The following is a 133,319-nucleotide window of genomic DNA, read 5'->3' as shown; positions in this document are numbered from 1 at the left end:
GACCGGAGGACGGCCATGGCGCCGACATGAAAATAAGCCCAAAGATGCATGGTGGGGGGGAGGGGGAGGTTGAAAATTGGGAAGCAATGATATTGAAACCGAAATAAATTACACTCCATAAATAATAGGTGCCAGAACCTAGAGGCTGAGGCCATTTGAGCACACCCCCCCCCCCCCCGCAATAAATTTTGTAAGGGGACTGAGCCTCCCAGTAATTACTGAAAAAAACCATTGTGCAATGCATTCTCCCTCTCCTTTGTACACGCTTGAGTCCCGTATATGCGGGAGGACCAATAACTTTTTGGCCCCCCCCCCCAATGTTTTTTTGAAAAATATTGGGGAAAAAAGCACATTCTAAATGCCCATTCATAACAGATCTTGAGGACCGATGCCGAAACATTTTTCAGGGGGGGGGGCTCAACCGCCTTACAAAATTTTTTGGGCTCAAATATCCTCCACTCCTAGGTTCCGGTGCCTTTGAGGGGAATCAAATAAATAATAGTAAAATAAAATTAACACACAAAAAAAAAAAAGAAAATAAGAAATGAATGGAAAATTTCAAAGCCCCCTGAGCCGGGTACCATTGCATTCTAATACTAGGAATATGAAATTTCCTCCTTATAAATCAGGGATTCTCAAACTATCTACGTTAGCAGCACTCTTATATAGAAATTTTAAATACGGTATTTCAATAAATGTTAAAGAGAGGTTAAAAGGTGAAATTTGCGTTCCCCCCCCCCCTCTGGTCCGGCACCCTAGACATTTGACCCCTCCTCCCAGCCCTGTTTCCAGTACTCCAACACTTAGGTAGCCAGGGCCGGAACTAGGGAAGAAGGCAGTTTTCACAGGCGGAATTCTTGTGGGGAGTGCTAATTCTGGGGGGGGGGGGTGGAAGAACGAAAAATATCGTTTCGATCGTTTTTTTAGTGGGGAGAGGGTGAAAAAATTACATACTCTTCTCTCCCTCCACGACTAAAATGATCCTGTCTCCGTTGGACCGGGCTTTTGGACAGATCTTTCGCGAGGACCCCGATTTTTTACAGGGAAGTGCTTGGACCTGTCGTAAGCGTAACTTGTATTAAGTCGTATGTTAAGTGCATTAAGTCGTAACTTGTATTACCTGTCGTAACTTGTTTTAAGCCAATGGGATCGAGACTCCCCCCCCCCCCTCTTATTAATTTCGGAGAGCTGGCTCAATCTTCCCCTCTTCCCCCCCCCCCCAAAAAAAAATCGCATGGACACGTTTTCCACACCTAGACTCGGAATAATCACGTCACGTCAGTACAGTGAGTTTCGGCCTTTATACGAAGCTGTGACATGTTAAAAAAAAAGTGGCGATTTTTCCACAAACACTTTTTCCGGCCATTTTACAGGATGCGACCTCTATTTATCGGAAAATACTGTAATTTTTTCTATGTTCCATTGCAAATTAAATTGGGGAATTTTTCTAAAAAGGATGTAGTATTTCTTACTTATGTTATTCAAAAAATTGTGTTTATTTCAAAATGAAGAATTATTCTCAATGTTTTAATAGGGTTCCTCCTTTCCCGATCAATTATTTTTTACGGACGAATTTCTATTTGTCCAGCCGGTGACCGCAAAGAGGGGGTTTTACATACCCTGTTTACGTTCGCAGCACTGTTAGAAATTTTAAATATTTTGCGGCATCACAGTCGATCTCAAGGAGGCATTTCGATGCTTCCCCCCCCCCTTTCCCGACAATAAAATGATCTTCACTCCTAGTTACAGCCCGTCCGTGGCATCTAGTGGCGTGTTTCCCGGGGGGGGGGGGCACTCAGCGAGCTATAAGCACGGCCATGGACTCCCACATACTGGAGAAGGGCTTCTAGCCTGGGATCTTTGGCGGACTTTTAATTCCATGTTTTTTTTTTTTTTTTCATGATAAAGGGGCCGCACCTTCTGCAGCTGACAAAGAGCATTTCAATAGGGTTCAGTTTCGGCTGCTTCAATGCAGGTTTACTGAATACAATCACCATTTCCTAATTAGAAGGACGGGGAGTGTATAGCGTGTCGCTTTTATGTGGGGAATATGTCACCTGGAGGCATCCGTCCATATGGGGACCTCCCTTCTGATCCTGAAAACTACATTCTTCTTGACGCCGCCGGTCAAGGCTTTAAAAGCTTTTGTGCTTAATGGATGGCCATCCGTGAAGGACGCCGACATAGATGATCCTAATTGGAATATAAAGAAATTACGGTGGTGAAGAAAAATCTAGACGAGGTTTGTGATTCTGCAAAATAAGAATAGCTGTGTTTGGAGCCACTTGAAGTAAACTCCTTGTTTTTCCACTGAAACCCCCCTCCCCCACCCCCCACAAATGTTGAGATAGACAGTTCTACAGTATTTTATGGTTTGTGTGGACCACATTCGGTTGTGCACGTACAGTATAAACCTTCTGTTAGTAAAACATGTTGTATTACAAGAAAACGGAAAAGTTCCTCGTGATTCCGCACAGTTTCCTGACAGAAAAAGTAAGCAATATTAAATATAGTTACACATTTTTGATAAATTCCTGCATTTTAAGCATTTTCTTTAATGATAATTTATTCAGAATCTTCAAAAACAATCTAGATTTTGCAGCCCTCTAATACTTATAATCAATAAAGCGTAGTATAAAATAATTTTTTTTCTGTTAGACATATCAATAAATTAATAAAACTTACTATATGTCTTATTTTTTTCAATCATATTTAAAATTTATTTAAGAAAAATTTAAACTCCATTTGGCTTGCACACTTGTAAAAGTGACAATATTTGAATCGAGTTTTTAATAAGAAATTTATGCAACTAAAAAAATTATTATTTTTCTAATTTAAAACCTGATATATGACTCAATATATGAGAGTAAAATAAATCTTAAATAAGTGACATGTAATTTGATTTTGGGGGAAATATACACTGTATCATAAAATATAAATAAATAAATACAGGGCTTGACAAAAATCATTAAAAAATTTAGGCACCAGCCAAATTTTGTAAGAGCCAAGCATGGTTTTTTCACGAGAAAAGTATCTTAAATAATCTTTTTTCAACCTTTCTGGGAATTGATGACCCCTTCCCAGGGCCGCAACTAGATACTTTGTCATCTGGGGCAATTCGGAATTTTGGCGCCCCTTGCATGTAGAAGAAGCAGTTAAAGGGTGAATTCGACTCACATTCTGGTCCAGCGTCCGGAGCACCAGACCTACCTGCTTTCTCTAGTTGTGGCTCTGCTCCTTTCCATGTTGGAAGACAATTATGAAATCGGAAAATTTTGAGCCATCACTAGATTCTGATTTAGCAATCACATATACAAAATTTTAGGCGCGAATACAGATTTTCCAGTCACCATGGTGACCTGGCACTTGGGGTTTGTCCAACCCTGGAATAAATAAAGATGCATATACTGTTCTTAATATATTTTTTGTATATAGTCATTTTCATGACCCCGCCCAGGGGATTTCGGGATTCATGAGATCTGGGGGATCCTGGGAGGATATACTCAGATTTACGGCATGACTAGATCTGAATAAATTGCCTATGGCGATAGACCGGAGTTGTGCTCGTTTCAATGAGAGAGAGAGAATGAAAGTATATTTTTACTTGGACCGTGATCAAACTAGAATGGGGCTCAAGGGCAAAGGCTACGCCCCCAACAATCAAATAAATTTTTGTTAATTAAATGCTTTTGGAAAATTGGCACCAACTCAAAAATTCTCTGGAAGAAATTCCGTGTCCCCCCCCCCCCCAATAGATTGGTTTTCTTGGGTAGCTCATGCTCAGGGGTAGTCCCATTCCAAGGGCGTAGCGAAGAGGAAGACTTGGGGGTCTGGTCCCCTCGTCCGAAATGTGAGAAAATGACCGAAAAAAGGGAAAAAGATGACCAAATCTATTGTTCTATTACTTTGGTCCCCCCTGCCGAACGAAATTTCTGGCTACGCCCTTGTCCCATTCACTTTGGTAACAATACATGAAATGATTGTTATACAGTCGAATATCCTGTTATAACGAAGTCCAAGAAACCGGAGAAAACACTCCGTTATAAAAAAATTTCAGATTGTTTTCATTGTTCCTATGTATACTTATTAGAGGGATTAGAAAACCATTCGTTAAAACGATATTTTCGCTGTAACGGTATTCGTTAAAACGGGATTCGCCTGTAATTAGAGCCCGAATTTTCCACTTAAAAAAAATGGCTAAATATGAACTAAAACTGAGAAAATATGTACTAAAGAACAAATAACCAAGCAATGCATCTTTTCTATTTATCTCGATGCATATTCATTTGCAAAAACATTCTCATGCAAATGATTTCTACATGTATTTTATTTAGGAATTTCTAGTTATTAGTACCGTAGCTGCTCACTAATAGAAAGAAAAAGTTGCTCGAAAACGAAGCAAACTACACGTGCACACAAGTAACAAAACATGAATAATGACAAAAATGGGCGGATTTTTCTCCTGAGGTTTTACTTCTTTTTACTTGAAAAAAAAAGAAATGACAAGCAAATAAAGCACCCGGGCTTCGGGTATGGTCCATTGTAGCTAGAAGGTCCTTGGAGTTGAGCAACCAAACTATTTGAAAATGTCGAATTTCCGATTCGATAGACGATGTTGCCTGATCCATAAATCCATGGAAGTGAGCGTGAATGTAATAAGTTCTGACTTTTAATTGCTCAGTTGGTCATCTAAACCGCTTTGATGATACGAAATTCTATGGAAAACGTCTTATACTCTTAGAGAATCAACTGATTTGAGATCAAAAATCAATTTCACATGACTAGAGTTCCGTTCAATCGTTAATATTAGAACGAAATGATCTCAAAGACGTCCCAATGCAGATAAAGCAGCAATTTTCAATAATTTTATGTCCTTACAGAGCGAAACGTGAAAATTCGTTAATAATGAGAACTACGTTACAGCGAAAACATTTCTTGTGGTTGTGAGCTGTTGCTATAACGAACTTTTATTGTATTATGAGCAATATTAATTTGAAAAATTACAAAAATTTAATTAATCTTCCGCACAACTTGAAAATTTGCACTTATTCTGAAAATTCTTCAATTACATACATTTATACACACATTAATGCTAAAAAGAGGTTAATTTATATAAATGCAACAAACAGGACTAATCATAACAAATTTATAAATAGTGCAAAAAAAAAAGAAAAGAATAAATCAAAAATAAAAAGGTCAATTTCCCGTGACCTTTCATTAAATTAAGTTGTATAATAACCAAGAATGGCCACTGAAGCTGTGCTTTCCAAAGTGTGAAATATCGACCCCTGGGGGAAGGGGTCGATGCAATTGTCCAAAGGGTCGATAGAAGCTATGGGTTTAGTATAGGATCCTATGGGTGGGCTTGAGTTGGGAGAAATGAGAAAGAAATTTTTTTTAAAGAAGAGCTATGGAACACAAAAAGTTTGGGAAACTTTTCACTGAAGCAGCGGTTCTCAACCGGTGCTCCGTGTACACTTCCCGGGGGCTCCGCACCCACTCGAAGAAAATAAATCAGTAAATTCGATAAATGAATATAAGAGGAGAGCGTACGGGGCTCCACCATAGAAATTTTACGCCGAATAGAGGCGACCACTGATGCATATTTGTGTTTGAGTACAGGTGATCATTTGTGGAGATTTTACTGTATTTAGGAAAATGCAATGGAACCCTTTGTATATATCTCCCTATTACGTTTCTGACCTTACTTATTTGTACGAGGTTTTGCTTCAGTTGCTATACATTTCTATACATTATCCCTGTATACAGGGCCTAATTTCTTCATGGGCAAATGAAGCCTTTATAACTTTGAGCCCCCGAAATTCAAACAACATACATTCACTGACCAATTAACATCTTTGACTCTTGTCGCAAGAGCCTCCTAATTCCTGCTTTACCCAGGGCCCTGCCTGTATACACTTCAATTAATCGACGTTTTCACTTCGATTCGAACTCCCAAGTCTTTGGAAAACACCTTTTCTATCAATCGAATCACATAATTTTTCAATTGGTGAAAACGTGTCACTGAAATACAGTGTTTTACGGTTTTCAAAAACCCATCATGAAGAAACGTTGTAAGTGGAAAAACTAAGCGGGACCGACTGTAGTTTCTCATGCATATTTTTTACTGAAAAAGTAATAAAATTTAAGATGATTGACTGGTTCAATCAGGGCTGCAACTAGATGCTTGGTTACCCGGGGCAAGCGCGCATTTTGACGCCCCCCCCCCTTGTAATGTTGAAGGAGAGGTTTTAGAATGAAATTTGCACCCCATCCGGTCTAGCGCCCGGGGCACGAGACCCGCCTGCTCCTCCCTAGTTGTGGCCCTGTGTGCAATGGCTTTTGACAGGTACTGAAATAATTATTGAACGGGCTACGGTATGCTGATTGCCAGGGCTGTAACTGGGATTTTTGTCGCCCCCACATTCGATAATTTTGTAACGGTGTTCTCTGTCAAGTAAAGGACGTTTTACATAACGTTTAAATAACACTTTTTTTTCTGTTGAATCTTGAAATGAATACCGTAAAATTGCTTGAAACTTTAGCAACAGTAATGTTATGATAGTATTATAAGTATATTTCTTCTCAAGCATAAGATTTTGAATCAAAACGACAGATTTTCACAAATTTTTTTTCGGAAACGTCTGTAAAAAAAAGGTGGGGGGGGGGGGGTAATTTTCGGAAAAAGTTCGTTTTGCAGTACTGCTTTCGCATTTATACGACGCGTCGTATAAACGAGGTTCTATTAGAGCCGGAGCCCCCCCAACATTTTCAATAAGTTTACGCCTATGGGTTTTCCAAATAACATTATGAAACTTGGAGGTTTTAGACAGTTTCACCCATGTGTCCTGTCAAAAACTCCCAACCCTGGTTATCACCCATCAAACAGCATTTAAATTAACAGAAATCGCTTAAAATAGTGTATAAAAGGTATTTTCTTTCTATATACAGGGTGGGCAAAAAGTCAGTAGAAACTAAGAATGAATAAAAACCGGAAAAATAATCGAAATAAAAAATGATTTGCAGGGTTAGCATCGCTAGGTCATGGGAATTTTTTTAAGAAGGGGGGGGGGGGGAGAAGCTAAAAAAACAGCCGATATGTGGCACTGATACGAGCAACTTTGCTGGAAATATACAAATAAGATTGTTATAAGAATTTGCTTGCGCTCCTAATACACACCCAGTTCAACGTTGTAAACTGTGTATGTGGACCTGCTGCACTCTGCCATTGCTGGATTTGTGACTCGCCTGCAGTGTGTTATTTCCTGTCCTGTGGAACACATACTGCTGTGACAAACGATTTGGAGGCATTCTGTTTATTTGCATATATTTTCTGACTTGTGTACATCAGCATCACCTATCAGCTGTTTTTCAAGGGTGTTAAAAAAATTCCTATGACCTAGCGATGCTAACCCTGCAAATCGTTTTTCATTTCGGTTATTTTTTCAGTTTTTATGAATTTTTAAAGTTTCTACAGACTTTTTACCCCGCTTCCCTTTATTTTAATTTTCCAACAAAAATATTTCTTTTCTTGAAATTTTTGATTCGCTTGGGTTGTCTCGATCTAGGTTCGAACACTGTTGACAGCACAGTGGTTGTCCGCTGAAATTGGTTTTCTGTGGTTGCTTCAAGGCACGAATGCGAGCCAATCTTCCATTTAAAAAGCCTCTCCGCAGAGAGCAGGCAGACCTACAACACGATACTAACATAACATTAAAATTCAAGCATTTTCATCTTTACTTTTGAAATGGAAGATAGATGGCAGCATGAACACAAAACAAATGCAACTCTACAACATAGATATGTTAAGACCACACATTCACTCAGAACACACATTCTGGCATGTGCCAATTCGTTAGAGATTCTGAAGAGGAATATGTACGAGGTGCATGTACCGTTAAGTAGTAATAGTATACCTCTGGTAAGGGGTAAAGGGAAAAGTATCCCATCGAGAAATCAGCTTTGCAAAATATCTGGGACAATTGTTGTCAAAAGAGGGTCGTTTACTTCAAAAAGTTTGGGAACCACTGCTCTACGGTATGGATGCGGATAAAAGCTCTAGTTCTGGAGAATGTGAAGACAAGAGTAAGAAAATGTCTGTACAATATGCAAATTCTAAACGATGATTCTATGGCATTTGATAATTTGCATATTCCCCCTCACCATGTTGATAAGTATCTTCCTGTTACTGAAAAATTTGTGACGAAAACTGGAAAAAAAAGATGTACTCAGAGATGTGGAACATTCAGTTTCTAGCTCCAAGAAAAATGTGGTAAACTTGGAATATTTTTGCATTCTGTAGAATGTCTACTGTCATATCAAAACATTGGTCAAAATCAAAAATGGATGATGACCCTTTGCCTCAATAAATTCTGTTTTAATTGATGAGAACCATAAAACTTCTGAAATTTTTTTTTTGCAATGACTACAACTCAAAGTGAATGTTAGCATTCTTGGAGTTCAATTCAGATATTTATTTGAATAACCAGTGAAATATAAATGAAAAATAATTTATTGTCAAAATACGTAAGATATAATTATGAAACTGATGGATTTGTATCACGTTTTTGAATTTTTCGCCACTGCTTCTTGGTCATTCTCTTGAGTTTAGCGGTATTCTTTATCTGAAGAGGAAAAAAAGTATTGCATCAGCATGGAATAATAGTCTACAGATACTAAAAGAGCAGTAACTTGAACTATAAAAAAATAAAACAAAAATGACTATGGCATATAATATTTAAAATATTATGCCATAGTTTTTTTTAAATTGTGCATTTTACTCGGCATGAAAGATATAAACTTTACCAGCTTTTAATAGTATGCCAAAAAATGGAATTGTTAAAATCATGACAACAAATGTGGAGAAAAATTTCTAATTCAGTGATACCTCTCCCTCTCTCAGGGCCGTCATTTCAACTTTCTCCAGGAGGGGGGGGGGGCAATGGTCCCCCCTGCCCCCCCCTAAATGACGGGCCTGCCCTCTCTATTTAGTATGAACTAATTTTGGTATTGAACTAATGTCAGATCACAAGACAATATTTATCATGTACTCATAGGTCTGCATTCAGTTTTATTTCTTACTTTCATACTTTAAGTATCAAGCAAAAATACCTTTATATTGCAATAATGAAAAATTTAGGATTAAAATCAAAAATTTTAAATTAAAAATTATCTTGAAAATTTTCTTTGTGCCCTAGCTAAAGACTAATCCTGTATTCTCCTGCACACGTCCCTGATATTCTTTCACCTCATTTCAGTACCAACCAGGATAGAAGTCAAATCATTCAATTTCTTGTCAGAAGAAATTATGAAATTTCAATGAAATTATCAAATGCATCAATCAACATTGACAGATTAGACAAAAGAAGAAGCAAATAATAATGTCTTACCACTTGAACAACTTCTGCTTTCATTTCATTTTTCTTCTTAATCTGGATTTTCTCAGCTTTCAATCTTTTCCTTTCCTACATAGAAATTATAATTTCTGAATTAAAGTAAAATTAAACTAAACTTAAATAGAATTTAATATTTTTAAGCTGCAAGAAACATCTTATCTGATGACAGACATTAAAATGACTTGTTGAAATAGGAAACATAACATGAATGCCCAAATATCAACAAACAAATCACCTAAGACACAACATTTTATTTCATAAATAGTAACATTTTTACTCAACTTCTGAAAGGCCCCAAAAAACCCCCAAAACTTCAGTTGTTTTTTCTAATTTAAGGGGCCCAATATTTTCTTTTGTGCTTGGCGCCTTAACCGACCTTAATCCATTTCTGTGTAATTAATCTAATACAATCAGGGCTGGACAAATCACAAAAAATCTAATTGCCAGAAAAAAATTTTAGGCACCAAAAAATTTTTACCCAAAGGAAAAGGTCCAAAACAGTGTTTTTTTTTTACTTTTTCAGAGCGTAGCAACACTCTTTCATGTTGGCAGATAAGCTGTTATAAATTACGATCATTTTGTGCTGCTTTCAGCCTGCAATTTAGCAAATGCAAAAGAAAATTTTAGGTGCCAATACCAAATTTTTAGTTGCCATGGCAACCTGGAATCTAGGATTTCTCCAGCCCTTATAGACAACTGGTAAAGAAAGAAAAACATTATCTCTCAACTGTTGAAAGAAAGGAAGGAAGAAAAAATTATTCTCTCTGGTGTATTAATAAGTGCGTTTGCCAGGATTGCAAGAGGACCAGGGTTTGATTCATGGAGGAGACATACTCTGATTTCACCTACGTCAGTGATTCCCAATGGGGGGGGGGGATGGTAGAAGCTACAGGTATAATATAGGATCCTATGGGTTTGATTGTGTTGGGGGACGATGGGAGAAAAAAATTTCTAAAGGGACAAAAAGGTTGGGAAACTATGACCTACGTAAACAGGCATTCATTTTTCACGTTGGAGGTTTCTAAAATCGAATGGTGACTGTGTACTTCTTCTTTTTTGTTTAGTACAATCCTACTAATTATTTTTAATGAAAACAGATGAATGATCTAGTTACAATTGATGAATGAGAATAAATAATGATTATGGCATCAATAGTTGGATGATTTCAGCAAATAAGAACTTATAGCTTTTACAGTTCAATCTATTCAGTTGATGCTGGTCGATACACCAATTATCAGAAGTGATTATTAGCAGGTGGTTGAAAAACCAAAATAGGATTTAATAAAATTCTGATATTGTGACTTCATTCTTGTACGATAACAATTTAAAAAATAATGATACCTTTTCTCGTTCTTCCTTTGCTTCTTTCAATTCTGCCACTTCCCTTTTTAGTATATTTTTCTCTTGTCTCATTTTCATTTTCTCCTCCCAAGTTGTTTTTAATGGTTTGACTCGGACCATACTAGAAAATCTAGAATAAACAAAACTGATTTATTCATTGCGAAAAAGATAGGAATAAATTTTAACATATCTGTGGGAAAACTGTACTTATTTCCATAGAGGAAAGAATAACAGGAGGTGACATCAGGCACGAAAATCGAAGCCGTTGTGGCAACCCTATAGGCTGACAAGTAAGCCCAAACAAACCGCTCTTTTCCCTATACTTAACATGTGTTTTGCCAGATCGAATTCTCTTAAAATATTAATAACTAAATAAATTTAAGCACCATGACTGTTTAATGCGTCTTCAGGTAATCTAAATGATCCAATAAAGGGGAAAGATAAAATCTTATCCTTATATAGGGGTTGTTATATTTTTAATTTATTTTTGAAAGGGGAAGATCATTTTTCACTCTCAACTTGTCATACGTTTTTAGTTCAGTGCCTTCAATTTATTTTAAAAATTCGATGTATCACATTAATGTCTATGGAAATATGATTAATTAAAATAACATGGAGCTCCAATAAAATGCAATTTTCATAATTTTTCTTTTAACTGTTTATTTTGCCTTTTTGTTTCGTTCATCATTATCATAGATCCGGGACATTTTGAAAGTGTTTGAAGCCAGTGGGCGCTCGTATTAAGCTTTACATGAGGAATTTTGATTTCTGAATCAATCCTGAGGTGCTCGAGCACCTTTTGACAGGGCCGTAGCTAGGATTTTTGCTACCCGGGCAAACAGCATTTTGCCGCCCCCATGCCTCAAAGTACTGGAAGTGCTCAAGCGTCCTCCGCCACTGTGTATTTATGGTTTTGCTGCCTGTAGGCTGTACAAATTTTGCCACCCTCTTCTTCCGTTCCACTCTCATATTCTTGAATACGTATGATTGAAATATATGCCGCCCATCCGAACCTTCCGCTATGTAGATGTAGTATTGAGAAAAAAAATATTAAAAATAAAAAACTTTTGTTACGAGCCGCGATAAGTCATCTTTCTGGCCTATAGTATTAAGGAAAATAATCACTTGCGCTGTTTTTTTCTCCTCTTCATTTTGCACCTATTACTTTGCTTTTAAAGTGATATGTGTATGAAAATTTGACAAAAAACAGTTTTGAATTGAATATGAAATCTAAAATTGTCTGTGCTTGAGTTTTTGTTGTTCTACCTGGACTGGAAGTATTTCTACAATATTTTAATATAAACAGCTGAAAGGCATTATAATGTTTTTTGCAAAAAAAAGTCAGATTTTTTCAAACTCCGCTTGTCCAAGTGTCTTTAAACATCGTGTCTCTCTCAGCACTGAGGTATTACATGCTTTGGCATAATTTTTTTAAAATTAAAATGCCGAGAAGGAATTTTGGGGCACAAGATATGGGTAAATTTTGGTTATTTTTGCAAAAGGTTCCATGTTGTTGAAGTTAATATTCGAAAACAAATAACAACTAAAATTGTAAAAGCTCTTGTCCAATTGTATAAATATATCCACAAAATTTGAGGGAAAAAAATCGAGTTCCTAAAGTGAATAGTAAATTTTTAAATGATTTTTAAAAACGGGGATGTTTCTCATAGGAAAGCATGGGAAGCCACGGTTTGTTTGGGCTTACTTGGTCCCTTTAATAGAGCGATCACTGGCTTCATCTGGCAATCCAGATTCCCCATGCTTTCTCAACGGATGCGCTGGTCGCGTCACCTCCTGTTATTCTTTCTTCCATGACTTACTTCAGACAGTCTTTTAATAAATAATTGAGTTGGAATCAAATCCCTTTCTGACAAATGGCAATCTTTAATATAATTTTCTGGTATAATCGTTATTCTTGAAACACAAGGAAAACTTCCCCAAAGCAGAATGTTTAGCACTGTCCTGCGACGAACCCTCAGCTGACTGGAAATATTTTGCAGTGAAAATCCCCATACATGTAATAGTGTTTTTTTGCACACTTAAAATTCTTCCAAATTGTTCTGCAGTAGCGCTAATTGTTCTGCAACGTACGTCACAGATTTTGGCACATTCTGCTTTGGGGGGAAATTTACCAGAAAAATACAGTTTCCGGAATAAAAAATATGATAAATATGAAGTATGAGGGTGAGTCATAAATTCATGTGATATATTTTAGAGTATAGTAACGAATACTTTCAAAATATGTTAATAGACGACAGTATTATTTATGATATCATAGGCAGAGATCGACTTGAAGAGAGTATAGAATATACATAAATATATATAAATATACTGGGAGAAGGGCACGATGATGATGATGATGCCAATTCATATATACACGTATACATTAGATCAGACTCCACCACCTCTAATGCTGGGTATCTCCGCCCATGTACGCTATTCATTTTATTTTAACTTGTAGCATTTTCACGCATGCATAATTCAAAATGAATGGTCTCAAAATGACAATGGTGCTCGATGATTGCACGTTAGAGAAGTAGCATGTTGCTGTCCAATTTTTGTGGACAAAAGGACTTGATGCAAAAAATATGAATAATATAATATGAATAATGCAAAAAATATAAACACCTCTCCATAAACAAGAAATATTTCTTTGTGAATTCACAAAGAAATATTTCTTGTTTATGGAGAGGTGTTTATCGTGTAAAGCAGTGCACAATTGGGTTGAGAAATTTTCTCAGGCCACTCAAAAATTTGTGACAATGATCAAAGACGGCATTATTGCCAGCATCTCATTTTGATTGAGACAGAACTGACAGTGCAGGTGTAGGAATTTATTTGGGCTGATCGGCATACAGCTCATATAAAACACAGGAGGGAATTCAAAAATTTGGTTGGAAACTTCTTCATATCCACCTGACAGCTGCTCTGTACTATTGAACTTTGTATCATTTCGCTTTCATCGCTGCTACTGCATATTCTGCTAGCAGTCATATTTCAGCACCAATTCCCCCCCCATTGTTTTTTCAGTGTAGAACTGCTTTTATTGGGCCGAGGCTTCGCAACAACTTCATATTTGGCTGAATTTTTTTCCCGATAAATTTCATCTCACATTTTTGAGATTTTTTTAAAAATTCCATAGTACCATTTATATATGCTTTATATCCATTCAATTCCATGGATGTAAAGCATGTGTGGATGCCCTTTGGATATTATTACGAAATATTACATGGATTATTACTTTATTACTGTGCTATAGAGAAAAGAGGATGCAAAAAACAGACAAACGGAAAAAGTTTTTTATTTTCCTACATTGTGCGTCAGGTTGTAACCCTGGGTCTTGGTGCCCAATAAAGGTAACTAAACTGTTTCACCATTTATTTATATATCAGAAGGGTTGAAACCTGTCATAACGATCTCTAAGAGATCTGAGAAATCACTTCGTAATAAAATTTCATTATGAAGGAATTTCAGGGTTTTAAATTGTTTTTCAGTAAACTTCTGGGGATGTTATTGTCGAGTTTACGTTGAAATGAGATTTTTACTACAACTATATTTAGCAACAACTACAACTCTTTACTACAACTCTTCTATACAACTATATTGTTAAATTGGGAATCGACTGTATTATTTCAGAGACACAAATATCCTTTTTTGATACAGCTGAAATTCCTTCAGCAAGGGTTCCAAATCGTTCGCCAAATCCTGAGATTATTTTTATCGCAAAATGATTACCTTGTGCTTTGTGTCTTTCAAGATTTTTCATTGGGGGACAATGATTTTTTTAAGACCCTGTAAGCGGGATAACACCAAATTTGGCAATTTCTAAGTTTGCTAATGTTTTTGTTCCTTGGTGACCTAGGATTTTTCTGCTCATCAAACATCTTCAACATCATGAAAATTATGTTTTTCATGGCGAGGAGGAATTCTGTAACCAATGAAGAAAGTATTGGCCACAGGATTCATTCATTGATACTTGGATTTTGTGTTCCTATTCTAGCAAACCAACCAAATTTCGGGTGACATGCAGTTTAAACCCCTTTAGAAAGCATCAACTGTGGCACCTCGGAAATGTTTATTTTTGCTGTGCTTGCCTGCTTCAACTGGATTATACTGCCTTCCTTGTCTGCTAGGGCTTTAATCCTGTTTAGTGAAATAATATTACCATGTTTCCAATTGTGATGAAAACAGAGTCGATATTTTCAGGTCCGGGGGCAGGGCCGTATTTATTTCCCCAAGGAGAGAAGCGATGTGTGAGACCTGAGGGGGGAAAACTGTTTGTGGGTACAGGCCCGCGCGGAACAAAGTTCGGCCTACAGGTGCAGTTACTAATAAAGTAATCTGGAACATTTTTTTTTCCATATATATGCGAAAATATATATTTGCAATATACATTGTATTGCAGTATTCCTTTTTTATTAATATTCGGAGGTGAGGCATCATGACAAAAGCAAAATAACATCTATAGTTACAGCTGTAACTATTTTACTATGTTCCCTCATGTCTTATTTGCATATTCACATCACCTATGTTATCGATTGGGTGAAACGTTTTCAACGCCAATGCATTGTTAAACTACATATCACTTCACTTCCATCGTGCGTTGTTGCAGGATATTCTGCTCACAGTCGCATTTCACCACCGACTTTTTAAAATCCTTGAAGGTGTTAAATAGTTTCTGTTGGGCAGAGACCTAGTAACTTGAAACCCTGCGGGATGGGAACAGATGCAGTATGGTCCGCCACGACTTTGGCGACTTTTTTCTCGCGATAAGTCGCCAAGATCGTCATAATGGTTCTCTGGGTTGCCATATTTTTTTAACACTTTTCCGGTTTCGCTGGGTGATACTAGATGGCGCTGGCTCCACCAAACAGGATTTTTTTCCTTTTGTTCACCGCATTTTGTCAAAAATTCTAAGCAGCCGTTGTTCCATTTCCAGCGCGTCTTTCTCTCTCTTTGATTATTATTCCTCCCTTCTGTAGCTTACATCATTCGGATTATTATCTGCTGCTCAGCTTGTATCATACCGTTTTATTATTTCATTGTATTTATTAGTTGTTCATCCATTGCCATGCCTTCTGTTTTATCGGTTTATTATTTAAAATGAACCTACAGAATTTTTCATGCCCGGATCCGTTTATTTAAAAAAAGGGTCCGGGTTTTAGTTTTAATGCATAGAATATTTATTTATTCAACATGCCCGGATCCGTTTATTTAAAAAAAAGTTTAAATACATAGAATATTTATGCCCGGAATTCCTTATTGATCATTTTTGTCGCACCACGGTCATTTTCTGCACACGAGGGCTAATTAGACCGGGACCTACAATTTATTGCCGATTCCGAACGGCAGGCTTGTTTTTTATACTCGTTGAGAGGTTGGTGCGCTAACCCTTCGATGGGGGACTCCCTGCGGTAGCAATTTTTTGCTGCGGTCAAGTCGCCGTTTTTTTTGTTGTACCCCTGTGTCAGGAAAGTTTTCTGACAAGGACGAACCGGGTATCGAACTCGCGACGCCTCTAAACATCCTTTGGTACTTTAGGCAAGTATCTTATCGACCGGGCTACCGCGCCCCGGAATTCCTTATGCCCCGATCTTTTTATTATTAAAAAAATGGACCAGGTGTAATTTTTTTTAACTGATATTTTTTTCTATTTTTATGCTTGGTGGTTTCTATTATATTTTGCACGTTTTTTTTTTTTTTTTCGGCGTCCGTAGTGTGTAACGGCCTTGGCGACTCTTCGTCGGGCCATCAGACATGTGTGGCGCCAAAAAATCGCCAAGTGGCGGACCATACGACAGCTGTTCCCCTGAAACCCTGCGGAATTTATTTTTCTGATTTTAATTTCATATTTTTGTGACTTTTTTTAAAATTTGATAGTATCAGTTCACCATACATTCAAATTCTGTGTGGATTATTTCGATTTATAACGTGCATTTTGGATTATTTCATGTGTTATGTGCCCCTTATACCAAAGCTGTTCCCCTTTCTCCTTCTTCGCGGGGTTACAGTAGACTCGGCACTTCTTGGAACCGAGCAGTACCAAGAAGGGTGCTTGCTTCCAAGAATTGTTTTTTCACCCAAAGGGCCAAGGTAATCAGTTGGAGACAAAAATAATCGCCAAATTCAAACTACTTCACTTAAGAGATTTTAGCCTTTAATATACAAACTTACCTTCTTTTCTCTTCTTTCCAAACTCTTCCTGACTTTGGCTTTCCTCTGACCACAATTTCCTTCGACATTTGTGCACTATAATAGCATATACATTAAATAATTAACACTGGAAACATATGTACAGAAATATTATCTTTGAAGTTTAACTGTTTGACATCAAACACTAGGTAAAAATAAATTATAAAGAAGAAAAAAAAAACGGGGTATATGTTTTTCACATCAACTGTAAGAGATGGCGATAATGTCAATAACAATCAATAAGCTGTACATTGTAATACACTGATAAACATTTATTTAAAAACAATAAACATCATTAAAGGTTTAGAGAAGTAACATTTATGAGATTTACAAAAGCTGCCTAACATTACACCGAAGAATTAAACTCTAAAATTTACGTCGAAGCACTTACCCGAAAAACTCACGTGGTGTTTGTTTACATTCATGTGGTGTGGTGTTGCCAGATCCTTAAAACAATTTCCCTCTAGAATAATCCTCAAAAAGTAACCCAAAATACTTGAAAACCATATGGTCAGCTATGTACGTATGGAATTCGAACTTCGTGAGGGGTTTTGCTGCCATCTACTCAGTGATTCAAGAACTTCATAATTGTATGATAAACAAGATAAAATGGGACTTGAGCTGTCATCTATTATTCAAAAAGTAAACGGAAAACTATCAACTAGCACTATTTTTATACAATAGATGGCAGTAAATTCTGTATATAATTTTTCTCAATATTAGTCAAAGCTGTCCGGATTTTTATATCAACAAATAAGTAAGCCCAACAAATGAGTTATATTCACCGAGCTTATATTACTAAGCTCAATGAATATAACTCGTAATATAAGCTCGATGATAAACATACATTACTGATGTAAATCTGGTCGATCTTGACTCAAAGGAAGTGTCACCTAAAGCTGTACGGCTCGAACTTAAGCCGGGTTTTCCTAGGAGCAGGTTGCCAGCACCGTGTGCAGCGTGAAAACGCTGAGCGCACCGTAGAAAACCTTTTCCTAGGAGCAGGTTATCTACACCGTTTACAGCGTGAAAACCTGCTCCTAGGAAAAAAAAAAACCCAGCTTTACACTTATTTCATAGTGTCAAAAATATTTCTTTGATAAAGAGTTTACTTCCATCTGATTTTCAAGGATAATACTAGATGCAAGTTTTATTTTTGTCTTTCAATAAATATCAGATGACAGCAGCAGTTGCATAATCGGTTTCTTATTTCTGATGAAGTTTTCCAGTCTGCCAATAGATGGCACCAAAGGTCCCGATGTGTAGACGATAATTTGATATTCAAGAACTGAGAAAGAGGAACAGAGTTGCCAGATTGGCGGTTTTCCCGCCAAATTGGGCTGGTTTGAAAACGGTTCGGCGGGAAATTTTTGGCTTTGGCGGGTGGCGGTTTTTTGGGCGGTTTTTCCAAAATTGTGTTCTCATGGCGAATTTCTCCCTATTTTTTCTTTGCTTGCGAGCAAAGAAGTTTTTCTTTTTCACTTCAGTCCCCACCTCATGTTGTGTTTTCTTCCTGACAAGGCAGAAGGGATGGGGGGGGGGGGGGGCATCTCACCCAACTATGGAAAGCCAGAACTTTCAACCATAATGCCTTTGCCACCCAGTAATTGAAGGGACCGTAAAACAAAAACTTGGGAAACTGTCCTAGGCTCTAGATCAGTGGTTTGAACCGTTATGATACCGCGGCCGATCGGTTATAATATATCCAATGTAGTATAAGGGAAGTAGTGACTATAAGGGAAATTGGAGACATCAGTGACGTCACGAGCTTCGCGCGGAGGCCTTCTGCTATAGAAGGTGTTGCTCCGGCCTGACGGTTACTACTACTACTAAACCAGACATGCACCTCGTCCATATTCCTCTGCGGAACCTCTAACGAATTAGTACATGGTGGAATGTGTGCGTACGTATAGTGAGCCTACCGTGAAGGTTGTTTCCGTGTAATGCTTGTTATGTGTAGTGCTGCCATCCGGCCCGACAGTTGGGAAACACAGTATCTAGACCACAGAAGCCTGTGAAAAAAACCGTAGCCTCCACAAGCATGGAGCTGGCAGTGCTCAAGCTCAGAAACCAGTTCTGTCTTAACGCATGGCCCACCGGGGGCCTCAAGAGAAGAGGATCTTCAGAAAAACGAGAGGTAGTTGTATTTTTCGAAGATTTTCCATGTAGGGAATCAGAAAAATCATTTGGCTCTCGGGGCCCATGATGCTCCTAAAACGGCCATGCCAGGAACCCAGAAGAGTTCTTAAATTTTTTGTTTACTAGACCGTGAAAAATTTGATCCCATGCCTAATTTTCAAAATTATTGTACCAAATTTCGTAGGCACCTATACACAATTTGAGGCAGTGCCGTCTTGACGCATGAGCCAACCCGGGCACGTCACGGAGGCAATGAATGAAGAGCGGTGGGGGGGGATAATGAGATATGGTTAAGATTTGCGAGATTAAGCATGTGAATTGGTAAGTAGGCATTTGCAGTCTGGACAGAGGGCTGAGCAAAATCAATTTGCCCGGGGGCCCATGATGCTTTTAAGACGACCTCGACTCCAGGCCATCTCGGGGCCGTTTTTCCAGGAGATAGAATGTGTAGCCCTGACTTTCGCAACTTTTCAAAGAAATCAATTTATTCGGTAAAAAACATTTTTTACGAAAAAGTGAAAGGGGGGGGGGTGGAGTTATAACATATGTGACTATAACAAGAAAAAAGCTATAAGCCACACCTTTGCAGTCTAGAATATCGTGAAACTGTAGCTCGCTTGTTGCTTCATAGATGGCAGCACAAGTTCAAATATTTTGGGCTACTTTTTGGCTACTTTTGAAGAGGATTTTGGCGGGAAATTTTTTGAGGACCTGGCAACTCTGAAGAGGAATCACATAAGGAAGGGATCAAAGCTGTATTAACGGTATTAACGATCTTGAGCCCCTTTGAAAGGGATCTTCAATGCTTGACCTATGGGCCACATTTGTCAATTCAAACTGTTGTGGCCGGTGGTCCACTGCCCATTTTTAAAAACTTGTTGAAGACAAGAACTGAGAAAGTTCTTTGTTAGAATTAATGAAATAAATTTTGTAATTAATGAAACAAATAATTTCATAATTAATGAAACAAATAATTTCATAATTAATGAAACAAATAATTTCATAATTAATGAAACAAATAATTTCATAATTAATGAAACAAATAATTTCATAATTAATGAAACAAATAATTTTGTAAATAATGAATGAAATAAGTACAGCATTGATAAGCGAGAAGTAATTCTAGAATTACTGGAATAATTTCAAAAGATGAGGAAAGTAATTTTGTAGTTGATGAAGGAAATAATTCTAGAACTAATGAAATAATTTCGGAATTCAAGAACAAAGTGATGAATATTCAGAATTTTTTAAAGAAGTAATTTCAGAATTAGTGGAAAAAAAAATTGTAATCAACAAAAGAAATAATTCCATAATTCAGGTAATTTGTAAAGAGTGTATCATATAGAGATAATATTTCATATAATTATAAAATGGATAATTTCATAATAATTGAAAATAATGATTTCAGATGTATATTGAGAAAATAATTTCAGAATTATTGAAATAAGTAATTGAAAAATCATTCAAGTGATTTAAGATTAAAATTAATAAGTAGTCAATCTTTTTCAGACTCAGGGAGAAAAGTGATTTCGGAACTAATCAAAATTGATAATTAATAACATATATATAAATAAGAATAAAATAATTTCAGAATAAACGGGAGGGAGTCCAATTATTTTCAACCCAATACAACTTCATGAGTAGGCCCTTGTAAAAAAAAAAATCTGTGTGGATTACTTCTTTTACAATCAAAAAATTCAGTAAGAGTTGGTGGCTTGATTCGTAAGAACACATAATATAGGGTCTCTCTCTCTTAAACATCTATTATATATGTTGATAGGCAATAATAAAATTTCATGTTTTATCGTCTGAAAGTGCCAAGCTTGACCTTAGTAAAATAGGTAATTATGAAGGCCCCATTGGTGTATGCAAAGGGGGGGGGGGTTCTAACTCCCCTGAGCCAAGATTATAGTGTTATTTTGCAGGAAAAAAAGTAAACCCCCCCTCAGAAGGCAAAAAAATCTGAAACCCCTCGAGAAAATACTGCATGCACCTATGTGAAGACCAATCAAAAAATGAATCAAATAAGACTTTCATTGAAGCATACATCTTTTTGTTATTGGGCTAATTCATTATTTGCAGAATCTGTAAGAGCACATGATGAAAAGTTGGATTACCAGATTCGCGGAAACTCAATAATGAAGATGCACACTTGTGACACCTCAGTAATGACTCCTTCACCACTGCTTGTTACAGATGGTGCCAATATATATTTGGAAAAAAAAAAACCAACCCATAATTCTTTTTCAGTTAAAACCAAACTGCTGTTGAATTTTTTTTCAGCATTTGACCAAGGGCCACTGGATTCCAAAACATGAAAATGAAAACACACGCCTGCATAATTTTGATATAATGTCACGAGCTGATGTGTGAACAGAGATTTTTGTTTTACAGCATGTTTTTCTTTTCTGGAAAGAAAATTTCACACCCTTGAAAATGAGGACTAAATGGAGAAATTTCAAAAATGTATGAGAGTAAATTTAAAATCACATTAAAAAAAATGTCTGGCAAATCTAAACTAGATGTCTAAATTGGAAAAAAAAAAATTATTGGAAAAATAATTCTTTACTGAAGTTAATATGAATGCACACATTCAAATAGTGTTGAATATTAAATACTATTTGAATGTTGTGTACTTAAAAACAGATTTTTTTTGGTTGGGCTTAGGAGATTCAGGGCAACAACTCACTCTAATTGGGTTATTTTAAGGACACGGTGACCAAATAGTCAATTAAAAAAAATTAACTATACAAGTCCTTGCAATATGAATGACATATCTGAGATCTGCACGATGTTTGGATACTTTTTCTAATTGGAAGTATGCTTTTAGGATCAAGGATTGAAGAGTTATTCCCAGATAAAGGGACACTTTCCGTATATTCTAAAAAGAATTATGTAAAACGTCAAACTAATCAACATTGAAACTAAGAAATTTCACAAAATACTATACTGAAAAATCAATTCTTTATTACAAAATGATGCTTTACATTAATGAAAGTTTCTATATACACTGTTATATCTCTTCTTTTCAAAGTTCACAGCCGATTAATTTCACACAATTAAAAAAAACTTCAAGGAGAGACTTCAGATACAAAATATAATCGGCATATATTTTTCCAATAAAATCACAAATTACCAATGAATGAATGCAGATGTCAAAAACAAAACTACAATGATTCAGGCGCTCCTTCATTTTTCAATGCAATAACAGCCTTCACCAAACAGGATATGTTTTTTCCTCTGTGAAAATTAATTTGAATACGATTAGAGAAAAACGGATTTTTAAATAAACAAAAATCATTGAAGAAAGATAACCTATAAATTGCATAATTTAACTGAAAATATTGTTTTCACAAATTCAGGAAATTGAAAAGATAGTAATAAGCCTATAAAAATGAGAATTTACAGTAATTTTCTGTATATAACCTGCGGGATGCCTGTAAAAAAAACTAATTTTAAAAGCTTCATGGTCAATAAAAAAATATTTGTTTAGAATTTCAAAATAAAAAAAAAAAATTTGATTCAAAACTTTTATGTAATTTTCACTCATCCATTACAGCCTTCTGAGGTAAGATAATGAAGGGTGAATTTTGGAGGGAATTGTTGCAATCCTACATCTTAGAATAAGTAACCTAGGCTGAAATCCCCCTAGACGGCTCAAAGGTCCAGATTTTTTAAGGGCCTCTTTACAATAAACTCAGGCCCTCTTCACACACAGATATTACTACTAAACCGAACCTGCACCTCGTATACATTCCTTTGAAGAATTCACATGACGATACTGATGTTGCCTAGATACCAGAAGAGTTCAAGGAAAGAAAAAGTTCATAACTGCAAATGTTAGTTATGCAACATGTGAAGACTATTGTTCCGGATAATTTTTCACAAGACTTCGAGATTGCAAAACAAGAAGCGGTTCGACGGACAAACACAGATTTATTTACAGAACAGCAATTTACACGTATTTACAAGCTAACCAGAGAGCTAACAACTTTCTCGCAAAGTTTAAACACGACTGATTGAATCTCCTTGTGCCTGTCTAGCCTGCCATCTTGTGAGCGCCGCACTATTTATAACCCCGGGGAAACTTTGAGAAAAAGAACATTCCACAAAATTCTATTTTACAGTTTCCTAGTCGACGGCGCCACCATACGGACTGCCTGGAAGGGCGTTGAATCACTGTTTGGAGGGGCGGGACTTTCTCGATTTTTCTCTACACGCCCTGCCAGTTCTCCACCAATCACAGTCATTTTCGCCAAACCGAAACCGGTATCAACCGATTTTGATATTTCTGAGACCATTGAACGAATCGCGCCATCTATCGTCAATAGTTCGTAACACTATACAGAACTTTTCAATTTTAGTATGCTTTCTCTTTTGCAGGCTATACACAGCCGCTGTGGTGGTCGAGTGGTCATAGTGATGGACTCGCATCGCGGGGACCCGGGTTCAAGCCCCACAGTCACCACAGTGGTGGTCGGCTGAAATTGGTTTTCTGTGGTTCCCAACTTCAAGGCGCAAATGCGAGCCAATCTCCCCATTAAAAAGTCTCTCCGCAGAGAGCAACAGTCCTACAAACAGTACAAATATTCAGTCATTATACTTCACTCACTTCACTTCTGAGATATAGATGGCACCACTAAAAAATCATACACAACACTAGATAAGCACTCAGACAGTTAGGTACACATACTTACACTTCTGGCACAGCTCACTAGGTAGTAAATTGCCTATGGCAATAGACCTGAGTTGTGCCCGGCTTGGGAAAAAAAAAAGGCTATACACAGAAAATTATGGTATGTGAAACTGAATATGTCGGTAAACTTCATGATGGCACAAATACAATATGCAAAGTAGTGGTATTGCAATTGGTTTGCAGTATGTGCAGTATTAGCAATAAAGGCTATAGTTATTGCTGTAGGTACAAGATAAGAAATCTGGGATAGTCACTTTTCTTAGAATGACTGATATGTATCACTTAAACAACAAACAGTAACAGGGCAATTGACAGATTTGAATTATATCAAAATCCGGCAGAGGCAACCAAAACGGTCAATGCAAATTCAAGTGGTCCTAAAGTTCCTCACTGCTATCTATGAACTGCATGATAATTACGTCTCGCTTAAATCTAGAGGAAAAATAAATTCAATTTGATATTTTATGTAAAAATATCAGTGCATACACATAAAATATAATGTTAATATTATAGACTTGTATACCAAAACATCAGCTCACACATTAAATTTTTGGAAATTAAGACAGAATCCGAGAGACTTACTCTTGAAACAGAATTTCTTTTACATGTTTTTGTTGCTTTTCCCCGAGGTTCATGCTCTGGAGTTTATTGCGGATGGTTTCGACAGCACCAGTGTTCTCTTTCTCCTGCTGTTTTTTGTCATGTTGCTTGATTTTCTTTTGGATCTGTTCAAGAGAAGTCTGAAAAGTTTTCGTTTTACTTTCTATGCTACTCAACTTTTTCTTCATGTCTATTTCGGCATTTGACAGTACTGGATATTGATGTTGTAAAGCATTGAGCACTCTCTCTATCCTACAAAGATTAAAATATAAATTTGTTTTTTTAAAAAAAGAGAAGTCAATCACAAATCTACTTCAGACAAGGGATTTGTCAAAGAGGATTCAGTGATCAATTTATATTACATAATAGTTGATAACAATAAAGTTGTGCAATGTACACAAAGGTATGGTTCTCTAAAGACAAGAATGCCTGTTTTAATGCCCAGTGGAAAAGCCTTTATGGTTTATGGGGAAATGTAACACAAATTCTCTGGTATTACTAGTATGCTGATCTTGGCACAAATCTATATTTATCACCACGTTATTCCCTTAATTTTATGATGCCTTGGTGCTGCAAAACAATGTCACAGGAAACCAATAGATAGTGCTGAAGATGCCAAATGAGAAAGATTTGTGTGTGAGTCACAGTTGCTAAACTGGGGCAGCTCTATTTACAAAGAAAGAATTGAATCAATGTAAGGTAGCGTATCCAATCCATTCTCATTTTTGGAGGACTATATACCTACTAAGGAGTGATGCAATCAACAACTACTTAATTGTACATGCACCTGGTTAACATTCCTCTGGGTAATTTCTAACAAATAGATACATGATGGAATGCATGTTCTGAGTGTACTTATGACCCCAGCATATTTAACCTTTGACCCTAATGTATTCATGTTGTCAGACTTAAGCGTGTTCTAGTATATGGTGCTGTTATCTGTCTTTCATATTTTGAAGAGAAAATGGCAGATGCAATCGCCTATCAAACAGTAACTGTATCAGAATTGATTACGTGTAGAAACTTATAGACCATTTTATGATAGCTATTCCTTGAAAAGAGCTAATTCGCCAACCAAAAAACCCCCACCAAAATGCTAATACAGTAAAACCTCTCTTTTGCAGTGTAGTGTAACCGTTGGACAAAAAAATTCATCTGTAAAAGAGGGGTGACAACTAATCAGGGGTTTCAAATGCATATGTTTATTATACAGGGGGAAAAAAAATCGTAAAAGAGGTGACCACATCTGAGGGGTGTCCATTAAGGGGTTTTTTTCACTGTCACATCTTATTTTAAATAAACTGGAACATTCAATGTATGTTTTTCTCATAAAATAATGGCAAACAAAAACAAAGATATCTAAACATTAAATTATCTAATGCAACAAAATTATGTAAATTACAGCTGGGTAGCTGAATGAAATTGTTTTTTGCAATTACAGGGTGTGGGGTGGGAGGAAAGTAACTTACCTCCCCATCAATACTTGTTGATTGACATTGATATCATCATACTTCTCGGCTAAACTCTCAGCTTTGTCCCTCAACTGCTCTTTTTCTTCCAAGCATCTATTCAATTCTGTTAATTGCTGTACCTTACGCTCTGACAACACTTTCACTCTACACAAACACAAAGAAGAGGGAAAAGAAAGAATAAAAACATTCATTATAAATGATTGAAACTTAAATAGTTATAATACTATACCATAAAAAAATTCAGAATGTAGGGATATGACATGTTGCCGAGAATAAAACTTTTCCTTAGAAACCGTCATTTATTAACAAGCAAATTCTGATTATTGGTTAAAATTTGACAGAAAGAGCAATGCAATTTTGATTTGCTTTCAGAACATGGGAGGAGATAAGGAGGGGGGAGCAATGCCTCTTAAGCATCAATGACAAAGCTGACTGACCTAATGAATATGTACATTATCATCATGCTCCCAGCTTTCATTATTGCGTCCTCTCCCTTCAGCCGTTCATGACTATCTCTATCTGTGTTTCTAAATGATATAGGTAACAATTTCCAGACTTTTGAAAAATCTGCAGTTAGTCACATGGCAAAATCGATGGCCAACCCCTCCCCCCCAACCCATCATACAAATAAAAAGGAAAAAAATTAGCATTTTTTTGAGGGACCGCATAGGGTGACTATATCATCATGTCAATAATAAAAATATATAAAATTTAGATAACCCAATTTCAGATGTTTTGAGAAAAACACGTTTAAACAGTGAATGAAGTATATATTTAACATCCTATTAAATACAAACAAACAAGAATAACTTCATGAGGACTTGTGTTACAGATTTCCTAGTAGTAGCATATCGAAGTGCATGCTAAGATGTGTCATTTTTTGTACTTAACATGAAAATTTATGATTTTTAGATGATGATATAGTCACCCTATGCGGTCCCTCCAAAAAATCCTAATTTTTTTCCTTTTCATTTGTATGATGGGTTGTGGGGGGGGGGGGGTTGGCTATCAATTGGCTATATAACATGAAAATTTATGATTTTTAGGTATCAAGTTTTATTATTGAGGCAACAACATAACCTGTTTCCCCAGAATATCCTAGTTTCTTCCCTAATTATGGCCATTCCAATTTTTTTTTTTAAAAGATATGTCCTGTTATTCCTGTATTTTACTCACTTGAATTTTTTTATTCTTTTTCACTAAAATGAAGGATGAAAATTATTTTGCAACTTATAAATTATATTATGATAATTGCAATTATAAGTATTAATATTCATCACACATATATTTTGCCATGCTAAACTTTTTTTTTGTAGAATTCATTTTAATACACTGAGATTTGTGTAGAGCTTCATTTCAGGTCATTGTTGATTTTAGCAATAATTGGCAACTTTGCTCACTTTTTGCATCATGTTTGGCAACAATTGACGAATTTAAATTTTTTTTGAAGTCCCAATTTCTCATATTTTTGTAGGGGAAACACGGTCAGCCTAAAATTGCAAAGACTGAGGGATTTTTAATTTTTACAAAGCAACAACTCTAGGATTTTCAGGGACTTTCTTGTAAAGATACAAAAAATGAGAGAAATTTTTGGTTTTCAACCAGAAAAATTTAATAACACTGAAAAATTGAAAGCCTTGGCACCTATGGAATGGTTAGTTGGATCTACCAGTTTAACTCAAACCACAAAATGCACAAGAAAAATAAATCAATCAGAACAACATTGAAACAGTATTTTGTTCATAGTAAAAAAAAAAAAATACCTGCTTTGGATATATGAATGCACAGTGTACAAGCGCTGGATATACTCATCCTGAAATCTACTTGTGGTAGAAACAACAAGGTCCAAAAACTGCTTGGCCGAATTTTCTCCATTATCTATCATCTGATTCATTTTCAGTATCGGGGTGCAAACTGAACGCTGTAGCAGGCTATGGATATGCTCTTCAAAACCCTCCCTATTTTGAATGCTAGTATCAAAGTCTGATACAATGGTAGATTCAGACGAGAGAAGTGATGGTGCTTTTGTTGAATACGATGATCTAGAAATAAGAATCAAAAAACAAAAATTATCTTATTTTAATTTGAATTTATAGTTAATAGAACAATCACAAGGATAAATTGAATTTTGAAGGTGTTGATTCAGTTCAGTATTAGGATTTCAACAACATATATTATATAAAATGTATTTTTAAGTCAAAATTAGATGGGGGAGGAAGAAACGATAAAAGGACTCACAATAAAGGTAAGCATTGAATATCCCAATTGGCCAGCAAACAAATCAGGTTCAACCCACTGCGACCAATGCAACTTGCTAAACCAATCACAGGAACTGCTTCAAGTGCTGGTAATGGTTTTGTACATAATAGATGTTCGACAATACTGTCATTACATGTGAGAAGGGAGGAAACATTCTCAACATCACCTGAAAAACATTGTGCAAATATCATATTACTCTCAAATTATAATTAAATGAAAATTGCTGAATATTTTTATGGGCATCTTTTTCTCAGCCACCTCGTTGGGCATTTGCCTGTTGTGGCGTTGTATTTGTATGTCCGTTGCACAATTTACTGGAATTTATGAGTTAAATCAACTTTTTTTAGGACAGTGTAATAGAGTAATTTATGCACTAAAAATACATTATTCATACATAATACATTGCAGATGAATTATATTGTCATTAATCACTCAACGAAAGAGTTGTATTTTTCTTAGCACAGCATCCGACCTGTCTCGTCAGCTATCTACAGCCACGGGTACCACAGTTTCAAGGCAAACCGTGTACAGACGTTTGGGAGATATTGGTCTATATGCTTGCAGGCCTGTTAGATGTGTTCCGCTTACGGCAACTCACTGTCTGCAGCGATTAACCTGGATTAGAGAACATGCAATGTGGACATTGTCACAGCGGGCTTGTGTGATGTTTTCCGACGAGTCCAGGTTTAGCTTGCAGTCTGATTCACGTTGGACTTTCATATGGAGAATGCCAGGTACCCGTTACCACCAAGACAACATCATTGAACGACACCGTTGCAGTGGTGCAGCATTGCTCGTTTGGGGTGGAATTATACTGGGTTCCAGAACAGATCTGCATGTTCAAACCGGAACCATGAAAGCCCAAATTTATCGGGACATCATTCTGGAACAACGCGTATGTTTGTTTAGGGGTGCCATGGGCGCAGAATTTGTGTTTATGGATGACAACGCCCGTCCTCACCGAGCAAACATCGTAAACGAATGCCTTGAATCTGAGGATATAACCCGTATGGAATGGTCAGCATTCTCACCTGACTTGAATCCAATAGAGCATGTGTGGGACATGCTTGGCTGACGAGTTGCAGCCCGTCAACCACCTCCGACATGTGTACCAGAACTTCAGAGAGCATTGCTTGCTGAGTGGAGTGATCTTCCCCAAGATCAGATCGATAATTTGATACTCAGCATGCCTTGGCGTTGTACGGACTGTATTTCATCGCATGGGAGACATACAATGTATTAACCATCATACCAACCACGTAATAGTACGTTTTTGTAAAGGAGATATTTTTCACAATTGCTCCAGGGAGCAAAAATCATAGTTTTTATGAATGGTATCATACATACACCATCGTTTTTGTTCTTTATCTTTTGTTTGATAAATGGGCTTTATGAATAAGTAACGTTTGTTTTGTTTCTGAACCTTTATTTGCCGGAGCTGGCATTATCCTTAATTTATGGACATGAGTGTATAATATGATTAAATGCGGTCATAATCAGAGCGGCAAAACATCGTGGCCCGGGAAGTAGGAAGGTAAACAACAACATATGGACGGCATTGACTACGGTTTTTAGTTCGTAATAGTTGTTTTCGCAACAGAAAGATTTCACAGTTTTTAAAGAGATAGTAGGGGATAGGCTTATTGTGCTATAAATTTAATATCTGAAAACATAAAACAAAATTTGCTGACTCTCAGATTTTTAAATTTTGAAATCTGTGATAAATATAATCAAAGATTCTTTAGAAAAAGACTTTTTCTGAACAGAAAATACATACATGCCAACTTTTGGAATCTAGAAATCCGGGGGTACCCCCCCCCCCCCCTGTGGCACTCATAGACTCGATCAAAAAATTCACGCAAAAAAAATGTTTTTTTGAGAATTTTTTTTTCAATCAATTAAGAAAATGTTCCATTCCTCCCCCCTCCCAAGGCAGGTTCTGCATTGCCCTTGAGCAGAATACAATTCCATGTCAGTCTTTCCATGCAGAATAGAGAAATCACATCTACATGCAAAATAGAGAAATCACATCTACATGCAGAATAGAGAAATCACATCTACATACTGTTTATAAAACATAAGTGTTTCCTTTTGTGGATGCTATCAGTGATTGATAATCTTGGGTATATGAACTTTTAAAAGATTTATATTTAGCTTTATATAGCTTAAAGTTTTATATATTTTCTTTCTGAAGGCATATTTAATCGGAGGAAACTTTAAAAAAACTTCAAAATACAAAGCTGCTGACGAAAAAACTTGTGTTTACCACATGGCTGTTAATGGACTACAATAACAATTATGCAGGAATTTCGACAACCAAGATCATGCCCCTGATAAATGATTGCAGATAAATGCTAAGTAAACAAAGTCACATCTGCCAGTTGCTTAAATGTGGTCACCAAGACTTTTTTACGGCTACTCAATGGAAATGACCACGGCTGTCCTCTATGGGTGTTTCCCTAATGACGACGGTAGTCATTGACGTCACGACAATGCGAAAGTTCACGTAAAATCTAATTTTCTGCCAAAATCCGGAGAGCAGGAGGAAGGATGAAAAAACCGGAGTCTCCCGCCTAAATCTGGAGAGTTGACAGGTCTGAAAATACTTATTTTTCCATTTCAAAGGAATAACAAAGATAAATCTCACTATAGAACGATAGCATTTTTTTCGTTCTTTAGTTAGTGTTGTCCACACGTGCAATTTAATTGATATTTGATACAAGTTAAAATATCCAGTGTTTGTAATATTTATCATAAAAAATACACCTATGATAATTCATAGATTGTGAAAATTCTGAGGATACCATCAAAAAATACTATAGCAGTTGTTAATCTGGAAATTTAAGCGGTCAAAAACTGACTTGTCTGGGAAATCCTAGCTTATTGGGAAGAAGGGGAATTTTTTTTTTTTCTCAAAAGAAGTTTTTCACAAATATATTTATTCTATTTTTGAATAGCAAGCCAGTAAAAATTGCTTTTATCATTTATTGTTTTTCCTTCTCACAGACGACAAAGAAATATATTCAACATCTCAATTAGTAAAATATGTGGTGTGAAAGAGTAGGTAAACTTTGTCCAATAATACTTAGAAGAAAAAAAAAATCACCAACGAAAAAGGCAAATAAAAGGAAATTATGAAACTCCTTATGCATTTACACATGCTATGGGTGTCTTTTTTTCTACTGAACAACCAAGATTTAAGATTTGGTAATCAATCCAAGTGGGATCCTCAGTCAGCATGGTAGTTTATCCTAGGATTCTGGGGTCACATGAAAACTTTGACTTGCATGGATATTTTAACCACCAGAATTTGGCTTATCACAAATTGTCTGTTTCAATATAACAAAATAAATAGAAATAAATTTACCTCTTGCCAAACAGTCCTCTAATTTCTGTACAAATGGTATCACAATGGTATATACACCAGAAACTACAGAGCAATGATACTTATTTTGGCATGCAATATCTGTACAAAAGAAAACAGGAAACATGACTAACATCTCAATGAATGAATCAATTTCATTATTAATAAGTAAATAGGCTAGTTTCATGCCATGAACACTGAAGTACATATAGTCCACTAAGCACGAGATGAGATGACATTCTTTTTTGTTCCATCACATTGGACAGTTCCATTATTTCTACATGGAGAAGTCAAAGCCCAGTTGCAGATGAGCAATTTTTAATGCACAATTGTTCTACTTAAGAGAAAAAAAAAAGAATACAATCATTTGACATGATGCAGCCTAGTGTCATTTTGTACTTGGAGGACTATACATAGTAACTGGAAAATTTAACAAATGAATATGAATTCAAATAAATAAAGTAGTATTTTGAAAGCTGGAGAACACATAAATCCAGGGCCTTAAAATTTAAACATATATTCATTATAAACCTAAAGAAATATCTTTGACCTTAGTCACAGAGGCTCCATATTTTCTACTTTGCCCAAGGCACCCTCAAAGTTGAGCCGTATACATCAGAAACAACTATACCCAACCAAATTTACTTCAGCTTCTTTTAAGAAATAAACGAGGAACTTATCAAGGTAAAAATGTATTCCTTTGGAATGAACTGCTTTACAAAAGTGGCAAATAGCCCAAACAGGTAGCACATGGAAGTGATAGAATATTTAAATACCATGATTCTTGATCAATATTCAAGGAAATTTGCATTTAAATTTTGGAAATATTGTTTTGAAAGAAAATTAGTGGAAATGTGTTTTCTTTTGATTAAAACTGGAGCTGATTAAATTTGAAAAATTGGAAATTTCTATGCCACCCGTTGATTTTAGAAGATTTCACCCAGCCAATGTAATGTGCCGATGGTCCCCCGGCGTAAAAGTCTGTAGTCGCAGCCACATAAAAACATGTATGCTCACTATTGTTGCTATTCATCGGCAGTGGTGATCGTATGGCAACAATCAAGGCTGATCGTGATGATGTCCGCCTACGATCGCATGCAAATTAGGTGACCTTGAAGCCGATTGGCTTGTTTAGACACGTGCGGTCGGAAGTTTTTTCCTTAAATACCGGCCGTACGTTGTAACAGCTCTCACTCAGCGCTCTTCCTTTGATTTGTTCATTCAACTGAAGCCCTCTAGTTGGACGGTTCTCCGTCTTGCTACCATATCATTTGGCCTTAGGCTGGGAAAATGATCCAATAGTTATTCAAAATGAAATAGTTTATAGTTTCTGAATTTGTTTCCCGGCAGGTCCATAATCGAAAGCATTATTTTACCTTCATAGTCGAAAATACTTCATTGCTGATGATAAACGGAAAATAACGTAGCAGCAGGCTACGTGCAGTAAGTAACATCTTGGAGATCCGGCTCTCAACCGAGAGGCCCCCTGGAGCTGATCGAGGTGGTCCGGCCCTCAACCAAGAGGCACCTGCTAGAATAGATCCGGCTCTCAACCGAGAGGCCCCCTGGAGCTGATCGAGGCGATCTGGCTCTCAACCGAGAGACCTCCACTGATACTAACGGGGCTATGCTACGCCAAAGTGACTATCAACATTGGACGTCCGACCGGCATAGAAGATTGACTATTGATGACCATAAACCGGTGAGACCGTATCTATCTGTCAATGTTGAATAGAGGGTTCTATGTTGAATTAATCTAGTGTTAAAATTGTCTAACTTATACATTCGAATCTAATAAATAATATTTTCATGCGAAAGTTTATTTGTAATAATTTTCCACTTGTCGTTTGCTACTACAATTACTGGATATTTCGAACCGGCAAGCAACTCCCATAAGGGACGTTGCACCAAGGAAAGCACCCTTACAACTCACTCGCGAGTAACATCAGAAACACGATCATTCTAGAGATGAATCTCCCATAACGGATACTCCCAGAGATGAATCTCCCATAACGGATACTCCCGATTTAGTGGATACCTCTACTAATGAACACTTTTTGAATTACAGCAAAACCTCAAGATAACAATACTTGATATAACAATAAATTCCTCTACACTGATATTTTTCAAATCTTGTTTGGAATTGCCTGTAGTCTAATGTTAAACATCTCTTGATATAACAATATCCTCTACTACGATAAATTCCTCTATAACAATATTTTTTGAGAAATTTCGAAACTGCTACACGACAATATTTTTTAATGTTTTGCTCAAAATCATCTTGAATTTAATTTTAACTTTGTCACTTGTTTTGATTCCTCCAAGAGCATCTAATAACATAGGTGTTTTGCACCACATGATCACAGAAACTGTTGATAAAACTGTTGGTGTTGCCAGTTTTTTTGTAAGACATGAAAGTGCACTACAGTAAACTTCTTTACAGGGCAATTCATCTGAATGAATTTCATTAATCAGTTAATTACAATTTTTTGCACGAATAAATACTTTAAAGCATGTTTACTGATAGTACTAACAACACTGATTTAGAAAAGATGCCAACAACAATATAAATTTGGTGGGACGTGATGACAATGCTGCCTTTCAATACAACGATAATCCCTTCACAACAATATTTTTTCTTGAATAGCAGAATATCACAATATCGAGGTTTCAATGTATTTTAATATCTATTAACAGACACTCTTCATTAACAGATTTTTTTTTTGTCCCATGGGTGTCTGTTAGAGAGGTTCTACTGTAAAATTCTACTCTGAAAGCACTTCTGAAAAATGTGCGGTTTTGAAAAAATCCCTTAAAACCAATAGGATAACCACTCTTTGTTATGTTTCCTTTTAAATGAAAAATATTGAAGTGAATGAAAGAGGTGGATATGGTTACATTTTATAGAAACAACCAACTTTACATTGTAATTTCTACTAAAAACATTCCCGATTGAATGACCCTGTAGCATAATCAAACAGCTCATCCCAAAGATTCAGAAACTGTTAAAAAGTGCATTTCCAAAAAAAGGAAATGCTCCCTTTTCAAAATATGCTCTTCAAATAAATATGAGACTACCTTTATACAATCGTAATGACGTTCCACATTCAGCACCAGTGTTTGGGGCATTGAAAGGCAGTTCAACACTTCCATGGACATATAAAGCAATTTCATTTGATGGATCTGGACAATCCGATGGTAGCCATGGTTCAATGTTCTGGGAAGAAAATTACATGCACATTATCATTAATACTGTTATTTTATTTTACTTCTGTATTTCTGGACACTGCATAAAAAAGATGAATATGTAAGACAAAAAAAAAAAATTATCTCTAGGAAATAAACAAGCGCATATCACATCAACATAAGATAACAACAAAAAAAAGTTTTCAATTAATATAAGATTTCTCTCAAACTGGATATAACAAAAAGTTTCAAAAGTAAAAAAAAAAATCTGAATGAATATTTTCAAATATAATATTTTACTTACATGATTTGTTTCACTCATGTTATCCAGCAAGATACAATGGTACAAAACTCCTGATGCCATAGATATGACCAGAACAGGTGGAGTACAGTGCAAGCATAACAAGGAACAAGCGTCAATGCCATAATTGTCTTCAGATGGAGGGTACATACAAAGAGGTCCTTCAACAACAGATGGACGTCTGCTTAAAGGGGGGGGGGGGGAGATCAAAATATGTGAAGATCACCTTCAATTCAAAACTTATTAAATATAGAAACATTTACTGGAAATTTCAAGAACTTGAAAGTAAATTATTTAAAAAATGAGCATACAGGAAATGTAAAAGGGAAAACTCATTCAATACAAGAAAGAGTGGACACTGAAAAATTACAGTATTGCAATAGCGTATTGTGACTATTTGACTTTGAAGCAAATTTTTTTTTCAATTCTCCACTGTATTTTATTATTGCAGGGCTCAGCACGGATCATGGCCTCAAAACTAGTGAAAATAGTGACCAAAATATTTAAAAAAGTGACCAAATAGTGACCAAAATGTTTAAAAAGTGACCCAATAGTGACCAAAATAATTTTAGAAAGAGACCAAATGGACAATGAATTTTGATTATTACCAAATTGAATGAATTGAAATTGAATTTAGTTTTCACTAAACTTTGTATTTCAATGGAGCTCATCGAAATTGCTTTTTTTACATATAGTAGGGTGAAATAAATCAAACTCGAATGCATTCTGCTAACCAGAAAAGTTTTGAATAACTTATCAAATTTATCAACAACTATGTGTGAGAGAGTAACATTACATCCTTTCTAAGTAACAGTAGTAATGCCTTTCCCCCCCCCAAAGGGGCCGTTCAAGTATTACGTCATCATAGAGGGGGGGGGGTTCCGATTTGCTGACTTTTGATGACAGGGTGGGGGGGGAGGTTGAATAACGCTTACGTCATCAACCACCCTTTATGAAAATATGAGTTAGGATTCGGGGGGGGGGGGGGCAGAGCTGATGACGAAATTTTGCTGACAAGTGGGGGGGGGGTCAGCGTTTTGCTGATGGGTGGGGGGGGGGGGGTGTTCAAAAATGGCTAAAAATTTCCTTATGTAATACTTGAATGGCCCCATATTGCTATCCACAACCCAGCTTAAAATCAATTTAAGCAGGACAAACTTCAAAATGGGAAAAAATTTTCACATTCAAAGAAGGAAAAAAAATGAAATAACACAAAATTTGATGAGAGAATTTGTCCCATCTACATTCTAGTGGATTTTTCATTATGTTATGGTATGAATGACAGTATATAAAATGTACTCACACTTTTTTTTAACTAGTACAAATTGATTTACATAATTAGGTTTGTATAATATCTTCCAACAAATTTTAAGAAATTTACTATAATGATTGATTTAAAAAAAAACTAAAATTACATTTTTAACAATATTATTTTAAATTATTAAATTAAAATATTACTTAAACTACTGAATTAAATAAATTATTTAAATCATTAAATTAACTAAATTATTTTAATTGTTCGGGGCCGTTCAAGCATTACGTCATCATCGATGGAGGGGGGGGGGTTTCTGACTTGCTGACAAGGGGGGGGGTTTAGATAATGCTTACGTCATCAACCACCCTTTATGAAAATATGAGTTAGGATTCAGAGGGGCAGAGCTGATGACGAAATTTTGCTGACAAGGGGGGGAGGGAGGGAGGGGGTCAAAAATGGCTAAAAATTTGCTTACGTAATACTTGAACGGCCCCTTATACGTTGAGGGAGGGCAATCCATCCTTCCCCCCAACGTCAATGGCAGAGCCTACTGATGTATATCAATTGTCATCTGCCACACCTCTAAGACCTTCAAGTCTATCTGCACCTATGGCTGGACTGGGAAGGGTGGGTGGGTCTATTCTTTTACAGGCGGAGGGGGCTCCAAAATAATACTGCTCTTGGGTGAGGGAGAAAACAAATCAGTTTTGAAATTGTTTGGTTTTTGAGAGAAAAATTTGTAAATATATATTTTCCTTTTTTTTTACACACAACATACACCCCTGCAAAAAAAAACATTTACTACTTTACCCAGAAACAATATAATTTTGCCCCCCCCCCCGTAATTTTTAACAGAAAAAGACTCCGCGGTCTTCCCCGGTAAATTTCCCATGAACCTGGTAAGCACCAACGTGGCGACTTTTTTCCGCGCCAACCAATCGCCGTTTTGCGGCGGTCAATTCAAGATGGCTGACAAAGATAAAATTACAAAAAAATATATAATTTATAACATGAATCAACCAAATATGCGGCAATATGCGAAAATCGATAGAAATATATCGGGAAATACGGAAAATTAGGATAAAATGAACACAAAAATCGAATCAACGACATACGGGGTTTATAAATGCGGTTGATATAGAGTTTATGGATGCTGCTGTCAGGGCTACCTATTTTAGCGCGAAAAAAAGTCGCCAAGTTAGCTCGGACTCCTCCCGTAATTTTCAAAGAACAAAAACAGTGAATTCGCCCCCACCCGGGGCACCCGATTTACCAAGGCCGTAATACGATATTTTTTCTGGAGGGGAAACGTAATCTTACTGCCCCTTGATTGTGAAATTCGATAATTTTACAAAGGAATTTATTTCCTTTTCTTAAATATACCATTCCATCAAAAATTCCATTCGAGGCATTGCCCCCCCCCCCAGTTTCGGATTTGATCACGGTATGTAGCAACCCGGGCCGCAAGTACGAACGAAAATTTACTATCGCCCGGGGCCGGTATCCATTTTTAACAACGGAAAAAAGAGTAAACTCGGCACCCTGGCACCCTTCCTCGTTCAACACCCGTGGAACCAGACCCCGCCCTCTCCTATTGCGGTCATAACAGCGACTCGAGACAAAAACGTTGTAATAACTTCCGAGGTCTGAAAAGGGGATTTTTTACACAACACCGCGCGGAGAATGGAGCGCAATATGTCGATATTAAGTCAACAATCAGCATCGTGAAGATGCCCTAAATCAAGTTACGGCCAGAAGCGGATAAAGGTCAGTTGTTGACGGCCCCGGGCATAAAAAAAATTAATATTACGCCCCTTAAATTAGGAAAAAAGTATAAAGTAGGGGCCAAAGGCACGGTCGCTGTGCCCAAGGGCGTAGCCAGGGGGGGGGGGACTTGGGGGTCTGGTCCCCCCCCCCGAAATGTGAGAAAATGACCGAAAAAGGGGAAAAAGATGGCCAAATCATTGTTCTGTCACTTTGGTCCCCCCCCGAACGAAATTTCTGGCTACGCCCCTGGCTGTGCCCACCGTTAAATCTGCCTCTATGAACGGCTCCGCATGCAGGTTAACTGAGTTTTCATCAGCCTGATGACCAATTTTCATCTGATTTGGTTAAACTAAACGTTGAATTCGAAGGTTTTTAACAACTGGCTGTTGCGAGATATATTTTGGAAAGAGAAAATTCAACCGGAAAGTGAAAGGACGTGGGTTCGATTCCCAGCAGGGGCAGTTGAATTTTCTCTCTTTCCAAAATATATCTTCGCAACAGCCAGTTGTTAAAAACCTTCGTATGGTAGCAGAGAGTGACGTCATCCTTCCATAAACGTTGAATTGCAGGATTCTGTGATCTTTTCATAAACAGTTCTCCTTTCGATCCAATTTGGGGCTACGGTTTCTTGCTGAGATTTAAATCCAGTTAGAAAAATAGCACGAATTTTATTTCTAGATAGATCGCGATTTTCAGTCGGATGATTTTTTTTTTATTGTAAGTAAATTCAAAATACTTGCGAGCTTCTTTAACGTTGGCCAGCTACAAGAGTATTCTCCAAAGCGTACTAATAATACGCTTAATACGTATTAATAGTACGCATCTTTAATATGCGCGCTTTGGTATTCTCCCGCTGCGCGTAAGTTAGTTTCTGCACGGGCTCTCTTTATAAACTCGCTCAATGTAAATGAGCCTTTAAATCGTCATTTCAAATATTAAAAAAAATTAACAAAAGTAACGATAGAACAAACAACAAATGTAACTTGCTCGATGCTCCAAGAAAGGAATTCGGCCCTTAGGACAAACTTTTTAAAACAAATAAAATAAAGGATCAATTTTAAAATAAGATAAAAATGAAAGAACGAGTGGGGAAATAAGAAAGAATGGTAGTAGAGGAGGGGAAAAAATTATTTGTTGTAAATACGCCTTTTACGCTATTTTTTTCCGACCGGCTTTTCCATAAAATGACGACTCTTAACTATAAGGAGCTTTCTTTCCAAGCGCCTTGAAATCAAGTTATGCTGACGTCACACGGTATGCTCCCGGGAAGATAAAGACGCCTTCATATATATATAGGGGTTCCTTGTACGATCGTAGTTCAATGAAGGGAGGGAGAAAATTAGCGACCTTGAACCGGTAAAGTTCCTCCTTGAAGAAAAGAAAAACACTGACAGCCGAAAAGCGCGCGAGACCGAGGTTTTTTTGCTAAAAAAAGTGGAAAAAGTGACCTGGGCCCGAAAATAGGTAATAAAAGTGACCAGCTTCTAAAAAAGTGACTTTTAGGGGAAAAAGTGACCCGTGCCGAGCCCTGTTATTGCATCATGCTACAGTTGACTTTAATTTTTATGAACCCAAATGGACTTGAACAATTAGTTTGTAAAATTGCAAGTTTGTAAATGTGAAAGGCGTTCAAAGATATTTGAATTATTTATATTCCTCCTGATGTATGTACATTGATCGAGGCTGGAAAACTAGTAAATAAATTGTCACACAACACTATATATATATATGCACTCAGACTGTTAGGTACACAAGCACTTTGGCACAACTCAATCGGTAGTGAATTGCCCATGGTGATAGACCAGCATTGTGTTCGTTTCAAAGAAAGTTAGTAAATTGGAGGTTTGTAAAATTGAGTGACAATTGTAACTGATTTATTTTTATTTATTTATTTTTTTTTTTATGAAATTAAAATAAGATAATTTTATTTAGTCAGTTTGAAACACAAACACAAAACATTTAGGGGCTAAGCAAGCTTGTAAGCCCACAAAAACAATAATTGATATATATGTGTCAGTACAAATAATAATGAAAGAAAAACAAAGAAAAAAATTCACGTATGTATAGTACTAAGAAATAAGTGGCAACAGGATCAGAGTTGATAGAAAAAAATCTGCATTTAGCGGCGTATGCAAGATAAAAGATTAAATTATAATGTCAAATTGTTAACTCAAGAAAATTTAAATTATTTTAAAAAAGATGTACACGAACATTGTTCACTTATTAACTGAGGGAGTAAATTAAATATTTTGGGAGCTAAATAAAAAACAATTTTTTGAAAAGTTTTATTTGGCTTTGGTACCTGTATAGTATGACATCCAAATTGTACTCCAGATTTGTAATTTCAGAATGAGATTTTTGAACATTTTTAAACTTTTATAAACAAATCTTGTATAGAGGGAGTATCTTTAATTGATTGAAAAGTGGAAAAGTATGAATGAGCCTATTTTTACTCCGAATGATACAGATGAAGAACTTCTGTTACAGAAAGTATAGAAAGATTGCTGAAGTATGTTCCCCACAACATGTAATGTCATAATTCAATCCAGATTCTACTACCACAAAATAAAGACATTTTAAAATGGATTGAGAACATTTATTCCTGATAAAATGAAATTTTCTAATGTTGATTCAATTCTACACTCAAATAATTAATGTGTTTTCCAGGATAGTTTGAATCTAAAAAATCCCTAAATACTTAAAGGTGTCTACTCTATTGATAAATGTGCACATACAATCTGAGATACAACCATTTGTCATACTATGGTATTTTAAGACACAAAAATAATTGTAAGTACCAGAGCCAAATAACAAATTTTATCTACATTATTTAAACTTATTTTTAAACCAGATATTTATTGAGTTAAGATCATTCTAAATGTTATGCCTTAAGCTATAATTGAACAGCTTCCAGAGTAACAAACAGCTGAATCATCAGCAAAGGCAGTTATCTTTTCAAATTAAAGTTACTCAGGTCATTTATGTATATTAGGAATAAAATAATAATTAGGAATAAAAATAAGTCCAAGTACTGATCCTTGAGCCACACCAGATGTAATTTGTCTTTTAGAACTCAAAACAGATCTTACTTTAAACCTTGTTAGTAAGATATGTTTTGAAAAATTTAAGTGGCAAACTCTAAATTCCTGCATATTCAAGTTTGGTTAAAAGAACACTATGATTCACAGTATCAAAATATCTGAACACATTTGAAGGAAAATTAACTAGAGTATCCTCAGTACTTTTTGCTTCTCTAAATCCAAATTGATTCTCACTAAAAACGATTTTTTTTTAAATGAGCACTGACATTATGGGGATATGGAATGGATTATTTTTGTGGAATTGCTTTGGGATACATGATTTCCATAATACAAGTAACTCTTAAAAAGAAATTTAACAATTTAGTCAAAGTACCACAGCAGGCTCTGTGTTTTCTAAAAGGAGATGGAAACTGCTTGTGACACCTAGTGTGCCACATGGAGTCAAGATTTGCTCTCATTACTTTCAAAGGGGCAAAACTACATCAGGTAGAACTTATAGGCAATATGGACAGGCTGTGAAGTCACGGTTTACTTTCATTATGTTCAAGGAGGTTATAGGAATACTACATTGGGAAAAGCTACAACAGATAGAAAGATATAAAACCAAGATTCTATTGTACTTTTATTCATTGAATATTCAATGCACTTTTTATTCACTCTTAATTCCAAGCTTCACTTCAGAAACAGAATTAGTTTAAAGAAGTATGTTGGGGGGGGGGGGGGGGCACAGAAAGAAGAGAATCTCTCCCCAATGTTCTGCCATTTCAACAAATGCATACACAAAGAAATTATGGCGAGGATTTAGGAACACAGCACTATAATAAGTGCTAAAAACTTATACATAAAAAAATAATAAAAATGCATAGCTATCATAAAACTGGATATAAAAAGATAAAAGATGAATGTATAAAATTGAAATGCCGAAAAAACAAATTAAACTATTTCTTTACCTATTGCGTTTAAGCTCAGTTTTTGTAATGTATATATCTCCATTCCCATAAAGAATATATATTGGATGTATGATTTCACCATTCTTCGATACATTACTGACAACATTTGGCGAATCTGAAATTTTTGTATTTTCAGGAGGACCAAAATCAAAGCTGACTGGTGTTTCTCCATAGCATTCAGGAAAAGAAAATCTGAATTCAGATGAGATGTAACCCCTTCCTTGGTTGAGGGAGACTGCCTGAATAGGAGTCTGAGCATCCATGGCATCATATATCCTACAAAGGGTAGATTCAAGAGGGGAAAAAATTAGGTCAGCCAATGCAATGCATTGCACTCACAACATTTCAACATAAAAGATCATTCCGTCAGGAGCAATGTACAAAATACAATGTAAAACTAGTTTGTAATGTGCCTGTGTCAGATGCATTAAACTCATGAGTTAAAGGGTATTAAAAAATGAACAGTTGAGTCACATGAATATTGAGACACTCATAATTATATCCTAAAAATGGTTCTGTTCAATCCAGGCCACAGCAAGATGGCTGAAAGTGAAACAATAAAACCTTAGAAAGTTGATATATTCAGCTACAACTTAATTATACTGCATCAGACTACTGCTTAACCATAAATCAAAGGAATATCTAATAAATTTGTAGATGCTGGAATGCAAGTTCAGGAGGTATGCATGGTCTTAACGTCCTGTTCCAGCAGTGCTGCCATGTTTTCCACATTTTCAAGTGAAAATGACAGATGCTTGAATTTTTGCGTTTTGTTAACTTAGCATCGCATGAAGGTCAGTATAGAGAGACATTTTTTAAATGAAAGGCTCGCATTCATATTCATCAGACTGCAGTCCATTCAGTAGCTGTTGGAGTTGTTTGCTTATAAATTCAGAAGGCCGATACGACAAGCGATACAATCCACGACATGAACAAAATTGGCAGAGATTGCATTACTTGTCATATCGGTCCAGCTTGCACTCGGCCTTAAGCACACAACGGGTAATCCTCAGAAACAAATTTTAAATTAAGTACATGTCTCAAAGCAGCCTGTTTTGCATCATCCTGCAACAAGCCCTCAGCTGACTGAAAATTCTGCAGTAAGAATTTCCATCACAGTGTTTCCTGCAATGAGAAGAGCTTTTTCTTTACACAAAATTATTCCAGATGCAGGTCATAGTTTTTTACTTTGTATTCTACTTTGGGAAGTACAACACATTCTGACATACACCAATTCTTTGGAAATTCCTAAGAGGAATGAATGTGTATGAGGTGCATGTGCAGATTAGTAGTAGAAGCTGCTGAAAAGTGTGCAAAGATCTGTGAAAAAACCTGATGATCACATCAATCAAAATAGGCTTGATTGGGTTGCAGTCGAAAGAATTTTGGATCTTTTTTGTGGTCATGACATGAGAATATCAGTTGTAAACTGAACACAAATAAGACAAAATTTGCAATCACAAAATGTAGCACATATATTACATTAGATGAATGTTACATACTTTTGATTCAGTAGGTATCTTCTAACACATGTTTATCAGAGGAATTTAATAAAATGAATATTATAGCTTTTACATATATATTATTCCTCAAATCTATTTTTTACCTCAAATAATGGTCTGTGCTCAACACAACAAGGTGTGTACAAGCCGAACTGCCAGGATGCCATGACACTTGCAAAAGTGAGATATCACTAACACAGATAAAGAATCTTTCAGCTATATGCCAAGACCTACAAGTTTGGACAAAAAAAATCATTGAACCTACAAAAATAAACAATAGGCACATTTTGACCTTATTGGTCCTTGCGCCAATAAACCCAAAATCTAATCTAATAAACAATACTTATTTTACAAACATTTAAACTAATTTAACATTTCAATCACAGAACAGTTAATTTTTTTAGATTTATTTTAGTTCTCATAAATGTTAAGCAGAAAATGATCAACCATGAGCTGTGTGAAAAGTTACCATGTTTTGTCCTAATTCTACACAGCGTAAATGCAGATACAGCAAAACCTTGATGAGTAATGAACTTTTTACAAAAACACCACAATATATTGAAACCATTTTCACTCCATAGCCACCTCTGTGGTCACTCTTCGGGGGGCAGCATCATCAATTAACCAGTTATCTGGCCAATTAATTTCCCTGAGTGATACCCATGGTGCCCCTTTTTATGAAGATAAGCAAGATTTTTCCCTTTTTTTGAAAGTCTGAAGCCATTAAAAATATATATTTTTAAAATACAAATGGGATGTACAAAGGTAAACTGAGAGGACAACTTGTTGAACTGAAAAGTCACAAACAAGAAATTTTTTTTTATATGGTAGAAAGTGCTAAATAGCTCATGATGCACTGCTGGGGAGAGGGTCCCTTGGAAAAAATATAAACATCTGGGAATGTGCTAAGATATAATATGATATCCCCAAAAGTGGTTAGGGTTCATAATATGTCCTGGGATGGTAAGAAATGCTGAAGATCTATGCGTATCTGTAACAGCTGAACCTTTGTTAAGAGACATACAAGTAGAGTAAGTAAAACCGATGCATCTTCCCAAGGGAATCCAAAATATAAAAAAAAAGTGCCCAGTCTTGCAGCCTTGAAAACATGGTGAAGATAATATCAACAATAATCCCAGACCTTGAAATATAATTATTCAACTCCATATAGTGGCAAGATAATAATAAAGTAGAAAGATGTCTATGCAGGTGGAAGCAGCTGTATTATGAATTACTCTGCCATATCCATGTGAGAAAGACAGAAAATCGCTACGATGCCATACACTGTAAAAGGCACTACTGTTATATATGGCCGCGACATCACAGCTAGGTGACTGGTTAAAGATCCCACCTGTGTACACATGCAGTTCCCTCATGGAAAAAGAAATAATCTACAGTGGTGATTCCCAACATGGGGCCCACGCCCCAATAGGAGACAATTTGACTTTTGGTGGGGGCAATTTGATTTTTCTATGAAGGCTTAGAACCTTCCAAACTTCCCTTCATTTTTTATATTAGTTCAAATTTTGGATTTTTAAACAATTTCTTGATGATTTATTTTATTTTTTGCTTTTAAGTGGTCAAGAGGTTTGACCAAAAAAGGGTTCTTAATGCTTCAAGTCCATGAACACCCCCCTCCAACTTTGCTAACAAAATGAAATCCACAAGCTCTTTTAGGAATAATATTCTTTGTACAGCAATGCAAAAACACTGAGTTGTTTTCTCATCCATGCTCACTGACCCCCTGAAGTCTCTTAGAGGACCTCCGATGAGGACCCACTGCTTTTGACTTAAGCCGGGGTCACACTTTGAAAGTTTTTTCTATAAAGCTTGAAAAGTACAACCAATAAGCGTATCGGATGTATTTGAGTGAGTGCAACCAATAGGCTTGGTTGTTTTTTCAAGTTGTGTATAAAAGATCTTTTATCAAATTTTTATAGTGAAATCCTGACCTAAGTAAAAAGTAAACAGAAATAATGGGGGGGGGGGGGGAGAGAGAGAGCAAGAACCCCAGATATTACAATTTAATGAAACAAAAGCAAAAAAATAATGTTTCTTTTATTTGAAAAACTCCTTGTTATGGAACCTATGAAGTTTCACAGAGATTGGGGGTACCCTTTGACAAAAGTCTGGGAGGACATCAGGATTTCAGAGATGCTTCGGTGGGGCACGGCCTAAAAAGGTTGGGAACCATTGAACTACAGTTCACACCACTGATTGGATGGTTGAAATCAGGGCTTCACAAATCAAAAAACAATTTAGGTGGCAGCAATTTTTTTTTGGAGCCACTCATATTTTTTTTTGTGAGCAAAATGATAGAAAATTATTGTTTTTTTTTCCTGGCCTGATCACAACTTTTTTGTGTTGGTAGAACAGAAATTTGAACCACAAAATTTCAAAAAAATTTGTTGTTCTAAGACACCAATTTGGTAATTACCCTACAAATTTTGTAGGCACCAATGCAAATTTTCCAGTTGTTGCGGCAACCTGGTGCTTCTAAATCAGACTGTTTTGCATTGTTTCTATAAAGAGCCCTCAGCTAACTGGAATCTGGAAATTTGTTCTGCGGTAAAAGTTTCCATAAGATACAAATACACAAATACAACGCCACAACAGGCAAAATGCCCAACGAGGTGGCTGAGAAAAAGATGCCCATAAAAATATATTTTTAGTATTTCTTAACTTTTCTTATTTTTCCCTAAATTGTTTTGCAGCAACATGGATTGTTCTGTGACATACGTCACAGTTTTTGGCATATTCTGGTTCGGAGACTTGGTGCCTGGGATTTGTCAAGCTCTGGTTGAAATAAGCCATTCCAACAACAATGAAAATGAATATCGCATTTTTCTCTGTATAATCTGCAAATTATATGAAAAAAAGCAGAATTTCTAAGAGTGTGCACATCGTTTGCTAATGAGTACTATCTGCAGCTTTACTTTTATCTGAGAGGTTGAGAGAGAGAGAGAAATATAACATGAATTTAAAAACTATCCATTTATTCTACAAGAACGTGACTACCAAACCATCCTATTTTTGAAAATTTCATTATTGGTGAATGAAATTTGTATATGTGGGTTATATTACACCGATTGTGGCTATAATCAATTATGATGCATGAATTTTTTTTGCAAAATAATGAAATTTGTATCTATGGATTACATGGTACTAGAGACACACGAATTCCACAAACAAGTGAATGTACTACTACAGTGGTTCTCACACATTTTGTCTTTCGCGGCTTCTTTGCACTAGTATAGGGCTTCACAAATCGCAAAAAATATGGCGCCAAAACAATTTTTCCCACGAAAAACAGGTTTCTTTCAACTTTTCCATAACATAGTGACTGCCTTCAGTACTGATGGATTTTCAATGGTTTCAAGAGCTGGCTGATGAAAAGATGAATTGAGGAAAGAAAGAAAATTCAACTGCCCTTGCAGGTGAAAACAAACCCAAGTCCTCTCAATTACTGGATGAGCACGCTAGACCACTACATCCCAAGGCCAATGAACCCCAATCTTTCCTTAGAGATTGTGTGTGCTGAATGGAACATACATGGATGGTCAGACCTAATTCAGGCCTAAGCTCAAAATTGATGACACTGCCACCAGATGGTGACTTATCTAAGGATGATGTCACTCTCGTGATGCAGTTGAATTTTCTTTCTTTCCTGAATTCATATTCACTTCAGCCAGCTGCTGAAACCTTTGTGTAGATAGTGGAGACGGACATTCTTGGATTGATAGATATGCTCATATAAATTCCAAAAATTTTGTTTTGTTCTCAGATTACAATTTATAACCTATGCATAGAAAATATTAGGCGCCAATATTAATTTCTTAGTCAACATGGTGATGTGGCGTCTGAGATTTGTTAAGCCCTGACCTAATGGACATGTATCTGGGGCCCCAGAATAGTCTAACAAAGAACCACTTCATCGTATTGAATAGGCACACATTAATAAGGAATGCTCACCGCAGTGCCCCAAGGAACTGTGGCGCACACTTTGAGAACCACTGCACTACTACTTCATAAATATACTACTAATAATACAGGAAAATATGGTACAATAAAACAATATCCCATAGTTATCAATACAGCCGTGATCTATTCACACCCTGGAAAGTTAAATAATCAAATTGCTAGCATACATATTGGAAACACGTGCACACATATTTCATAATGATCATTTTTGAATCTTACCGGCAGAATAACTGATTTTGTTGGGTACTGGAAGCACTAAACCTAGGAATCTGCATCACCATCAATCCTTTATTGCCATGAATCGCCAGTAACGAGCCGATTCGGTTGAATAACAAACACTCCACATCAAAAAGAGGGGGATTTGTAGGAAGTAACATCTGCAATGAGATTTGTAAATGAATGCTACAATGACAAACTGCAATGGATTAAATAACTGCAAAATAATTTGGGATTTGGGGACTCTAATGTAACCCCAATGAATCTACTAAAACACCCTCCTTGGCGATTTTTTGGCACCACACGGCTGATGGCCCGACGAAGAGTCGCCAAGGCCGTCAGACACTACGGACGCCGAAAAAAAAAACATCATAGAAACCACCAAGCATAAAAATAGAAAAAAATATCAGTTAAAAAAAATTACACCTGGCCCATTTTTTTAATAAAAAGATCAGGGCATAAGGAATTCCGGGCATAAATATTCTATGTATTAAAACTAAAAACCGGACCCTTTTTTTTAAATAAACGGATCCGGGCATGTTGAATAAATAAATATTCTATGCATTAAAACTAAAACCCGGATCCTTTTTTTTTAATAAACGGATCCGGGCATGAAAAATTCTGTAGGTTCATTTTAAATAATAAACCGATAAACGGAAGGCATGGCAATGGATGAATAACTAATAAATACCACGGAATAATAAAACGGTATGATACAACCCGAGCGGTAGATAATCCAAATGACTCGAGCCACAGAAGGGAGGAATAATAATCAGAGACGTGGTGGAAATGGAACAACGGCTGTTTGGAATTTTTGAAAAACGCTGTGAACAAAAGGAAAAAAAAAAAAAAAAACCTGTTTGGTGAAGCCAGCGCCATCTAGTATCACCCAACGAAACCGGAAAGGTGATAAAAAATATGGCAACCCATGGAAGCATTATGACGGTTTCTGCGACTTATCGCGAGGAAAAAGTCACCAAAGTCGTGGCGGACCATACTGCATCTGTTCCACCCGGTGCAGTGGTGGTCAGCGTAAGTTAGTTTTCTGACATGTTCTCAGCTTCGAGGGTGAATGCTTGTCAGTTTTCCATTTGAGAAAGTCTCCGTGCCGAGAGCTGTTAGGTCTTCAATACAGTACTTACATAATACATAACAAAAATTCAAGCATCTGCCATTTTCACTTCAAAATATGGAAGACAGATGACATGACGGGAACACAAAACATGGGAACAGCTATAAGATAATTTTTTGTTTGGTGACTTTTTTTGGCACTTTTCTTCCTAGTCAGCAATGGCTGGCCATTTTCTTCCTCTGGCGTACTTTTTCTATTGGCTATTATTACTTAATTTGGTTTCCAAGTTGCCATTTGTTTTTTTACTGTTGGTTATCATCTGTAATTGAAGTCGCTCCTCGAGGTTGAAGTAATAATAGACTTTTACATACATCGCTGCGTTTAAATCATATCAGTCCATTAGTATTTGAGTTTTTCTTCTCGTTTATATGTATTATCGTAAAAACCGTTTTTCCCATACGTTACATTCAGTTTTTCTTTGTTGGAATATCTCATTTTCAATTTTGATTGTTTGGATTTTTTCTCTCTCAGATTGTACACTCATTAATTTTTTGCATACCAGCTATTATGAATTTAATCCCACAATCATGTTTCGATTGAACCTAGAGGCTGTTTTTGACCAAATCCAGAGATTTCTTTGTCTTCACCGTTGTATTATTTAAAAGAAAGTCTGGGTTTTTATTATTTTCAATCCTGTATCTAGTCTAAGGTTGTTTTACTTTAAATCTTGATCCCTTATTTGGTCTAAGAATGTTGTTTTGATATTGTTTTTTGCTTTTTATAGTCATTTTAACAGCCATTGAGTATTATCCCTATGTAGCATATGTGTGAGAGATTTTTTCTTTCGCAAGAAAGATACCTGAAAGCATGACTCCATTTCACTCTTTGCAACTTCTTGTCTTACTTTCTGAAGTTTTTCTCAACAAAGAAAAAATCGTCAACACATTGCAAAAAAGGGACTATAGCTGTGTAGCGACCTCTACTTGAACTTTTATCGATGGTGGAAAAATGAAGATGTCGCGCTTTGCATTTTTCTGGTGTGAATGATTATTACCTAGCAATGTGCAAGTTGAGATAAAAACCGAATGTTTTTCTTCACAGTCGGCAAGTAGCCATTGTTATGCGATGTCCCATATTTCTATGTGTTCATACCAAATTAAACATGTATTTATTTAAAACCTTCTCTGATCTTTATCTTTAATAATGGAGCTCAACAACTGGTCCTACAGATAGGCGCACACACACTCATCGGTCCCTAGAGCTGTTCCAAATTTCTTGGGGAGAAATAACCACTCCAACTAGATATGAAAAACCTTTATTAAATATGTATGTATCGCTACCCCCCCCCCAAGATCTAGGTTTTTCTTTGATGAATCATTGAATTCTATTTAGGTACATATTGATGAGCCTTGGTCAGCAGTGCATTTACAGAGAACTTAGCGGGCCATAGCCTAAGGCGGCAAATTTGTAAAATGGAAAAAGAATGGCGGAACCATAAATCCACCTCTGATTATAGTCTGAGGGACCAGTTTAGTCAGTGATCTAAAGAGTTTGCAAGCATGTGTGCGAACAAAAGAGTGATCTAGAGCAGTGGTTCCCAACCTTTTTCAGTCCACATACCCCCAGCTGGCTCGGTTCCTTTTCGCGTACCCCCAACCCCGATTCCTCCAAACTCCACCCCTCTAATCTGTTTCACCCATTACAGTTTTCGAAAAACTTCAAGAAAAGGTTCATGTTGAATTAAATTAAATGGTCTTTTTTTTTTCATTATTTAGCTTTTTATTTTTCAAGTAAGCAAACAAATTAACCCAAAGATTAGGAAAAAAATTTAATGTGATATTAGGGACTGTATTGAATTACAAAGTTTCGAAAAATTAAGCTCAAAAGAGGATAAATACAAACTCAAATCCGGAGCGCGTTCAATTTGCTTCTATATTTTTTTTAAATGTAAGTATACGAAGAAAACGCCCGTTCAACAAGTTCCGTGCTAACAAACGGCAACAAAGACATTATGGCTTTTCTAGAAAGTTCAATGTATTTGTTACTGCGGCAGGCCCAAAAACTGACTAGGTTCACCATTCTGCCATTGAAGAGGTTCTTCAGAGTGGTATCTGATGCGAGCTCCAGCAATTTCTCCTTTTCTGGAATCGACAATGAAGCCGGTTCAAAATACTCTTCTTTGAAAGGATTAGATATACACCGATCACCCATTTAGGGCTCTGAAAAATATTTTTCAAATGAGGATTTTAATCCTTCTAAGTGGCCGACTGTTAAATTTAGCTCGGCTTGTGGCAAGCAATCGTGTTTCAAACACTTCCGAAAAAAAAAGGGCTACCTCGTGCCGAAGTTCAAACAGCAACGTCAGGACTTGACCCCGGGACAACCACCTAACTTTGGTGTGCAAAAACAAAGCGTTGTGAAGAATGTCCACGCCTTCACACAACAATTTAAATAATTTGTAGTTAGTAGGATTTACCTTGAAAAAGTTGACAACCTTGACCGCTTCATCAAGAACGTTTTGCAAATTTGGGGGCAAAGGTTTTGATGTAAAGCTCTGTCTGTGAATACAGCAGTGAGTCCATTTCATTTTGGGAGAGACTTCTGCCACGCGTGCATGGCCGCCTGAGTAGCAACCTTCCATGGATTTCCCATCTGTTGTGAGCCCAATGCATTTCGACCATTGAATCCTTTTTTCAACAAAATAATGATTAATTGCTTCAAATAAGTCTTTAACAGTCGTACAACCTCTTCAATGGGTGACAAATAAAGATTTACTTCAAATTTTTTTTCAAGTACTAACAATTACAAGTAGCACAACCGCAATATTGCGCAAGCAACGTCGGTACTTTCGTCGACTTGGATAGAAAAAAATTCACACCCTTCGACGTGACTTATGACCTGTTCTCTCAACATCGTCTGGCACGTCCTGTATTCTTCAAGACACCGTATTATTTGACAGAGATATTAAACTCATTACAAGAGCACTTTCCTCTGCAAACATGCATCTGACAGCATCTTTTCACCAATAGTGTGATTTCCCCCCCCCCCCCCCCGTCTCGCAATACGATAGCCGATGTAGCAGGAGGTTTCGGTAGCTTTGATAGAATCACTTTTTGAAGATTCAAGATATGTTTTCACGTTTACAGGTGCACGGTATTTCATAATGTTGTATCAGTCCGCTTCCGCACAGATCTAGTTTTTAGCCCACTGATCCATAGAGCAAATGAGTAGTAGGTGCTTATTAGAAAAGTTAACGTAGAAAATTGTGGGATTAGCACGCACATGCCTCAATACAAACGCCCACAATAAAAGTTAATAACACAACACGAATGAATTAATTCTTCGTTTTTATGCACAGTCCGGCATGCGTCAACAATCAAATCTAAAACGCCGAAGAAAAGTGAGCCGAGAGGAAGGAGTTCACGAATCCTGATTATAGGTTGGGAGCAGGCAGGAGGAGGGAAGACCGAACCTTCCAGCGGACACAACCCCACTTTCATAGAAGATTACATTGATAAGGAAGTCAATATATTACAACTGACAATATTAGTATAAACCTCTACCTACTTTCAAAAATTCTTTTTAATCTTTTGTAATTATTTTGTTCTTTTTTTAGATGGGTGGCCGCCATTACCATTTTCTTTTCACGTACGCCCGGTTGTGAACTGCTGATCTAGAGCATGTACGAGCATATAGTGGCACAGAGTACCACCAAAAGAGTGGCACAGAGAGTGTAAGGAGGGCCATAGTATGCCTCCTCTGAGCCCTGGAGCATCATTTTCCATGGGGCCCATTTTGAAAGGATGAAAAACAAATGTAAACTTTTGTGGGGGCCCAGGGTAAAGAATTTTGGGGCAGTTGTCCCAGCCTAGTTACAGCCCTGAGTGTGTGTGCCATCTCGTTTGCTCAGATGGTAGTGAGTAAACAAGAGACTTAGAGCATGTACAAGCATGCGAATCAGCAACCAAAAGAGCAACCTAGAGAGAGTGTGTGGACATGGGAGTAAGTAAAAAGTGTGCAAGCAAAAGTGTACGTAATGTGACAGAGACACGCTTATAGGAATGGGGACAAGTGCAGAGGCACAAGCATGAAGAAAGCATTGGGGGGAAGTTGCGAATCATCCCGTATACAGAGGACTCGTTCTCAGGAGGAGGAAGGATGTGGTGCATTGTACATTCATTAATTATTGGGGGGGGGGGCTTAAATGGCCTCAGCTTCTACGTTCCAGCACCTATGGCCAAAGGGTTATAGCAGCAAATTCGAGGAAGTGGTAAAAAAAAAAATTGGACTAGAATGAAAAGTGCCTCAACCACTTCTGGCTTAGAAATTTAGTTTTTTAGAAGCTCGTGGAGGTGAAAAAATAATTATTTGGCGATAAATTATCACATAAGAAATTTCTTTAGTATGTATCTATTACTTGACTATATGGTTCATTATGCTTGCGTGTAAACTGGCTCCTACGATCCACATATTACAGAGCTGACGAATGCAAGGCACCGCATAAGCTTATGATTGAATTGATGATGATAGTAACAGATACCTTATAGTCAGCTTCGGGAAGCTCGTAATTCACGTCGACCGATAAAACGCATGATCCGGCATCGTGCCACACGTAAAGCTTCCCTTCGTGAGCGGCTAATAAGCTCTTCGAATCCTTGATGCTGTCATATTTGGCACCATTTTCTTTCAGAACTTCAATCAATTTATCAGTTGTTTGAATGTCGCCCATTTCGCATACTGTATACACAAACCTGACTTGACTTGACACGATTATTCGGCTGGGCTGGCTGTTGCATGCAGACTAAAAAGCTGACTTTTCTGACTTGACTTGACTACTTAAGACTTCCATGAAGAAGACAGAACAGCTGGAATGTGTTGGAGCCGCCATCTAGTAGGGAATTTTTGAAATAGCGATGGAACGAAACGATTTTGTAATGATGTCTGAGCTATATAGAGATTCTCAACTTGTGCTCAAAAGGCTTCTCAGGGGCTCCTTTTGGGTTGGAACCACAATAGAAGCTCTTGACCAGACCAGACCAGAATTAAACCAGAATTGGTCCTAACCCAAAAGCCTACTTCTCATGGCCCGGGGCCACAAAAGAGGGGGGGCTCACAAAAATGAGATCTAATTGAAATTTTGGAAAGTAAGCATGTAAATTTGCAGGCAAGCACCTTTAGTGTCTCAGAAAAAATTCACTTGGTCCGGGGGCCAATGATGCCCTTAAGATATGACCGGGGGGGGGGTAGGGGGAAGGGCTCCGTGACCATAAATGAAATAATCAGTTAATTTGATAAATAAATAAAATAGTCCTACGGGCATTTATTTCCCTGACAAGGGTGGGGCTGATAAAGCTCCAACCGTGGGGGCCGGGACAATTAACCACTTTTTGTTTCTTCACGCAAATTCACTATACGGGGGCTCTCAAAGTTCTGGCTCAAAGGGCTCCTGCTTCAGAATATGGGGGGGGGCATGCCTAATGGGCTCTACCATGGAAATTACAGACTAAAAAAGGGCTCCATGAGTCAAAAAAGTTTGAGAACCACTGGTCTGAGCTATCAGTCCATCTCAAGAGCCAGGTAAGTCCATTTCAAGAGCATCGTGGTCCCCCTGCCACTGACAAGTGGTGTTCAGAGACCTCTATAAGGCTGAAATTGCTAGCGTGTCGATTTACATATTTACCACTGAAAATCAGAGGCAGATCTCATTAGTTTGAAGCTAAATCTATTCATTTGATGACCTCGAACCGTGCCCGTGAGGTCCACGCGTTAAGATGGTACTGCCCAGCATTGCCGTCTTAAGGCATGAGCTCACCCGGGCACGGCCCGGCGGCCTCAAGCGAAGAGGGGCCTCTCAAAAATGAGATCTGGTTGAAATTTTTGAGAAGTTGTTTGGTAGGGCCTCAGAAAAATCAATTGACCCGGGGGCCCATGATACTCTTAAGACGGTCCTGCTGTCCAGGGGTTCTTAAGCAGTTGTCCAGCCCGGGACAAAAAACATTTTTTTTTTAACATTTTAAGTAAATGACAACAATCAGTCAATTAACATTTTCAAGCTATAAATTTACTACGGAGGGGCCCATGGAAAGCCTAGCCTGGGGAGGCTCACCAAAGATTCTAGACGGGGTCCTACTGCAGGATGTGAGGGGCCATGGTCCTTGTGGAGATTCCATGGGGGGCTCCGTTAGCTTAAATGAGGAAAAGAACTTAATTTCTTGCTCTTTATTATTATGTGCTACTACTACTTAACCCTTACACCGGCAATTACGAGATATCTCACTAACTTGATGCATTTTATTTCGGCAATTCCGAGACATCTCTCGCGTCCATAAAACCCTTTTATTTCGGCCATGACGAGCCCAGGTACCGCGTAGTCTTTTTTTTTTCCCCACAGTAAAAAATGTTTTCCATGCCCCTTCCCCAACTTGCCAGACCAACTGCCAGTGGGTGGAGTCAAGTTTTATTCAAAATTTGATAACTGAAGAGGAGAAGTGGTGTATTTTTTCCCTTTTCTTCGATGTAGTATGGGGGATATGCGTACAGTATAAATAATAGAAAAATACATATTTCTCTTCCTTGTTCTTTTTGTTAATTGTTATTTTTGGGGTTGGGTTGAAGAGCACTTATCAGCTGCGAGGGGGGGGGGGGATCGGGAAAAAAATATTCTTCTTGAATACGGGTGTGGTATTTTACAGAAAATCCAGTGGTTAGGGGTCATTCAAGTATTACGTCAGCATCGAGAGGGGGTTTCGGATTTGGTGACTTTTGATGACAAGGGGGGGAGACGGGAGGTTTGAAGGTTGCTTACGTCATCAACCACCCTTTTTGAAATATTCTAAGCTGCTGAGACGAAATTTTGCTGACAAGGGAGGGGGGGGGGGAAGGAAGTCAAAAATGGCTAAAAATCTGCTTACGTAATACTTGAATGGCCCTTGGCCCTTTTCCAGTGTGGCAGTTGTAAAATGCGGATCCGGGAAATTTTAAAAACCGCTTAAAGGGTTAATCGTACATGCAACTCGTATAAACATTACCAATGGATTAAAGAATTTTTTTGGCATATAATACATATATCAATGATGAGACGAACTTTGGAAAGAAAAGTTTGTTGTCTGCTGGAAATCGAACCTTGGCCCTCTTGTCAGGGACGCAACTAGGGTGGGGGGGGGGGAAGGGGTGCAAATTTCACACTCTAACATCTCAATATCACAAAGGAATGCCAAAATGCATTCTGATGACAATACATTGTTAAAATAAGAGGCTTTTAATGTGGCGAGATACCATATTTCGTTAATACTGCTGCGAGGGGGTAATTAATGGTGAATAAAAAGGCTCTTGATAGTTTGAGTCCCGCGGACTCTATATAAATAAAAGGGCTAGCCATAATAATTCCATTGGCGTCGGAACCGGGAAGGCAATGAGTGCTCGATCAACCACAGTATTCTGTACCACCGGCGCCACAGTGGCGGTCGGTTGACGTTAGCTTTCAGTGGTTCCAAACTTCGAGGAGCGAATGCGAGCCGATCTCCCTGTTGAAAAATCTCGCTACAGAGAGCAACAAACCTACAACGGAGCAAGTATTCAATCATTACACTTCACTCAGAATTCGAAGTATATAGATGGCAGCACTGAAATATCAGATCACGGATAATTTTTGTCGCACCACGGTCATTTTCTGCACACGAGGGATAATTTTAGACCGGGACCTACAACTTATTGCCGATTCCGAACGGCAGGCTTGTTTTTTGTACTCATTGAGAGGTTGATGCGCTAACCCCTCGATATGGGACTCCCAATTTTTTCTGCGGTCATGTCGCCGTTTTTTTGTTGTACCCCCATGTCAGGAAAGTTTTCTCTCAAGGACGAACCGGGTATCGAACTCGCGACATCTCTAAACATCCTTTGATACTTTAAGCGAGTATCTTATCGACCTGGGCTACCGCGCCCCATGAAGTGTCAGACAACACTAGATACGCACCCGAGACTTAAGTACACATGCACACTTCCAGCACAACTCATTTTTTAATAGTAAATTGCCCAAGGCGATAGACCGGAGTTATGCTCGGTTTAAAATGAAATGTACAACTGGTCTTAGGTATCTAGGTTCCTCCTAGAATTCTTTCAGGAATCAAAATTTGCTATATATTTTGTAAAGTTTATTTCTCAATGGACTGCCTTTTTCCATATCCCTTTAGTTTGTACTTGCTAAAATCGGAGAGAGAGAAGTAAGCCTAATTAATTACGAAAAGTATGACATTTTACAGGTGGTTCAGTGACTTCTATGCAATGAAAAGGAAACGCCTCATCTAGTAAAACCTGTCAGTTTTGGACACTTCTACATTGGACAATTTTGGATGGAACCGGCTATCAATCTATAACACCGACTTTCCACGTTACTGCAGGGCCGTCTTAAGAACATCATGGCCCCCAGGTCAAGTGGTTTTTCTGAGGCCCTACCTTGTAAATTCTAGAAAATTTCAACCGGATCTCCTTTTTTTGAGGCCCCTCTTCTCCCGAGGCGGGCCCATGCGTTAAGACGGCACTGCGTTACTGTACCTCTATCTTGGACCGATTTTAATGCGACTGTAGGTGTCAAACTTTTACAGGTTTTTTCTGCACTAAAAATAATCAATATTTTCACGGAATGGCAAGGATGACGTTAGGATGCTCCTAGTGAATACATATATTGAATTGGTCAATTATTAGTTTTCGAAATAATTTTGAGTAGCTACAACCACCATTTCTCACAGAAGCAGCAAAAAAACTAATTACTATAACTCGTCTATGGTCGTGAAATTGTGGATTTATTTTTTACTAGATATAACTAAGAGGAATCGAAGTAAAACCTAATTTTCGTAACCTTTTCAGAAATAAATGCTTTCGACCTCAACTGCTTCTGGAACGATATAGACTACTACTAAACCAGACATGCACTTCGTCCATATTCCTCTGCGGAACCTTTAACGAATTGGTACATGTTGGATTGTGTGTGTACGCATAGTGAACCTTCCGTGAAGTTTGTGTGTAACACTTGGTGTGTAGTGCTGCCATCTGCAATCAATTTCTTTTGACTATGAGTGAGTTTTTTCCCAATTCCGTGAGAAGTGTAATTAATGAATAAATGTACCGTTGTAGGTCTTTTGCTCTCCGAGGCGACTTTTTCACGGGGAGATCGGCTCGCATTCGCGCCTCGAAGTTGGGAACCGCAGAACTATATAGAGTATATTTCAAACATTTTTTGTATTTAGAGGTTTCTTCTAAGACCAACGATTTAGTAATTAGCTATTAGATAACGATAAAAGAATGAACGCAGTGCAAGTATGATAAAATCTTATCTAATCAGGGTCATTAACACAATTGTTGGCCGAGGCAAGTTATAAATTGTACTTGGTCATTATTAAATACGAAACTTGCTCATTTTTCTAAATGAAACACCCAAGGCAGTAAGGTTCGAAAACAGAAGTTATAAAGTATTTTATTCAAAAAAATAAAATAAAACACGTTTTAGGAATAAAACACCAAAAAAAAAAAAAATTAAAAAAAACGAAGCAAAACAATACATCAATCGTACGCATAGTGTACAATGTGTAATACCAAATCTTGGGTGAAGTGTAAACAGAGCACGTTCAATCGGTCTTCTTTGGTAAAACGTATAGTAATGTAGTTTTTATGCACAACACGTATACATAATACAGATTATCCCTTAGAGAGAAATTTTAACATGGATCTCTCAAGCACACAATGAAATAATTATATTCCAAGAAATCGAACTTGTGTTCAACGTTAAACATTATTCGGTTTTATGAGAAAAAAAAATTAAAACGCAACATACACATATTACATACAATTTGTTCGTGTTTGCAGCAAGAAAATTGCGAGACCTTCAATGCAAAATTTTTCCATGAATATAAAAAACAAATATATTGCGCATAAATAGGGTGATTTCGAGGTCAGGATCATTCATCACCATTATCAGAATGCTAAAGGGACGCTATACACACATAGAATCAAAGAACGAACCAAAAGCCTTTAAAATGCTATTTCGTACGATCATGAAACTCGCAAGACATGCTTCATAACAAGAGATAGATAGCACACATCATAACCTATGACTATAAGTGTGACTATCAACCTCCGTATCGAGAACAAAATGGTCACGATCACGATTTTGATTGATTAACGCTTTTATTTACGAGACAAACTTTAATCACTACCACTACGAATTTTTTATTATTTCATACACATACAAATAAGAAAAAAAAAAAGAAACACGATGGCGACGGCTGATGAGAAGCTTTTATGAAAACTCAGTGAAGCTTTGTATTTAGGTTTCTTTTCTTAATTCCAAAAAAAATTCATGTAAAAAAAAAAAAGTAAAGATCAGAAGAGAGAGAGAACGAAATTTCTTTGAAATGCATTCACCTTGTTAACTTTGATAGATAAGGAATCAGTTTGAGGGTAGATCAATTCAATGCGATGGAGAACCATCCATTCATCCGAATTAATCTCATAAGCTATCGAAATGTCATCCAATCAAAAAAAAATCAAGTACAGTACCACCAAAATCACAATGAGACTCATTTTCCTCCCATGTCACGCTACTTATGCATACTAAAATAAAAAGACTTCTTCGGACGTTCACATCACAAAAAAAAAGTATATTTTTTTAGCTTTTCGACGTCCTTGTGATCCAATGACTGTCACATGGCCACAGGGCACCTTACGCTTTGTTCACTTGCTTCCTTATGTTAATATAACGCAGTATAAAATTTCATCTATGAGATACACTTGTAGGTACATAAATCAGTTTATTTAATAGGAAGAAAAACATGCATTAGTTCCACCAGGGTCTATTAAATTAGCATTACGAATTCGACATCGTGGTAGAGATTCAATATGCGACATAGAAATTACTTGCCACACGGTAGATTTGCCTTCAAATGTCTTTTTACATGTCTTCCAGACTTCCTTATTTGAAGAACAGTTTGGACGATGTCGATGTAATGCGTGATATCATATGTGAAGAAATAAAGATAAGAATAGTTTTTCGATATATAAGATTTTCCAGAAAATTCTCCTTTTTGTGTGTGTGTGTCATTTCTTTAGACGCCGTTCTCTACTTTCGCCTGGTTTTTCTCTGGCGATGGATTCTTGTTGCCGTTCTGTTGTTGGTGTTGCTGGGCGTTGAACAGAAACACTTCAGACATGAGTGTTTTCGAGTGGCTGGAACCCGATCGGGTGCCCGAGCTTGAATTACGGGACCCGAACCGGCGCCGACGGCCGCAAAAGAACCGGACGTAGGCCTGCCTGTATTGCCGGTTCATGGCCGCGTAAATGATGGGGTTGATGCAGGAAGACATCCAGGCCAGTATCGACGCCATTACGTGGATAGTTGGATAGCTGCGGGAAAAATAAAGAAAACTTTATTAGGGACAAAAAATTCAATCATGAATAAAGTTAACCCTTTAAGAGGCATTGACGACATATTTCGCCCCTTAAAAGCCTTTTATTTTAGCATTGATGAGTCCAGATATTTTGTAAAGTTCATTTCTCAATGAGAGACACTTTTCACTGTGCCTCTTAGTTTGCACCTGCTGAAAATCAGAAGAAAGCCTGCTCTCTTAAAAAAGATGAGGCATTTCATTTGATTATTTTTGTCGCACCGAGGCCATTTTCTGCACACGAGGGCTGATTAGACCGGGACCTACAGTTTATTGCCGATTCCGGACGGCAGCATTCCACATTTTGCCTTTTATATACTTACAGAGAAGTTGGTGCGCTAATCCCTCGGTGTGGGCCTCAATGCGGTAGCATTGTCTCTTTCTGTGGTCACGTTGCCACCATTTCTGTTGTATCCCTGCGTCAGGAAAGTTTCTGCAAAGGACGAATCAGGAGTCGAACTCACGACATCTCTAAAAGACCCTTCGCTTGGATCTCTAAGGAATACGCTTGGTGGGGGAGAAAAACCCCACCAAGGAAACCTTCGTGCTTTTTCGGAAAATTTTCGAAAAAGTACGTTTTCTTGACGCCTGCTGCTGTTGCCGATAGATGAACAGATGCCGAATACAGTGATGTTTAAACTGATGGGGAGGGGGGTGCTCGCCTCTTTCGTCCTTCCCTGTATAAGCCTGGGGATGTATCCTAGTCGTTGAAGACCCCTGATACCAGGGGTTCATTTCATGTCCAGGGAATACAAGTACTCAAGCTCGTAGTCACTACAGGTCATGTACAAAGCTATATACAGTATATACCAATATATCCTTGCTTTGATGAATGCATTTAAGATCATTGGTTTTTTTTGCTGAAAAACCTGGAATGACGACAAGAAAACTCCATCAAGAAAAAAAAAAGCAAAAAAAAAAAAAGACACGCTATATTTCTTTTTCTTCGCTCACAAAGACGCAATCATGCACATCCTTGTTCTCGACGATGCTAAATTATGGTCAACAAGCCATATGAGGAAATGAACATCCAAAGAGAATAACTCCATAAAGCATTGAAGGAGGTAGAAAACACGAAAAATTTTCAGAAAAAAATGAAGAGACGCTTATTACATTTTCTTTTCGTCTGGGTAAGGTAGAGGAGATTTCTTTTATGTTTCGCTGCAAAGGGTCTGTGATCTGGAACACAAAGTACGCTCATTTTCGACAAAACTCCACCGCCATTTGCCCAGACGCGACTAATATCACAGAAACTGAAAGACACCGCCGCTTTGGCCATGTACCATAACTTTATAGTATACAGCATGCAATAGTCACGGGACAATGACATCGGGTATTTTTGGACTCTGCTCCTATGATGATGATGATGAAGGTGGGGATGGTGGCAAAAGACATCCAGCTCTCCTACAGTCACGGTTAAATGACATTTCTGATAGAACATGATGGAAATAGAAGAGGGAGAATAGAAATCAATTTCCATTCGAATCAATGAAAGTGTTGAGATGTGATTTAGCTACTACTACTACTAATAATAATATTAAAAAGACTTGATTGATCAGCCGTGCTTGGAGCAGCAATGACAGCGATCACGACCGATTTCTCCATTACTTTCCACCCGAAATGATACCAATATGACAATTTGACAGGAATAGTGGCGTCAAAGGGAGGGGGTTGGTAATATATATATTATTATATAAGTGTTTGACAACAGAGTTCCGTGTCTACATCCTGATACGGATCTATCGCTATATCGATGTCTTCAACTACACGCGAGTTTTCTGTTCCTATCATACCTAATTTTGAAAGAAATCAAGGTTTTCGGTTTAATTTAATATTTGAATATACGTATATCCGGGACTTGAAACTCTAAGCAGATTCAGAACAGTTAGATACCCTACTAATCAAAACAGCTCATAAAAAGAGCGGGAGAAAGGACCTGACATGAGCAGGGCCATTTCGGATCACTATGGGCCCCTACAAATTTACCACAGTCAACGTTGATTGAAATTAAATTTTATCACGAGCCTCTCATGAGAGAAACGTACGCAGGATCGACCTTTTTGGGGGGGAGGGGCGCATAAGGCTTCGGGGGAGTGGTACAAAACTTTCTTCCCGAGAAATTTTAAGATCACCCAAATTTCCAAAATCACCAAAAAAGCATTTAAATTACCAGAAATTGTTTGAGGTGGCATTTAAAAGGTACTTTGTTTCGATGTATTAATTTTTTACCGAAATATTATTTTTTTCTTCTAATTTTAAGGGCCCTTTCACACGGAGCGGATGCGGATGCGGGTCCGGAAGAAGTTTTAACAATTGGGATATACTGCGCCTTTCAGACGAGCCGAAAAATCTCCGCACCTAGGAAATGTTCATGCGGGTCCGGACGTCGTCCGCATGTGTCAAAACCTAAGTGCGGGCTCCGCATCCGCACATAGAAGTTTTGACAATAGGTTTATTCGGGGCTATTCAGACGATGCGGATGCGGAGCGAATTCGTCCGCATCTTTGGGTACTTTTTGAAGGTGATTTTTCACGGAATTTTTTTTAATTATTTGCCATAATGATAAAATGACCATCATAAAACACCATATGATGGTCCCTGCTCATTAATATAATGTACCTACATACGTCTATCCCTTTGTTTCGTTCTGAGATTGAGATATAGCAACTTTAACTGCCTTTTGTCCATACTTTACAATTTTATACAATAAAACCTGCCAACAACGGCCACTGACGGAACAAAAATGATAAGCCGTTCTGTGCATTACGAATATTTAACTGACTACATACTTTAATAACTTTTAAATTTAATTTAAAAATTTTAATTTTTTTCTTTTTAAATTTTTTAAATTATTTAAAAATATAAATATCTGAAATATTATTTTAAATATTTGTTATTTTTTTAAATTTTTAATCTGTTAATTTTTTTAAACTTTAAAAAAAATACTTTTATAAACAACGTTATCCCCGTACGACGTTCACTCAGGGCCGGATTAAGTCGTTTGAAGACCCTAGCACTTGAATATTTTTGGTGGTTCCCCCGATACCTACAAGTTTATTTTACACGATATTCAGTCTATAAACTTGAAAAAATGAAATTTTATATTTCAGAAATGACTAATCTAAGGATGGGATTTCACTATAAAAGGTTTATGAAAGTTATTTCATAAAACTTGAAAAAATCAACTAATAAATTTATCGGTTGCATTTGCTCTAATGCAACCGATAAATTTATTAGTTGCTTTTTTTTAAATAATTGTTATAAAATTTTTATAGTGTAATCCGGCCGGGATTATACTATAAAGTTTTATAAAAGAACTTTTATGAAAGTTGAAAAATTCAACCAATAGGCGCATCGGTTGCATTCCAGAAAATGCAACCGGTGCACACACACAAACACGCACACACATTTTGCATTCAAAAAATTCAACCAATAAGATAATATTGGTTGAATTTTTCACGTTTTATCAAAGAGCTTTTACAAAACTTTTATAGTGTAATCCCGGCCTAAGGCTGGTATTACACTATAAAACTTGAAAAATGTAATCAATAAACACATCTGTTACATTCGAGCGAACTTAACTGATCGGCCTATCGGTTGCATTTTTCAAGTTTTATAAACTAACTTTTATAAAACTTTTATACTGTAATCCCGGCCTAAGACAGAATTGTGATGTGAATATTTCTAAGCACAGACATTTTGAACGTCCCCACCCCTCCCCTTTTTTTCTACTTGCAAATTCTTTGATATCTCCCGAATTTTTTTTTTAGGAACATATTAGTTTCGGATGTTTTTGGATTGGATTTTTCGAACATTGGATGTTTTTGGAATTTTTCTTTCATATTTTTCCGGAAAGACAGATTTGTTTTCAAAATCTTTTGAAAATATTTTAAGACATTTTCTCCCATCGACTACTTGTGAGGATCGGAATGAAGATATCTTTATTCCCATATTCTATGTGGCTCTAGACTAAACCACCAAAGAATACCTCTAGGCTGCATATGGGCACTGAATCAGGGGTGAAGGAGAAAAACAGTTATAAAAATTGCGAAAAAATAGTTTTTATGCACGAATTTCAACCTAAAGATGCGGGCGAAACACCCGCATCTTCAGTGCTCGTGTGAAAGCGTATGCGGACCCGCTTCCGCATCCGCATCCGCTCCGTGTGAAAGGGGCCTAAGTCGGCTTGGGGAAAGAGCATGAGACACCAGTGCTCCCTACTGCGTACGTCTGAACCTCATGGCCCGAGAGATCGCGATAAGTGCCCACTTTTTCCCCTTGCTTTAAGACCACCTGTCCACGTGTTTTCATTAGCGAAATTAAACACATGTGAATTCTAGTGAAAAAAAAGGTATTGGCACCGGGCTGATGGTGCCGGACTGGTGTTGCGTTCCGGTCAATTAAGAGGAATGGTCAATGAATCGAGGTTCGATTTCATTCCCAGCTTTTCCAATTAGTAAAACATAGCATAAAACATTGGCTCTGAATATTTCTTTCCACCCGCGGCCCCAGTGTCCACTTATCATTTATCCATGGCTCCCTGGAATGGTGTAGAAAAGTATCACTTCAAAGCACCGAACAAGAGCAAATTAATATCGCCGGCTAATTGCTACGCCTCTAACAGAGATTGACGACGCCACCTACAGCAGCAAAGTACACTTTGAGAAACGCTGGCATAAAAAAAAAAAAAACTAACAAGCCAGAACATCTAGGCCAGAGCCGTGTCAGCTTTTCACTTCTGAAAAGCCTTGCACACAGGTATTTTTAATGGACCACCCTAAATTTGTTTTTTACAATGGGCCCCGAAATGCCACAGCCGGAATGGAGGTGGGGGGGGGGGGGCTCTCTTGCAAGTCTTGGTCGGAGCGCGGAGAGGGGATGTCTAGAGCGACGATTCTAATTTTGTGACCATATGGCCCTCTTAAAGTTCTGGGATATTCTAAAGGAGGACCACGGAAGAAAATTAAGTGTAAAGGGAAGCAATGACGGAAGATTAAAGAGGCCACAGCGCAGGCCCGTTGTCCGAAATTTCGTTCGGGTTGAGGAACCAAAGTTCTCAACCCGAGAACTTTTCCCTTTTTCCCTTTTTCATCTTTTTCCGGTCATTTTCTCACATTTCGGGGAGTCTAGAGATCGATCTTATTTATTTAAAAAAAATTTCTCACGAGTATGCTTGGGAAGTAGAAAAGAGCAATTCCCCTTATTACTATATTTTGGAGCCTTGGTTAACACAGGAAGTCTTAGAAAAGTATGATCTACATATCTGTACGCATTTATGTTTTAAACGAACATGCATTATTTTGAAGTAACTAATTAGCAATAAGCAATTTATCTTGCATTTTCGATACAAGATAAATTAATTGCTCATAGTCTAATGTATTACTGTATGTGCTGCCTCTTAATATAACGATAATCCTTCTACAACGATATTTTTTCTTGGTCCGCAGACTATTGTTATATCGAGATTTCACTGTGTAAATTGATATGATTTTAAACCAAGTCTTTGTTCAGAGCTTTTAAAAATTGAAATAAAATACGTAGTCAATGAAATTTTGGTCCCATTTCATGACCTGGTGTTGTTACACAGGATAGCAACTAGCTTGGTAAGCCGGGGCAGAAACGCATTTTTGCACTCCTTGTACTGTTGAAGAAGGGGTTGAAGGGCGAAATTTGCACCCCGTCTGGGCCGGCATCTAAGGCAGCAGACCCGCCTGCTCCACTCTAATTGCCGCCCTGTTATGACTCTACATATTTCATTCAAGTTTGACCCCGTTAATCAATAATTTAATATTGACTTAATCAAATTAATATTAAATTATTGATGACCACAAAAAGAGCTTCCCTTCCCAGTTTTTTTCTGCGAAGTTCTGCATGTTAGCCTGCTTCTATTTATAAATGCTAAGCGGATGAGGTTCTGGGAGAAGTAAAGGCTTCATCTTTATCACATTCCGAATTTCTCTCGATTAGAGAAGGCTTATAATTTCCGCTCTTTATCGTCCAACTGATGTGGAGTCGGCAACATTGGAGAAGTGTGAGTCAGGCGGGGCCCTGAGCCTGGAGATAGATATAAATAGTTTTTATTGTCTTTGAGGGTCACACGTAGACAATTTTCATGTGGGATAAATGATAAGTCATTGATTTTTCTTGCGATTGCTGCATCAACCGGCAACTTCAGTGCTTTTTATGTAAAGTTACAGTGGCGTCGGAGTCCGGGGGTTCTGTGAGGGCTTCAACACCCACGGAAATTTGTGGCATGGGTCTGAGCACCCCTCTAAACTGATTCAGATTTCAAAATTTCTTATATTAGACTAGCACCCACAGGTTCAAATTACGTTCAGACTCCCGAGATCTTTTGATTACTCACATGCTTGCCCATTTCGTAGATAATGTGTTCATGGGAGTGACCAAGACTCTCTGGGCTACTTTTTCAAACACTGACTGACCAGATCTTTTGGTCACTCGCGTGCTTTCACAATGTATTTGTCATTCATATGCTTCACACACACTCTAGGTGACTCTTTTGGTAGCTCACCGATGTCATTTCTTGCTCTCTAGGTCACTCCCATACACCCACATTCTCCAATGTCACTTTTTTGATCACTCACTGACCTGGCACTTCGCTCTCTTTTAGTCACTTACTGACTTGACCTCTCACTTTGCAGGCCAGTGGCATCGGAATTGGGGGTGCTGTGGGTGAACTAGTACGCACAAAAGTTTGTAGAATGGGTCCGAGTACCTCCAGAATTGATTCAGAAATCAAAATTTCCAACATGAAACTAAAAACGAGTACCGACAAGATTGAAACACTTCTGATGCTCCTACACAGCTGTCATTTTTCTTACCTGATCTTGTTTTCGAAGACGTTCACAATCATCAGAGGTAGGAAGCAGAGCAAAAATGAACAGAAGATGATCAACATCATCCTTGTCAGACGAATCTCGTCCTGCCTATGAGATAATTGACGGGCCGTCGGTGTAGGTTGCACCGGGGTTGAACCCGCTACTCCTTTCTGTGTGGTCGGTGAGTGAGCTTCAACGTTCTTACGGCTCTTGTGGACCTAAAAATTAAATCTATATTTTTTTTATGTATTTCAACAAGGATTCGTATTGAAAAATCATTCCCGTTTCGTATCGAATCAAATGAGATTTCACGAGAAAAATTTTCTGTATCGTCACTCACCCTATAGAAGATGCACGAGTAACTGACCACAATGACGATGCATGGTAGCAGGAACCCCAGAACGAACAGGAACTTCTTGGGGGACTTGCCGTTTTTCCTGAGGATTGTGCATGAGAACGACGACTCCTGATAACCGAACTCGCCCCATACACCGGCCAGGGTCGGGGTCAGCAACGAGAAACTGAAGATCCAGCAGAAAGCTATCATCAGTGCTATAAACTTCTTCTGGTAGACCTTGTCGTAGTAATTGTAGTGATTGATCAGAACGTACCTTTTGTGGAAGAAAACGAATCGAAAAATTAAATTAATACATGTCTTTGCACGAGGGCGTCTATTAATTGAGTTCACTTGTTGCGAGTTCTCTACAGCCGTAAATTTTCGTCAGATAGCTACGAAATTTCAGGAAAGTCTCATCAACACCCATTTGTACCCACTATACTTACTCATTTGAGTACAGCTTAACAAGAAAACGCATGTGTTTCACATTTTTTCGGGAAAAAAATACTCGTGAGCACAAATGGGTTGAAAAATGATAAAAACTAACAGAGAAATTGACAGGATGTGCGAAGCTAATGAGAAGAAATCGTACACTATTTGGAAATTATATATGCACTATATATAAATTACATGAAAATCAGATTTTTTTTCTGTTTTTAGAAGGTTTCAGACGAGATTCAAGTGATATCTAGCTTGAAGTGTCTTTTTATCAATCATAGACAAAGGATATTGCAATTTAATCTGCAGGCTATTAAATCTGATAATATTAGAAGACTATTATTAGATTAAGTTTATTAATAGAATCCAACATTAGTCTGCTAGTCTATAAATTAAATCGAAGATTAGTCTTTTAATATTAATTCTATTAGTTCAATTAATTATTCTATCAATTTATTAAGACTTTTCGTCTATGTTATCAATTAACATACTTGCTTTCGAAAACTCCGAGTCTAATTATCACGAGGGGCTCCGAAGCCATAGGCGTAAGCGGGAGTGGGGAGCATAAAAGGCTCGTGCCCTTTCCCGAAGAAAACGAAAAATTTAATTTCCTAAAATATTTTCGTAAAAAAAAAATATCGAAGGAAAATACCTTTAATATGCTATTTCCAGCAGGCACGGATCTGTGGGGGGGGGGGGGGGGGTGATCGGGTTTTCCCCCAAGAGAAATGCGAGTACGATTATATTGCATTCAATAAATCCGTTGAAAATTATTTGTATCAATGTTTTTGGTTAAATAACAAATTCAAGTAAACTTTGACCACAAAATAGAAAAAAAAAACCCCGATTTTTTTTGAAAAAAATACCCCGAACAGAAAAAAAATCGTGACTGTTCCTGAAAATGCGGGATGTATAGTCACCCTATTCACAATGTAATAGAAAAATGAAAAAAATCACCCCTCACACAACAGCGAGCTCTAGATACGCTCCTAATTTCAATACATTTCTGAAAATCTTTCAATTTGAATGCTTTTTTGAAGGTTGGTGACAAGTTTTAAAGGTTAAGACGAATATAGTAATTAGTAAAGAAATATCAACATGAAGAACAGTTTTTGCTAAAGATCTTTGGATATGAGAAACTTTTGGAATTAAATTTAAGGTTAATAAGCAGCTTGATGAGAAACGTGTCTTGTAGTCTTGTATTTCAATTTTAGTTCTCCTACAATCCTGATAACAAAGTAAATATTTAAAAAGTAAAAGTAAATTCGTAAAATTGAAAATCTTTTGGCTATTTACAGTTTTACATACTCCAGGAGTCTTTCAATGTCTTTTTTTTTCTAGCAGCCGACCGACACACACGAGTTCGAATTTCCTATAAAATGACCAGTTGCCAAAACAATAGTTATGATACGTGTGCAATACTTCAAACTGTTCTGAAAACACTATTTTGAGATTTAGGATCAGTGGTTAGAAAATTTTTGCCTCCCACGGCTCTCTTGACATTACAAAATTTATTCACGCTTCTCCAGAATAATCTAGAAAAGAACCACTTCAAATCACCGAATAGGCAATCAATGCTAATAGCTCACCTCTACGCTTTTGTCAAAGGTTGGAAGGTTGGAAAGCCTCCAGGAGTCGAGAGACAGTTTGAGAAACGCTGCTTTATAGATGATAGCCAACAGCGGTATCCATCATGTTGAGTATGTTTTGTACTGATCACAGAAATCAATGTTGTAGTTCAATGAAAAGTTACGAGTTTATCCGAAAGCAATATGCCAATATTCATCCAGTGGTAATTTAACTTTTTTGTTTTCTCTCCCATTAAGACCTTACCAAAGTTTCATAGCTTTCTGATAAATTGTTTACGGATGTAGACAGCTTAGAAACGGGGAAAAAATTAATTATAGACACCCCGTGCAGCTGGAAGAATGCCTGCAAAAAAAAGTCTAACAAGCACAAAGAGGTACACAACACTTATTCTATTCAAAAGCAATAAAAAGCTCGTAACGAAACAAGTCTTCGATGTTATTGTCATATAATTGGAAATAAACCATAATTGATTTGTTTCTGCAGGAACGTGAGAATTTCAATGGGTGATGTTGCCTTGATCAACACTAGATCGACTAGCTTGAACTTTAACCATCTCTTAGGGTGACATTAACTTTGTGTTCCGGAGTACATATCGGCGTTTTTTACGCTCTGGCAATGAAACCCAATTCTTTTGTGAGAGAATGGAAGCGGGAACTTTTAACCAATTGGGCAATTGAACTAATTGATGAATGTTCTCTACTTGTATTTGTCTATGCACGTGTGATTAGGTAGAGGAGGAGATTTTTTCTTTTCTCCTCATAATAGCACATTTTGTGTGAGAGAAAGCCAAGCTTTTTTTTTTTCGTGAAAAGAGTCAATTCGATCATTTGTTTCAGTTGGAGATTTGGTTCGATGCCCTCTTGGAGCAAGCAGGCAACCAACAACAAACCACACGAGAAAATCTCTCTTTAACCGCTCCGAATTACTTCTTTTTACCTTTTTTTCCTCTCTTCTCGAACTTTCTCTACACAAAATTGTTTTCTTTTCTTTTACTCCTAAATATAAAAGAAAGTTCTTTTCACACGTCCCTTCATACTACGGAAGTCGAGGTAATTTCTGGTAAAAAAGAGCGGTTTCAGTAGCGATATCTCTCGAACTAGATGATGATCGGTGCTGACAGGTTACAGAATGAGCGAGAGAACCGAGATAGTAGAGGCCACGAGACATATCTTTGGGTAGGACATCATATTTAATTTATTATAGAAGATTTTTTTTTATTTAGAGGAGAAGTCATGTAGATAATGATCATTTAATAAGTACAATAACACTCTCAAGACCTGACTATGGGCAGTGATAAGAAATGCGTGGACTGAAGACAGCGCTTTGAAAATTTTAAATTCTTTCCGCAGAAAATAGGCAGACCTTCAACACGATACTTGTATAACACAAAAATTCCAGCATCTGCCACTTTCACTTGTAATATAAAAGGCAGAGATGTCAGCAATGTACCACAAAACATGTAACATTCTGACAACATAAATACAGGATTGAAAATCTCCGCGTCAGATGGTCATTATCCGAAAGCATCACATTCTTTACGAATTTAAAATAAAATCGACCGTTTTCAGAGTAATTTCCTTGAAATTTCACCACATGGCTTGGCGTCTTTGGCGCACCGAATATTGCGATTTTTATGAAATAAAGCTGGAGGCATAAATAAAAAACACCGGCCGTCGAAAACATTTTAACAGAAATGTTTTTTTGCTGGTGTTTATTGAATAACGGATGACTGACTGTAAAATAGCAGCGTTTTTCCAGGATAAATATTCATCGTATGCAGTTCATACCTGTGTACTACTGCGAGTTTTACTGATGTAAGTTATTGAAATTCGTCATAGAAAAACTGTGAAGTTCAATCTTTGACGAGAGGAAAATGAATATAAAAAAGACCATTGATAAAGTAGAAATTTAATTATTTTTCAAGAGACACTCTTCAGTTACGAGTCAGGTTTACTCTGGACTCGTCAATCACAGAAGAATTTCCTGGTCTTGAGAGCCGTTCATCATCTATCAACGAATGATAGAAACCACTAGCATTGAGAATGAACTCATGCCAAAATCAGCCCCTTAGTCCGAGAACCTCTCCTTAAATACGATTCAAGTATTTGAACACTTAAAGAAATTCATTCTTGCTATTTATTGTGTTATTGTGTGATTATTTGAATGTTTTTACACGTATAAGAACAACAGAAGCTGCAATCAATCGGTACCTGTTGATGGTGATAGCAGTCATAGACAGCAACGATGCGGCAACGTTCCCGTAAAAGAAATACGGAAAGAGTTTGCACAGGGTCTCGCCGAGTATCCACTTCTGATGGATGTATCGAGAAGCCGTAAGCGGCAGGTTGATGGCGCAGAATAAGAAATCAGCAGTGCACAGGCTGATGACGAACGCCGTGGTCGCATTCCTGAGCTTGATGCAGCGGCACAGGGCCAGTATCGTAGCGAGATTACCGAAGATACCGAAGGCTATAAACAGGATGCAGCACACTGTAGCGAACACAACGGTCGCTTTCGGATACTGAAGTAAGTGGACGGCGTTCTCGGTGTCGTTCATGCTTTGGTGCTGTACTGATGACCAGATGCTACCGGATTCGTCCACGGAATGATTCGAGGCAATAAGGTACGTTGCGTTCATGTCCGAGTCGATTGGAGTCGAACTATAAGATTACTTTTTCAGACCTGCAAGGAAAACAAAGAGCTTTGAAGAAAATGTGACATTAAAAATATTTTTAGATTCACGAATTATGTTATGCAAGAGAGCACTTCTTTATTTAAACCAGGTCACAACCTCTGGTCCACGGGCCAAATTCGGCCCGAGAAAAGTGCTTCAGTAGGAAAGTATCGGTACACACAACACGATAAATACGTAAACTGACCATATTTCCTACATAAAAATACGGGATATTACCAAAATATTTGTCCAATTGGAGTGAAGCTGCTAGTTACACACTCCAAAAAAATTGCCAGTTAGTCGTAAAAACTGTCAAAGATAACTAAAGTTGCCAGTTGCAGCCGCAAAAATTGCCAAAGGCGACTAATGTTGATAATTACGTACGAAAAAAAAAATGTCAAAGGCAAGTAAAGTTGCCACATACAGCTAAAAAGTTGTCGAAGTCAAGTAAAGTTGCCACGTACAGCTACAAAGTGGTATAATGCAAGGAAAAAGTGCCAATTACTGCCAAAAAATATTTCAAAGGCAAGTAAAGTTGCCAACTATCACTAAAATTGCTGAAAAATGGTAAATCGCGAGAAATGATGGCTGCTGCAAGTCGAAATGTAATTAACAAAATAATAAAAAAAAAACATGTTTGACAAATAAGTGAGCTGAATATATTTATATGACAATATTTTTCATAATTATATGGCAATGTGTCATAATTATCATGATATAATTTACAAGACACTGAAATAATCTTAATTCTTGATTTCAAAAATTCAACTAAGCCCTGTTGAAAATATGGGGGAAAAACGGTACATTTCATAAAAAAAAGTAGGGACGGCCAAAATTACGGGTAATATGGTCGCCCTTTGCATACAAGTTTCTGGCCCGCGGACTGAAAAGGTTGTGCACCCCCTGATTTAAACATTCCCTGCATATTATGTGTGAATACAGTAACCAATTTCCTCGTAATGTGACCTTGGTAATGAAAGTTACAGAGAGAGGAAAGATCTCAATCAAAGAGAACGCGCACCATTCATTACATTCAATTAAATTTCAGTCAATGAATATAATATAATAATCTCTACCCTTAAATTAGGTTGATAAGTTATGTCCCCTTTTTTCTCGACCGGAAACCGCACTTTGTGGAGACACCATTTTCAAGAAGCGTTTCTTGGATTGGACCTTGATGTTCTCATAAAAGCAATTCAATTAAGCTCCATTTGCTGAGGAAATTCTGGATGACATTGAGTGAGAAATTAAACGAATGGAAAATTTATTCGGTTGATTCTTGAATCAAGTACAGTGATATCTCTCAAGCGAGATCTATAAATTTGCCGCTTAGTTTATTTTTACAAAATTAGGTTTGAGGTGGCGGGCAACATCAGATAACCCCCGAGGACCACATTTGGTCCGTGGGTCATGGGTTTAGCATGTATGGCTTAAAGGGTTGGTGGATCGCAATGAATTTCTTAAAAATAAATTTTGAGTTCTTAATCTTCAAATAGCATTGAAATTAATTATATTAATAACATATAACTTTTTTGGTATTTTCTTCCGAAATTTTAATTTTACAAAAAAGTATTTTTTGATCGTCTGGAGGGGGGGGGGGCACGAGCCCCAAGGAACACCTCCCCCCCCTCCGAGTACGTCTCTGATCCTAATATGCCTTAGGAGAGCTGACGAAATTTTGACGGGGGGGGGGGATAGGGAGTCAGAGTTTAGCTGGCTGTTGCTGACAAGGGGGTCAAAAATGGCTAAAAATCTGCTGACGTAATACTTGAACGACCCCTTAGTGTAAAATAAAAATCAATATCTCCCTCTCTCTCCACTCATCTTCCTATAGATTCTCATTTATCCAATTTTGAAGCTGTTAATTTTAGCCTTCAGTCACTTTGTTTTTTTTATAGCGTTCCTCGGTGTTTTAAAAAACTCGTCTTTAAATTAAAGTTTTGGCAGAACCTGAAACGAATCAAATGATTTTTCATGGTAACCTATGGGAAATCACATTCCGGTTTATGAAGATTTCGGGTAATGAACGTGATTTCGGGACGAATCATTTCGATTTCTCGTTACCCGAGGGATCACTGTATTATTAAACGCATATATGTTGGAGGTAATTGCTATCGGCCAACATAACCCGCGCGCGGTGGAAAAAGCACTATCATAAAGGATGAGCTATATTCAGAAAATATTATGTACGCGTACTCATTTGAGTATTACTAATTTCTAAGACGGATGAAAGGACCCAAGCTGTTATTTATGGTCTTTTACACACCTAATTAAACTTTAACATTAACCGGCCTAGAAGAAAACACTAAACCCACGTAAAATACAATAGCTTTTTTTTTTTAGTTCCGTGAAATAGGTTTTCTTTCGATTTTTAGCAGATGTGAAGTAACGGATGAGGAGAGAATGTAAAAATGTGTTTCATATCGAGAAAGCCAGCTTCACAAAATATCTGTGCTTGGCATTGCTAAAATAAAAGGCTTTTAAGAAGGCGAGATATCTCGTCAACGCCGGTTATAGGGCTAAAGAGATTCAAGTATACCAGACCCCCTTTTTTTTCAACCTTAGAATTTCTCCGTCTCAAATTCAGTCACCGTGTGTTGGTGCAGGGGTCATCTTAATACGGCCATGAAACATTGATTACCACCCTGTAAATCAAAACCATACATTGTAATAAGTTTGTTATTCAGGTACTCAACGAATATATATGTAAAAATTCTTTCACTAGTCCACGAAATTTGTCTAAGGGTTTTTAGTCTCCAAAGTGGTTGACAGTCGGGGACGTAGGCAGATTAAATCCCGGGTCTAGTGGCTTCGCCTAATTCAGTTATGTGGTGCATGGCGGAGGCATGTGCATTTGTGAAATTTCCTTTTGTGTGTGATCTAGAGCAGTGTAAATGGAGAGAATGAATAAAAAAAATTTCCGACACGGCCACGCCCTCCGGGGAAATGTGCTTAAATTGCGCAACCGACAGATCCTGGTCGTGTTCGGTAAGTGTTTCTCACCCACCGGACCGTGGCCCAGTACCACGTCCTGACATCATTCATACGGGACCACGAGTGGTTCGCTGTTTCCCTTTTTCCTATTAGTCGTGTGTATGGCTAGGCCTTCCACTTACAAAAACAAATGAAACCCGGAAGCGGAGTTCCAAAGGTTGAAAACCGATGATCTAGAGCTGATCGATGGCCAACCGACGTAGTAATACCGTATCCCCCACATTATCCGGCATGCGGCACAACTTAAGGGAACACCAGCTTTTTGAATGTTGTCTTGTTCGTTTCCGGCATGCCGGGAAAAGTGAGGTTTAATGAATATCACAGAAGGCATTCAAAAGACCAATAAAAATTTATATCAAGTGTTAAAAAAAACGAATGGAAATAAAAATGATTTTTCACTGCAGCAAGCGTGTTCTGTACAGGAACTCGATAACGGTAATCAAAATTGAGCACTTAATACTATTGATGTAATTCAATTACCTGTCAACATAATACGAAATACTGTATAAATATTTTCACACTTTTTTTTGCAAAATATGCTTTCACTTGTATTACATCATCATATTTTGCGGTGCAATTCTTCAATTTTTTGCTTCGCTTATTCTAATTTGGAACATAGTCAAGAAGTACATAAATTTTTCTCAGTCTCTACTAATGTTTCCATTAAACTAATTCATGTAAAGGAATAACACGATCATTAATCCGGCATTTTTGGTAAATTATGCTTAGTTTTGCCTCCACAAATCATAAAGTATGAACTATGAGGATAGTCGTAAAACAGATAGGATCCCAAAATGTGGAGAACGAACAAGGTTAAAATCAGACAATTCAATCGATTTCTAAAGTAGATATTTGAGAATTACCCGGAATCTGTGGCATGCCGGCTAATGCGGGGAATACGATATACGGTTCTAACGAACTGGTGCGCATGTCGGAATGTGCCGTGCACCGAACGTGAAGTTTGCTTCTGAGAAATGCCGGTTATGCATTCAAAAAGTCCTGTCACCTTCCTCCGAATTCGGAAACAAACTACTCTGCCGTTTATTTTGCCTGTTCACATTATATGGGAATTTTGAATGTTGTTGGTCTGATTGGAGAGATTATTTTTTAAATGAGAAATATATAAGCTCACATTCGCACCTTGCTATGAAGTCAGAAAAAAAAGAGAAAGATGGCTGCATTTGTTCAGTCAAAGGATCAATAAATTCCGAAACAAAAAAAAAAACATTTTTTTTCAATATTTTTTTTCTTTACTGGTCAGTGACGTCTGAGAGCCTGGGGTGCTGTACCCGAAGAACTCTGTAGCACGAGGCTGTGCAACGCTCCCACAATTAATTAAGGAATAAAAAAAATCTCCAGCCAAACCTTCTCGAATCTATAACACTTCTGACGTCTCCTTGATCATTGTTCATTCAAAAGAAACCAGCTCAATGGATTTGTCTTCAAATTACCAAGTCAATTAACCGATTTTGTGATTTGGTTATTGCACTCTATTAACCGACTGAGTGGTTGTTATTGTCAAAGCGAAAAAAAATGCCCTGAAGTCATTTAGAAAAACTCGCCCCCCTTCAATTATTTCCAAGAGTCTCTTTGAAATCTTCACGTAATCCTTTAATCTAAAGTATTAATCTTTATCCACGTCAGTTGCGAAAGAGTTGGCAAAAACAGATGGAAATTGATCTCAAGCAAGTATTTCGTTTGGGAGATTTGTGGCAATACACACACTAATAAAATGCTTGGCGTCCACACAACGTTAAATCACGATATAATAATATTCTTAAAAGAAAAAAAAAATAAATTCGGCCACTGAAAACGTTTTCGTGCCACGAACATAATGGAGCGAGGAAAAACACTGGCGTAGTTATCCAAGAGTAAATTACCAGTGGTTTGTTCCGCCATACCCACTGCCCGGAGACATACATTCATTTCTTCTGCATGATTCCTAATCCCAAGGAAACTCAAAAGCCTTCGTAATGATAGAAGAAATGCATAAAAGCTTGTATGAGATGTATGATATCTGTAATGTAGCTGCAAGGTGTTCCACGAGCCTCAGGAAAAGAGGAGACAAAAAGAACCGCTCACAGGCAACATTCAAAATTCAAAGCCCCAAATGCCAAGGAATAGACAGTATAATACAAGTATGTATAGTGCGTAATATTGAGGGGATAGTGGTGAATGAATTTTTTTTTAATGCCTTTCGCTCTGATGGAATATCATTTTTCCACTTGAATAGTTGGTGAAATCGCTGTAAAATATTATCTTGGACTGAAATTTTCCACAGCAGAACAACCGATGCAACATATCTTGAAAAGACAATTTTTTTTTTTTTTGAGTACATGATACATCCCAGGTTTTGAACGTATTCAAGCGAAGGTAATGGGAGTTCATGATATTCACGGTGCACACATGCTTGCATTCCGTCTTGGATAAAGCTTTAAATTATACGTGTATACATATATATTTTTCTGCCTTCTTCCTAGATCTCAAAAATTATGTCCAACAGACTTTTTTGGCCTCCGTAATTTTAAATTTTGTAAATCTCCGCACTGATGAGTTAATGAACGTTATCCAAAAATCTAAAATATTTCTGAGCAATGTTTGTTTTTTTCTAGCTCGAACTAGTTCTTCCGTCAGAATGAAAATCACTCAATTGATCGTGGGAGCTCTGAAAATAGGTACGCAGACACCACGTAATACAGCACTATTCAGTGCCTAAAACCCTAGACTAATTAAGGAAACATATTTTGGTATAATATGCCGAGGTGAACTCAGGGGGAAAAAAAAGTCATCTGGTCTCCACCGGGACTCGAACCCAGGTCCTCTTTACTTTTCTTTCTGAGAGTTCACCTTGGCATAACATTCAGAAAATATCCGTTTCCTTGATATCTTGGACTGAGAGAAAAAAAGCCTCTCTCTCTCTCTCCTAGACTAATTTCTTCAAAGTCAAAGAGAGAGAAAGATACACAATGTACACTCCAAACAGAAGCAGTGGAAAAAACTGTAGACCACTAAATCTTAGTCAATTTTGGTAACTAGTTAAAAATATAATGTAAATTATACACACGCCTACTTTGGATGGTTGATTGGTTAGGGTGTGGGTGGAAGCCACATTACAAATACAAATACAAATACAACGCCACAACAGGCAAATTGCCCAACGAGGTGGCTGACTTAAGAACATCATGGATCCCCGAGCCATTTTTTGGAAGCCCTACCTAGTACTGCTACACCACACATGCACCCCCCCCGCGGAACCCCCCAACGAATCGGTACATGCGGGAATGTGCGTGTACGTGTAGTGAAACCTGACGTGAAGTTTTTTGTTTCCCTGTAATGCTTGTTATGTGTAGTGCTGCCATCTGCCACCAGTTTTTCTAACTATGAGTGAAGTGTTATGATTGAATGATTTATCGTTGTAGGACTGTTGCTCTCTGTGGCGAGACTTTTTAACGGGGAGATCGGCTCGCATTTGCGCCTTGAAGTTGGGAACCACAGAAAACCAACTTCAGCCGACCACCACTGTGGGGTTCGAACCCGGATCCTCGCATCGCGAGTCCGTCACTATAACCACTCGACCACCACAGCGGCATTCATGAAAAATATCCTAGTTTCGTCAATTTTCGTAAACTTCAGGTACGATGCGCGACCGGAAGATATCAACCAATTTAAAAAAAATTTTTGCGTATTTTTTCGTATTTATCAATGGAGGCAACTTTTCCGCACTTTAGCGATTTGAAAATAAAAAATTCATTTTTTTTTACCCCACGCTAATACACATCTTGGTTGAACGCAGAGAATGGCTGCTTTGCAATAGTGGCTTGAGAGAGCTGTACGATTGTATATACATGCATAAACGATGTACGTATTTGTTATATACGAATTCCTCTTCATGCTTGGTAAAGCCGTCTCATCCTCATGGGGGGGGGGGGCCCAGGCAAAGCAGCACTGTGACGGTCCCCGTCTCAGGCTGGAAGTACCGGAGGGAAGGTTAAACTTTCAAACTTTCTCTGCGGACCTTAGTAACTAGCCTATCAATTTCTTTCGAATTTCGAGCCGTGAATGTGCGAGCCGATATCCCCCCTTTTTTCCCCTTCTCTAAGCCCAAGATATAAAGTTTCGCAACAGACCTGCAACGGTGCAAATCTTCAATCATTACACTTCACTTTTAGTTTGGAAAATAGGTGGCAGATGGCAATACTATAACAAGCATTACACAGAAACAAAAAAAATTCACGTTAGATTCACAACATGGACGCGCACATTCCAACAAGTCCCGATTCGTTAGAAGTGTTCCACATCGGAATATGGACGAGGGGCATGTGTGGTTCACATTTGCCTACCAATTTCAATATTCTCGAAAATTATAGTACCGGATCTCATTATTATCATATAGATTTTTATTTTTGCCGCTGTGCGGGCATCGTGACGGACTCGCTTAGCTAAGGTCTATGTTCGAACCCTGATGGTAGGAGAGTGGTGGGTCGGCTGAATTTGGTTTTCTGCCTTTGAGAAGCGAATGCGAGCCAGTATTCCATTTGAAAAAGTCTATCCACAGAGAGCAGGCAGACCTTCAAAACGATACTTACATAAAATACATTCCGGTATCTGTCAAAATTAAGGAATTTTTTAATAGGAACCGAAAATGAAAGATACGGTTCAAAATATGGAAAATAGATGGCAGCGTTAGTATAACGCAAAACACTCATAACTCTGACAACACAAGTACGTTAAGGGTAATCATACACTCAGAGTTTTGTTGTCACTGGTACAAGCCAATTCGTTAGAAATTTCTCAGAGGAATGTTACGGAACATGTACGGTTAACTAGCAGCACCAGATCTGGCCATTATGCCTCTATGAAACTGAGGGAATCCAAGTAATGCCTGATTGGTTCCACCACTGCGAACTACTAATCGTTTGAATGGGGGGGGGGGGTTTATAAAATTTGTTTGGTAATTGTTACCAAACCACAGCAATGGAGAGCCATAGCCTATTTTGGGAAGGAGGGGGTGGGGCTAACAGGGATATAACCTTTTGCGGCATATTTAGGGAATTGGTTGCCAAAAAAATTATACAAAAACTTCCGGGGTTACTTCGGGGCTACTTAGTTCGTCGTATAAAGTTAGGTTCCGGAGACCATACTTACAGAGGGACATTGGCTTAGTTGAGGGGGCGCAGAGAAGAGCCACGCATGCTCTTGATGGCACACGGGGCTTAAGCTATGAGGAAAGACTTGATCTTTTCAAAATGTTTGCATTGGAAGAGTGCAAGTGTCGGGGGGTGGGGGGGGGAGGGGTTGATATGATCGAAGTATTTAAAATTTTCAACGGGGTGGATAACATGGACCATGAGTTATCAATACACCATCAATCAAATGCTTCGATAGCAGTATCGATTAGTAAGGGACAATTCCAGGTTTCGGGGGAGGTTCGATTTTCTTTCATGAGGTTGTCAATAAATGGAATAGCTTACCCCCGGGAGTCGTGAATCTTAAGATGAGTGACACGTTTAGAAAGAAATACGATAAACATATTGAGATAAACAGAGAGAAATGCTATCTATAGGCCTACTTATATGAGACAGCCATAATTTTTTATGGGCAGTATATTTATATTCTATTAGAATTATTGGTTTTTTATTGCTCTTAATGGGTTGCTGTATTTTTGATATAGTTTTTAGATATATATTCGACATCCACATTTTTTAGGGGCATCTTTTTTCAGCCACCTCGTTGGGAATTTTGTCTGTAGTGGCATTTGTAATTGTAAGAAAGAATAGAGATATTTTTATAGTACAGCCCAAAGGAGGCAAAACCTTAAAGAGTGTCTGAGCCAGTATTCCTTGACCTTTATTTTTCCCCATTGGTCACCTTTTTAATCACACTTCATGTCGCCTGTCACTCCAAAGTCCCCCACATCGAAGAAAGAGACCCTATCTTTCTTTTAAACCGAGCACAACCCAGGTCTATCGCCATGGATAATTCACTACCAAGTGAGTTGTGCCGGAACTGTTAGTGTGTATGTGTACAGCTAACAGTCTTGAGTGCCTATCTAGTCTTGTGACTGATTTTTCACTGCTGTCATCGACCCTTTCTACTTATGTATATCTAAGTGAATAAATTTCATAAATAACGTCAATCTCACACAACGGATTATTCCCGGCCTCCTTTTTTCGGAGGGGGGGGGGGGTTCCTCCTAAAACATTCCAAGGCCCTACATCGGTAGTTAGTTTTACCGGAAGTGGTTGCTAAGGGATGCACGAAATAGTTTTAACTGTTCTGAGAAACGCGTCCCACTAGCCTATCACTATGCTTCAAATCATTCTAGATTGTCGGTGTTCATGAACAGCTGCCAAACTGAATCAATCAAAAGCAGTTCAACTCTTATTCACCCCGTGGAAGAGAAATAGCAATGAGCGTTCATAGCATGAACAACAAAAAAAAAAACACCATGCGCACATATTAATAACAACCCCCCCCCCCACCCTCCTAAAACAATCCATTTCGATGATTTTTAATCGTGATCCTGGATGAGGATTTAGCATTATAAATCGAGATAAATCCCTCACGAAACATGCAAACACAAATGATAGTGATTCCAACTCGGTTTGATTGGCAGTACAGATGCGTCAGGAGCTCTGTTCCACCCATTATATAAAAAAAGTAAAACAAATGACTACATTTTAATCTCGGCATTGGATCATTGAATCTGTCAGGCAACCGATTCATTTTATAGAAAAGAATAGATTAAAAAGAAAGGAAAATAATACTCATTCTGAAGAGAAGAAACAGAGCGTTGAAGGAAACCGTAGGAAGTTGTTCTTATACAGTAATACACAAAGAAGAATTACCAAAGAAAGTTGTTATTATTTGCCTCTTCTAGCTAATCGTGATTCAATGCAGCTCAATGATGAATATGATTTTGATGGGAGAACGAAATCACTTCTTTTCCCTTCTCAAGAATCCCCTTTTATATACAGATGCATACTTCAAACTCGAGCTAATCAGTCATTCGAGATTGAAGTCGTGATTTCTCGAATATAGAGGCAGGTAGAAGATCTCTTACGCACAATTCACCTCAATCTATGTCTAGGAAAACTCCAGTCCATCACGTCGAGGGATTGTTTTTTTCCCTGCACCCATTCAAAAATGAGATAATAAATAATATTTATAATGAACTTGATGACTCGAGGAGAAACGTAAGGTGAATTTTCCCCCTTTTTTTGTTACACTATATTTCATTAGAGTTTCCTCTTTCATTCATTGTGTTAAGATTATAAAGGCTTAGTCAATGATTTATTTTATGCATCGAGATCTATTCATCGAGGCTCCCGCATTCGCTCCCATTCCGATTCATGAGACCGTGTGAAATGATCATGCACGGATATGAAATGAGGAACGTGATTAGGGAAATGACTAGTCGGTTTTCCCATAGTTTCATGACCTTTACTGGCCCCGGTGACGTATATCTGACAATTTTTTTTTTTTTTGCAACTAACATTACCGATATTCGCGTACTTTAAGGTACCGCGAAATATCATTTCTTAACGAAAAAAAAAAATCTGAGCAAAACTGAAAAAAACAAAACAAAACTGAAGTGTTCTGGAATTAGAATTGTAGCACTTGGTGATTGCTGGTTCTATGTAAAAAAAAAATTGTTTTTTTGGTAACAGAAAAGTTTGGGATATTTTATAAGCGATTGAAAATGATGAGCCACTTAACCCTTTGACCGACATGGCAGAAATCACTAAACTCTCTGCAAAATTTCCTATGCTTTTTTTATGAGAAGTAGGCTTTCTTCGTAATTTCAGTAGGTGCAAAGTAAAGGAGATAGGGGAACGTGTTCCTTTGAGAACACAGCTTTATAACATATCTGAACTTGCCATTGCTAAAATCAAAAAGTTTTTTAGAATATGAGCTATCACTTCAATGCCGGTGCGAGGTTTAGGAAAGATGATTTAATCCTACAGTTCACGATTTATATTAAGCCGAAAACTTTTTCCACAGTTAAATGAAGCATAGAAAGTCGGGAAAAATATGTTTAAAAAAATCCATTTCGAATTGTATTACTTACGCAAGGTCGTACAAAGAACGTAAAATTGCATATAAAATAAATGTATTGAAGTATTATTACTTTCCAAATATATATATAACTACCTTTTTTTGTGATTCCGACTATAGAAAGAAAAAATTCGGGTTGAAACTTCAACCCAAAAAATAAACATTTCAACCCTACAGTGTATGATTCTTTTTTTTTTGACAGGTCACAGAAGATTTAGATTTCTTTTCTTTAATTGAGGAGTTCTACTGCCATCTATGAATGATTTTTGAAGGAAAATGAAAAAATGGGAATAATGAATGTGTCTCAAACATGAAGTTGCCAGCAGAAAATAAACATATTTAAAGTAGATGTTGCCACAATCGGCAGCATTATGCACTGTAGGGTTGAAGAAGAATTTGCTTCATTGTTTATAAAATTGTGAATAGCCAATAAAAATTTTCAACTGGGCAAACTTCGATACGTATTCAAAAACTTTAGACATTTATTACTATTATAAAAATTGCCGTATTCCAAAAATTGTGATACCTGATAAATACTTTCCTCATACTCTCTCGAACGAGACCCTTCTTTGATTATTTTTATAATTTAAACGCAGGCGTTATCTGTTGATCAGGAACATAATAATAATCCTTGTTAAGTACAATTATAGTACGAAATATTTCTAATGATTAAACACCTCATTTCGTCAATTCTTTCTCTAAAATTTGCAATACAGTTCAAACAAGTGTCCCAAAAAAGTTTTTTTTTTGCGTACTGGGAAATTTCTACGAAATACACAGAGCGATTCCATATGTATGGAGCATCTGGCTAGGCTATTAGTACTTAACCGTAGATGTACCTCGTACAACATTCCTCTTCGGAATTTCTAACGAATCGGCACATGCCGGAATGTGTTCTGAGTGAAAGTGTGGCCCTAACGTATTTATGTTGTCGAATTGCGCTTGTTTCGCTTGTTTCGTGTTCATGCTGCCGTCTTATATTTTCTGAAGTAAAGATGAAAATGCTTGAATTTTCATGTTTTGACAGTATCGTGTTGTAGGAATGTCTGCTCTCTGACGAGAGACTTTTTAAATGCGAGACCGGCTCGCATTCGCGTCTCGGAGCTGGAAAACCGCCAAAAAACCAACTTCAGCAGACCACCACTGTGCCGTCAACGACCGCACAGTGGAGCATCTGGCTACCCTAATTATCATTCCAAGTGTGAATATCATTCTAGAGATACAAGTGCTTTTGATGATAAAGAATTAAGAGAATGTTCAACTAACGAAACAAATTTATCCACTTACCCAACTTCTTAAGAGAGTTGAGATGACGCTGAATTGATTTCCGAAAGTCCGTTGTGTTTCAGGAGTCATAATAAACGGTAGAAAAAAGCTGTGGCCAACTAGTAATTTTTTCTCTTGACTGGTGGGCCAAATAGAAAGTTCACTGGGCCAAAAAAAAGCCCACTAGTTAACGTGCCGAGAAAAAGCCCATGTCGTTGAGTTAATGAAATCCCAAGTACGTATAAGATTACCGAACCTCCGTATTTAGCCTCCCATCTGAGTAGATAGGATCACGAAGAGCTTGTCTTTCACACAGGAATAGAGAGAGAGAGAGAGAGGATGACACTTATTTGCGCGATGTCCAAACTGACAAATAGCACATCACCACAAGATTATTTCAAGAGACAAACGGGGCTAATTTCTCCCGAACTTTAGCTTCTTTCTTTCCTCTCACAAGACCCAGAAAAAATGTAAGTTGATTGACGTCTCTGTGTGCGCTTGACTCGCGTAATGTTGTTATATGCATCCCACTGAAATATTGGGTAAAAAAAAAAAATTTCACGCTTTTTCGTATAGCAGCAAACCATGACGATGACGGATGCCCATCTTACCTGGATGGATGTTGTATCTGTTCTTTGGGATGACAGCGAAGAACAGATTGGATAGACCAACCCTCATATTTTTCAATTTTTTTTTTTTCTTACGCATTAGGATGTGACTTGGAAAAGGTCTCCGACGACATGAAAAAGATTAATCATTACGACACGAGGACCTGGATACTATTTTTTTCCCCCCTTCTATTTCAATGTATAGTCGTTCGGTGTCGTTTTAGGAGAGAACAACGCATTTATTTCCCTCCCCGTAACTTTCGGGAAACGTGTTGTGAAACCTTAATAAGGTAACCCTTGGTGGTGAAGACGGTGCTTGTCGAGCATCACACGCTGGTTGATGAAAGAGGCACAGGTGCGTGCAAACCTCAAGGAGGGTGTTCTGTTTTTTTGTTTTTTTCTCTCTCAAGGTACCGTTGATCCCGACCGAACAATTTTACGTCTAACAATAAGATTTCTCGATTGTTGGAAATTTCAATTATTTCTATTCTTATAACCAATTGATATAATGTTTTTCATTTTTGACCCTTGAATGCTCAATTTTTTTTTTCGAGTTGATAATTTGTTTTTAAAGATAATGACACACACTTTTTTTTTGAAATCCGGAAAAATCATTTAAGAAACTCTATTTCGAATTTATATATATATCGAATTTTATATACATACAGGGCCTTAACGTGCAAAATCTAAAAAATAGCACATAAAATAAATTTACTGAAGTAATATTACTACTTTCCTATTACAGTCGACGCCGGTTATTAAAATCACAGATAACGTTACCTATCATTCGGTAATCTATCATTTATTGTAAGTACTTTTCCAAAGAACGGAACGAACGGAACTAATATCATAACATGGGAAAAAATTCGTTTAGTTATCCGGAATTTGGGTACTATAAACTTTTTCTTCCGTCGAAAGTTCTTTTATTTGTGCATTCTGAAGCTTAGGTTTAACCAAACATTTTTCTTTTCTGTAAAGTTATCGTTATTATCCTACAAGACCATGTAGGAGGCTAGAAGTGTTCTTTATCTCTTGTGGACCAACATTTCCGTTCTTAACGTCGCAATCGGTCCGTACTATTCGCTGTTACGTGAATATGCGAGCAGGTCTTCCATTTTAAAAACAGTCTCTCCGCAGAGAGCAGGCACACCAACAACACGATACCGACATAGTATGGAACTCAAACATTTACTATCTTTAATAAAAATGCGGAAGCCCGATGGTAGCACCAGTAAGAAAACTAAACAAGCATGATTCTGACAACATAAATAAAAAAAAGGGCCGCACGGTTAAGTAGTAGTAGTATTCGCTGTCATTCATGTGCGTGGAGAGCTGCTTTTGCAATGGCCTTCTAAACGTGAAGGCAAATATAGTCGAATCCCGTTTTAACGAATACCGTTATAGCGAAAATCTCATTTTAACGAACAGTTTTCTAATCATCCCAGATAAGTTTACATAGAAACAATCGAAAAACTTGGAATTCCAAGCTTTGGGGGGGGGGGGAGTTTCGGATTTGCTGACTTTTGATGACAAGGGAGGGGGGGGGGTTTGAAGGTTGCTTACGTCATCAAAAACCCCCTTTTTGAAGATATGAAATATTCTAAGCTGCTGACGAAATTTTGCTGACTTTTGCTGAAAAGAGGGGGCGGGGTCAAAAATGGCTGAAAATCTGCTTACGTAATACTTGAATGGCCCCTTATACAAATAGCTTCTACTGCCCCCCCCTTCCCCGGATCATTCCAGCGGTTCCAAGGAGCGATACTGCTCACTTTGCGAAACATTTGTGTTAATCTCTATTCATTTTTGCAGGATCAATAGATAATGCACGCGGTCAAAGTCATGCACATGGAAGCAATTTGTTTTTAGAGCGTCAAATTACTCAGATTGAAAAATTTTCTTACGCGGAGGAATCATTTCAATGCAGGAGAAAATTTCGTTTCTACAATAGCTGTACATCAGGGGTGCACCACCTTTTCAGTACGCCGGTCAGATAAGCTGTATTTTTGCCGCTCGCGGGCCAGAAACTTGTACACATTGGGTGATCAAATAACCCGTATTTTAACCAGACATTCCCATAATTTTGGGCATCCCGTTTGTAATGTCCCGTTTTTTCAACGAGGCTTACTCGATATCTTATTTTTCCACTGAAATTAAGAATTAAGATAATTTTCGTGACTTATAACTTATTTTAGGTAATTAAGACTATCATAATTAATTAATTACGCTCATATAAGTATATTCATCTCATATATTTGTCAGACTTTTTTTTTTCGATGAATTACATTTTTACACATTCCGACTTGCAGTAGTCCTCGATGTCCCAGAATTGGCGATTTTTCAGCAGTTTCCACTACAAACGGCAAGTTTACTTGCATCTGACAATTTTTTGACTGTTATTGGCAATTTCATTTACATTTGACAATTTCTTTTGCTGGGATTGGCAACTTTACTTGCATTTAACATTTTTTTTTGGTTGTGATTAGCGATATCTCGTATGCATCCCGTTTTTCTATGAAGGTACGGGTCAGCATAGGTATTAATTGTGTTGTGTGTACTGCTGTACCGCCTATTTTCTATATATTTTCTATATATCCCCCATTACGGGAAATTTTAGTATTCTTCCAGACTGAACAGCTCTGCATCATAAAAATCTTACGGAATCAAGGATGCTGTACTCGTACAATGGATAATGAGTTGGTAAAGATAATGAGAGATCTAGGGCGCGAGTTTTGTGTTTCCCTCGTAGTCGTATGTACGAATATATTTCGGTGTCTCTTATTACATTCGTTTTACCCCTGAAGTCTAGAAACTCCAATCAAGCGAATCCAGTTTAGACAGAGTTGATGCGGCGCATCTTGGGATAATTTTCTGCCGCCATTTCTCGATCGGTAATTCTTTATTATTTTTTTTATTTACAGTGTTATTACTACACAGGTATTATCTCTCGTAGAGGATTTTAAACAACGTTTCTCGAGACGCGAACAAAAATGCTAACAATAATAATAAAACACGAAACCCTGGTTTACTTCTCGGTGTTCCGATTCGAATGTACAGAATATAGCGATAAAAATTCCCACGCGATGGTTTAGGGGTTTGTTTTTTATTTATTTGATTTTTTCGATGGGGGAACGCGTATCGTGACCGAGAGAATGTGAATAATATTATATCCTCGCAGCCTTAATCTCCGTATATAGCATGAATCTTATCCTCTTCTCTTGTTAATGATGGTGATTGTCTCTGTCTGAAATACATTCAAACAAGAAAAAAAAAGGTAACGATCATTAAGAGATCGCCTTTAAAGCCGATCATCGTTTTTTTTATTTTTACTATTTTGTATGGGTTCGTAAAATAAGAATAAAACACGTGATATCGCCCACTTGCACGTGGGGATTCCGAAGAGTGTCGTGTATAGATAGATACATGAGTATCCTTTTGCATGTTGTTTCTCTTTTGGGTTTGTCGTTTTTTCTTCTTCTCTGGTGAAATGTTATAAACACCAATGAATACTCGTGATAGTCAAATACTTAAATCATACGTGCTCAACCCATTGCCCGTGGGCCAGGTGTGGTCCTTTGGATTCATATAATGTGGCCCCGCGACCTCAAAGTTATTTTTATAAAACTAAACTAGGAGCTTTTTAATTTGTTATTTAAGTATTTTGTTTATTTAATTTATGTATTTTGTTTATTTAATTTATGTATTTTGTTTATTTAATTTATGTATTTTGTTTATTTAATTTATGTATTTTGTTTATTTAATTTATGTATTTATGTATTTTAAGTAATTTATGTATTTAAGTAACCACTTATCATATGAAAAAATTGTGCAGCTTGGTTATGAATTTGAGGAGCAGTCAAAAGGGGGTTAAGTGACTCGCGGCACAGTTCCAAATCACTCAAGCAGCTGGCGACACATTTACAGATCATTTAAGCTGTCTGCGGAACATTTCCGGATGATTTAAGTGATCCGCGGCAAGTTTACAGATTAGTAAGTGACCTGCGGTGCTCTTCCAGATCGCTTAAGTGGCCCGCACTTTCCTAAACGTTGAGCACCCTTGACTTGAATCTTTCCGATTCTTATTTTGGGGGTTTCAGCTCTTTGTGGTGTTTTAGTAGTAGTAGTGGTTAGTATGTGTGGTTTAGTAGTAGCTCTTTGTGGTTCGAAATTAGCACAAAGCACACTCCCTTTTAGATGTTTTCGGGTTTTTTTATCAGTTTTTCTCCTCTTTAATCTGGAAAATTTCTTGCCGATAGAAAAAAAATTGGAATTTTCATCCTGCTGATCCCAACTAATTGGAACCAGATCTGTTCAAATTAGCGGGAAAATTGGATTAACGGATTAATTCTTATTTTTGAATTTCATGTGTGACAATGGTTATATTATCCTACATGTTAGAAGAGAGTCACAAACTTTATAATTCCGTTTTATCAGGGCAGTCTTAATGAGTTCAGACGCCTAGGGAACAAAAATGTTTTTGGGGATTTATAAAAAATAAATGTCTTACAGAAGTTATACACTGAATCAAATTCCTAATAAAATGAAATGTGAAGGAAAAAAAATTATGATGGATAAAAATCTTAATGATTTCTGCCCCCACCTCGACTTCCCGTTTGACTCGATGTTACTGGACCGGCCCCGTTGGGTCTAGACACATTACATTCATAAATACAGCTTGTATGGGATCCGCTGCCCATGATGACCAAGATGGCCCTTAATACCCGTTTCGAAGGTTGGCGATGATCCCGGAGCCGAGGCGCCCACATTAAGGACCACTGTTATACAGGATTAAGAAATGACCACTCAAGGGGTTCAACTGAATTGGCTTGTAACCAACACCTTCTAGACTTCGAAACATATGCAATAGCATTGTTGTGTTGAGTCAAAAACTGGCTGAAAGTTATAAGAGGTGTCTCAGAAAATAGAGATTCGCCTATAGAGATAGCCTATGTCAAAAATATGGCTCTGCCATTGCATAGTTCAATAATATTTAAAACAGTGGCGTAGCCAAAAATTTCGTTCGGGGGGGGGGGGGGGGTTTCAGACCCTCAATCCCCCCCCCCCCCCCCCCGCTACGCTCTTGCGTCAAGTCCATCCATAAATTGCTTCCCATCAGAGAAAACATCCTTATCTCACTTGGCCCCGAAAGATACAATTTACACTTTAAAGCTACAATTTTCTCAATTTACATTGTTTTGTAAGATGTTTGCACTTCGATTTTGCGTACCAGATGTTTGAATTTTTATTACATTAGGCCCAGTTCGACTTGTGCGGAGCAAGTTGTATTCCTTGTGAATTACACCAGCGAATTTTTTTTTCACGTGCAAACTGTGAACAATCGTCTTTTTTTGACGGATAGTATGAGAAAGAAGCTTTCAGTCCATAATTCTCGAGAACATTTATGAAACTTTCACCAACAGTCTTCAATCTTTTCAATCCTTCTCGAAATTTCATGACTGGGTATGTCACAGCTTCTCTGAGAGCAAGTATTTCATCCCTTCAATATCTAATAAATATGTTGTCTTTATTTCTTTCCCCGACATCCGAAAACACGTGTGTCTGTCTCCTTATACTTTTTCCAGGTTTTGACCTTTACTATAATCACAATAATTAATTTTTTCTGAAACAGTGCAGCACTCATCAAAATTATTTTCCACTGGAAAATTTTTAGTTTCACTTGTGATTATCACTAAAATTTTCATATGCGCACAAGTTTTAAAGATATGACAATTCCTCGGTTTTGTCTTTACAAAAAAATTTTCCACCACTACATGTAATTTTTGTCATGAGATTATCTGTGTAGTTTAATATGGAGTGTCTCTGTGTTAAAATTTTTTTCTCAGATAAGTCTTTAATGGACTCAATGTCACGGATAACAGCATTCTCTTTTCTTTTTGTTTAGTTGTCCAGATAATAAGAGCAAGTTTTTAGTTCCTGGATCTTTCATTCACCAGCAAAGTATTTGGCGCGTAAAGTTATAGAAAGAAAAGAAAAAAGAAACACTGATAGGGGAGAAACTGCACTTTTTTTTGGTATGAATCAATGTCTTCAGTTGTTATAAGGATCACAGCAGCCCCACGTCAATGGTTGAAGGAGGGTAAATTGTTGAAAGAGGAGTTGCATGACCTCCTATCACACACAACACTCTTGAACCCATATACGTAAAGGTCAAAATGAGAGTAATCTGTCCATTGAAAGAATAGACAAGGCAGCTTAAAAGGAAAGACATGGGAGACGTGGAGGAGGAGAACATGAAATATGTTCCAATTATCGGCACTTGGATGGGCTACTGAGAGTAATTTACTTGAAGAGTGGGAAATTCTTATAAGTCGATACGCAGGCCTTGTGTTGCAGGACGAAAGAAAAATGGCGCTGAGATTGATATTCAGTGAAATCGTATTGTTTAGGATAGTTCAGAGTTGGATTCAAGGTTTTGTGGGCTATACACATTTTGGCACCCTTCACCTACTCTAGTCTAATTTTATAGACCCACTCCTTTCTCAAATTTGCTGCCCTTGACTATAGTAATTCAGATAATAGAACATGAAAGATCTTTACCCCCTCCCCACCGTACCATGCTTCTAAGTCACTCTTTCGGTCACTTCCATGCATACGCACTCTCCTGCTCACGACCATGTTTAAACACTCTCTAGGTTACTCACTCGTGCCTTGCTCTCTAGGTCAATCTTTTGGTCGTTCACGTGCTTGAGAACTCTGTAGACAAACATTTGGTTTGGCTACTTCTCCTTCTCCTCCTCTTAAACAGATCATGGCTCGCCGCTCTGTCTCAATGAAGAGATATAAGAAGGTGGTCGAAGAACTAGGTCATGCTTGGAAGCCGTGCGTGTATGTGTCGTGGACTTAACGTGAAGTTTGTTTCTGTCTAATGTTTGTTGTAGTGCTGCCATTTGCCATCTATATTTCGAACTATGAATGAAGTGTAATGACTGAATATCTGTACCGTTGTTGGTCTGCTACTCTCTGTAACCAGACCTTTTAACGGGAGATTGGCTCACATTCGAGCCTTGAATTTTGTCACTCCCATGCTAACGCACTCTAGGTCACTCACTTTGCCATTCACATACTTGTAAATTGTTTTGACCACTCTCAGAAATGCTCACTCTCTAGATCAAACTTGTGGTCACTCACTAAGTTACCGGGGCCCTTTTTTGGTCACTCACATGATTGGACACTCCCAAGGTCACAGTTTTGGTCCCTCGTTCTTTAGGCAGAGGCGGATTTAGGGTTTTGCCGTACTTTTCCCATTCACTTCTAACTTTCTTGACCACAAATTTGACACCACCATCAAATTTGACACACCCCCTTGAACTTGCTGCCCTAGGGTATAGTCCCCCTGTTAATACGCCTCTGGGATCGTCATTGCTCATAAGCAATATTCATCAAAAAGAAATTCAGAAAAATTCAACGTATCGTAATAACCCCCAATTATTTGAGAAAACATTCTTTTAAATGCTCCTCTCAGTTATGTTCTACTTTTTTTACAAGACATCTATTCGACCACCAATGGAGGATGATGATGATGTATTACGGAATGAGGCCCCCCCCCCCCACCGAAAACTCGACTTTGACACCCCCGACCCCATCTTACTGATTTATCTAGCATTTAGAATGCTGCCAAACCCCAAAATTATGATTGAAGTTGTGGCCACAGCACGTGTTCGGCAAACTGGGTCATACTTATAATTCATCCACGGCATAACCACGTGCTCCGTGGAGAGATGATACAAATCTACTTATTCTTTTCTTTTGACGGCCACGGAAGAGGCCCTGGTTTGATAAAATCACTGTACGCTCGTGGACTGAAAACCTCTTACGACTTATATATATACACCTATCTTTATAATTAAAGACGGGGGGGGGGGTCAATATCGTTATCCAACTGAATGGGAGCCGTTCGATTCAGGTACTATAACAATGTGATATAAATGCGTAAATTGTGTATATTATCTCATTATTCACGGTTTTTTTTTACTAAACTTCCATTGCAATTTAGAGAAAACCGAATTCTTATTCATTCTTGGAATCAAATTCTTCACTTTACTACCCTAACGGACACTCCCCGTAAACGGACACTTTTCTGATCCCCAGTCCCATGAAATAGGGCTTTAACGTATTTCACTCCCCGTTAGCGGAAACTCTCGATAGCGGACAGTAAAATCAGACAAACTCTAATTTTATTTCAAAACTCTAATTTATTAATTTTCGTTCATAAATCGATAATTTATCATATTCAACGGTGATTATATATGCATAATCCCAAGCTTGTTCATATTGGTAAATAGGATTATCCGGCAAGCAATTACTCGATTAACTGAACCAGGAACTATGGTCCAGGATGGTGATATTCAATGGTAATGTTAGTTTTGTTTGTACATTGGTCCCATGTGTGTCTGTTCTACATGTATATGTCAGTATAGGACATGTGTCGATAGTTGGAGAGGTTCTACTGTATATGTCACGGTAAAAGCCCGAAGACAGGTTAAACCTAGGTTTTACCAGAGTGAGTTGGTAAAATCCCGAAACACGCTTGTGAATGTTTTCATTTCGGACCATAGGCTAGACTTGGAAGTCTGGGGGGGGGGCACGGTCATTATTTCTGGGGGGCACAATGATGATGATGTCAATTCATATATGCATATATACATTAGAACAGTCAACTTCACCTTTGACGCGGGAGGGGTGGGGGGGTTCGGACTTATACCAAGTCGAAGCCCGAATCAACCGTCATGAACTCATTAGTTCCTTCATTTATTAATTAATAATTATACAATTATTTAACAATTACAGCTAATTAATAAACAAATTAATCAAATGCCACGAACTTATCAGCTGCTGACACTAATTAAACAATTGTTAAGATTATTTACTCCTGACGCTTATTAAGAAATTATTAATTATTATTAATTACCTAATTAATTTACTCCCACCAATGACCAATTGGTTCATTGAAAACGGATTTTAACTCTTCAAATTAATTAATTTTCCCCGAACAGTATGAAGCTTAAATCAAACAATTAATTAATGATAATTGATCATTATTAAGAAGTCATCAACGAATAGGGCAAATATACGTGTATTTCTTTATTCGTTGATGACATCTTAATATTCTTGGGAAAGTTGATCTACTCTTCCAAATTGGTCATTATTTCGTTAGCGTTAGGAAGTATTGAGTTCTAGGTAGTTAATTAATTCAATAGTTAATAATTAGGTTTATTATTAACTAATTAATTAATGAAAGTCAGGAACTTTCATAATAGTTAATGGCCTCGCTGATCCTATCATATGCACAAAAGCACCTTCTCTAAGTGAATATTCGATTTCAAGGGAATAGTTGGAATAGGCACTGAAGTCTTCAACCTTTTTCTTGTCGCGAGCACTGCCTGTGCCAAATCTCAAAAAAGAGCAATGAAATTTGTAAAGGGTGTTCGATTAGAAAGTGGATCAAGTGCTCGCGAGCACGAAATCGTACACTGTTATCGAGCACTCTGAGTGCTTCAGAGCGCACCGTGGTCTTCGCGAGCAACGGGTTGAATGTGCCTGGAATAGGGTCGCCTCAACAGCCCCATAGGTTTCTAGGAAAGGAACCGCTACATAGCTCGGAGTACCTGCCTACCGTCTTCATTCTTAGGGGTCAGGGCCGTCTAAAGAGTATCAGGGGCCCCGGACAAAGAGATTTTTCTGAGGCCTCTAGCCCCCGAATAGAAATGTCTGCCTACTAATTAACATGCATAATCTCAAAAATTTGAACCAATCTCATCTTCGTCAGGCCTTTTCTGTAATTGAGGTCCCCGGGCCGTGCCTAAACAGGCATCTATACGTTAAGAGGGCACTGATTAAAGTACGAGCAGGTTTTTTTGAACAATCCATAACGATGCCGGCTTTCAGAATCAGAGAACCTGCCGTTCATACCCTTACTCTCGAAAATCGTGTATCAAATTTAATTATAATGAAACCCCCGGAAAACGTCCGAGTGGGACGTTTCATGCAGGAAGATGACTCTGGGTCGGAGATTTCATTTCACCTCTATGGATCACCATAGATGTGTTACGTTTTGAAGCAAGTTACAATTTCGTACAGCATATCCATTTTCTTGAACTCGGAAAATAACAACACAGCAACACCTTGGTGGCTGCCTACTCTTGTTTGCAGGAATAAAATGAGAAATGTATCTTTCTTCTATGCGTGCAGTTGTGATTTTGGCGAGAATTCAGTTGCTTTGTTTTCGAATCTTCCCCAGGTTGTTTAGGAGATTAGAAACAGTTTGCCGTATTAATTTAGCACCTTTTATAGATAGAGAGGAGAAAAAGATCCTTCAAGAGATATCTTCTCTGGCAGGCGCTGATTAATTATGCCGAGTTCTATTGCTATCCCGGACTATACCGTACAGTGACCTCTCACTTATGCGCCGGTGCAAGAGAACACGGAAAAAAAAAGATGCATAAGAGGCGTGTAAGTGAATAGCATTATTGTGCTATATCTTCAATCGGGAGTGCAGGAAATCGTCTTATAACTGAGAGAAACGAATAAGTGAGAGATTGCTGATCAGAGACGGGAATCTTTTACTAAAAGTTGTTTTTCGGTTCTTCTCACTTTCCATCTGTCCATGAAATGTCAAAATCTTTATTCGTCAACCACTGGAATCATATTTTGCGAGCAGTAGAGACATCGTTCCCATCCAGAGCAGAACAAGTATGTACTTCTTTAAGCTTCAGAGACACTTCACTTTGCCACTGTGCGAGCGCGTGGGCATCGTGCTGGACTACCATTCCGAGTATCAAGATTCGAACACCGTAGAGCGGCACAGTGGTGGTAGGATGAAGTTGGTTTTTCTGCATTTACGGGCATTTTGCCTGCTGTGGCGTTGTATTTGTATTTATATTTGTATTATAGAAATGTATGTATTATAGAAGCGCGAATGCGAAAGCCAGTCTCCCATTTGAAAAAAGTTTTTCCGCAGAGAAGAAGGAACACCTAAGCACGGTGCTTACATAACATGAAAATTCAAGCATTTGCCATCTTCACTTCAAAACATGGAAGACAGGTGGCACCACCAATAGAAAACGAAACACGCGTAATATTCGCAACATAATTATGTTAAAGTCATACATGCACTCAGAACACACATTCCGGCACGTACGGTCAAGCAGTGTAGTAGAGACACTTTTTTTCAATTGGAAAGGCGATAAAACAGCGCCTCAAATGTTTCTTCTCACTGCTTTTTTTTTCTTTCAAGTTTTTTTTTTTGATGCCACTGCCAACTTTTTTAGTGCAGAATGGTACTTTACTATGATTAAAAATAGCAGAAAGATAATTTAAATGGGTGCTACCACCTATTGAAGTCAACGGCCGGGAATAAAGTTGTATACCTTTCAAATGGACAGAATTTTCGGTTGATCCGGAATCACGTTAATTTTCAATTTCAGATGACGCTCCTTACTTATGATTACATCCAAGGGACTAATAGAAGAAACTCTTGAAACCTCTATTTTTAGCGACACGTTCAATACTTCAAATCTCATATAATTACTTCCACATGCAAACGTTTAACAGTTTCGCTCACAAAGTGCTGTAATTGGTTTTCTCTCTCTCTCCTCAACTAGAGAATTTAAAAATATTCCTTAAAGGGTTAGTTTATAGCGAGGAACTGAAGAGGACGACAGCAAGCACTTACAGGAGATGCGATTAAAGGCGATCGTAGCCTTAAAGAAAGTCGGGGGATGCCTAACACAGACTTAGGAGGTACTTCACATGGTGGAAACTGAAGTCGGGGTAAAGTGCATCTATATAAACCAAGTTCACACTTGACATCTAATTGCTGCGCGATATCAAGAGAAATCCTAGTATGTATATCTCCGGAGGCCGAAGAGGGATTATCCGTCACCTCCACTCTATCATATATTCAATAATTTGCTCCCTCTTGACGGACACGAACATTTTATACTTGAAATCTTTTTTTTTCAACACGTACAACGATTGAAATGTTTTAACGGAACTGGATCCAGTTTCACTGAGATAAGCACACATTAGAGACAAAAAAAAAAAAGGGGGGGGGGTATAATTCATTAGATATAGTGCAGTTTCACTATAAATGGATTTTCACCGAGCCATTCCATTACCTCCTAGATACATTCCCGCTATAAATGTATTAGTCACGTATGAACAGTTACGTAACTGATCGTGAGAAATTCGAGCTCACACAAGAATTCCTATTTCGCAGCTCCATGTTGGAAAAGGAAAAAGTATTCTTCTACGATGACTGTAAGCTTGTAAATGAGCACGTGTCAGTCTTTCTTTCGACGTTTGATAACAAAATTCAAGGGAATCTTTGAAGATGAAGAGGATTGAGATCAATAGCGGTTCGGAAATTGTGGCTTTTAGACAATCAAGTAAAGAAATGGCGGTGAAAAGAAAAAGAAAAGCTTTTCTAAGGGAATAAAGAGGACGAAAAAAGTATTTCTGAATAAGTAGGCATGTTTTTTAGCTACGGTTTGATTTCTTAGGTCAGTGTCGTGGGGCAAAACATATGATAAGATAGCGATATAATATAGTCATATGAAACATATAACCATTGACATATAGACGAGATAGATCAATGGATCTGTCTTGACGATAAAATACCCATCTAGACGAAAAAATGTAGCTTTACTTTTTCATCGGTTGGTTAAAGGGTTCATTGATCCTTATTGAAACGTCAACCTCTCTAATCAGTAAATATTGATGGCCATACTTTAATAATATAAAACGGAAAAAAAATTACGTTCTCTGAAAAAAATGTGGGAGAAATAAATGGGAATTATGAATATTTGTTAATCAATTTGAATCACTTTAGGAATGTTTAAAAATCTTTCAATTGTACCTTACCTTTGGCCTCGTTTTTGAAGGTCCCTTTGAAGTACAGTTATCAAATTACCATCCTACTGTGGAATTACTATACTTTCATTAAGGATTTTCCAAGTCCTCTCTGGGATGTTGTTTCAGATCATGCATCAAAAATTGCCACCGGAAAATTCACCATCACTGAAAGGGAAATTCACCGGCAAGCAACTGATCGATAATAGAGTGAGTGAATGTGCGCCAGAGCAAGTAGTGGGCTCATTCTCACTCACTAATGCTGAACAATTGTCGGTGAATTTCCCTTTCCATGAATTGTTGTCGACGAATTTTTCGCGAATCGTTTTAGCTAGGGATTTCGGTTTAGTACGTACGACCCCCATTAGCTCAAGATGACTGCGATGTGAAGAAATTTCTTACGAAAAAAAAACCTAAAAGCCACCAAAGAAAGATTTGCGAACTGTCATATAACCTTCTATCACGAATTCTCTCCGCCCCCCTCCAAACTCTTTGATTTGATTACAAAAAAAAAATGCACCGAGAAGCACAATCTCGTCACTTTTTTTTTTTTTGTCAGAAAACGTGAACTGTTTATTTTGAGTAGTCCTGAACAGTTCGTTGTGAAGTTTTTTTTTTTAATAAATATAACTCATGAATAACAATTTTCCACGGATAGACGAGAGGTCAAAGAAAACAATATCGATCGTGGGTTCATTTTCTTGCACCCCTTTCCATGCATTAGCGCTCTGGACTATCATTAAGGACGAAAATTACAGACCGTCACGACAGGACCCCACAGAAAATCACAAAAAGCCGTGACTAGGAGCGAGCTTAGTGGGTGGTTATGCAGCCATCGGGCTTTGGCCGCTTCTTTTTTTTTTTTTGGTTTTTTTTGATATTACCAGCATCGGTTATTATTATATCACATACCGATATATTAACGACAAAAATGCATTTCCTTCACCAGTTCTCAGACCGAAATAAATAAAAATCCGTTTCATTTACACCAGACACCTTCAACCTGTTGCTTACGAACACCGCAGTGCTCAGTGGAAAACCTTAATGTGTTCTATGTTTATGTCGGATTTCGTACTCGTGAATATTGACTTCCCGACTTCCGATAAAATACAAGGCGCCTGATTTGTGGTTTTCCGTTTCCATTACTGTAATCTATTAAGAGTTTTATTTTTATTGCTCTCAAAATTTTAGAAGTACCATTCAGGGTGAATGATGGTCGGTAATTGAACTAAATATTTTTAAGGAGAAATCTTCAGCTTGTTGCTCAAGCTCAGAACTGATAATTTAATCACCTACAAATGTTAGATGTATATCTATTAATCGACACCTTAGTTCAACAAACATATAAGGATTAGCTTTATGAGGGAGTCCCATAACAAAGTTTAGTTCACCATTTTCCCTTTTTGTGACCAAAACTAAAAAATTTCCCCTCCTTTTCCTCAAAAAATCTGTGGAAAAAACAATATAATTAAAAAAAAATCTTGACTTCCTAAATGCTTCACGAGTTAGTTTTCTCCCTTTCCAGAATTTTCCCCGCCCGTTATCAGATGCAATATTTGCATATTTCCTAAACTTTCGCCAAACATTTCTTATTTTACCAGACTTTCCCAGGCCATTTTTCATCTTTTACAGCCAAATAATACTTTTTTTTTGCTCTAATTACTTCAATAACAACCCCTCATTTTACGCACGATTTTTTTTGTCCCGCTGGTGTCCTCAAAAAAGAGAGATTTTACTATACTGTGATATTCGAATAAATGTTGAATACAAATGCTTGTACTTTTGTTGAAAATATATTTCGTCACCGGGCCTGATTTCTGCACAGGCATTTTGTAAGCCACCCCCTCCGCCCGGAGTGCCTCAAATTTAAAAAATACGTACTCTCTAGCGAAAAAAAATCGTTGACCCTAGTCCCTACTTCGCAGGAAAGAATCGGATTTTTCCCCATAAAAAAATTTGTTAATCAATCTATCGACGAAAGAAACCAGAGACGTTGTGGATTGTATTGTGAACACTGCACGTACACAATGCTGGTCTCTATACAAATATATTCAGTCTAGACAAACAAAAACATGGATGTGATAAAAGATACAACTATACATACAGCAGCGTTGACAAAAATTCACGGTTATCTTCTGAATAAAGGTTTAGTATATACACACTGTATGTATAATAATCAGCATTGTTTTTAATCGAAAAACAACTACATCGTTTTTAGACCGGAGTCATTTAGTCTATGGTCAGCGGACAAGAATCGTTTTAGACGCGTCAAAATTCGAAAACGTAAAAGAAACAAAACATACAAAATAATAAATTACGTTAATAAAACACGTTATAAATCAATATTTAAAGAGAGAAAAAAAATATATTTTCAAGGCACTCCTAGGAGTTTAGAAAAACAGGGGAAACTGTGCTATTGCGAGCAATTTATAACGTAACAGCTTGACGTAATGATAGAAGAAAAAGAGTGTAAAAGAATCTTCTACATATAATAGATATTAAAAAAATAATTCTTCTTCGGGCTGTATCCCGAACAATGGCTGAATATATAATAGTACGTTCTTACATCGCCCTTCCCTTCAAATCAATCAAAGTCAGAAAATAAAAGAAAGGAGCTGCTGTTACGTGATAAATCTATAACGTCTATGACTCATCACTTTTCTTTCTATTTCTAGAATATTTAAAAGAAAAAAGAGCTCCGGAATCACCCGAGGTGTAGTGTAATTGAGTTTGTAATTCGACGGTGTATGTCTCGAACTTATAGATATATATATTGCTATATTATTATTTTTAATATATTCTCTCTCTCCCATTCGCGTTCTAATTTATTGGAGCATTTAATCACCGGCGGAGCAAACATTGAAAAATGAAGTCCTGTCACGGCGATTCTTACTGAAGTTCATCCGGGCTTATACACATGCTTCTATAATTGGTTGGAGCGTCTAAATGCTCCGAGTAATGAGTGCGGTTGAAACAACAAATAATTAATTTAAGAATTTGTGTCTCGTTAGCGGCAGTTTTTAATCGGAATCAAGATGGTTATTTTCGGAATGTACTCATTTTGACACGGTTTTCCGTCTAATAAAATCATTAATCAGAGGCGGCTTCCTCCTCCCCTCACCACAATGGTGGTCAGCTGAAGTTGGTTTTCTGTGGTTCCCAACTTAGAGCCTATCTCCCCATTAAAAAAGTCTCGCCAAAGAAAGCAAACTACTTCACTTATAGTAAGAAAAATTGGTGGGACACTATGCATAACAAGCATTACACAGTAACAAGGTTCACAACGCTTACACGCACATTCCAACATCTACCAATTCGTTAGAAAGTCCGCAGAGGAATGTGGAAGAGGTGCATGTATTGTTTAGTAGTAACAGTAGCAGAGGTGGCTTTAGGGTTGTATAACCCGTCTAGAAACACTGGGTGCCGATCTTGGTGGGGCGTCGAATTAAACAAAAGGAAAAAAAAAATATTTATTTACATAAATAACTTTCAGAAAAGTTTTATAAAAAAAAAATGTTTTGTCTGAAAAATTCAAATTATGATTGTATTGAAGGGAATAATTTGAACGTCTTGTGACGATTACTAAGCGGTGCAAGCCGCTTAACGCGATCAAATCGAGACTCGGGGTTTTCGATAACGATAATCGATTGGTAACTATATCCGAAAAAATACCGGTTGTACCGGTTCGAGACCATACATCCCGTTTGGTCGAATGGGGCATATGAAAACGGGTTTTTGGTTTTTCTTTCCTACATGCTTCAAAATAATACATCATGCCGGGGTTTTTTTTCCATTGCTCGAAAAATGAATTCTCCACCCCCCCCCCCCGAAAAAAATTGTAATCCTTTTTCTTATATTCAAAAATTATGAGGGGTTATAATGGAACTGTATTACGAATAATTTTTATAATGTACGGTACGTTCTATAGATTCCCTTGTGAATGAAAGTCCCCCTGCCATGGGACTGTGAATATGGTCAGTGGAAGGAAACTGACCAGGAACTCAAAAAGAGCTTTTTTTTTTTACCTTACACATTCCTTTACTACAGGAAAGAAATCGCAAAAGAAGCGCCACGCGTACATGCATCATAGCGGCTATTAGGATACTGTGAACTTGAGTACGTGGCGTCTACTGTAGCATAAGAAGCAATATTTATGATGCTCAATAACTCCTAAACTAAGATCAAAACACTGAAGTAAGGGTGCCAAATTCATTGGCAATTTTAGATCAAATAGTATAGGTTTCGCAATGAAATAATTTGCATAGCACGGCACCAGATGGCCGCTAGACAGTTTCAGTCTTCCACTTAACCAGGTTGTTTTTTTTAATTAAATTATTTGCGGCTTATACACGCCGAAAAGATCTTTCGCACGAGTGAGAATGTTTCCCTGAGCCATGTATCTTGACGTCATCAACCATGCACCCTATTCCTAAATTGATTCAATTTCACCTCGGTTACCGTAAAAATCTCTACAGTGAACTTTGACGTAATACATATAATGTAGCTTCGTAATTATTACAATTACGAACTACGTTTCTGAAAAAAAGAAGGATTCAAGAGCGGTAATTAACCTTTCTATTTGGTCTCATCCCCCAATAAACTTCGATTTACACATTCTTGCACCCTTTAAATTGTGAATGTACAAATTGGTCCAGAAGTCTTGACACGATTTGAAAACAGTATTAGAAAAAGCTATTGAAGATAGAGACAAACGGCTTGAATCATTTCAAAGAAAAGTTTCCAAAGTTTTCTTTTTCTAAAAAATTACTACAAAGTTTCTACACACACACCTTTAATAACGAGGAGGATGTCAATCCCATATAGCGTTTCTTGTCATGATATTTGTGACATTGGTTGATACAAAGAATGCAAGTGAGGATAGAAGGAAAAAAAATTATTTTTTTTACATTTTTCGTTATAATGAATTGATCTTTTTTTTTATAATTTTCTAAAATCTTCAGACAATTGAGTTCCACAGGGCTTCCTATGTTTGAAATTACACTGAAAGTGTTCAGTGTCAATAAATTTCACCAATATTGTGTATCTCTAACCAAAAACTAACTTAAGTCCCTCCCCCGCCTCCTCAAGTTTCTAAAAAAGAATCGTTATAATTTATTGACTTATAATTTATTAATTATTTATTTAATTAATTTATTTATTATAATTTATTGCTCACTAAACTTTTTAATTGAATTTGTGGATTTTTTTCTTTTTTCAAACCTGCACGTGCATAAAATTCTGGGTGTTCCAGTAGTCTGGACCCGTTTTGAAAAATATATATATATAAATGAGAAAAACGGCTTATAAAACATTTAAAAGAGAAGGCTTCAAAGTTTTTTTTACTCCCATTCTTTTACTCTCATCCTTATTTCATGCTTTGTAACACCCATGTTACAAATATCATGGCAAGAAACGCTATATGGGATTGACATTCCCCGCGTCATTAAAGGCGCGCGTGTAGAAACTTTGCAGTAATTAGGAAAAAAAACTTTGAAAACTTCTCTTTCAAGTGCTTTAAGCTGTTTGTCCCTATCTTCAATAGCCTTTTTTTAACTATTATTTTCAAATCATGTCAGGACTTCTGGACCATCCTGTATATAACGCAAAATTTTTTCCAACTTGCAACCCCAGCTGATTAGAAACTACTTTTTTAGAAACTTGACTCGAGGAAGTGAGGGGGAGGGGGGGGGGGACTTACGTTAGTTTTTGTCGAGAAATACACAATGTTCGTGAAATTGACACTACTACTGAACCACACATGCAGCTCGTCAATATTCCTCTGCGGAACTTCTAACGAATTGGCACAGGCTGGAAATGTGCGTGTTATGAATACAACGTGAAATTTGTTTCCGTGTAATACTTGTTATGTGTAGTACTGCCATCAATTTTTCTAAATATGAGTAAGTGTAATGATTGAGTAATTGTATCGTTGTAGGCCTGTTGTTCTCAGTGGTGAAACTTTTTAACGGGGAGATCGGCTCGCATTCGCGTCTCAAAGGTGGGAACCACATAAAACCCAATTTCAGCCGACCACAACTGCGGCGGCGGTGAGGTTCGAACCAACACTTTCTATAGCAGAAAGCCTCCACTCGAATCTCTGTGACGTTACTAAAGTCGTCCATTTCACCTACAGTCATTGGATATACAGCAAAAAACGCAAAGATTTCGCTACGTTGGACTGCTATATTCAATGGCTACAGGTGAAATGGATGGCGTCAGTGACGTCACGAGCTTCGCGCAGGCTTTCTGCTATAGAAGGGGTTGTTCGAACCCGGTCCTCGCGATACGAGTCCGACACTATGACCACCACAGCAGCAGTAAAATTGACAATGAACATTGTCGTGTAATTTCAAACATAGGAATCAGAACCCCTGTGTGTAGCTGTTTTCCGAAAAATTTAGAGGCTGAGTAAAGGTTAGACTCTATGCTTCTGCGACCCATGCGGCGACACAGGGCGCCACTGCAGGAGGGGTGCCAAAACAGGGGGAAAGAAAAAAATATCTGCAAAATTTATTTTAAAAAATTGCCTTTTTGTAAGGTTCAAACTTTGAATGCAGTGGATGGAATGAATAGCAGGAAAAAAAAAACTAGCTATTGATACATTTTATCCAGCTGGAAACAGCCGCGAGTTTTCAGGATACTTTTTATGATGGTGCGGCTTATATGCCGGAGGGGGCAACAAATAATGTCTCACCTAGGCGACAATTTTGTCTCGAGCCGCCCTTGGCTAAGTAACTCCCACAATTGTTCATGAATATACAATCCACCGCTCGTTACGTTTCTGCGTGTACTTTTGAATACGGGTCCACAACTGAATACTTTGTCGGCCGGGGCAAGCACTCGTTCTGGCACCCCGTGTAACATAGAAAGAGCAGTTGAAGGGTGAATTATGCGCCTCCACCAGTCCAGCGCCTGGGGCACCAGACCCCCGCATGCTTCCCCCCTAGTAGTGGCCCTGCTTTAATCCCGTATATATGGGACATCTCACAACTAAACTCCGGGGCCACCTTGATATATTAATCGTATATATATATTGGCTGATCTTCTCTCAAATATCTACAAACTGAACTGCATTTTAATTATTCGGAATAGGTTCTGAGCATTTCGAAAGCGTTTTCGATTAAATATGCATTTGCAAGATACAAGAAAACAGCAATTACAAGTGAGTGAAATTCTATCATTTTGAAGGCAAAGCGTTCACGAAATGTACTTCAATTTACTTTCCCGCACTGCGGTGCCCAAAAAATACGGTATTTTTAAATGCCTACACTAATTACTTTATTGATAAATTCTGATCGTGTTCCAATCAAGAAAAATGTATTAAACACCCGTAGGCGGAGATACGAGGTTCCCCCCCCCCCCCCAGCATCAATGACGACGGAGCCGATTGATCTAATGTGCATACATATATAGTCGGATCTTGTTTTAACGAATACCGTTATAACGAAAATCTAGTTTTGACGAACAGACTTCTAATTCCCCAGATAATTTTACATAGGAAAAATGCAAAAACCTGGAACTCCTTTGTAACGAAATTTCGTTATAACGAAGTGATTTCTCCGGTCTCTTGGAGTTCGTTATAACGGGATTTGACTGTATACGAATTGAAATCATCATCATGCCTGTCCCCGCCTATGAAAACATCTGTAATAGGAAATAACTTTCCACAATCGTGACCCACGCGGTTAAATTAATGTTATCATTAATGCTTTATCATTGATCATAGATTAAAATGATATAACTTACCTTCAGTGTGCGGTGATTCAAGATGTTCACCATCTTACATGTGCAACACGAAAATTGACTTGTCTGTGATCCACAGAATTATTATTATTGTTGTCAAAGATGTTTCCGAAGAAGGAAACAACACTGTCCGTGAGAAAGAACGAAAAAAAAACTTGACAGAAAACAGCTTCTTGAGGTTGTTATAGCGTCACATTAAACACACGAGAGGGATGCGAAATATGATCCTACTCCCCCTCACTCTGGAAAGTCTCTGCACAGGATCAGTCCAGATAACACGCAGATCTGTCACTGCACCCAGATATATATATGACCCTTTTTTTCTTTATATATTTTTTTCAGTAAAATGTGTTTTTCTCACAAAAAAATTCACTGCTATGAAGAGTTAAAAAAAAAAATCGATCTTCTCACCAGAATGAAATCGGATGAAAATAGTCCCACACACACACACTTATCTATTATATTCAACGAAAACCAATGGCCGGCGCACCTCTTCTCTGTTTAATTGCTGGACACAAATTTACGGATGAACGTGAATTTCCGTTAAAAAATGATTATGGTTTTTCTGTCGGACGTCACGGTCAACCTAGCGAATCTCCCGAACTGTCAAATTGGGATTCAAGCAGAGTCAGCAAATCGGCCACTCTGTCGGCTTCCTTTTCGCTGCAGTGTCAGAGTATGTACACACACGCTCGCTCTGAAACACGTGAATGAATGAATGAAATCGTTCTCTCCTTCGAGCGACGTACGCTCTTCAAATAAATCCGCCACCGACAACAACACGTCGACGTACGCCAAGCTTGGCGATTATGTCCAATCGTTTGGCGGGATCAAATTGTTGACATTGAAGAATGAATGAAATGGAGTTAATAAAGCGATCATTCAACAAACATTGAATATGTTCGAAAAAAAAATTGGAAAAAAAGTCAATAAGTATTGAAATCAATTAAAAAAAAGATTTATTTAATAATATTTTTAATTCATACCGTCTGCAAGGATTCATGAATATGTCGATCAAACCAAACTGTGTTGAGGCTTCATTGGAAACGAAACTCCTTGGCGCGAGAGCTTAAATTTTTTTATACTGAAAAATAAGTTTTGGATTCGAATATCACGGCGAATATTGCACTTAAAAACATGAACTTTTTTTTGTTTGGCAATAAGTTTGTCACTGGAAATTAGAAGGCATGGGGGGGAGCATATAAAAATATATATATTTATTTCGGTATATACAGGGTACATAAGCAACATGGCGTTTTACTGGCGAACCGTTGATCCTAGAGGCATGCTTCCAATTACAAAAAGTATCCAAATAACGTGTAGAATTCGGATACATCATTCACATGTTGCAAGGAGTTGTATAGCTATTAAAATAAAATAAAATTTTTGTACCGACACCCTGTTCTAGAAAAAACCAAATTAGAACGTTTGCCGTCCTGTTTCTCCTGATGCCAACAAAAACAGTTCCACGTTTTTAAGTGCAATATTTACTGAGATATTCGAATTCGAAAAATGGAGGGAAAAGGGGGGGGGGGAAACAGCATTATTTTTTTTTATAAATGCGGATAACGGTTTCACCTGAGGCCCGGGGTAAATTTTAATTATTATTATTTTACTTATTTTTTTTATTTTAGGTCTACTAGTAGAAAGGAGTCCGTGAAAAATCCTGGCTTAAAAATTAAAAACCTACTCTCTCGGAAAGTTTCGAACCTTCTTGATGTCGCGAAACCCCTGTAGTGAAAGTCAATGCTCCGTGGACCGAGATCCGGACTCGGTCATTTAGCGGCCCGGTGCCCCAGTTTTGTGGCCCTCTTCAATATTACGAGAGAGATGTGATGAGGGTTCGGCGCAGAGATTAACTCAATTTTGCTTCATACATCCACCGAAATTCAATTTAAGAGGACCGTCTTCGAATTCGGATACATGCAAAAAAAAAAAAAAAAACTTTCCGAGGAGGGGGTTCCAGAAAGTAGCGCCATGTCTTAACGCATGGGCATACTAAATAGTGCAGGTGGCTAAGAAGCTTCGCGTTAACGAGACATATGCAGAACAAAATAAAAATGCTAATGCTTTTTTTATAAGATTTTGATGATAGGGTGTCTGATAAGGTGACAGGCCCAGAGTACCTTTCACCGAGAGCTCATGTCACTGTTAAGATGATGGCTCCTTCATGGGAAAGGCTGTCTGGGTGCCTTGGGTATTGGTCCTATATTTTTCCAATACGTGTTGAACTATAAATTTTCTTGAAAACAAATATAAGGTTCCAGCTAAAAATCTTAGTCTGAGGATTTTATCAAAAATCAAGGATCCATTCAAGAATGTGAGGGCCACGAATTCACTATCATATATGTGTCTATTAATAAATCGACATATTTCTAATTAATAGATCAATAGAATTTCAAGTTCTGTCTTTTTAAAGCAGTTGTAAAATATTATACGTAATCAATGCAATAAAATCCAGTTTTAAGGCCCTGAAAATTTTGTGGCCCGGTGGGATCGTTCCCTTCGTACCTGCGTACCTGTCCAAGTCCGGCCCTGTGTGAACCACCTCCCCCCCCCCCTCCCGTAGCGTCAGAAGACCAATTTCAACATCGCATTTCCATCAAATTATTGTTTATTAATTAAATTACTATTTCTATGAAATTACAATTTCAAAGCACATAATGTGTCATTCAAGCAATGACAGTAAATGGAAACGATTTCGTGGACCCCTTACAAAGCAGTTGTCGAAGGGGTAGCGCGGACCACAGGTTGAAAAGCACTGCTCTAGGAGAAGGTGGGTGGGGTGAGAAAATTGACAGATACAATTGCATAAAATACTATTTATTTTGAAAACCATAAAAAAAAAATAAGCCCGTGTCTTCGAAAATTTAAAAGATCTCTGTGAGAAAAAAGTGACAAATCTTAAGTAAAAGTAGACACTTTTCACTTTTCCGTAACCTGCTTTTCGAGCGAAAAACGGGGTTTCCGATCCATGAAGAGGGTCCTTCAGAATGACGGACAGCGCTAAACCGAAGAAGAATAACCATCCTTGTAGGAATGGCCTACACTCGACATGACTGATCACTTCCGGACGGCCTATGACGTGTGGGTTCTAGACCGGACAATTTCAAGAAAAAAAAGAGACCACTCACATCATGAATCATGTGGTGCTGAGATCAGACATGTTTTGATTCGCATCGACAAAAAAAAATATGTTTGGATAAATTTATTTTAAGGGGTATCTCGAATATCGTGCCATTTTTCGTGCCACGATCCCTCATGATTATTATCATTTAATGATTATATGATAATCAATAAATAATCCCTGTTTCGCCCACTTTCCAAACGTATTATTATTATTATTTATCTTCGATTGTAATCGAGTACGTTGTAATAACTTCGGGGGTTCTTGTTGATGGAATCAATTTTTTCGAGCGTACTACCGTCGAGTGAGCATGTACCGTGTAAATAGATACGGTGACGGGAAAAAAACCATCGCGGTGGATGGTGGATAGCTGCTTAACCCTTTAAGTAGCATAGCAAAAATCATCCCCATCCCCTATAAAATGCCTTATCTTTTTTCATTTACGTAGGTTTTCTTCCTATTTTCAGCAGGTACAAAGTAAAGTGTAAAGAAAGACGTGTTCCTTGAGAAATCAACATTACAAAATATATTTGCCCTCAATTGAGAAATAAATAGACCTTTACTTTTGAGGAGACGAGATATCTCGTCAATGCCGCTTAAAAGGTTGAAAAAACCCCACGCGCTGACTTAACTGCTATCTTTGAGGGAAGTATGACGTCTGTATTGTAGCTATAGCTGCTGTTCTATATCCTGCTTTCTTTTTCGATGATTTTCGAGACTCCGTTTGGAGTCAGGGGCGAATCTAGCGCTTTGCGGATCAAAGTGTGCGTCGCGGCGAACTGGGGATATTGATTTGTGTGCTTGTTTTTATGTTTTGAAGCGGTTCTTTTTTATGTGGGTGGAAATATCACCAAACTATTGATGAACCATGAATTGAGCAAGGGAGCCGCGGGTGACAAAAATTTGGGAACCGCTGCAGGAACCCTATCACATCTGTAAGCCAGCGTTCTGACTTCTGAATCAGCATGTTCAAGGAATTAATGTAGATTTACCGAGCTCGCCTCGGCTGTGGAAAACATGGTTGTACGAATGGAAAACAGCGGGCAAGGGGCCATTAAAGTATTACGTAAGCAGTTTCAGTCATTTTTGATTCCCCCCCCCCCGCCAGCAAAAGTCAGCAAAACACTGACACCCCCTCCCCCCCGGTGAGCAAAATTTCGTCAGCAGCTTAGAATATTTCATATCTTCAAAAAGAGGTGGTTGATGACGTAAGCAGCCTTCCACCCCCCCCCCCCGATGCTGACGTAATTCTTGAACGACCCATAACCAAAGAAGGGAGGGGGCATCCCTAGAACGGTTTTCGAGCCTATCCCATAGAGCTCATCGCTTATCGGGCCTACACTTATCACCGCATTTTTGCACGATGTTTTATTTAATAAATATCGAGTTTCATCATATTGAAGTCTGTGTTGACTGATTTTGGTGTTACTCGGACCAGTATAGGAGACCCATAATCCTCTGAGTTGAGGAAGTATAATCTCGACAACACTGAACATCAATGTTCAACTTTTTTTACAATTGTGGATCAGTGAAAGTAGTTGAACAATTCTGTTTACCTTCAGAAATGGGGAAAAGTGATTTGCGGACTGGCAATAAAACAAATACCGCAAAAAAAAAGTAGAAATAATTTGCAGGAAGGCAAAAAAAAAAATTGAACATGAGGAATAATTTATTCGGATCGACAAAAAAAGAGGAGAAATAGAAGAAATAAATCTCAAACATTCTGACGGCTAAAGACCGAAACACACTACACTGACGTGACGTGATAATTACGTCACGTCAGAAACATTGTGAATTCTGATCCGGGGAACTATGCTACGTGGAATTCCTCGGGTCGCAGAATTTCCTCGAATCAGGATTCATGTCTCCGACACGACGTGAAATCCCATTACGTCAGTATAGTGTGTGTTTCGGCATTAAGATAGAAACAAAACCAATACAGAGACTACTTCACCAAACACCAACTCTGGCCATATCACTATATTGCAGTTTACTGCCATTAATGAGATGGGTTGGAAATGAAGGCGCTGTCTATCGGCACCGCCTCAAGTATCTATATTCTCCATTTGGTTCGAAACCAGGACCGTGACAGCAACCTTCACGGTGGTAGACAAGCATCTTACCACCACGCCACTCGGGCCAATATATAAAGATTGCATAATATTCAATACATCTAAAGTATTACTATATAACGGCTATATGAATTGATCGAAATGTTCACCAGCGATTGAAGAACACTGCTGTAGATTTCTCTATCGACGCCAGTATCATTCGACGGCCCGAGTGACATGGTGGTAAGATGCTCGTCTACCACCGTGAAGGGTGCTGTTACGGTCCTGGGTTCGAATCCGAGGGAGGATATAGATATGATATTTTCCCTAACGAACTTGAGACGACCACCGATAGACAGCGCCTTCGTTTCCAACCCATCTCATCAATGGCAGTAAATTGCAGTATATCGATATGGCCAGAGTTGGTGTTTGGTGAAATAGTATCATTCGACGCACCTTTTCATCCATTCTTCTAAATCTGAACAGATTCCATTTGTTTGACTTTTAAATTTTTCTAAATGAAAAAAGAATTGTGGGAGAACTATTAATGTCGTAAAAAATTAATATCTCTTGTGATCATCGCGGATTATTAAGAGATTTCATCTGTGAACCACAGAATGCTCAAAGACATGGACTCCTCACCACAAAAGACCCACTGTGTACATTTAGCCACGAATGAAAAAAAAAAAAAAGAGCTGCAGAGTGGGAAAACACAGATGTTTGTGTTTTTATGAAAGAGCTCAGCCCCAGCATCTCTCATGAAACATGATACATATCATTAGCGCTAATTACAACGATTCTGCATGGAAAAACATTCAGACACCCAAAAGAATAAAATGTCTTTCTCTTTTAGTTAATATGAATAAATGAAATGATATAGAGGAGTGTCTCGACCACATACATAACCATGCCTGTACAGAAGAAACAGGACGGTATACAGTTTCACGTGACCTTTCATTAAATAACCAGAAACAATATTTTGACTTTTGATCATTTGAATTTGTATATCAAAGACGGTATTCGGTTACGACTTTCTTTTCTTCTTCTCATTTTGAAATGACCCCGTCAAAGCGATCAAAGGATCAGTTATTCGAAAGGAGAAATTAAATCGTTACGATCGATCGCGATTTTTCTTTCATTCACAATCATTCATTCAGGATGTAGAGAAAATAATTACCTTCTTATTAGCCTTCTTATTAGCCTTCTTATTACCTTCTTATTACCTTCTCCTTAGAGGCAAGGATGTTTTATCGAGTTCAGGGGCCCGGACCAGAATATTTTTTTGGGTCCCTCTTGAACTCCAGTTTAAGAAAGATAGTAAAATTTGGCGGTTTAGCGTCCAAAAAGACATATATACATAACTATAAAATGTGTAAGAAATGATGAAAAAAATGACACATCGAAAAACAAAAAATTAATGAAAAATCTATGTTTGATGAAGGAAATAATATAAGAACTAATGAAATAAATTAATTAATCAAAACAACAATTTCATGAATGATCAAAGTCAGTAATTAATGAAAGAAATAATTCCAAAAATGATAAATAAAAAAATTAAGAGTAAATGATAAATGAAAGAAATAATTTCAAAGATGAAGAAAATAATGGAAATTCAGAATTAATTTAAAAAATGAAAAGAATTCAGAATTAAAAAATAATAATTTAAAAAAAAAGATGAAAATTCAGAATGGAAAAAAAAACAATAGACTCATTGAAGAAAAATAATTTCAGACTCATAGAAACAAAACAATATCACAAAAAAATTATGAAGAAAAACTATGCTAGACTCACTGAAAAAGAAAAACAATATACAGTATATCAGTTTCATTGAAAAAGTAAAACTATATATTAGTTTCATTGAAAAAGAAAAAACAATGTCAGACTCATTAGAAAAAATAATTTCAGATTTATTGAAAAAAATATTTTCAGATTTATTGGAAAAATAGTTTCAGATTTATTCAAAAAAAAACAATATCAGACTCTAAGAAATAAAATATCAGACTCTAAGAAATAAAATATCAGACTCAATCAAAAATAAAAACAATATAAAATTCAATCAAAAATAAAAACAATATAAAATTCAATCAAAAATAAAAACAATATAAAATTCAATCAAAAATAAAAACAATATAAAATTCAATCAAAAATAAAAACAATATAAAATTCAATCAAAAATAAAAACAATATAAAATTCAATCAAAAATAAAAACAATATAAAATTCAATCAAAAATAAAAACAATATAAAATTCAATCAAAAATAAAAACAATATAAAATTCAATCAAAAATAAAAACAATATAAAATTCAATCAAAAATAAAAACAATATAAAATTCAATCAAAAATAAAAACAATATAAAATTCAATTCAATCAAAAATAAAAACAATATAAAATTCAATTCAATCAAAAATAAAAACAATATAAAATTCAATCAAAAATAAAAACAATATAAAATTCAATTCAATCAAAAATAAAAACAATATAAAATTCAATCAAAAATAAAAACAATATAAAATTCAATCAAAAATAAAAACAATATAAAATTCAATTCAATCAAAAATAAAAACAATATAAAATTCAATCAAAAATAAAAACAATATAAAATTCAATCAAAAATAAAAACAATATAAAATTCAATCAAAAATAAAAACAATATAATACTCATTGAAAAAGTAATTTCAGACTCATTGAAAAAGGAAAATAATTTCAGACTCATTGAAAAAAAATAATGTTCGATTTTTGAAAACAATAATTTTTCATAATAATTGAAAGTCTAGGATCTTGGGAAGCACTCAATAATGCGGGGGCTTCTGGGTCCGTGCGAATTGTGCCACTACCTAGTTCTCTCTCAGCGTTACTCAAATTAAAATCCCCGGACCAGAGGTGGTCCGGAGGCACGTTTGATAAAATTATTCACCTCTTGTAATTGATATTAGTAATACCGTATGGATTCAAATAAAATTACCCCTTCATACTTAGGTTTACCATACATCATTGAAGAGAATGCAGGAAATTTCGATATTAAATACGGGATATCACAAAATTTTGCCAAAAATTGCAGTTTATTGCTTTAAATGCAATTTGCTGAAATTGCTGACGGGCGTGGACAGAAAGAGCTGCTACAAATCGCAGATAACAAAAATAAACAGTATTTCACGAAAAATATTCAAATGACCTGCTGACCATAATTCATTGAGAAAAAAATACGGTAAACTGGGATTTCAAGTAATATTCCGCAAAATACTGGACATCGCAATTGTCATCAAAAAACATTGCCAAAAGTAAGCACTATCACCGATCGTAATTAAAATTACTGAAAAATTGCAGAAAAAACGCTAAACCTGACAAATATGTGAGATGAATATTTATAATTTTTACCATATTTATGACGATGTAAATTATATTATGAAAACGCTATGTGTGTGTATGTGTGTTGCGAATTTAGTAATTATTACAAATTCAGTTAAGTATCGTTCAAAAAACGGGACAAATGTACAAAAAATGTCGGATAAACTAAAATTACAGGAATGTCCCGTTATACGGTACACGAGTGGTCCGTCAAATTGTTTCAAGCATTTTACTGGTCCTTGTTTCCAGAAGGGTTAAGAAAGACTGATCTAGTTCATTGACGAATAATGCAAGAGGTATATATAAAGGAAACCCGGGAATTTCTGTTATTGGGTCGTAATAATTAGAACAATGAGGGTGGATTCACATCTACAGACACTCACTGTGTCGTGTCAGACACGGCAAACATTTTTTAACATGAAACCACTGACGTATTCATACTTATCGTATCGTGGCTGCGCAGGTGCAGACAGATATTTTTATATTAAAGAATGTTTACGGTGTCTGTAGATGTGCATCCACCCTGATTCTCAATGCGTGAGTCGGAAATTCGGAGCACAAAACGCCTCTCGATCAGACATCAGACATGCCAAAAGGGATATTTAAAATTCCCGTTCCGCGCACAAGGGCACCGTAAGTTTATAGGAACCCTCGTCTATAGTCATTAAAGAGTGAACAACCACATAACGATCACGATCACGTAGTGTTTAACGACAGTTCAATCGAACAATAAGAAATAAAACTATAATCAATTACCATGACGGGTGAATGAAACAATGAAGTAATAAATTCCTATAGCAGTGAATTCCCTCTGAAATCGATTATCGAGATTCGTTAACCAAAATTTTCTTATCGAGATTCGTTAACCAAAATTTTCTTACGAAAATTATCAATTATCACTCATATTAATCTGATACTCAATAATGAGAGAATATTGCAAGGAAAAAGAGATTAATGATGAGGCAGATTAAGTATAATATTAATCAATATCATTAAAAAGTAAAAGGGTATTTCTCAGATTAAATGGGAAATAAATAAGAAAATATATACACAGAGGGAACGGAACGCTCAACTGTGATAATGGCCACGAAAATAAAATTAAAGGAAAAGTATGGCGGCGTTTTCCACTGAAATTAAGTAATAACAGTCATTAGTATCTTTTCCGAAAGTGGGGAATTTTTTGTTGTCGTTCGTTGTTTTTATTCTTTTTTTTTTTTGCAAAGAGCAATTTGCTACTTTAATCTAAAGAGAAGCCGAGCGGTGTCCGTTATCTATTAGGATAAATTGCTGTATGATGGCAGCTTTCGCTGTAATTAATTGGAAAAAAAAAACCCACACTTATAAATTGGCCAAATAGTACACTTTTCGTAGTTTCTTGTGATTCTGTAGTTTCTTTCTGTTCATTTCTTGTAGATTTTCAAGCAATAAAATTTCACTTCATTCATTATCCACATATAGGATTATCACTAACATTAAGTTATGTTATACACTTCCCACTGGGAAAAATATTTAGTAAAAAATATTGGTATATTGGTATAGTATATTCATTATATAGTACAATAAAAATATTTTGTTTATTAGAGAAATATTTAGCATATTAGGAAAATATTTATAAATATTTATCCAATAAAAATTTTTATTATAGTAATTATTTAGTTAATACATATCTAATAGTAAATATTAGAATAGTATTGCTTATTATTATATAAAAGCACAGAACATAAGAAAATATTGTATAATTTTGGAAAATATATATTTTGGAATACCTACATCATGTAAATTTTATTTTTAAAACCAGTATTTCCACTAGACTAAACTTTTTATGATTATAATATTTTTTTTCCAAAGGCAGCAGTTTAACATTAGAGTATAGACGTTTCTAAACTTCTAAACAAGACTTGGAAAAAAATGCCGATGTAGAGGAATTTATTATATCGAGCGTCGTTGTAGCAAGGTTTCACTGTACATAAAAATCCAGGTTATAGGTAAGTATCATTTTTATTTGGAAAATTGCAAAACATTTGCAAAAACATTTCATGGTGTCTTACAATACACGTCGAGAAATTCCGTTTTATTTCAATAAAGTAATGTGTGAAAAACACATAAATTTTTGGAGAACGCGAATGAAAATTATTTGCAGCCTTCAAAACAATTACTTATGGTTTAATTAATAAATTATCTATGACGCTGCTAAGCACGTACAGGAACCGAACAGTTTTGGACTTCATAAAAATTATTTTTCCAAATGCTCCAATGAATAAACAAATATCGATAGTTTTCATAAAATTGATGATTTGAAGAGAATAAGTCATCTTGAATGTGAACATCAAAAAGACAAATTTCAATAATAGAACTATTTGATTGAAAATATTATATTATATTATATTATATTATATTATATTATATTATATTATATTATATTATATTATATTATATTATATTATATTATATTATATTATATTATATTATATTATATTATATTATATTATATTATATTATATTATATTATATTATATTATATTATATTATATTATAAATTGACTGAAAAATATAATTTATAATTATTTTATAAATTTAAATAATTATAAGGTTCAAGTTAATTTTAAATATAAAGTTCAAGTCAAACTATACGCGATCAACATAATCTGCCAATCGAAAGGAGATGATAGACGAGCCTAAGTGGAAATTCTAACACCATAGTAACCCTGTTCTATCTCTGACGTTCTTCGAGTTATGGCAGATAACGGATTGTAGAAGATAAATGCGTCAAGTCTTGAAGACGTCAAATTTGTGAAATTTTTTAGAAACATACACGCAAACGAAGCACATATTTGGAAAGAACAGAAAATATCCTATTAGGTGACATGATTTTCATCAGAATATCTGGATTTAACGGCGAGCTACAAACGCTGAAAGATCGGCGAAGTGCAAAATCGAACTGTAATTTGTAACCACCAATTCCGAATTTTCGTCGCTTGTAGCTCGCCATTAACCCCTTTCCTTACAAGTTATTTGCCAGAAATTCGGATGATCTCTATTTGACGAATCGGTGATAAATATGGTAACCTTGTCGTAACCTAAACAAATGAAAGAAAAACAATATACTAGATAAGAGTAAATAAGGGAGTGGGTTCGAAATAAATTTCTCTTTTCACCTTCACCATACCTGTTCTCTTTCGCTCTTATATGTATATAGTAGAAGGATACGTCATGTGTGGGAAAAAGAAAATCACTAATAGGAGTATAGAAATAAACGGAGGTAAAAAGAACAAGTTTATTTAATATTGTTACAACAAAGCTTCGCGATAATGAAGAGAGAGGAGAGAAAACAGAGAGAAATTGTTTGAATTTAGTCACTGGTGTTTGGATGCAATATTACGTCCTTGATCGTAAATTGGTTAAATCCAGATATTATGATGAATATAGTGCCGCCTTATAGGATTTTTCCCGCTCTTTTTAAATATGTGCTTAGTTCGGGATTAGGTCTCAAAAACTTCACAAATTTGGGTATTTTCGAACTTGATGTATTTTTTTCTCCATAATCCGTTATCCACCATAACTTGGAAACGGTTAGAGATAGAACAAGGGTGGTATGGTTGGCAGATTAGGTGCAGTTCACCCTGTATAGTAGTGTTTCTCAAAGTGTGCGTCGCGGCTTTTGGGTGCGTCGCCAACCTTTGTCAGGGCCGTCGCGGTGAGCTGGACATATTCATTTGTGTGAATTTTCAAGCTTTGAAGCGGCTCTTTTTCTCAGCCCAAGGTATCAAGGAAGCAGTTATTTTTCTGGATATTAGGCTGTGCGGTGATCTCGGAAAGAAAAGTCATATCATCTCCGCCGGGACTCGTCTCTTGCCCGATATGCAAGAGGGCCTGGGTTCGTCCCTGCGGAGACGAGATGACTTTTCTTTCCGAGATCACCTCAGCTTAATATCTATAAAAATAACTGCTTCCTTGAAATCGTATTTATATCAGTCCATTCGGCAATTTCATGCATGCGCTCATGGAAAATTATTATTATTACTGTATTATGGGTAAACTTTGAACTGAAGTCTGGTATTTAAATTTTGTGACGATGTAGCTTTTTAACTGGAATAAACAAGGAATGCTTGTGCTTTAGAAAATTCCAGGTTATAATCAGGTTCTTCACATTTCTGGGCGGTGCTCCATAGGCCGGGAATTTTTGTGGGCTCCTGAAGTACCGTAATTTTTTTTTGGTGGGGGGGGGGGGACGTAACGTCGGATGTACGCTCCGGACGGGAGAAAGACTTCCTGATAAAATCTGAAAAACCGATTAGTTTGGTAGCGAACGTATTTTATTTTCTGTAGTGGTCCTCGACTTTTTATAATTTAACGCTATAGTCTCGTGTGGACAGTAGAGGGAATATGCTGAACTAATATAAGCAAAATAGCTAAAAATTTTGCAAAAAAAAATATGCGTATAAATGCCGCAATACCGGAAAAGCCCCACATGCCTCAAACTATAACTCTTATACGTCGGCGCTTCTTCCAGAAAATATACTAATATGAGTATAGAAAAAAAAAATTCATCTCGAACACCAAAGATGAAGGGGGAGCAGGGTTATGATGAATTGTTGCTTATACTATTTTTTAAGTTGTCTTTAGGGCGTTTTTACTCGTATAAAGATAAGAAAATTCACCACTTGTCTACGTTTCAGCTTGTTTGATAAAGAAATCCGAACATCTCAGTAATACACAATACAGTATAATGTATTTTTGAGTGATGTTTATATAAACAAATATCGATTAACATTTGGATTAGATAAGAAAGATTTTCAAGTATCTACGCTGCTTTTATTACTTACCACGGTCTTCGAAAGTGAGGCAACTAAATCAGCGTTTCTCAATCGCTGGGCCGCGGCCCGATACGGTTTGACGGCGCCTGGCATCAGTCAAACCGGGCTGTGAGTGATTCGCCGTTTTATTTTCCTTCATTTATTTCTCATTTGTCTTAGGTATTAAAAGGCCTTCCACTTATAAAAAAATTACATCAACCGGGCCACGGGCATCCAAAGATTTAGAACTACTGAACTAAATTAGGTATTAAAAGGCCTTCCACTTATAAAAAAATTACATCAACCGGGCCACGGGCTTCCAAAGATTTAGAACTACTGAACTAAATTGCTCCACGAAGTCATTGGCGGACAAATTTCTCATGTGAGAAGACATTTTGGAGCTCACGATGTCTGTAAGTGCTCATCTCCTTCAATTTAAGAATCTTGATCGCAAAAAAAAAATACTATTCGAGTTATATTTACAGAGCAAAAAACGCGAAGAAGCTTTTCAATGGTTTCTTCGTGGTGTCAACGTCATTTCGAATCGGATGAATTGAAAACTAATGGCTTGTACAAATTCAATATTCACGTTTCGCTCCATAAATATAAATCGAGGTACTAAACCCGATCCGGACTAGCTACCAGGAGTTCCTATCCTATATATATACGTGATGCCTGTCCGTTCGGTGATGACCAACAGATTTTTTGTACCTTATATTTTCACACTGCAATCGCTATAAGATGTCATGGGTAGTTCGCTAATTTATAATGGATTGTGTCTTCATCCATTACGAATGGCCGGACGTTATGCACGCACCTCTATAATCTCAGGGAGAAACAACATTTTCGCAGAAAAAAAACACCCGGCAGTTTATGTTAAACCTTTTATTTAGTTTGGTCTAATATTATTCTTCAACCAATGGTTATGTCCCATCGCAGAAAAAGACAGTAGGATGGACCAATGGCGGTGATTGTTTCAAATTCGTCTTATAGTAGAAGTCGCTGACCCTTTGCTTTTTTGCCTATTAGCCCAAGCGGAGCGTGCTTCCTGGGTTGTTCGGAATATTTTTGCCTTGCGCATCAGGCGGAAAATATCTCGCCGATGGGCTAACATTCTTACTGTTTTGCTTCTTTTTTTTTTTTTTTAACTTTACTTTCCATCTTCATCCGAGGGATTTCGGATCCGACTTGTCCAAGCGAAAAATACATTTAGACACGTACGAGATTTCAAAATGGAAGGGAAGTAAGAAAGAAAAACAAAACAAAACCCTTGTTGCTTGTCAGCAGAGGATACGGACAAAATGGATGTCTGTCGACTCCTGCTGCTGACATCTCTCGGATTTATGCAAATCTTAACGAATTCAAAATATGCACCCTTTTTTTTTTATTTACGCAGATCAACAACAACTGACGCTAAGAATTTTTAAGCATTTGATGTTTTCAACTGAGCGATCCAAAACTCACACAGTTCTATTGAAAATCTATTGGAGAATATTTGCTCAGTATTTTTGCTGCATCACTTTCTGACTACTGCTACTACTAAATCACACATTCACCCATATTTTTCGCGTACGTGTTGTGAACCTAACGTGAAGTTTCTTTCTATGTAATGTTTGTTATAGTGCTGCCATCTGCCATCTATTTTTCGAACTATGAGTGAAGTGTAATTATTAAATATTTGTACCGTTGCAGGCCTGCTGCTCACTATCTGACTACCAGAGCGGCTAGAGTTGCGTATTTCACATTAGGATTTTGAAATGATGTGGACAGGGCCCACATGCAGAGGGAGAGAGCTGAAGCCCTCATTCCAGGGGATGTGCTTGTCTCTATACTAGTGTACTCATGTACTTCTCTCTAACTAGAATTCAGTTTTTAAGCGATTTTTAGTTTTTATCTAAAGAAGAAAACTAAAAAATGAAGCAAATATATGATACTTGCCTTGTGAATGTAAACTTAGCGCTCTATAATAATGATGAGGTGGTGGTGGTGATGGGGCAGCTCTACGCGTCTTCAGACCATTATGTTTCACAAAGTCACTTCCCAATGATGAATTTATGGTTAAAGAAAACAAAAGAAGAATAAGATTCATCTCGGGCCCCTACTGCCTGAGAAAGAGGGGGCGGGGTACGCTACAGCCCCGTCGACATACTCTACATAACTTGCAAACAGAACAAACCCAACACGACCAGGCCCTGTCACTTACGCGATATAAGCTCATTGCCTAGGAGGGCGTGGTCATGATGGCGAAAATTCTGAGTTACAAGGTAAAAAAAATAATTGGGGTTCTTATCGTGGTTATCGGGTTTCATATTATACGTAGGTTACAGTGAAATTTCAGGATGCCTTGAGACAGGACTGAAACTACAAATTAAAATTTACTCTGTCACCCGGGCCCCAGAATCCCTTTTGGTGTCCCCTCCGTAATTTTAAATGGAAAAGTGCGATTTCAGCGCCCTTTCTAATCCAGTGCCCGCGTCTCGCCAGACCTTTCTGCCCTCCTAGTTGCAACCCTGCCTTTAGATCAGGCACGAGGGCTACAGAAATAACGAAATTTTTTTTTTTGTACGTGGTATGTTTGGTTTCCGAATTGAAATCACGTTCATAAAAAGCTCTTAAATTTATCTCTAGAGGGCGTTAAGATGGTGCTATTTGATGAAACATGTTTAGTTAATGACATTCAAAGTTTATTCTATTGTTCTCTCTGTTCCCGTTCAAGAGATATAACGGTTTAATCTCATGCATATGGTTTACCTCAAAACTATATTGTTTGAGTAATTGCATTGTTAAAAAAAATAATTGTTGCTCGTGGGAAATTTCAAAAATTGTTGTTGCAAAATAAACAAGGCAAGTTCAAGATAACATTAAAAGCATTGTTGACCACTGACCTTGCTCAAGGTCATTAAGAAAGTATTGTTGGTGAATTATATGTTTATTTTTCAACACGGTCGCTAAGTAACAATGCTGATAGTGAGAGAAAAATTATGAGACAGCGCCTCTCTCTCTCTCTCGCGGAAAATGAGGGAACTTGATCCCATCTCGTGAAATTTTATAAAGGATTTTTTTTTGAATAAAGTGATTCCCTGGGGGTTTGCCGCGACATTTCACGTATCGGAGATACTGTACCTATACAGTATTTCTTAACTTTGAGGCCAAAAGGCTCTCATGAGGTGTTGGGATATTCCAAGGAGGAACACGGGTAAAAACTAAATGGAAAGGGATTCCATGATAGTCAATCATATATTGCTGTTCCGCCCCTAGAGGCATACAGCGGGGGAGTCATGATAGGGGGAATAAAGGGCCCGCAAGTGGCCAACCAGTGAAAAAAAATTTAAATGTAAAGAACTAACGTTCTTACTGTTAATTAAAATCTGATGGGGGAAAAAGTGTGACCATTTTCAGAATCCAGCAGCGAAATCGCTCTAGAACCTGCCTCATCTTTATTCATGGGCCTTTCTGGGCATGCCCTGGGGAATAAGATTTCTATAATGTGTAATTTCATGCACTATGTAAAGCATGTGAATGACCAAAAAGTGAACTGAACTACAATGCATGGAAACATGTGAATAACCCAAAGAATGATCTAGAGCATGTGTAAAGGTGTAAATGATCAAAAGAGTGACCCAGCAAAGGACCATGTCAGTAAGCAATCAAAATAGTGACCTGGAGCGTGTACAAACATGGGAGTGACAAAAACAATGTGAATGACTAAAAGAGTGACAAAAACAATGTGAATGACTAAAAGAGTGACAAAAACAATGTGAATGACTAAAAGAGTGACAAAAACAATGTGAATGACTAAAAGAGTGACAAAAACAATGTGAATGACTAAAAGAGTGACTCAAAGAGTGTGTGAGCATGGGAGTGATCAAAAGAGTGACTTTATAGAAACACAAATGTACTTGCAGGAGTGGAGGAAGGCCAAGCAGATTACAGCACAGAGCGGCGAATTCGAGAAAAGAGTAGTAAAGAAAATTAGACTAGAATGGGAAAAGGGAGGCAAAAAAGCATAATGTGCTTCTGCCTCCTTTTACATACAGTAACAGCTGGACTAAAGAGGATTGGTCAAGAAAGACAAAAATAATGATGAGGGTCATCAAGTGTGTCATTTCATTTCTTTTCCATTCCGTGCAATACCTTCCGGTTACGTCACTGTCCAAAAAAAAAAAACCACAAAACAAAAAAACGACGTATCGCACTTCCTCTTGGAAGATATTAATATGTTTCGAAAAAAATATAAGTGATACGCGCGCATCATGCATATTAGGACGTATTAAGAAGAAGAAGAGACGGTTATGACTCGTCCCTTCTGCCCACTCAGAGGTCAAAAAAAGCACAACAATCACGCCTCATCCGAGTATTATCATTATGTGGTTTATGTGAGTTACACAGAAAAATTTCAGTGCACATCGTCATTAATTACAAATGCCTCGACCACACGCGGGACAAAAAGCCTCAAGAGCGAGAGATAGGAAAAGCATTAAAATTCTATTTGAACGAGCACTTCACTGCACGGTATCAGTTACATACATATTCGAAGGACACGAATTCGCGCCCAGAAATTGCAGCTGTCGTTAGTTATATTCAAATACTGCATAAAGTTCTATATATATATAGATTTCAGTTTCTAACGCTGGAATTTTTTTGGGGGCGAGGTGTTGGTGGTGGTGGTTTTCCATCTCGTGAGAAATGAGACCTTGATGTGGAAATGAAAGCAGCAATGGCGCAACACGGAATGTTTTCATTATTTATTTATTCATTTATTTCAGTAACCTTAATTTGCACGTATACTCGTGAGTACAGTTCAGGGTAACTCTGATTATGATATACGGGGTGTCCTGTAAGTGCTAATGCGCTAATGCGGCCTTCATCTCATCAACCGTCCATTCCAGGCGTTCAAAAATTAGCCTGTACCAGTTTTGAGAGTGAAAACAATATGTAACAAAATAAAAAATCTAAGCTTTTATACATTCCCCCCGTGCTCTAACTTCCAGTTAGAAAGTTGTTGTCCCGTCTCTCTTGATGCCAACAAAAAAAAAAATTCTACGTTTCCAAGTGCAATATTTAGAGATATTTTTTAATTCGAAGAACGGGGAAAAGTTGGAGGGAAAACAGTATTAAATGCGGGTCAAACGGTTTATCTGCATTTAACGCTGTTCTTTCCTAAATTTCCCCACGTTTTTCGAATTCGAACACCTCTGTCAAATTGGTACTTAGAAACATGGAATTTTTTTTTTTGTTGGCATCAAGAGAGACAGGGCAACAACTTTCAAACTGGAAGTTAGAGCAGGGGGGGGGGGGAATGTATAAAAACTTAGATTTTTTTATTTTGTTACATATTGTGTTTTCACTCTCAAAACAGGTTAATTTTTGAACGCCTTTTGAACATTTTTAATCTGGAATGGACGGTTGATGTGATAAAGGCCCTTATCGGAGACCTTGGGGCCATTCAAGTATTACGTAAGCAGCTTTTTAGCCATTTTTGACCCCCCCCCCTGTCAGCGAAAGTCAGCAAAACACTGACTCTCCTCCCCCACCTTGCCAGCAAAATTTCGTCAGCAGCTTAGAATAATTCATATCTTCAAAAAGGGTGGTTGATGACGTAAGCAATCTTCAACCCCCCCCCCCTTGTCATCAAAAGTCAGCAAATCCGAAACACCCCCCCCCCCGATGCTGACGTAATACTTGAATGATCCACTTGTATAAATGTAAGACCAGTGTTTCTCAACCTATGGTTCGTGGACTAGAGGTGGTCCACAAGGAGACTTGATAAAATTAATTCTAATAAAACTTAATTCTAAGCCAGTAATAAATGGTCAATGTTTTATAAAAGAACTTTTCTGAAGCTTTTGTAGTGTAATGCCGGCCTAACTGAAAGAAAAATTATTCAACCTTTGTAGCGTTACGTTAGTTTTTTTTCATATTAGGTTCAACTAAAAATTATACCTTCATGCAACTGTTCAACATACATCATCGTGGAAAATGGCGGGAATTGCGATCCTTCGAGATGTAATAAATACGGGGGTATCCCTAAATTTAGTACAAAAAATCCAATTTATCGCCTCAAATGCAATTTACTAATTTGCCTCTGATATTGTTGCAAGGTGGGGAAAATGAAGGACTGCTACACACACAAATCATAGAAGAAGAAAAAAAATATTTCACGGGGAAAATATTCAAATGATCAGATGACCATATTTCATTGAGGAAAAATACGTTAAACGGGGATCTTAAAAAACGTAAAATACGGGACATCGCCAGTTGCCATCAAAAACATTGCCAGAATTAGGCACAATCACCAATTGTTATTAAAATCGGTGAAAAATTGCGAAAAAAACGTTGAGCCTGAAAAATATATGAGATGAACATTTATTGTCATAATTATCATAATATCATTTGTATATTATGGAAGCAGTGTGTATTCACATGACCTTAGTAAATATTACAAATTCAATGTTTATTATATAAAAAAAAATCGGAACAACCAAAAAATTAAAGGAATGTCCTGTAATACGGGATACGAGTGGTCTGCCAAATTTGTTCAGACATTCTATTGGTATTTGGGTGCAGAAAGGTTAAGAAACGCTGCAGTAGATTCTTGATCATTATGACGGACTTGCATCGCGAGGATCCGGGTTCGAACCCCACCGTCGTGGCCTGGTGGTCGGCTGAAGTTGGTTTCCTGTGGTTCCCAACTTCGAGGCGCAAATGTGAGCCGATCTCCCCATTAAAAAGTCTCGCCACAGAGAGCAACAGGCCTACAACGATTTATTATTCAATCATTACACTTCACTCATAGTTAGAAAAACTGGTGGCAGATGGCAGCACTACAATAACAAGCATTACACAGAACACGTCAGGTTTCACTACATGTACACACACATTCCCGCATGTACCAATTCGTTAGAGGTTCCGCAGAGGAATATGGACGAGGTACAAGTGTGGTTTAGTAGTAGTAGTAGTAGATTCTTGACTATCCGGCTCGCGACTACCCAGCTATCCGGCCTAGTTTAAAAACAATAATACATTACCGTTATTTCACACAACTATGGTCTCTAAAACACTGGGAAGAAATAAAGATTTCAAGTGAAATACAGTATCCCCTTCTGGGTCCACGACTGGCCCAGGGTTCTTGAGATCGATCAAATTTATAAAATGTTGGTTCATTGTTAATTTAGTTTTGATTAAATTTAATTCAATAAGTAGAAAAATTCCCGCTCAGGGTGGTGCCCCTGAGTAAGACGAGGGGCCACGATATGAAAATATGGTCCAAAAGGGGAAGGTCAGGTCACCACAGATTCACTGTAGCGACGATCAATTTCCACGCTACCTCCCCGTGAAATTCAAGATGTGTAATTTTTTACAATTTGCATACCGTAAACAATTGAAGTAGTAAACTTCAATTTCAAACACTGAATGCAATAATAGCAAATGAAAATCATCCCACAGAGACACTGGGGTCCGTTGAAAAACACTGCTGTACAATGTGCATGACTTTATATTTCCTGAAATTAAATTGGATATTATAAAGTTCATCTTGAAATATGTTCAATATTTTTATATTCACCTGATAATAAACTGAACACAGTGAACATACTATATTTTTAGCTTGTGTTTTAAGTTTATTTACTACTGGTTTAAGTTGAGCATTAATTAAAGGATTGGTATAGATTGCCATCTATTCCTTTGAAATATATGATATCCATATCTGTTATGGGCATCTTTTTCTCAGCTACCTCGTTGGACATTTTGCCTGTTGTGGCGTTGTATTTGTTTTGGTGCGAAGAACCGAACATTGAGCGCTCGTTTTCTTACTGATGGTTTCTCTGAATTCCAGGTATGTTAAATAATGGCAAGATGGTTGCTTAAAAACAACCATTTGAGTAATTTGAAGTAGTTGGAGTATTGAGGCACATATAGGCGGTACCGAGAAAGGGGAAAGGGAGGCAATTTTTTCCCAAAAAATTGTATCATTAACAGAGGCGGCAGGGAGGAGAGGTAGAAAGTTCCTCCGATCGCCATGCACACGCTCGGTGGACAATATCCCCCTCTGGTACCCTTATACCTCCTCTAAGGTCTACTAGGAAAGGAGGTCTATAGAAGACTTGACTTTATGGAATGTAGAGTTTAGGTGCCCACAAACTAGGATAGGTTTTCCCGTTTTTGGCATTTTTTCCAGTAAAGATGCAATTAAGATTATTTAATTTTTTTTATACAGGGTGGTTGATGACGTGAGCATCATTCAAACTCCCATTTCCCTCCCCCTCTCCCGTCATAAACAGTCAGCAAATCCGAAACCCCCTCCTTCCCTATCGATGCTGATGTAATACTTGAACGTCCCCTTTTTAAATTGGCCACTAGAGCCTAAAAGAGTATTGTATATTTAAATTACCAGGTTAGATAATTATTTTTGAACCGTTTCAAAAACATTGTTTTTGTTTTTGTCTTTAATTGGAACTGAAATGACCTACCAAATAATTTATATGATAACTATTTATTATTATCATTACATTTATAATTTTATTTTGATTTATTATAATTTTCTTCTTATTCTACTTTTCACAATGTCGGATATAAAGGGTTAAAAGTGCGGAATCGCCCTGCATGAACACAATCATTTTCAATGATAAAGTAGTTGATAATATTGATTTATTATTCAATTCTGTGAAGAAGCACCACCGTACGTTTTCTGTAGAGCTACTTTTATCAACAGACTTTGCGTGAATGTGAAAATTGGGTTATCAGTGGCACACACACGCATGCATTGTCTCAAGGTAAGTTTGCTTTTCGCCTGTCTTGGCTTATCCGTTGGAACTATTTCCAAAATGTTTTAAAAGTGATTTCAGATGCAAGATATACTTTATCTGATGTTCCATGTCAAGTCGGCTACAATGAAACCATTCCCCCGAAATGGAATTTAAAACATTCCAATTCCGGAGAATCGTGTGTGATGGCAGAATATCTAGAAAAATTGATCCCCGCGAACCACACAAGGGTGGTCTCGGTTGAATTTCATTTTATTTCTTACTTATTTAATTTCCATTTTTTTTTATTTCGACGCCATTGAAGAAAACTGCACACAAGACGAACAAGTTATAGTTTGCAATCATCGACTAAACATGTTTTAACATCTTTGGTTATGCACAGTGGTGTCCATGGTAAAAGGTTATGGTTATGCACGGTTATGAGCAGTCTGCTGTGGTAACTATTTTAACGCACACCAACCCCGGTCATATCGCCATACACTGCATAGCATACAGCAATTTATTATTGATCGAGTTGGGTCGGAAATGAAGACGCCATCTATCGGTGATCATTTCAGGTTCAGTTTCGGAAAAACTTGTTATCTATGTTTTTTTCCTGGGGTTGAATTCGTGGACCTAACGGTAGCCTTCATATGGTTTTCTGTGGTTCCTAACTTCTGTGCGCGAATGTGAGCCGATCTCCCCGTTAAAATGTCTCACCACAGAGAGCATCAGGCCTACACAACAATAGAATTATTCAATCATTTCACTTCATTCATAGTTAGAAAAATTGATGGCAGATGGAAGTAGTACACACAACATGAGCAGTACACAGAAACAAACTTCACGTCAGGTTCGCTACACCTACACACACACAACATGTACCAATTCGTTAGAAGTTCCACAGAGGAATATGGACGAGGTGCATGTGTGGTTCAGTAGTGGTAGTTCCATGGTGGTAGAAAAGAGGTGCAACCTCCTTCTAGTCGCAAGCACTGTCTGTACCCATGATTAAAAGGAGAGCTCGCTTACGGAAAGTGTAGCATACGTTTGTGTAAAAGCATCAGGATGATTTTAATCCTTGAACGCAATTTGCATAAGGTGTTTAATTGGGACGTAGATTAAGGGCTCGCGAGCACAAAATTGGACAATAGAATCGAGCATTCCAGATGCTTCAGGGAGCACAGTCGCGCTCGCGAGCAACAGGTTGAAAATGCCTGTGGTAGACGAACTAGCATCTTACAACTGCACCACTCTGGCGCATCTACCTTAACTATCCCAACAACCACTCAAACGGTCGCAAAGGAAAAGGTGTATGAAAAAAAATGGGAGAAAAGACTCACCTAATACGCAGGCGCATATAAGACATCAAGGGTCACTGGGCTTTCCCTTACACGCCTGCCACAATTAATGTTAATAACAATTTTATGTTACAATACGGTCCCTCATAAATCGATGGATGCCGACGTGTCCGTAGTTCCGCCGTCGCGTAAAGACAACTCTTCCCACGCATGTTTTCGCTCTCTCCCATCAATCAGAACTATTTAGTGCACGCGTTTCATTTCTAAATGAGAGTCGATCTCTCATTTGAAAAAAAGTCTCTGCGCAGACAGAAGGTAGGCCGTTGGTGAAGGTTCAAATGACTTAACGCTTAGACGCGTGGGCTACGAGTGGTTTAGTAACAGATCCGCACAACTAATCACTTTCTTGAATTTTTTTCTCTTCCCCCCCCCCTCCTGTGCGAATCTGTCCCCAAATTCCCCAGGTGAAGAAATGCATCGCGCGGATCTGTCTATGCACCGCCACGGTTAATATGTGAGTGGAATAGTTCAGTGGCTCGCGTGTCTCATTTAAAAGTCCATTGGGTTTCGTGAAGTCAAACGTGGGCCTTTCGCCCTAGCTCAGTGTTTTTTAAAGAGTGTATCACGGCTCCTGGGGCGTCACATGAGCTGGAGGTATTTTTTGTGTCTATTTATGCATTGAAGGTGGTTTTTTTATAACTGAACGTATCTACTGAACTATTTTGGGTAGCCTCCCCTTCCCCGAGCCAAGATTTGAGTATTATTTTGCAGGAAACACATGAAACCCCCACCCACTTTGAAAAAATCATGATTACGCCTATGCTTGCTTTTCCAATTTTCAATTTTTTCGTCTCTAAACGGCAACTGCATTTGCCTTTGATCCGTATTTTTATGCAAGAAATATTGTCAGCCTAGGTATTCATCGTGTAGTGTGTATCGATACTTTTCTACCGGAACAATTTTCGCGGACCGGATGGAATCCCCTTGGCGTTCCGAATTCGGTCCTCGTGCCGGAGGTTGTGCACCCCTGGTTTAAGGGTATTTCCGTCGCACTGACTTTTCGGAAATACAGCTGGGGTTCATTCAGATTTACAAAACGCATTTACGTCAAAAACAAAATTCGCGATCACTGATTAGAATCTCTCCCTATAAATAAATCTTGCTATTAAAAAAAAAGGATCACTCCCCCATAAGGAGTAGGCATCAAAGAGTAAAAGCCACCCTCACATTGAATTACTGAAAAGAACTATTTATTATATTTGCTTTATCTGATATTACAGTGAATTATTTTTCGCTGACTTCAATGAATGGCAAAGCAAAATAAGAAGCAGCCTTTTGAGAAGAAAAAAAAGAAGGAGAATCTGCAAAATTGCCACATGACCAAAATGTCGTAAGAGACAAAGATGTCTTTGTTTCAGACTTCTTAGAATCTGAAGCAAAAAAAAAAACACCCCGAATAGACAACATTTTGGGTCTTGTGTGCGTGTGTTTTCTTTTTTCCTCCATTTCTACAAAGGCATTACTGAGACACAGGATTCATGTTTCTAGGTGCTCCCTTCTCAATGGACTGTTCTGTTTTTCATCAGAACGACATATTAAATGTTCTTCTCTCTTCTTATTACTATTAATTTCCATCTCTTAATGCACAGACGCCATATAGAATTCCATTTCATATCTTTTCCTAAGTCAGCAAAAAAACAGACATGATATACCACCGTCATGTTGTCAGTCAGCATTTTGCTTACGCACACAACCACATATTCCATGTTCATTAAATGGCTTCTTTTTAATGAAAGGGTAGATATAAGAAAAGAATGTGATATACTGTATGCGCGTATATATTTAAAAAAAATGGCTAGAGTGGTGATAAAAAATATTTTCGATGCCAATCTCTAGTCATAAATGGCGCCCACGCAAGAATCGGGTCGAGGACCTTCATCCCGAATATAACCACCGTGCTTGTTAGCATTTAAGGGTGTAAAAATATCTCCCGCGGTTACTAAATATGAAGTTAGGACATAATGTATGAAAAGAAGAAAAAGATGGGTATTGAGTTTGTTATCTATAGCCGAATTGCATGCTTGGTATCCATGAGAGAGACGGGGGAAAAAAATGTTAATGATATAAGAAAAAGCATCCGTGCTTTGAGTTTAGCCGCCTCCTCCTCCATCGCTTCATGGATTTGTGGTTATACATTAAAAAAAATGTATAAAAAATAATCTACACTGAAGAACCATCGGGGTCATTACCTTACGCCAGTAGTTCTCAAACGTTTGATACCCACGGCTTCTGGTGAATATATATCCTAACGGCACAACTGCGTAAGTCGGTGAAAATTCTAGGAGTAGCCGAAGATGCTGTTACATTCCTCTACAATGAATGAACGCCAGAACTTTGCCACTGGACTTATCCCGTTGCCGAGATCTCTTCCAGCCCAACTTCGTGGCAGAGTCTACAACATACATTCCTCTACAGAAGCCTTAAGCCGAACACATACTGAGCCGACTGCGAGGTACGGGAGTGCATGATAGAGACTAGCGACAAAAACAATTGTATTGTTTTGCTCTACACCGCGCAAACTCGAGGAGCGAGGAAAAGAAGAAAAAGATGCCACGCAAAACGAGGTGCGCGACTTGAACAATCTTGTTTGTTTTCTCAACTCGATCTGTTGACTTTCTTTCTTTCAAACCGAGTACAACTCCGGTCTGTCGCCATGGGCAATTTACTACCGATTGGGTTGTTCCGGAAGCGCGAGTATATGCACCTAACAGTCTGAGTGCGTATATAGTGTAAATTTTTGGTGGCGTCATCTATACTAAAAATTTTGAGAGAAGTGTGATGTTTGAATATTTGCACTGTTGTACGTCTGTTGCTCTCTGTGGTGAGACTTTTTAATGGGAAGATCGGCTCGCATATGCGCCTCGAAGTTGAGACCCACAGAAAACCAACCCCCCCCCCCCCCCCCCCGTGGCCTGCTGGCGACGTGCGTATGTACCTGCCCACGTATCCTCAACTTTTTGTCTTCTTACCCGCTGTTGGTCTTTCGGTGCTTAATGCTCCGGACATTGCATCGCTCTTCCACCATGGCCCAAACCCTCTGGGTGACCAGCTTATATCCCCTATGGGGACAGAGCGGGAGTCATGGTCGGTTTCGGGTCCTCACAATGTGAGTCCGTCACTCTGACCACTCCACCACCACAGCGGCATTTTTGCTATGTTCTGATTGGTTCGTTTCTCCTTTTTTTCCTTTCTCTCTTCTGTGGGAGAATCATCATCATCACACCCTTACATTTCAAAACCCCTATGGCCATTTGCTCTATCCTCTTACCTTTTTAGTATATGCGGACATTTCTTCCTAGACCCCCTACGCATTTGTTTTCTTCCTATAATCGCTATTCTTGGAACGTATGTTTTTGCTCCGCTATGATCGAGTACAAACGCGATCTCAGAGTGGCTTCTCCTTATACCTTGTCCTTGAGGAACCCGTGAAATATAGTGATATCCATGTTTTAAGCCAGTGGTTATCAACCTGGGGCCATATGGCACCCCTGTGGTACTGGGATATTCTGAGGGTGCCACCGATGAAAATTAAGTAGAAAAGAAGCCGTACCAGAGAGGTGGTTAAGGGGGAGAAGCCACGGAGAGCTGAGGAAAAAACTCTGATGTGAAGAAATGAAATTTTTAAGTGAAATGAAGGGTAATAGTGGTAAACGCTGTAAATGCAAAAGAGAAATCGCAAAAAAGACTATCAGGCGCTTTTCACGCTGACAACATTATAAAGCATTGCTCATTTGACACTTTAACATAAAAAACAGTCAAATCAAGTTTTGACGAACTCCAAAAGATCGAAGAAATCTCTTCGTTATAACGAGATGAGATTATAACTTATCTGGGTATTAGAGAAATTTTCGTTAAAACAAGATTTGTTTGCTATAACTGTATTCGTGAAAACGGGATTCGACTGTATGATGGGAAAAAGTGCGACTACTTTCAGATCCAGCGGAAATGCCATCAGAACCATAGCCATCTTGACGTACGGATGCATTCGAGCATGGCCTTGGGACCTCATACTCACAGGCAGGGGGCGTACTCCGGATCAACCTTTGGAGGGGGCGCAAAAGGCTTGAGGAAAGCACAAAAATTTTCTTCCCGAGAAATTTTGAGTTAGCACACTTAAAAAAGCATTTAAGTTAACAGAAATTGGTAAATATAGCATGTAAAGGGTTTTTTTCCCCCATATTTAAATTTTTTCACCGAAATATTAATTTTTTCTTCTAAATTTTGGTCAGCTTGGGGGAGTGGAGGCACGGGCCCCTTCAGCACCTCCTTCCCCCCTGCGTACGCTTCTGCCTGTAGGGGCAGAATGTCTGAATATATACCC

General features: G+C 37.5%; 3 protein-coding genes across 4 annotated transcripts; all 3 read right to left on the bottom strand.

Annotated features, from left to right (window-relative positions):
* Positions 1–8,459: 8,459 nt before the first annotated feature.
* LOC149075903 (coiled-coil domain-containing protein 86) lies at positions 8,460–17,366 on the bottom strand. Its single transcript, XM_089245466.1, has 5 exons — positions 17,320–17,366; positions 16,911–16,985; positions 10,737–10,866; positions 9,390–9,464; positions 8,460–8,624 (listed from the first exon to the last, which is right to left on the bottom strand). Exons 2-5 carry the CDS (start codon positions 16,976–16,978, stop codon positions 8,538–8,540), a joined length of 360 nt encoding a protein of 119 aa, XP_089101592.1. The 5' UTR covers positions 16,979–16,985; positions 17,320–17,366; the 3' UTR covers positions 8,460–8,537.
* A 4,651-nt stretch (positions 17,367–22,017) lies between these two features.
* mbo (Nuclear pore complex protein Nup88) lies at positions 22,018–53,542 on the bottom strand. Its single transcript, XM_089243405.1, has 12 exons — positions 53,270–53,542; positions 47,661–47,818; positions 43,565–43,690; positions 41,959–42,234; positions 34,949–35,126; positions 34,537–34,675; positions 31,462–31,560; positions 28,074–28,260; positions 27,599–27,877; positions 25,833–25,979; positions 24,346–24,615; positions 22,018–22,307 (listed from the first exon to the last, which is right to left on the bottom strand). Exons 1-12 carry the CDS (start codon positions 53,456–53,458, stop codon positions 22,235–22,237), a joined length of 2,121 nt encoding a protein of 706 aa, XP_089099531.1. The 5' UTR covers positions 53,459–53,542; the 3' UTR covers positions 22,018–22,234.
* Positions 53,543–58,182: 4,640 nt separating this feature from the next.
* Positions 58,183–106,298, bottom strand: LOC149075901 (protein trapped in endoderm-1-like). Of its 2 annotated transcripts, none has more exons than XM_089243403.1 (5): positions 105,582–106,298; positions 71,579–72,050; positions 67,344–67,614; positions 67,007–67,221; positions 58,183–60,123 (listed from the first exon to the last, which is right to left on the bottom strand). In XM_089243403.1, exons 2-5 carry the CDS (start codon positions 72,004–72,006, stop codon positions 59,826–59,828), a joined length of 1,212 nt encoding a protein of 403 aa, XP_089099529.1. In that variant the 5' UTR covers positions 72,007–72,050; positions 105,582–106,298; the 3' UTR covers positions 58,183–59,825. The 2 variants fall into 2 exon arrangements, with proteins under 2 accessions (XP_089099529.1, XP_089099530.1); XM_089243404.1 differs by lacking the exon at positions 105,582–106,298 and adding an exon at positions 84,382–84,736.
* Between the last annotated feature and the right edge of the window lie 27,021 nt (positions 106,299–133,319).

The sequence above is a fragment of the Pholcus phalangioides genome, unplaced genomic scaffold, assembly GCF_987345545.1.
Source record: "Pholcus phalangioides strain wild (caught in Gottingen) unplaced genomic scaffold, Ppha-v1.0 ptg000015l_1, whole genome shotgun sequence".
NCBI lineage: Eukaryota > Metazoa > Arthropoda > Arachnida > Araneae > Pholcidae > Pholcus > Pholcus phalangioides.
The sequence above is the reverse complement of the archived record's forward strand: the minus strand, read 5'-3'. Positions and strand labels throughout refer to the sequence as shown.

Bases quoted from the DNA above. Each gene is read 5' to 3' on its own strand.
- mbo (XM_089243405.1), bottom strand. From the start codon at position 53,458: ATGGGCGACATTCAAACAACTGATAAATTGATTGAAGTTCTGAAAGAA. The intron at 34,676-34,948 runs GTAAGTAAAATA...TTTTCTTCCCAG, and splicing joins ACATGAGTGAAACAAATCAT to AACATTGAACCATGGCTACC. The intron at 27,878-28,073 runs GTGAGTCCTTTT...TCTTATTTCTAG, and splicing joins ATTCAATGCTTACCTTTATT to ATCATCGTATTCAACAAAAG.
- LOC149075903 (XM_089245466.1), bottom strand. From the start codon at position 16,978: ATGTCGAAGGAAATTGTGGTCAGAGGAAAGCCAAAGTCAGGAAGAGTT. The intron at 10,867-16,910 runs GTAAGTTTGTAT...TGTTTATTCTAG, and splicing joins TGGAAAGAAGAGAAAAGAAG to ATTTTCTAGTATGGTCCGAG. The intron at 9,465-10,736 runs GTATCATTATTT...ATTTCTATGTAG, and splicing joins CAAAGGAAGAACGAGAAAAG to GAAAGGAAAAGATTGAAAGC.
- LOC149075901 (XM_089243403.1), bottom strand. From the start codon at position 72,006: ATGAACGCAACGTACCTTATTGCCTCGAATCATTCCGTGGACGAATCC. The intron at 67,222-67,343 runs GTGAGTGACGAT...TTTAATTTTTAG, and splicing joins ACTCGTGCATCTTCTATAGG to GTCCACAAGAGCCGTAAGAA. The intron at 60,124-67,006 runs GTAAGAAAAATG...TTTTTCCCGCAG, and splicing joins GTCTTCGAAAACAAGATCAG to CTATCCAACTATCCACGTAA.